General features: G+C 43.6%; 5 protein-coding genes and 1 non-coding gene across 18 annotated transcripts; 2 read left to right on the top strand and 4 right to left on the bottom strand.

Moving 5' to 3' along the window:
- Positions 1-6,808: 6,808 nt before the first annotated feature.
- tmc2b (transmembrane channel-like 2b) lies at positions 6,809-36,172 on the bottom strand. 9 transcript variants are annotated; one of them, XM_046347814.1, is made up of 21 exons: positions 36,027-36,125; positions 35,464-35,505; positions 34,502-34,578; positions 32,985-33,495; positions 27,865-28,014; positions 27,346-27,436; positions 24,843-24,924; positions 24,635-24,741; positions 24,373-24,471; positions 21,637-21,779; positions 21,376-21,523; positions 20,930-21,124; positions 20,338-20,517; positions 19,887-20,045; positions 19,553-19,681; positions 19,058-19,125; positions 18,721-18,960; positions 18,516-18,641; positions 18,049-18,127; positions 17,759-17,885; positions 6,809-7,261 (listed from the first exon to the last, which is right to left on the bottom strand). In XM_046347814.1, the coding sequence occupies exons 3-21, from the start codon at positions 34,518-34,520 to the stop codon at positions 7,032-7,034; spliced, it is 2,883 nt and encodes a 960-aa protein (XP_046203770.1). In that variant the 5' UTR covers positions 34,521-34,578; positions 35,464-35,505; positions 36,027-36,125; the 3' UTR covers positions 6,809-7,031. The 9 variants fall into 9 exon arrangements, 8 of the variants coding, with proteins under 8 accessions (XP_046203770.1, XP_046203768.1, XP_046203773.1 ...); XM_046347812.1 differs by lacking the exon at positions 34,502-34,578 and having other exon boundaries at positions 36,027-36,172; XM_046347817.1 differs by lacking the exons at positions 19,553-19,681; positions 34,502-34,578 and having other exon boundaries at positions 36,027-36,172.
- Positions 7,391-7,463, bottom strand: trnat-ugu. The gene has a single exon. It is a non-coding gene; the product is annotated as a tRNA-Thr (tRNA).
- A 42,685-nt stretch (positions 36,173-78,857) lies between the features above and the next one.
- LOC124034515 (AN1-type zinc finger protein 5-like) lies at positions 78,858-88,982 on the top strand. 2 transcript variants are annotated; one of them, XM_046347810.1, is made up of 6 exons: positions 78,858-79,120; positions 83,664-83,828; positions 84,065-84,167; positions 84,277-84,353; positions 86,654-86,767; positions 87,182-88,977. In XM_046347810.1, the coding sequence occupies exons 1-6, from the start codon at positions 79,111-79,113 to the stop codon at positions 87,328-87,330; spliced, it is 618 nt and encodes a 205-aa protein (XP_046203766.1). In that variant the 5' UTR covers positions 78,858-79,110; the 3' UTR covers positions 87,331-88,977. The 2 variants fall into 2 exon arrangements, with proteins under 2 accessions (XP_046203766.1, XP_046203767.1); XM_046347811.1 differs by having other exon boundaries at positions 78,864-79,015; positions 87,182-88,982.
- Positions 88,983-92,024: 3,042 nt separating this feature from the next.
- LOC124034514 (guanine deaminase-like) lies at positions 92,025-112,098 on the bottom strand. 3 transcript variants are annotated; one of them, XM_046347808.1, is made up of 14 exons: positions 108,745-112,098; positions 108,018-108,106; positions 107,723-107,894; positions 105,502-105,589; positions 103,025-103,130; positions 99,612-99,639; positions 99,320-99,427; positions 99,056-99,163; positions 96,449-96,546; positions 95,957-96,024; positions 93,779-93,925; positions 93,085-93,206; positions 92,854-92,881; positions 92,025-92,655 (listed from the first exon to the last, which is right to left on the bottom strand). In XM_046347808.1, the coding sequence occupies exons 1-14, from the start codon at positions 108,868-108,870 to the stop codon at positions 92,585-92,587; spliced, it is 1,359 nt and encodes a 452-aa protein (XP_046203764.1). In that variant the 5' UTR covers positions 108,871-112,098; the 3' UTR covers positions 92,025-92,584. The 3 variants fall into 3 exon arrangements, 2 of the variants coding, with proteins under 2 accessions (XP_046203764.1, XP_046203765.1); XM_046347809.1 differs by having other exon boundaries at positions 111,733-112,098; XR_006838577.1 differs by lacking the exon at positions 92,025-92,655 and having other exon boundaries at positions 93,085-93,394.
- A 1,176-nt stretch (positions 112,099-113,274) lies between these two features.
- On the bottom strand, positions 113,275-125,414 carry LOC124034513 (uncharacterized protein C9orf85 homolog). The gene is made up of 4 exons (XM_046347806.1): positions 125,110-125,414; positions 124,790-124,896; positions 116,460-116,573; positions 113,275-113,657 (listed from the first exon to the last, which is right to left on the bottom strand). The coding sequence occupies exons 1-4, from the start codon at positions 125,209-125,211 to the stop codon at positions 113,447-113,449; spliced, it is 534 nt and encodes a 177-aa protein (XP_046203762.1). The 5' UTR covers positions 125,212-125,414; the 3' UTR covers positions 113,275-113,446.
- Positions 125,415-125,590: 176 nt separating this feature from the next.
- Positions 125,591-139,849, top strand: LOC124034512 (alpha/beta hydrolase domain-containing protein 17B). Of its 2 annotated transcripts, none has more exons than XM_046347805.1 (4): positions 125,591-125,992; positions 128,421-128,896; positions 137,207-137,386; positions 138,859-139,849. In XM_046347805.1, exons 2-4 carry the CDS (start codon positions 128,430-128,432, stop codon positions 139,082-139,084), a joined length of 873 nt encoding a protein of 290 aa, XP_046203761.1. In that variant the 5' UTR covers positions 125,591-125,992; positions 128,421-128,429; the 3' UTR covers positions 139,085-139,849. The 2 variants fall into 2 exon arrangements, with proteins under 2 accessions (XP_046203761.1, XP_046203760.1); XM_046347804.1 differs by having other exon boundaries at positions 128,418-128,896.
- The last annotated feature ends 4,330 nt before the right edge of the window (positions 139,850-144,179 follow it).

Here is a 144,179-nt window from a genome sequence, read left to right as displayed (position 1 = left end):
GGGAAAGAAGCTTCCTGGTCCCTGTCTTCCCTATGTCAAGGTAATCGATCCATAACGGATTACTCTATAGAGTTTCGCACTCTTGCTGCCTCCAGTAACTGGAACGAGCAGGCGTTGCTCGCTCGTTTTCTGGAGGGACTCCACGCTAAGGTTAAGGATGAGATTCTCTCTCGGGAGGTTCCATCCAGCGTGGATTCTTTGATTGAACTCGCTATTCGCATTGAACGACGGGTAGATCTTCGTCACCGAGCTCATAGAAGAGAGCTCGCGTTAACTGTCTCCCCTCTCTCCGACACTACCATCTTTCCCCACTGACTCTGGTGTTGAGCCCATGCAGCTGGGGGGTATTTGCATTTCGACTAAGGAGAGGGAACGGAGAATCACCAACCGCCTCTGTCTCTATTGCGGTTCCGCTGGTCATTTTGTCATTTCATGTCCAGTTAAAGGCCAGAGCTCATCAGTAAGCGGAGGGCGACTGATAAGCGCTACTAGACGGTCCTCTCCGTCAAGTACCTGTACTACCTTACCGGTCCATCTACGCTGGACCGGATCGGCAGCTTCCTGCAGTGCATTAATAGACTCTGGGGCGGAGGGCTGTTTTATGGACGAAGCCTGGGCTCGGGAACATGACATTCCTCTCAGACAGTTAGGGGAGCCCACGGTCTTGTTCGCCTTGGATGGTAGTCCTCTCCCCAGTATATTATGTGAAACCCTACCTTTAACCCTCACTGTATCTGGTAACCATAGTGAGACCATTTCTTTTTTGATTTTTTGTTCACCTTTTACACCTGTTGTTTTGGGTCATCCCTGGCTAGTGTGTCATAATCCTTCTTTTGATTGGTCTAGTAATTCTATCCTTTCCTGGAACGTTTCTTGTCATGTGAAGTGTTTAATGTCTGCTATTCCTCCTGTTTGTTCTGTCCCCTCTTCTCAGGAGGAACCTGGTGATTTGACAGGAGTGCCGGAGGAATATCATGATCTGCGCTCGGTCTTCAGTCGGTCCAGAGCCAACTCCCTTCCTCCTCACCGGTCGTATGATTGTTGTTCTGATCTCCTCAAGAAGCGTTTTGCATCCGCTCCTATCCTTGTTGCACCTGACGTCACTAAACAGTTTATTGTTGAGGTTGACGCGTCGGGGTGGGCGTGGGAGCCATTCTGTCCCAGCGCTCCGATACTGACGATGGGGTCCACCCTTGTGCGTTTTTTTCTCATCGCCTGTCACCGTCGGAACGTAACTATGATGTGGCTAACCGCGAACTGCTCGCCATCCGTTTAGCCCTAGGCAAATGGCGACAGTGGTTGGAGGGGCGACCGTTCCTTTTGTCGTTTGGACTGACCAAAGGAACCTTGAGTACATCCGTTCTGCCAAACGACTGAATGCGCGTCATGCTCGTTGGGCGTTGTTTTTCGCTCGTTTCGAGTTCGTTATTTCTTATTGCCCGGGTACTAAGAACACCAAGCCTCATGCTTTATCCCGTCTCTTTAGTTCTTCTGTGGCTTCTACCGATCCCGAGGGATCCTTCCTGTTGGGCGTGTTGTCGGGTTGACAGTCTGGGGAATTGAAAGACAGGTTAAGCAAGCACTCACGCACACTGCGTCGCCGCGCGCTTGTCCTAGTAACCTTCTTTTCGTTCCTGTTTCTACTCGTCTGGCTGTTCTTCAGTGGGCTCACTCTGCCAAGTTAGCTGGCCATCCCGGCGTTCGAGGTACTCTTGCTTCTATTCGCCAGCGCTTTTGGTGGCCTACTCAGGAGCGTGACACGCGCCGTTTCGTGGCTGCGTGTTCGGACTGCGCGCAGAATAAGTCTGGTAATTTTTTTTCTGCTTCTGCTCCTGGTCTTGCTGGGTCCCAGTCTGTTCCCTGCCACCGCATCTCTCCTGTTCTTGTTCCTGCCCTTGCTGTGTCTCAGTCTGTCCCTAGTTGTTACTCTCCTGGCCTGTTTGGTCCTGTTTGCTCTAAAGCTTTCAGTTCTCTACCCGTGTCTCATTTTTTTTTAGAGTAGTACCCTAGTTTCCCTTTTTATCGTTTTCCGTTACGGTCCTGAGGAGAGGAGTTGGGTTCTTTTTCGGGACGTGCTGGACCGTTTTGTGATCTATGATTTCCTCCGTTGCCGCCAGTGTTCCTCCTCGAGAGCGCCAGGGGGCGCTCGGTGAGTGGGGGGGTACTGTCATGTTTTGTCTTATATTGTCTTGTCATTTTGCTTTCCCTTCTGTTCGTTTTCCCCCTGCTGGTTTTTTAGGTTCGTTCCCTTTTTTCTCTCTCCCTCCCTCTCTCTCTTCTCCTGACCTCCTCCCAGAGCGCTAAGAACCTTGGCGTGATCCTGGACAACAAACTGTCGTTCTCAACTAACATCAAGGCGGTGGCCCGTTCCTGTAGGTTCATGCTCTACAACATCCGCAGAGTACGACCCTGCCTCACACAGGAAGCGGCGCAGGTCCTAATCCAGGCACTTGTCATCTCCCGTCTGGATTACTGCAACTCGCTGTTGGCTGGGCTCCCTGCCTGTGCCATTAAACCCCTACAACTCATCCAGAACGCCGCAGCCCGTCTAGTGTTCAACCTTCCCAAGTTCTCTCACGTCACCCCGCTCCTCCGCTCTCTCCACTGGCTTCCAGTTGAAGCTCGCATCCGCTACAAGACCATGGTGCTTGCCTACGGAGCTGTGAGGGGAACGGCACCTCAGTACCTCCAGGCTCTGATCAGGCCCTACACCCAAATAAGGGCACTGCGTTCATCCACCTCTGGCCTGCTCGCCTCCCTACCACTGAGGAAGTACAGTTCCCGCTCAGCTCAGTCAAAACTGTTCGCTGCTCTGGCTCCCCAATGGTGGAACAAACTCCCTCACGACGCCAGGACAGCGGAGTCAATCACCACCTTCCGGAGACACCTGAAACCCCACCTCTTTAAGGAACACCTAGGATAGGATAAAGTAATCCTTCTCACCCCCCCTTAAAATATTTAGATGCACTATTGTAAAGTGGTTGTTCCACTGGATGTCATAAGGTGAATGCACCAATTTGTAAGTCGCTCTGGATAAGAGCGTCTGCTAAATGACTTAAATGTAATGTAAATGTTCTCTCTATCGTTCCGTTCCTGCTCCCAGCTGTTCCTATTCCCCTAATCAATCTTCTATTCTTTTCACACCTGTTCCGTATCTTGCCCTCTGATTAGAGTCCCTATTTCTCCCCTTGTCTTCCGTTTCTGTCCTGTTGGATCCTTGTATATTGTTCACCGTGCTGTGTCTTTGTCTCGCCCTGTCGTGTCGTGTTTCCCTCAGATGCTGCGTGTGAGCAGGTGTCTGAGTCTGCTACGGTCGGTGCCTTCCCGAGGCAACCTACAGTTTATGGTCGAGTCTCCAGTCTGTCCTCGTCACTACGAGTGGAATTAGTTTTTTATGCTTTGTTTACCGCTCCGATTTGTCTAGGAGTATTGCACATTTCCTTTACTGGAATAAAGACTCTGTTTTCGCAAAGTCGCTTTTGGGTCCTCATTCACCTGCATAACAATATTGGAGTGCCAACAGAAGAAGCTCGTCAAAGAAGGCATGACTTGTATTTTTATTTTGTGTGTTTTGTGTTGCGCCTGCAGGGTTGAAATATGTTTTCTCTCTTTGTTTAACCTCTCTGGGATATGTGGGTGCAAGCGTCCCACCTGGCCAAAAGCCAGAGAAAATGCAGAGCGCCAAATTCAAATAAATTACTATAAAATCAAACTTTCATGAAATCACACGTAAGATACCAAATTAAAGCTACACTTGTTGTGAATCCAGCCAACACGTCAGATTTCATAAAGGCTTTTCGGCAAAAGCAAACAATGCTACTATCTGAGAGTAGCACCTCCTTAACATGTTGTAAGTTTATGTGCCTCTCTGGCTGATAGGATTTTGGCAGCTATCTTGTTTTCTACTCTTCCAGAGGATGGTGAAACAGTTCGAAGCCAATTCTGGATGAGCCCCCATTTCCCCCTGTAGACGCGGACACTGAGTATTGATTGAAGGTTGTTTTATTTTAACAAGTTGAGGGTAAGGTCATTTAAACCCTTAACCTGTACACATTATATGGAACACTGAGCTGATGAGCAAGTTAAACAACTGGGTTTTATATTTTGACTAGGTGGATGTCCCAGGGACAGTTAGTGAAAACATAGGTCAATGCAACCCAATGGTGGTAAGAAATATGGAAACAATGGTTAACATTGATAGATTTATTCTCCTCTGAATCTACAGATCCATTGTGTATTTTTGATTCTCAATCCAATTAATAAATTATAGCCTTTATTATGATTATAGTATTACCATACTAAGTGGATTGTCGAACCCAGAATGAAGGGTTTGAAATTATGAAGTGTCTGGGTTTTTTCTGTGTTGATTTCCCTTACTTTAATAGAGAATAGAATATTTTGATATAGAATCTAAAATCAAAATGCTTACATTAAAATGTAATTATTAATATCGCACATAGTGATAAGAGGATGGAATGTAATGGGAATTTTAATGTTTGTGCTTTTTGTATAACTAATTTCGGTCACGTTCTGACCATAGTTCTTGTGTGTTTTCCTTGTTTTAGTGTTGGTCAGGACGTGAGCTGGGTGGGCATTCTATGTTGTGTGTCTAGTTTGTCTGTTTCTGTGTTTGGCCTGATATGGTTCTCAATCAGAGGCAGGTGTTAGTAATTTTCTCTGATTGGGAACCATATTTAGGTAGCTTGTTTTGTGTTGGGGTTTGTGGGTGATTGTTTCCTGTCTTTGTGTCTATGCACCAGATAGGACTGTTTTCGGGTTTTCACATTTGTTGTTTTGTAATTTGAAGTGTTCATTTGGGATTTATTATTAAAGAAGATGAACACTCGCTGCACTTTGGTCCTCTCTTTCCCAGGAAGAAAGCCATTACAATTCCTGTGTTCTATTCATGTTCTGTTCTATAAACCAATTTCTGTGTTCATGCAAGTGGTTGACTGAACAAATCCTCCTCTTATCAGCAGCTGAAATTTGGCAGTACACCCAGATCTGGTTTTGAGAACAAACGAAAGATATCTCAATTTCAAGGTCTCAGCTTAGACAGGAGAAGCCTCGTGAGGTGTTGGTCTGTCACATATTATGAAACAGAATTGGTCGATCGCATGAATGAAACAAAACGGTATTGATGAATGAATTATGCTAAATCATGCAAATATAACTTGTCTGTGTATAGCGTATATAAAACAACTGCTGGGTCTGCTGATGAAGAGCTCCTGATTGACATGTGTGCTATGGTGTATTGAGTTGGTTGGAACCTCTCCAGTGTGCTGACAATAAATAATGATTCATTTAAGATTGACTTCGAGTGTCCCTGTGCAAGAATTTCCCCACAACATTACCCTTTACAACTGCTGAAAACTAATATTTACGTTACAATGCACGTTAGTAGCCTTGAGAATGTTTTCAAGGATACTAATAAAACAAATATTAAAATAAGTGCCTTTTTAGAAGACTATTCTGTTCAAGTATAACCAGGTAACGGCATGAAATATACATTTACAAAAAAAGATCAACTGTGCTGTGTGATTAGCTAGTGACATTACCGGAATTGAGTAAGACATGAGATCAACTGTGCTGTGTGATTAGCTAGTGACATTACCGGAATAGCTCGCTACAGTGCAGGATTTACTAGCTGCAATTGATTTGATATTAGTGGGCACTGTTAACAACCCTACATGTCTGTAGCTAACTCTTTTAGAACAGACACCTAGATAGCTAGCTAACATCAATACTAGTTTAGCCAGATGTTTCTAGCCCAGCTCGTTAGCTAGCCTCTCCTAGGTCAGCACCTGGTAAAATCAGGATGTAACAACTTCAATTACTAATTTCTCGGAAACAAGGGAAAAAAACACCAAAATCACAGAGAATACATTACATAGGATGAAGAAACAATACTCCAAGCTCCATACTACTTGTCAGGCATAGAGAACTGATACTGTATACTCATTGTTAGGGTGGGATTGGTGTGGAGGGTGCGTGGGTTGCTTTTGACAATTTATTTTGATTCCTCATGTCTTACTCAATGTTAGAAACAAGTTTTGTCCAAATCGGGTGTAAGGTACTATATTTATTGAATATTATATGAATCCTATCAATTAACATGGACAATTTGGGTGCAATCAATTAGCTTAATTTCTCAGAGATCTAATTACATTTCAACCAAATAATGTTGCAGGAATGTTAATCTTATCTGTTTCTAACGACAGGACAATCTGAGATGGTGGGTGTCATGTGTTGCTGAAATTACATGAAACGACCCTGGTGCTAGGCGTTGGGAAAAAAGTATAATATTAAGTTCTAAAAGCATTTTCAGAACATCATGTTCAACAAGGTTACCCAACATCGCCATGTAAATCAATGTTGCATGTTGATTTGAGCGTTTCAGTTCAACTTTAACACTAATTTAGAAATATACTTCAAACACGCATACAACATTGTGTAAAAGTATAATAAATTCTAACAAATTTGAATTACCCACAATCCTCTACAAACGGAACCAAGTGGCAAGTTGTTGCAAAAACGTAGAATTCTTAAGTTGATAGAAATATTATGAATATGGTGTAAATTAAACAATTTCCTTTGTTGTAGTTTTTACTCACAAACAATCGTTAAGATGTTGCAGTTATATTTAATTAAATTAACATTTCTGAAAATCATGCTTTCAAAAAATATGTATTTTCTATTTTTTATTTTATTTTACCCCATTTTCTCCCCAATTTCGTGGTATCCAATTGTTAGTAATTACTATCTTGTCTCATCGCTACAACTCCCGTACGGGCTCAGGAGAGATGAAGGTCGAAAGCCATGCGTCCTCCGAAACACAACCCAACCAAGCCGCACTGCTTCTTAACACAGCGCACATCAAACCCGGAAGCCAGCCGCACCAATGTGTCGGGGGAAACACTGTGCACCTGGCAAACTTGGCTGGCGTGCACTGCGCGAACGAAAGATATCCCGGCCCGCAACAGGAGTCGTGAGGGTGGTGTGGACATCTTAGCACCCTGTTTTTCACCTAATTAGCATTTAGGAGGAGGTGCACCCCTCCCTCTGCCCCTTCCCGGCCCTGGGGGTGGTCCTCTGGCATTTACAGGCGGCCCCCTTGGGCCTGGGGGGCGGGTCACAGCCGCTTGGGAGTTTGGTGCAGCCAATGAAACATCCTTCTGAAGGTTAACCCTCTTGACATTGTCAGCTGCTCCTGGACGTTTTGCCACCTTGGGAAATGTGCTGCCCTTCTCGCTCATGTTGTCTGAAAAAGCAAAAGAGAAAAATGGGGTGGATGTACAGCTAATAATAATAATATAATATAATATATGCCATTTAGCAGACGCTTTTATCCAAAGCGACTTACAGTCATGTGTGCATACATTCTACGTATGGGTGGTCCCGGGGATCGAACCCACTACCCTGGCGTTACAAGCGCCATGCTCTACCAACTGAGCTACACCACCTGAGCTACTTATTCCACATATTATTGTGTTACAACCTGAATTCAAAATGGATCAAATATATTTTTTTCTTACCCACCTACACATAATACCCCAAAATGAAAAAGTGAAAACAAGTTCTTAGATTTTTTTGCATTAAAAAAGCGATAAAAAAAACCTACTTGCCATAGAGTTTCAAGCTGATTTAAGTCAAAACTGTAATTAGGCCACTCAGGAACATTCAATGTTGTATTGGTAAGCAACTCCAGTGTATATTTGGCCTTGTGTTTTAGGTTATTGCCATGCTTTAATGTTAATTTGTCTCCCAGTGCCTGTTGGAAAGCAGACTGAACCAGGTTTTCCTATAGGATTTTGCCTGTGCTTGGCTCTATTCCATGTATTTTTTATTTTAATTTTAACTCCCTAGTCCTTGCCAATGACAAGCATACCCATAACATAATGCAGCCACCACCAAAATGAACAAATACAACAATTAAATGATGTACCTTTTGTCTCTCTGTGTTTCAGAATTTCCCTTCAATTCGTAATTGGCTGAATGTATCTCATCGGAGAAAGCATCCAAGCGAGCAAACATCTCCCCTTTGTCTCTGTATGCGCTCTCACCACTGGTGTCCCCCAGGGCTCTGTTCTAGGCCCTCTCCTATTCTCGCTATACACCAAGTCACTTGGCTCTGTCATAACCTCACATGGTCTCTCCTATCATTGCTATGCAGACGACACACAATTAATCCTCTCCTTTCCCCCTTCTGATGACCAGGTGGCGAATCGCATCTCTGCATGTCTGGCAGACATATCAGTGTGGATGACGGATCACCACCTCAAGCTGAACTTCGGCAAGACGGAGCTGCTCTTCCTCCCGGGGAAGGACTGCCCGTTCCATGATCTCGCCATCACGGTTGACAACTCCATTGTGTCCTCCTCCCAGAGCGCTAAGAACCTTGGCATGATCCTGGACAACACCCTGTCGTTCTCAACTAACATCAAGGCGGTGGCCCGTTCCTGTAGGTTCATGCTCTACAACATCCGCAGAGTACGACCCTGCCTCACACAGGAAGCGGCGCAGGTCCTAATCCAGGCACTTGTCATCTCCCGTCTGGATTACTGCAACTCGCTGTTGGCTGGGCTCCCTGCCTGTGCCATTAAACCCCTACAACTCATCCAGAACGCCGCAGCCCGTCTAGTGTTCAACCTTGCCAAGTTCTCTCACGTCACTCCGCTCCTCCGCTCTCTCCACTGGCTTCCAGTTGAAGCTCGCATCCGCTACAAGACCATGGTGCTTGCCTACGGAGCTGTGAGGGGAACGGCACCTCAGTACCTCCAGGCTCTGATCAGGCCCTACACCCAAATAAGGGCACTGCGTTCATCCACCTCTGGCCTGCTCGCTTCCCTACCACTGAGGAAGTACAGTTCCCGCTCAGCCCAGTCAAAACTGTTCGCTGCTCTGGCTCCCCAATGGTGGAACAAACTCCCTCACGACGCCAGGACAGCGGAGTCAATCACCACCTTCCGGAGACACCTGAAACCCTACCTCTTTAAGGAATACCTAGGATAGGATAAAGTAATCCTTCTCACCCCCCCCTTAAAATATTTAGATGCACTATTGTAAAGTGGCTGTTCCACTGGATGTCATAAGGTGAATGCACCAATTTGTAAGTCGCTCTGGATAAGAGCGTCTGCTAAATGACTTAAATGTAAATGTAAATGTATGTGTAGCCCATCTATCTGATGCTGTCAGGTCAAAACGAGTAGGATATTGTTGCCACCAGTAGCATTGAATGCAAGGGAAGTCAGCAAGCATGTGGCCTCCCTTGATTAAAAAAGTATAAACTAACAATGGCGGATAATGGCGGACGGAAGACAGGGTGGTGCGGCAGGTGCCGCTTCTCATACGAATGCTGTTTATTTTATGTAAAACATCAGGTGTACGCCGACCCCAGCTAAGTAACTCATGCAAAGAGTTAAAGCTCAATTATGTGTTTTATCTCCAGTATTTTGCCATGATTGTCAGTTATTTAGCTGCTCTAGTGATAATGTCAGTGCATTCTTGCTGGGATTACACAATCAGTCTACTACCGGAGAATATCAACACCAAACACATTGGTTCAATGTTCCACGGGAGCGGACAGGACACAGCGTACCATAATGTTCTGAATAATGACCAAGTCTACCTCGCTCCCTATTCCACTGAACCGCTTAGGCGTAACAAATACAAGTCCAACATTTATCGGAAACTTTTAAACTACCTGTTCACTAACACTCTTCCTTGGCTAAATGGAGAAATCTAGAAATTGATGAAAGAACGATATTATGCTCTAAAAATAGCCCTAAGATCCAAATTAGAGCATGACAGATGTAGGTTTACCATGTTGAGAAATAAGGTGATGAAAGAAATCGGACAGGCCAAGACAAACCTTTTTATTAACATAATTGGTGAAGCTAAACAGGTTAACAGGGAAAGACCATAGTAACACTGCAAAAAGACTAGAAATCATGATGAATAACAATGTAACACGGGATGCAGTCAAAATAGCAATAGCCTTCAATTCCTACTTTATTGACTCTGTCAGGGTACTAACACATAACCCCTCCACTGGTTTCTTGGGCTCAGTGCTAGTAAATTACACTCAACATGTCTTCATCATAAGGGAGGTTTCTGAGACAAAGGTGAACAAGGTGATTAGCTCACTAAATAACTCTAAAGCCAAATATGTGTTTGGGCTGGACTCTACCTTTCTTAAAAACTACAAAGAGTCACTCATTGGCCCCATTACTAAGGTCACCAACACATCTATTGGTCTCGGGGTGTTTCCAAGGGTATGGAATTCGGCCATAATAACGGCCATCTTTAAATCAGGCGACCCTGCTGATGTGAGTAACTACATGCCCATTAGTATACTACCTGTGATGTCAAAGTTTGTTGAAAAGTGTGTAGCAGAACAACTGATTGCCCACCTCAGCAACAGCCTCTTCACATTACGCTCCATGCAGTTATGCTTCAGAGCGAAACACTCCACAGAAACGGCCGACTGCTTTCTTCTGGAAAATGTGTCCAAGATGGACAAAGGGGGCGTTGTTGGGGCTGTGTTTCTGGACCTAAGGAAGGCTATTGATACTGTTAAATATGAGATTCTCATCACAAAATTGTCCAAGTTCAACTTTTCCCCCGATGCCTTGAGATGGATGAAATCATACCTTGAAGGCAGAACTCAGTGTGACAGAGTGAGCAATGAGCTGTCACCCACTCTTAGCTATGATGTGGGTGTGCCCCAACGGTCAATACTGGGGCCCCTCCTGTTCAGCCTGTACATTAATGATCTGCCTTCTGTCTGTACTGGGTCTGAAGTTCAAATGTATGCAGATGATACAGTGATATATGTGCATGCAAAGAGCAAACAACAAGCTGCACAAGAACTCACTACTGTAATGGTCCAGGTTACATAGTGACTCACTACTGTAATGGTCCAGGTTACAAAGTGGCTCAGTGACTCACTACTGTAATGGTCCAGGTTACAAAGTGGCTCAGTGACTCACTACTGTAATGGTCCAGGTTACAAAGTGGCTCAGTGACTCACTACTGTAATGGTCCAGGTTACAAAGTGGCTCAGTGACTCACTACTGTAATGGTCCAGGTTACAAAGTGGCTCAGTGACTCACTACTGTAATGGTCCAGGTTACAAAGTGGCTCAGTGACTCACTACTGTAATGGTCCAGGTTACAAAGTGGCTCAGTGACTCACTACTGTAATGGTCCAGGTTACAAAGTGGCTCAGTGACTCACTACTGTAATGGTCCAGGTTACAAAGTGGCTAAGTGACTCACTACTGTAATGGTCCAGGTTACAAAGTGGCTCAGTGACTCACTACTGTAATGGTCCAGGTTACAAAGTGGCTCACTACTGTAATGGTCCAGGTTACAAAGTGGCTCAGTGACTCACTACTGTAATGGTCCAGGTTACATAGTGACTCACTACTGTAATGGTCCAGGTTACAAAGTGGCTCAGTGACTCACTACTGTAATGGTCCAGGTTACAAAGTGGCTCAGTGACTCACTACTGTAATGGTCCAGGTTACAAAGTGGCTCAGTGACTCACTACTGTAATGGTCCAGGTTACAAAGTGGCTCAGTGACTCACTACTGTAATGGTCCAGGTTACAAAGTGGCTCAGTGACTCACTACTGTAATGGTCCAGGTTACAAAGTGGCTCAGTGACTCACTACTGTAATGGTCCAGGTTACAAAGTGGCTCAGTGACTCACTACTGTAATGGTCCAGGTTACAAAGTGGCTCAGTGACTCACTACTGTAATGGTCCAGGTTACAAAGTGGCTCAGTGACTCACTACTGTAATGGTGCAGGTTACAAAGTGGCTCAGTGACTCACTACTGTAATGGTCCAGGTTACAAAGTGGCTAAGTGACTCACTACTGTAATGGTCCAGGTTACAAAGTGGCTCAGTGACTCACTACTGTAATGGTCCAGGTTACAAAGTGGCTCACTACTGTAATGGTCCAGGTTACAAAGTGGCTCAGTGACTCACTACTGTAATGGTCCAGGTTACATAGTGACTCACTACTGTAATGGTCCAGGTTACAAAGTGGCTCAGTGACTCACTACTGTAATGGTCCAGGTTACATAGTGACTCACTACTGTAATGGTCCAGGTTACAAAGTGGCTCAGTGACTCACTACTGTAATGGTCCAGGTTACATAGTGACTCACTACTGTAATGGTCCAGGTTACATAGTGACTCACTACTGTAATGGTCCAGGTTACAAAGTGGCTCAGTGACTCACTACTGTAATGGTCCAGGTTACAATGTGGCTCAGTGACTCACTACTGTAATGGTCCAGGTTACAAAGTGGCTCAGTGACTCACTACTGTAATGGTCCAGGTTACATAGTGACTCACTACTGTAATGGTCCAGGTTACAAAGTGGCTCAGTGACTCACTACTGTAATGGTCCAGGTTACAAAGTGGCTCAGTGACTCACTACTGTAATGGTCCAGGTTACAAAGTGGCTCAGTGACTCACTACTGTAATGGTCCAGGTTACATAGTGACTCACTACTGTAATGGTCCAGGTTACATAGTGACTCACTACTGTAATGGTCCAGGTTACAGAGTGGCTCAGTGACTCACTACTGTAATGGTCCAGGTTACAAAGTGGCTCAGTGACTCGTGTTTGTTTGCATCTCAATGTGAAACAAACTGTTTGCATGTTCTTCACAAAGAGGGCAACAGATGCTACTGAGCCAGATGTCTATGTGTCAGGGGAGATGCTCCAGGTGGTATCTGATTTTTAAGTACCGTGGCATCATACTTGATTCCAAACTCTCTTTTAAAAAGCATGTGAAAAAGGTCATTCAGATAACCAAATTCAACCTAGCTAATTTCCGATTTATACGAAATTGTTTGACTACAGAGGTAGCAAAACTGTACTTCAAATCTATGATACTCCACCTCTTAACATACTGCTTGACTAGTAGGGCCCAAGCTTGCTGTAGAACATTAAAACCTATTCAGTCTGTCTACAAACAGGCTCTTAAAGTGCCTAGGAAGCCCAATAGCCATCATCACTGTTAACATCCTCAGAAAGCATGAGCTCATGAGTTGGGAAAATCTTGTGCAATACACCGACGCATGTCTTGTATTCAAGATCCTAAATGGCCTGGCTCCCCCTCCACTCAGTATTTTTGTTAAACAGAAAACCCAAACATACGGCTGCAGATCCGCAAGGTCTGTCATGAGAGGTGACTGTATAGTTCCCTTAAGGAAAAGCACCTTTAGTAAATCCGCTTTCTCTGTGAGAGCTTCCCATGTCTGAAATACACTGCCATCAGACACAAATAACTGCACCACGTATCACACTTTCCCAAAATGCATGAAGACATGGCTATAGGTCAATCAGATTTGTGAACATGGTCCCTAGCTGTGTATTGCCGCTTTCCATGTTGTCTGTTGTATATAATAATAATAATATATGCCATTTAGCAGACGCTTTTATCAAAAGCGACTTACAGTCATGTGTGCATACATTCTACGTATGGGTGGTCCCGGGAATCAAACCCACTACCCTGGCATTACAAGCACCATGCTCTACCAACTGAGCTACAGAAGTAGCTTGTGAGGTGTGGGAACACTTTGTTGCTTTTATGAATTTTGTCTTGCTGCTTTTTGTTCTATGTTGCTCTGTCTGTATGCTATGTCTTGCTTGTCCTATGTTGCTCTGCGTGTGCTCACTGCTCAAGGATTGTCTATATTGTAATTGTTTTTAATAACCTGCCCAGGGACTGCGGTTGAAAATTAGCCAGCTGGCTAAAACGTTGATTAATGTGCACTGTCCCTGTAAAAATAAAAGAAACTAAATACACTCAATAGCCAATCAGCATTTAGCTAAACTGAGCAAACTCAACTGTGAACGGTCTTGGCGCACCAAAAAAAAGTGTCATGGGAAATCCGTTTGGATTTGGCTTCACACCAATCATATTACAAATGTAAAACATCAAAAGCCAAACATCATTGACAGAAAAAACTTGAATTGTTGCATCTCGTTGTGTTGTTGTACTCTGGTGGATAGCTAGCTAGTTCAAATTGGCACTTTCCTAAATTAGCCATGGATGGAGCTAGAGATTTGGACTTGTAGTTTTACTTAATTCTCCATAATGGCCAATGATTATAACGGCGTTTGGGAACCAACTATAAAATTATACATTATGCCCCTGGCCTGAGAGGATAGAAGTTCAATATGTAGCTAGATTCAGTAAGCTAATGTTAACTAGCTGGCTCATCTTTGCTCATTAAATAAAGTTAGGCTTGCGAGCAAACATTTTAGTCAGGGAGTCTAGGACAACATGAACTAAAAGTGTGTCCTGTCCTGTTTGACAGGGTAATAGACAGTATTGACAATATGAAGGAAAGGAGGATGGCGTTGGCATTTCTCAACAAGTTAGGTGAGTCAACATGTTTTTTCTACTTATGCACACACACACACATACACACACACACACACACACACACACACACACACACACACACACACACACACACACACACACACACACACACACACACACACACACACACACACACACACACACACACACACACACACACACACACACACACACACACACACACACACACACACACACACACACACACACACACACACACACACACACACACACACACACACACACACACACACACACACACACAAATCAGTAACATGGACAGCCACCTGATATTTAGCTTACATTGATTGGACTAAATGGTTTTGGGAATCTAGTTGTCACTGTATTAGACTAAGCATAAGTGATTTGATTGATGATGTTGAAGTTGAAATAGTGCTATATTCTTTGCGACTTGTGATAACACTGTTCTAAATCAATAGTTGTTTAGTAGTCTGAAAATGTCAGAAACATTAACTTGATTGACCTTCCTGTAGGCCATGTAACTGTTTGTAACATGCAATATGCATATGCATTGTGGACTCCACCTGAACGATGTTGCGCTCCTGTTTGTGATTAAACAAAAGGTGTTGTTGAATTCATTCTCCCTCTGTGTCTTCTTACTTTCTCCAGCTTAGGCCTATATATCACGGTGGCAAGGCATACAGTGCCTTCAGAAAGTATTCAGACCCCTTGACCTTTTCTACATTTTGTTAAATTACAGCTTATTCTAAAATTGCTTAAATAAATAAGAATCCTCTGCAATCTACATACAATACCCCATAATGACAAAGTGAAAACAGGTTTTTAGACATTTTTGCAAATTTGTTTAAAAAAATAAACAGAAACACCTTATTTAAATAAGTATTCAGACCCTTTGCTATGAGACTCGAAATTGAGCTCAGGTGCATCCTGTTTCTACAATTTGATGGGAGTCCACCTGTGGTAAACTCAATTGATTGGACATGATTTGGAAAGTCACACACCTGTCTATATAAGGTTCCACAGTTGACAGTGCATGTCAGAGTAAAAACCAAGCCATGAGGTCGAAGGAATTGTCCGAAAATCTTCGAAAGAGGATTGTGTCGAGGCAGAGATCTGGGGAAGGGTACCAAAACATTTCTTCTGCATTGAAGGTGCCCAAGAACACAGTGGCCTCCATCATTCCAAAATGGAAGAAGTTTGGAACCACCAAGACTCTTCCTAGAGCTGGCCGCCCGCCCAAACTGAGAAAATGGGGTAGAAGGGCTTTGGTCAGGGAGGTGACCAAGAACCCGATGGTCACTCTGACAGAGCTCCAGAGTTCCTCTGTGGAGATGGGGGAAGCTTCCAGAAGGACAACCGTCTCTGCAGCACTCCACCAATCAGTCTTTAGTAAAAGGCACGTGACAGCCTGCTTGGAGTTTGCCAAAAGGCACCTAAAGACTCTCAGACCATGAGAAACAAGATTCTCTGGTCTGATGAAACCAAGATTGAACTCTTTGGCCTGAATGCCAAGTGCCACATCTGGCGCCTTCCCTATGGTGAAGCATGGTGGTGACAGCATCATTATGTTGGGATGTTTTTTAGGGACTCGGAGACTAGTCACGATCGAGTGAAAAATGAAAGGAGCAAAGTACAGAGAGATCCTTGATGAAAATCTGCTCCAGAGTACTCAGGACCTCAGACTGGGGTGAAGGTTCACCTTCCAACAGAAAGGTGAACCCTAAGCACACAGCCAAGACAACGCGGGAGTGGCTTTGGGTCAAGTCTCTGCATGTCCTTGAGTGGCCAGTCAGAGCCTGGAGTTGAACACGATCGAACATCTCTAGAGAGACCTGAAAATAGCTGTGCAGCAACGTTCCACATCCAACCTGACAGAGCTTGAGAGGTTCTGCAGAGCAGAATGGGAGAAACTCCCCAAATACAGGGGCTGCCAATCTTGTAGCATCATACCCAAGAAGACCCAATGCTGTAATTGCTACCAAAGCTGCTTCAACAAAGTACTGTGTAAAGGGTCTGAATGCTTATGTAAATGTACAATTTAAAAAAATGTTTAATACATTTGTACAAATTTCTAAAAACCCGTTTTTGCTTTGTCATTATGGGGTATTGTGTGTAGATTGATGAGGGAAAAAAACATGTAATCTATTTTAGAATAAGGCTGTAACGTAACAAAATGTGGAAAAAGGTCAAGGGGTCTGAATACTTTCTGTATAAACTTTCTGTATAAACTTTCTGTATAAAGCACTGTATAAACTAACAGGTGATAGAGCAAACCATGCAATTATCACAACCCATAGGTTGCAATATGTTTTTTTTCCTTGCCTTGCCTTGCCTTGGATTTGCCCCAAACATAACGCTTTGTGTTCAGGACATAAAGTTATTTGCCACATGCTTTACAGTTTTACTTTAGTGGCTTATTGCAAACAGGATCCATGTTTTGGAATATTTATATTCTGTACAGGTGTCCTTCTTTTCACTCTGTCAATTAGGTTAGTATTGTGGAGTAACTACAATGTTGTTGAGCCTTTCTCAGTTTTCTCCTATCACTGCCATTCAACTCTGTAACTGTTTTAAAGTAACCATGGTGAGATCTCTGAGCGGTTTCCTTCCTCTCTGGCAACTGAGTTAGGAAGGACGCCTGCATGTTTGTAGAGACTGGGTGTATTGATACACCATCGAAAGTGTAATTAATAACTTCAACATTCTCAAAATATTCAACATCTGCTTTTTATTTGTACCAATCTACCAATACCTGTCCTTCTTTGCGAGGCATTGGAAAACCTTCCTGGTCATTGGGGTTTAATCTGAGTTTGAAATTCACTGCTCGACTTAGAGACCTTACAGATAATTGTATGTGTGGTGTATAGAGATGAGGTAGTCATTCAAAAATCATGTTAAACACTATTATTGCACAGAGAGTGAGTCCATGCAACTTATTATGTGACTTGTTAAGCAAATGTTTACTCCTGAATTGATTTTGGCTTTCCAAAACAAAGGGTTTGAATACTTACTGAAGTGAGACATTTCAGCTTTTCGTTATTAATTAATTTGCTTTAAAAAATGTCAAACATAAATGCTCTTTAACATTATGGGGTATTGTGTGTAGGCCAGTGACACAAAATCTCAATTTAATCCATTTTAAATTTAGGCTGTAACACAACAAAATGTGGAAAAAGTCCAATTGTGTGAATACTTTTTGACAGCTCTGCTTCGGAGCGATGTTATGACACAATTCACTCAAAACAAACTGTTTCTTCGATTGATCTTTGAAGTGGGTTCACATTTTTTTCTTAATGCCAAAAAAACATCCAACCACCAAGTGGTGCTGAGTGGAGATGGTAGGAAGGTAGAGTAGGCTATGTGAACTGACCTGGTGGGGGTGCTTCTTCAGCAGGAGGGGGGATTAGAGAACGGTTGGGAAGAAGGCCAACCAGGTCATGCATCACCTGGTTGGTACTCTCCTTGTTGTTCCTCCTGTTCTTCTCCTCATCTCTAGCCTAAACACAACCGCAGATTATACTGTTGGTGTTGCTGCATTCACATTTACACACCCTTCAGCATTACGTACATGCATTTAACAGTACTGAATAACATGTCATTATTTACAGTATAGGATTTAAGTCCTGAGAGACGTCAGCTCAGTTGCTCATGGTCATTTACCATTTGCATCTTCCTCTTCAGTTCCAGGTTGGCATTTTGATAGTTTTTGGAGGTTGCATTCAGATAGTAGATGGCCAACCTGACACAGGATCACAGAACTCTTGATATGATGAGCATGTGTATGTTACTAGGACCATATGCATGTTTGCTTTAGTGTGTGTATGTGTGTGTGTGTGTGTGTGTGTGTGTGTGTGTGTGTGTGTGTGTGTGTGTGCGTGCGTGCGTGCGTGCGTGCGTGCGTGCGTGCGTGCGTGTGTTTGTGTGTGCGTGTGCGTGTGCGTGTGCGTGTGCGTGTGCGTGTGCGTGTGCGTGTGCGTGTGTGTGTGTGTGTGTGTGTGTGTGTGTGTGTGTGTGTGTGTGTGTGTGTGTGTGTGTGTGTGTGTGTGTGTGTGTGTGTGTGTGTGTGTGTGTGTGTGTGTGTGTGTGTGTGTGTGTGTGTGCGTGCGTGTGTGTGTGTGTGTACATACACCATCAGCAGCACAGCTGGTATGATCAGCCCAGGATTAGTTGCGTAGGTGAAGATATTACCAATGAACGCTGGTAGGTCCTTCTCTATAGTTTCCATGACAACGTCATACATTTGCGCCCTTCCACTAGTAGACAAGAGACCAGCATTAGATGTGTGCCTAGTGTGTATGTGTGCATGCGTGTGTGTGTGTGCATGAGAGACACCTGAAGGGGCCACAGTCAGAGGAGGGCGGCAGGGTCATTATGGTGTAAACCACAGGCAGAAGGCTGAGGAAGAGCACCAGGAGGAGGAGGCCCATGTAGAAGTTGTTGGATTTGGAGGCCTTGAAGACCCTCTCATGGGGAACATTACAGCTCATCACTGCCCAGCACTGGTAGTACATGGAGGAGAGGAGACGCAGGACGTTCAACCCTACCAGGCCAGGGGCGTAGAACGCACCCATCCTGAAACAAACACAGATACAGAAATATGTGATAAACACAACTTACAGGTTGATTGGAAATGTGTTGATGGTTTATGTGATGTCTCATATTTACTCACCAAATCATTCCTTGATTGAAGATCAATCCAAGCACGTTGCCGCTGATGTCAAACTCTCCATAAGACGGCTAGAATCACATACATATTTTAAATAGTGCAATGCATGAGATAAATAATGGAAACATAATTCTGTTCATTGTCCCCCCTTTCTCTCTCCCTCTTTCTCTCTCTCAGTAATTAACTTCCTAGGGCAGTGTCCTGTGTCTTGGTGAATGCGAAGGATCACCTATCGTGCCAGATGTTGCTGTGTGGTATCAAGTTTACTTGTTCTCACACATGCAATAAGCAAAGATAAAACAAAGTAAAGAGCAATATAGTAGTGCTGGATTGTATTGATAGAGAGTAAGTATACCTTGTTACCATACTACCATACATGTTATTACCACTTTATCCCATACTGTAGTATAAAGTGCTACCAAAATGTATTACGATAGAATGGGAACACACACACAGTAGAACAGTAGTTATGTTATTCTTCGGAAGCATAGCACGTACAAATCCAGCCTCCAGGTCCCAGCACCAGCAGTAGTTGAGGAAACGCACAATCACGGCTCGCACAAAGTCACCAATGAGGATGGTCAGATATGTCACCTGGATGTCAGAGACGGTGAGCTTCACAAACTCCTAGAAGGCAGCACAGAAGGGAAACTAAACATGAAACGCCCAGCATGCCACACGGCCTCAGTCTCATCACTGGTGCACAATGACAGAAACTTTATGGGCTGCCCAGGTCAGGTGGAGGAACAACAAAATAATAAAAAACGGTGGTCTGCCACCGCTATGTTTAGTAATAAAGGGAAAACGGAGGAAGAACACGGGCAATCCTCACTATGCCAACGTCCGTCTCCCAGCACGGCCCTCTGATGACATCAGCAGGAGGGATCTCTGGAGGGGGGATGTCAGTAGTGTTGTGGAAGGTGCTGTAGTTGGCATAGTACTCCTTCAGACCCCAGATAGTGGCATTCTTAATGTACTTCTCCTGTTCCAACTGTACACATGTTAACACGCAAAGACAGGTTCAGGTGAGTAAGTAAAATATACATTCATACAATATGTACGGAACACACACACACACACACACACACACACACACACACACACACACACACACACACACACACACACACACACACACACACACACACACACACACACACACACACACACACACACACACACACACACACACACACACACACACACACACACACACACACACAGGTGAATAAACACACAAACATGCATTTGCAGGTACATAACACTGACACATTGTCTGGTACCTTTTCATTGACATCATCAAACAGGGCGAACAGGAAGGTGTAGAGGTTCCCAAGGAACAGGGCAAAGATGCGGCCCAGCTGCCACTTGAGGGCGATACGAGGGTGGTACTCCTCCAGCTCAGCGATAGTCTCAAAGAGAGGGGGGCACACCAGCCCCAGCAGTGACATCACAACCTCCACCTGAAAAGTAAAACACAACCAATCACCAGGATGAAGACTAAAAAAATACTTTAATGAATAACCATTAAATACTGAACATACTATTATTAAATTAGTATTTCTTTATAAAGATGTATTAGCATTTATAAGCATTATAAGCATTACATTCATAAACATGTATAACATGTATCATATAATTTATAAACATGTAATCATTTTTAGTGGCTTACTCATGAAAGTTCAGTGTAACCCAAGTGTGGTATAATATATATATATTTTATAAACGTTTGACTGTCATGACAACCCAGACAATAGGACAACAACCTACAACTGAAGAAAACAGGACAAACACCAAATGCACATTTCTGGTTCACTCCTTTTGACAAGATGAACCATAGCACAGCATGTATCTGATCATAACAACTCAACCTGCCTCATTCTTTTCATACCAGGAGAGCGTATTCTGATCTAGTTTTGCAAAGTCCTGAGACCTCTTGACCACAAAATAGATGAGGTAGCCACTGCCCCCCAGGCTGCAGAGAATGAAAAGATTGGCTAGAACCCGCAGGAACCTCCGCAAGTGGATGTTCTCATCCTTCTGGTTCTCCTGTTCGTCTACTATGGATTCCTACCGAGAACAGTCAATTAGTGAGACACACAGTGGATACTATGGTTGAAGATAGTAAGTGTCTAGGCCCGTACATGTAGTACATTTTTACATGTATATAATTCTTGGGAGATTGAAGATTTTTAAAGATAAGAGCAATGGATATTTGTAGAACAAAGTTATGCATAAACAACAGTATCTTGTGCCAAGCTAGTGGTAGGTCGGTCTATTAGCTATGGATAGGCCTAAGTGTTAGCTGCTGCTGTGTTTACCTTAAAGCTGGTGGTGATGGAGGCATACTTGTTGTCAGCTGTCTCTGGGTTCCCAATGAGGTAATCCCAGCTGGTGAACATCTTAAAGGTGAATGTAAACTGTCCATCGTCCCCACCATCTCCTCCCTCATCCGAGTTACGGGCCATCCTGGGGGTGAGGGTTGCTGGCATCAATATTTTGGATACTGTTTGTGTGTATGTGGATTAGTATGTATTTACTGTGTGCATATGTGTATGTTCACGTGTGTGTGTTTAACCCACGTTCTAATGACCACCATCAGGCTGTAGCCGAAGATGCCAACACCGACCAGTAGGTAGGACAGTGGCAGTCTGAACTGGAGGAGTCCGATGGTGCGTTCGTCATTGTAGTAGCCATAGAACAGAACAGAGTACTTGCAGTAGCCCTGGTGAAATTAAGAAAAATAATCATGTTCATATGCAAGTCATTCATCTGAAATTAAGCTGACAGTGACAAGTACAATTGATGTACTGTAAATGCTAACACTTTATTAAAGGACCCACCCATAACAAGTTGCAGCCCCTATTTCGATGCCATTTCCTGTCCGAAGAATGATGAAGGCTACTTACACATATTCACAAATTGAAATATACATATTCATTGAAATGATAGGCTACAATAGCTTTGCTCATAATCATTCATGCTGCAAATGACATGTAACATGTAACTAACTATAAGTTTCTTGAATTTTATTTTGCTGGTTCCTTTGCATTATCTGAATAGACACGTGTGGGTTCAAGCTATCATTACACCAATCAAAGCATTCATCTTTGGGGGAAGGGGGCGAAGACATCAAAACTATGAAATTATACATATGGAATCATGTAGTAACCAAAAAAGTGTTAAACAAATCAAAATATATTTTAGATTTTAGATTCTTCAAAGTAGCCACGCTTGGCCTTGATGACAACTTTTCACACTCTTGGCATTCTCTCAACCAGCTTCACCTGGAATGATTTTTCAACAGTCTTAAAGGAGTTCCCACATATGCTGAGCACTTGTTGGCTGCTTTTCCTTCACTCTGAGGTCCAACTCATCCCAAACCATCTCAATTGGGTTGAGGTCGGGTGATTGTGGAGGCCAGGTCATCTAACACAACACTCCATCACTCTCCTTCTTGCTCAAGTAGCCCTTACACATCCTGGAGGTGTGTTGGTCATTGTCCTGTTGAAAAACAAATGATAGTCCCATTAAGCACAAACCAGATGGGATGGCGTATTACTGCAGAATGCTGTTGTAGCCATGCTGGTCAAGTGTGCCTTGAATTCTAAATAAATCACTGACAGCATCACCAGAAAAGCACCATCACACCACCTCCTCCATGCTTCATGGTGGGAACCACACATGCGGAGATCATCCGTTCACCTACTCTGCGTCTCACAAAGTCACGGCAGTTGGAACCAAAAATATCAAATTTCGACTCATCAGACCAAAGGACAGATTTCCACCGGTCTAATGTCCATTGTTCATGTTTGTTGGCCCAAGCAAGTCTCTTCTTCTTATTGGTGTCCTTTAGTAGTGGTTCTTTGCAGCAATTCGACCATGAAGGCCTGATTCATTCAGTCTCCTCTGAACAGTTGATGTTGTGATGTGTCTGTTACTTGAACTCTGTGAAGCATTTACATGGGCTGCAATCTGAGGTGCTGTTAACTCTAGTGAACGTATCCTCTGCAGCAGTGGTAACTCTGGGTTTTCCTTTCCTGTGGCGGTCCTCATGAGAGACAGTTTTATCATAGTTCATGATGGTTTTTGCAACTGCACTTGAAGAAACTTTAAAAGTTCTTGAAAAATTCCGTATTGAATGACCTTCATGTCTTAAAGTAATGATGGACTGTCATTTCTCTTTGCTTATTTGAGCTGTTCTTGCCATAATATGAACTTGGTCTTTTACCAAATAGGGCTATCTTCTGTATACCACCCTAGCTTATCACAACACAACTGATTGGCTGAAATGCATTAAGATGGAAAGAAATTCCACAAATTAACTTTTAACAAGGCACACCTGATAAGTGAAATGCATTCCAGGTGACTACCTCATGACGCTGGTTGAGAAAATGCCAAGAGTGTGCAAAGCTGTCATCAAGGCATTGGGTGGCTACTTTGAAGAATAACTAATATCAAAATATATTTTTAATTGTTTAACACATTTTTGGTTACTACATGATTCCATATGTGTTATTTCATATTTTTGATGGCTTCACTATTTTTCTAAAATGTAGAAAATTGTAAAAATAATGAAAACCCTTGAATGAGTAGGTGTTTTCCAAACATTTGACTGGTTCTGTATATATAACCATTTTATAAATGGTATGATATATATATATATATTTATATATATATTTGTTTTGTTTCGTTGTTTATATAGACCACAAAAGAAAAGTGAAAATGGACAAATTATTCAATGGATTATGATAATTTTCAGAAAAAATATTTTTAAAAGTAGACTTGCAAAAACATACATTTGCACCGCCTATTTTAATTTGCTCCTTGGCTCAGGCAGCCAAGTGGACACAAGGCTGTTTGGTTCAGCTCAGTCGCGAAGAGGAATAACTTTGCAGCTGTTTCTGATTAATAAATAATGCCACGCTGGTGGGTGGTAACATTCAAGTAAAACCCAGCCCTGAAACTCAACATAGGCTGAAAATAAAACGATGGCTTATTGACTTAAATCGCTGTGCAACATCATGGGTAAGCTCTGGCCATCGTCTTTCAGCTTGAAACAGTGTATTTCTACCGGTGTGGGTGTTTAATTACATTGCAGGTACAATGCAATATGATGCTGTTATTCATGAACATGTATGACCCCTAATGTCTTAAAAATCTACTTTTTACCCTTTTTTTACCAGTAATTTAAAAGTACTGTATGACATCACATTTTATGTATGTTTGTTTCATATGTACAATCATATGAAGTAAACCTGAACCTTAAGTAAACTTAACAAGGTGCTTAAATATGGCATCACTCCAAAGATCCTCACTCCAAAATCAAGTAGGACGGAGTAGTCCATGGCTTTGGCCTGCTGCGCTCTGGGAACAGTTTTCCTGGGTATAGACCCATACGGAAGACCCATCATCACCTCCAGACAGAAAGAAAGGAAAAATGAAAGGGAAGTGGGGAAAAGACTGTAAGAATGAGACAGTGAGTCCCTCCTACGATATCTCTCCATATGCTGACCAAATGTACTGCAAATATTTTGCAAGACAATGGACTATGTGCTTAAAGGTTAAAAAGCTGCTCACCTCTGGGAGAACAACAAGACCAAACATTAACCCAAACAGGACCAGGTTTAGACCGTACATCCACCGCAAGAAGATGAAGTAGGAAGCCACAGATGACCCAAAGTGACCTGAGGGTTAGAGTTCAAACTCCAAAAGTTACATAATGAATAGATATAACTACATTACATGAACAAGACAGAAACTCATAGCTTTAAATAATGGTACCCACTCTCAACCTCTTTAATCTTTCTTTCCCATGGAATACAGGCTGTTTTGAAATTGTCAAAGTCACGGTTGAACTTGATCATTTTCTGAAACAAAAATGGTTAAGAGAGAATATTTGAAAATAGAAGTTTTTCACAGACGTACTGTGTAGTTCCTGATAAGAAAAAATCATGAAGATTATGGTGCACTTATGATTTAACCCTTAGCCTACAATTTCTGTGCTCCAGCGGAAATCAAATTCACATCATCAAAAAATCCCCATCTCTTTAAGCTAGAGATATCAGTTTTTGCAGGAGCTGCATCTCAGTCCACCACATCTGCCGATATAACCGTTCCGCATCTTCAGTGAAAGGTGGCAGAGATGGTGTTTGTCAGACCATGTGACATCCCGAAACATCAGAACATACTTCCTTTTGATAATGTTTTTTCAATGTTTCATCCAATACATACATATATTTTTAATTTAAAAACAACAAATAAATAGCTAAATGATCGTTGGTATAACCATCTTAAAACAATGCCATATGTTAGTGTAGACCCCTTGTCCCCCCTTCCCCCATCCCCGTCCCCTGATTTAGACAGGGCTTAGACTCTAGAGGGTTAAATGTGTATTTTACATGCCATATCAAATAACATCAAATAACAGGTGTAGACCTTACAGTACAATTACTTACAAGCCCTTAACCAACAATGTAGTTTTAAGAAAAATAAGTGTTAAGTAAATAATAGATACATACGTAGACAACTAAATAGCAAATAATTAAAGAGCAGCAGTAAAATAACAGTAGCGAGGCTATATACAAGGGGTACTGGTACAGAATCAACGTGCGGGGGCACAGGTTAGTCGAGGTAATTGAGGTAATATGTACATGTAAGTAAAGTTAAAGTAACTATGCATAGATAATAAACAGAGAGTAGCAGCAGCGTAAAAGAGAGGGGGGGGGGTGGCAATGCAAATAGTCTGTGTAGCCACTTGGTTAGCTGTTCAGCAGACTCATGGCTTGGGGATAGAAGCTCTTAAGAAGCCTTTTGGACCTAGACTTGGCTCTCCAGTACCGCTTGCAGTGCGGTAGTAGAGAGAACAGTATTTGACTAGGGTGGCTGGAGTCTTTGACTATGTTTAGGGCCTTAACCCTGACAACTCCTGGTATAGAGGTCCTGTATGGCAGGAAACATGCCCCGGTGATGTACTGGGCAATACGCACCACCATCTGTAGTGCCTTGCGGCCGGAGGCTGAGCAGTTGCCATACCAGGCGGTGATGCAACGAGTTAGGATGCTCTTGATGGTGCAGCTGTAGAACTCTTTGAGGATCTGAGGACCCATGCCAAATCTGTTCATTCTCCTGAGGGGAAATAGGCTTTGTCATGCCCTCTTCATGACTGTCTTCGTGTGCTTGGACCATGTTAGTTTGCTGGTGATTTGGACACCAAGGAACTTGAAGCTCTCAAACTGCTCCACAACAGCCCCTTCGATGAGAATGGGGGTGTGCTCAGTCCTCTTTTTCCTGTAGTCCACAATCATCTCCTTTGTCTTGATAACGTTGAGAGAGAGGTTGACACCTGAGTGGTCCCCGTGTTGAGGATCAGCGTGGCAGATGTGTTGTTATTTTTTTTAAATGTTTAACCTTTATTTAACTATGCAAGCCAGTTAAGAACAAATTCTTATTTACAATGATGACCTACCGGGGAACAGTGGGTTAACTGCCTTGTTCAGGGGCAGAATGTAAGATTTCTACTTTGTCAGCTCGGGGTACTGAGCCAGCAACCTTTCAGTTACTGGCCCAATGCTCTAATCACTAGGTTACCTATTCCCCACCTGGGGGAGGCCAATCAGGAAGTCCAGGATCCAGTTTCAGAGGGAGCTGTTTAGTCCTTAGCTTAGTGATGAGCTTTGAGGGCACTATGGTGTTGATCTGTTGGGGCGGTATGCAAATTGGAGTGGGTCTAGGGTTTCTGGGATAATGGTGTTCATGTGAGCCATGACCAGCCTTTCAAATCACTCCATGGCTACAGAAGTGAGTGCTACCGGCCAGTAGTCATTTAGTCAGGTTACCTTAGTGTTCTTGGGGACAGGGACTATGTTGGTCCTCTTGAAACATGTTGATATTACAGACTCAGTCAGGGACAGGTTTAAAATGTCAGTGAAGACACTTGCCAGTTGGTCAGCTCATGCTCGGATTTCATGTCCTGGTAATCCGTCTGGCCCTGCGGCCTTGTGAATGTTGACCTGTTTAAAGGATTTACTCACATCAGCTATGGAGAGCGTAATCACACAGTCATCCGGAATAGCTGATGCTCTCATGCACGCTTCAGAGGTGCTTGCCTCAAGGCGAGCATAGAAGTAATTTAGCTCGTCTAGTAGGCTCGTGTCACCGGGCAGCTAACTTAAGTCTTAACATAAATGCATAATTTGTTTGAATTATTCATAATGATTCAGTAGGACATAACTCATCTTTAAGACTGTGGACTCAGTTGTAAAGTTAACACTTGGCCTAGGAAAAGTTACCTTAGCCATTACGACTTTGTAGGCGTAGAGCTTCCTCCCTTTGCCCTTTCCCAGAGCCCCTTCAAACTTCTCCACAAACGCCTGGCATTCCCTACAATTCAAACCCACAAAAAATAATGACTCATCAACCAACAAAAAGTATCCATCACTGGTTTGATAAACCACCCACCAATAAATCAGTGAGAAGCTGGTCAAAGAACATCAATCAGCAAAGGGTAATGGACAATCTATCTACTTTGTCATTCCATAAAGTAATTCAAGTATTTCACAAAATAAATGGACATTTGATCAGGCAATGTAGCATCAAAGGCACAATTATATTTTAATTTAATTTAAAAATAAATAAGATGACACCACAAGTACTACATTAGTTATTGTGTAAGCCTTAAGGAATGTGCAAAGTACTGTAGTTATAGAAAAAAGAGAAAACAGCACAGCAAGAGCAAGTCCCTATGTGAAGGCAATCAGCCAATGGGAAATCAGTGGAGGAATACACATGATGGTGGCCATTTTGTTTACTTGAGGAGTTTAAGCCTCCTCTTCATGCGCCACGGTTTGTTCCTTAGAGTGGCGATCAGCTTCTTCTTCTCCTCCATCTCTTCCTTCTGAGCAGCAATCTCCCCTTCTGACAGAGAATCCTCGTCCTCTGACTCGCCCGAAGAAGAAGAGCTATCAGAAGAAAGAGAAGTTACCAGGGCCAGGGGTCAAGTCAGGGTCAACCATGTGTCAACCAGAGTAGAGTTAAAGTTCCGGTCAGACTGTCTTTGCTAAGAGTGGGCAGTATGGCCAGAGGCTTTTCACAGTGCCCAATCATCATGGTATAAACTTTGAACTTGTCACATTATGTTGAAACGCATCTGGCAGACCAACAGAAAATACAAAAAGAGAACATTGCTTTGGCAATGTAAGCATATGTTTCCCATGCCAATAAATCCCTTAAATGTAATTTAATTTAATTGAAATGAGGGGACAAGAGGGGACACATGCAAGTCAAATAACATATCCAAGAATAGTCCAGTAACCTGGTCCTCCCATCGACCCAACCAGACACGAACAAACCCCATTCCGACCATGTAATCCCTCAACTCAATGTTATGAACCAACACTACCCCATGATTGAGCCAGCACAAATACCACTACAACCCAACTCTATTCTGGTGAAAAGTACTGGTTATGCATTACCAAAACTTTAGTGGGGACATTTTGAGAATGTTAAAATGGTTGGACACTTTTGTCAGAGGTTCCCAGGGAGGACCCAAGGGATGTCCCATCACATGACTATACGTTTTCTCCATTAACATTACGTTAACACATTCTAGAAACGTTGAAAAACAACATAATTGGATTATTTCCCCAAACGTTCTCATAACCATTACAGCAATGTTTATCAAATCGTTTTTTCTGGGTAAAAAAGAAAATCAGGAATGTTGCCATGCTAAAGTTAGCTGGAAACCAATTGGACTTAACTGGGACTCAATTGGAACGTTACCCAGCATTATAGGATCGTTCACTGTTTGCTGGGATGAGACATATTTCTCAAAGTATCAAGTTTTAATATCTATACAGCTCAATAGCCTAATATCCAGAATCATGTCAAATGTGGGTTTATGTTTTGAAATAAAAATATGTTTATAGTTTAAAAGGGGGTTGTAAAAGTTTGTAGAAGGTTTCTAAGTGGTTTATAGATATTTTATTAGTTTAAAGACGGGATGCACGATATATCGAAATCAGACGATATTAGCTAAAAATGCCAACATCGGCATCGTCTCTATGTCTAGTTTAAAACCGATGTCAAAGCTGACGTGCATACCTATGTACGCCACAAAAAATACAGCACTACACAGAACAAAAGCAGAAAAGTGCTAAGTGCACACTTCCAACAACTAAACAGGTTTAAGTCAAGTAGTCATTTGAAAGAGTTAGAACATTTCAGCCAGACAACTCAAAGACAAAATCATTTAAAGCCAAGATAATGGAATTCATTGCCCTTAACAATCAACCGTCCTCTGTTGTGGATGATGTTGGCTTTTGCCGACTGGTCGAGCCCCGGTACACACTATTTTTCAGATGTTGCCCTACCAGAGTTACACAGTATTGTTGAAACTCACATCCATGAGCTACTTGCTATGGGCGTCACTGTTATTAGCTTCACTACTGACATTTGGACCAGCGATGTCAGCCCCATGAGCATTATGATTCTGACAGCACAGTGGGTCGACAAGGATTTCCTACTGAGGAAAGCCGTATTGCATGCTCATGAATGTGCTGGTTCTCATACCGCTGCTGCCATTTCAATGGCATTTGAGAACATGTTTGAAACTTGGAAACATGAACACACTCCTAGCGCCATTTGAACAACTGACTGGAGAAATAAGCTCATCAACTGTGTCTGCAGCAGACGTGACACCCTCTGTCATGGTATTGAAACGCCTGCTCAACAAACTGCCGACAGACCGTGGGGTTAAAACTTACAAAAGTACTTGAGGCTGTGAACAAGTGATTCGGTGGCCTTCTCTCTGAGCCTCTTTACTGTGTCGCCGCTATGCTCGATGCTAGGTACAAGGACCGTTACTTCGATGCAGAGCTGGACAAGTCTAGGTCCAAGAGGCTTCTAAACAGCTTCTATCCCCACAGTGACAGTGTGCACCAAGGAAGAGAGGCCACGGACAGCTGAAACTTCTCTGCCCCACATTGACTGTACGTACATACCCCAACCAGAAGCAATGGATTACAAGTAACATTCACACTGAGCTATAGGGTAGAGCTGCCACTTTCAAGGAGCGGGACTCTAACCCGGAAGCTTATAAGAAATCCTGCTATGCCCTCTGACAAACCATCAAACAGGCAGAGCATCAATACAGGACTAAGATTGAATCGTACTAAACGGGCTCCAACGTTTGTCGGATGTGGCAGGGCTTGGAACTATTACAGACTACAAAGGGAAGCACAGCCGAGAGCTGCCCAGTGACACGAGCCTACCAGACGAGCTAAATACCTTCTATGCTAGCTTCGATGCAAGTAACACTGAAACATGCATGAGAGCATCAACTATTCCGGATGACTGTGTGCTCACGTTCTCCGCAGCCGATCAGAGTAAGACCTTTAAACAGGTCAACATTCACAAGACCCCCCCCCCCCTTTAAGATTTAGATGCACTATTGTAAAGTGACTGTTCCACTGGATGTCTTAAGGTGAATGCACCAATTTGTAAGTCGCTCTGGATAAGAACGTCTGCTAAATGACTTAAATGTAATGTAAATGACTTAAATGCTGCTAGGCCAGAACATGCGCCCAACCAACTGGAAAGTGTCTTCACTGACATTTGCAACCTCTCTCTATCTGAGTCTGTAATACCAACATGTTTCAAGCAGACCACCATAGTCCCTGTGCCCAAGAACACTAAGGTAACCTGCCTAAATGACTACGCAGACGACCCGTAGCACTTACGTCTGTAGCCATGAAATGCTTTGAAAGGCTGGTCATGGCTCACATCAACACTATTATCCCAGAAACCCTAGACCCACTCCAATTTGCATACCGCTCCAACAGATCCACAGATGATGCAATCTTTATTGCACTCCACACTGCCCTTTCCCACCTGGACAAAAGGAACACCTATGTGAGTATGATATTCATTGACTACAACTCACCATTCAACAGCATAGTGCCCTCAAAACTCAGCACTAAGCTATGGACCCCAGGTGGTAAGGGTAGGTAACAACACATCCTGCACACTGATCCTCAACATGGGGGCCCCTCAGGCGTGCGTGCTCAGTCCCCTCCTGTACTCCTTGTTCACTTATAACTGAACGGCCAGGCACAACTCCAACACCATCATTAAGTTTGCTGATGACACAAATATATGTATATATATATATATATATATATATATATATATATATATATATATATATATATATATATATATATATATATACAGTGCATTCAGAAATTATTGAGACCCCTTGATTTTTTCCACATTTTGTTACATAACCAGCCTTATTCTAAAATGGATTAAATAAAACATTTTACTCATCAATCTACACACAATACCCCATAAAGACCAAGCGAAAACAGGTTTTTAGACATTTTTAAACAGAAACACCTTATTTATGTAAATATTCAGAACCTTACGCTATGAGACTCAAAATTAAGCTCAGGTGCATCCTGTTTCCATTGATCATCCTTGAGATGTTTCTACAACTTGATTGGAGTCCACCTGTGGTAAATTCAATTGATTGGACATGATTTGGAAAGGCACACACCTGTCTATATAAGGTCCCACAGTTGACAGTGCATGTCAGAGCAAAACCCATGCCATGACATTGAAGAAATTGTTGATAGAGCTTTGAAACAGGATTGTGTCAAGACACATATCTGGGGAAGGTTATCAACACAATTCTGCAGCATTGAAGGTCCCCAAGAACACAGTGGCCTCCATCATATTCAGTTGTGCAACTGACTAGGTATCCCCCTTTCCCATTCCTAAATGGAAGAAGTTTGCAACCACCAAGACTCTTCCTAGAGCTTCCTAGAGCTTACCGCCCGATGGATACTCTGACAGAGCTCCAGAGTTCCTCTGTGGAGATGGGAGAACCTTACAGAAGGACAACCATCTCCGCAAAACTCCACCAATCAGGCCTTTATGGTAGAGTGGCAAGACAAAAGCCACTCCTCAGTAAAAGGCACATGACAGCCCACTTGGAGTTTACCAAAAAGGACTCTCAGATCATGAGAAACAAGATTCTCTGGTCTGATGAAACCAAGATTGAACTCTTTGGCCTGAATGCCAAGTGTCACGTCTTGAGGAAACCTGTCACCATCCCTACCGTGAAGCACAGTGGTGGCAGCATCATGCTGTGGGGATGTTTTTCAGTGGTAGGGACTTGGAGACTAGTCAGGATCGAAGGAAAGATGAACAGAGCAAAGTACAGAGAGATCCTTGATGAAAACTTGCTTCAGAGTGCTCAGGACCTCAGACTGGGGCGAAGGTTCACCTTCCAACAGGACAACGACCCTAAGCACACAGCCAAGACAATGCAGGAGTAGGGACAAGTCTCTGAATGTCCTTGAGTAGCCCAGCCAGAGCCCGGACTTGAACACAATCTAACATCTCTGGAGAGAACTGAAAGTAGCTTTGCAGCGACACTAACCATCCAACATGACAGAGCTTGATAGGATGTGCAGAGAAGAATGGGGGAAACTATCCAAATACAGGTGTGCCACACTTGTAGCATCATACCCAAGAAGACTCGAGGCTGTAGTCACTGCCAAATTAGCTTCAACAAAGTACTGAGTAAAGGGTCTGAATACTTATGAAAATGTGATATTTCAGTTGTTGTTGTTTTTTATAAATTTGCAAAAAATTCTAAAAGCCTGTTTTTGCTTTTTCATTATGGGATATTGTGTGTAGCTAGATGCGGGGAGCTCACAAATAAGGTCTAAGGTCATTGTCGTAGCATTTTGTAACACTTTTATGCAACCCTATAACCCATTTTCATGACTCAACTCCCTGAACTAATTAATCAATACATTGAAGGGGCATATCTGAACAGTCTGTCAGACTCCTCCTTCATACATGATGGTGTGTGGAGCATGGAGATATGTGAGAGAGATGGCCCTCTCAAAGGATACTGCACCTGCTGTACTTTGCATTCTTCTTTTTCTTGTTTTTCTCGTTCCCTTTGTCCTTCACTCCTTTGCCTTTGGCGTCACTTTTCCCTTTAGCATCGCTCTTCTTCTCCTTATTCTGCCCTTCTTTCTGGTTCTTGCTAGTCGATTTTCTGCCTTTCCTTTTCTTCCCTCGTTCTTCCTCCTCACTCTCCTCCTCACTCACCTGCTTGACTGCCTTTTTATTTCTGCGTGCAGCCTTTGGGCCCTTCCGCTTGACGCTCTTCTCCTCTTCCTCATCCTCTTCCTCGCTGTCCTGGACCTTGGCCTTCTTCTTATGAGCCCTCTTCCTCTGTGCCTCGTCTTCCTCATCCTCTTCCTCGCTGTCTTGGACCTTGGCCTTTTTCTTATGAGCCCTCCTCCTCTGTGCCTCGTCCTCCTCTTCCTCTTCCTCCTCGCTGGTGGCCTGTTTGCCATTCCGTCCCCCAGCTCGTGGAGAGAGTTTGACTTTCCTGTTTCTGTCTCTCCACCTGACCTCATCTGAGACACACACACACACACACACACACGCACGCACACACACACACACACACACACACACACACACACACACACACACACACACACACACACACACACACACACACACACACACACACACACACACACACACACACACACACACACACACACACACACACACACACACACACACACACACACACACACACACACAAATGACATTAAAACCTGAACAATTAAACAAACATCTAAATCAACCAGGTTGCCAGCCTCCCCATGGTTATTGCCAATGGTGTAATGGAGGGTAAACGCAAGACAGTTGGGTAGAGGGCACGATAATGGCTATTCCCCTCAGGAGACTGAAAAGGTTTGGCATGGGTCCTCAGATCCTCAAAACGTTCTACAGCTGCACCATCGAGGGTACTGCTCGGCATCCAACCACAAGGCGCTACAGAGGGTGGTGTGTATGGCCCAGTACATCACTGGGGCCAAGCTTTCTGCCAACCAGGCGGTGTCAGAGGAAGGCCCTAAAAATTGTCAAAGACTCCAGCCACCCTAGTCATAGACTGTTCTCTCTGCTATCGTACGGCAAGGGTTACCCGCATGACTAGTCTAGATCCAAAAACTCCTTAACAGCTTCTACCCCCAAGCCATAAGGCTGCTAAACAGTTAGTCAAATGAAAACTATTTGCATTGACACCCTTTTTTATGCTGCTGCTACTGACTGTTTATTATCTATGTATAGTCACTTTACCCCTACATACATGTACATATTACCTCAATTATCTCGACTAACCTGTACCTCTGCACATCGGTACTGGTACCCCTGTATATAGCCTTGTTATTTTTATTTTATTGTGTTACTTTCTTTCTTACTTTCTTTTTTTTTAAATGATTTTTTAGCAAATATTTTCTTGCTCACTTAAAAAAATCTGCGTTGTTGGTTAAGGGATTTCACGGTTAGGTCTACATCTGTTGTATGTGACAAATAACATATTCTGATTTGATGATTTAGTTTACCCACCTTTTGTGGAAAAATGCATTGGAAGTACAGATGTAGGATCTTAATCTGAGTCAGTTTGCACCATCATGAAAATAATCCTGCAGCAACAGGAAATGTGAATTATTATGTGGATTTAATGAATGGACATTTTTGTAGGAAAAATAAAGACAGAAATGTCTAAGTACAAACTTCATAAGCATTTTTAAACCTCAAATATACCACACATTTGAAATCTCCTGCATTGCAGGAAAGTTATCCTGTAACAGGGTGATCAAATTAAGATGCCACTTTTTTCACCGCTACTGGCAATTAGAGTTTACCCACCTATTTTCTTTTACCACTACATAACTGGTTTATGACTATCCTAAAAGACCCACTCCAGCCTACCTAGAACATGATTTATCACCTATTTTATATAACCTTTATTTAACTAGGCAAGTCAGTTAAGAACAAATTCTTATTTACAATGACGGCCTACACTTACTTAACAAAAAGCACATCTCAATAGGTGGTCCAGGTGTCCTCTGACATGGTACAAGTGGGGGGGTTGGGCCTTTCCTCTTTTTAGCCTTACATTTTTCCTCTATTGTTCCCGCAAGCAAGGGGGGAGGCCAATGACATCAGAGTGCACCATCAAACCAACTCATTGACCTGCTAAATCCAATCTCGCAAATATGTCTAAATAACACTATTTTGCTCAAAACATATGAACTTTACTGTATTGATATGTTGAATATCGTTATTCATCAGGAAAAGTTCAAAATTAGCTGGGGTGGGTTATTGTGTCCTTGAACTCATCATTTAGAATAGTAAATGTCATAATTTTTTATACAGTGTGTCTCCCATTTAGAACGCCATCTTTTCAGAATAACACATTATTCCAAAATCCGACATTTGCAGCTGTTGGACAATTAAACAAACAGGTAAGCTCAAACACACATAAACACACACACATCAAACACTTTCTCCTCCTTATGACTTACCCTCACGCCCACTGTCTAACTCTCCATCGATATCCATTCCCACTATAAAATATATATATACATCGTCAGTCAAAAGCTCTACAAATATTGTACTTTGTCTTTGAACCATGAAAATCTCACAATCTTACTGTTTCATGTTTAAGAGTATGGATGTATATTCCATGTTATAGTACATCTACAGATAGGATCTTAATTTGAGCACTCTTTTGTTGCTGAGAAATGCAAACTTGTAGTGTATTTGAGGTTTAAATAGTATTTTAATGTTTGTAATTTCCACTTAGAAATTTCAGACTTGATTTGACCTAATGAAAAATGTATTAACCCCTTCAAAAATGTAAATTAATTATAATCCACATAATAATTTACATTTCTTGTTCATGCAGAATTATTTTCCTGTTGTAGAAAACTGGCTCAAAGTAAGATCGTTAGTAGTACATCTGTTCCATATTTACTACAAACACATCAAAGAAAGAGAAAAACTGAATACTCTTCAGTAGTCAAGAGAAATCCAAAAAGAATAAGTATTTCCACTCTGGAAAACAAAAAGGATAAATCCTACCCACCCTCTTCCATTTTAATTGCAATGTCAGTTTTCTTCCGAGGAGGCATTTTGGCTCACAGTTGTCCTCTTATTAAGCTCTTCAGTTCAGCCTGCTCTCTCCCTCTCAGGTCATGTAGATCTCAGGTAAGCAGGCAGCTGTCACACCTGTGCAGGTACTCACACAGTCTGACAGGTGCACCAGTGTTTGGGCTACTAGACTTGCTGTCTCCCTGACAACCACCAATGATATTGCTCAAGAGATTATAATATTTAGTACCAAAGAAGAAAGACTAAATCTAAAGGGATAATAAAGTGGTACAAAAAGTGTGTGAATCAAAAAGTCAGTTGATCTCTGACTTACAGCATGTATGTAGACACAGATACAATACACTCCCACACATAAACACAAGCACTTATACTCACACACCTAGACAATTGATTTAGTGCCTTAATGTGTACATTTAAACCACTATTCACCTGTTTTGCAGCAATAAATAGTTTTGACCAACAGTTGGAAAACTCACACCAATAAATTCCATTATATACGTACGTAACTCTTACCCTGAAATTTTAAACCAGAGCACTATTTTTTATTTTTTATTTGTAAAAAAAAAATACAATTCACCTTTATTTAACCAGGCAAGCTAGTTGAGAACAAGTTCTCATTTACAACTGCGACCTGGCCAAGATAAAGCAAAGCAGTGCGACACAAACAACACAGAGTTACACATGGAATAAACAAGCGTCAATAACACAATAGATAAAAAGTAAAGTCTATATACTGTGGGTGCAAATGGCCTGAGGAGGTAAGGCAATAAATAGGCAATAGTAGCAAAGTAATTACAATTTAGCAGATTAACACTGGAGTGATAGATGAGCACATGATGATGTGCAAGTAGTGATACTGGTGTGCAAAAGAGCAGAAAAGTAAATAAAAACAATATGGGGATGAGGTAGGTAGATTGGGTGGGCTATTTAGAGATTAACTATGTATAGCTGCAGCGATTGGTTAGCTGCTCAGATAGCTGATGTTTAAAATTAGTGAGGGAAACATAAGTCTCCAGTGTCAGCGATTTTTGCAGGAAAGGCGGCCAAAGGAGTTGTTGGCTTTGGGGATGACCAGTGAGATATACCTGCTGGAGCGCGTGCCACGGGCGGGTGTTGCTATGGTGACCAGTGAGCTGAGATAAGGCGGAGCTTTACCTAGCAAAGACTTATAGATGACCTGGAGCCAGTGGGTTTGGCGATGAATATGTATCGAGGGCCAGCCAACGAGAGCATACAGGTCGCAGTGTGGGTGGTATAAAGGGCTTTGGTAACAAAACAGATGGCACTGTGATAGACTGCATCCAGTTTGCTAAGTAAAGTGTTGGAAGCTATTTTGTAGATGACATCGCCAAAGTCGAGGATCGGTAGGATAGTCAGTTTTACGAGTTTGGCAGCATGAGTGAAGGAGGCTTTGTTGCAAAATAGAAAGCCAATTCTAGATTTGATTTTGGATTGGAGATGTTAAAACCTGTTTGGGATAGGGGGCAGCATATTCACGTTTGGATAAAAGCGTGTCCAGAGTAAACTGCCTGCTACTCAGTCCCAGTTGCTAATAGAAAACACTCTGAAGTTTCTAAAACTGTTTGAATGATGTCTGTGAGTATAAAATAACTCATAGCACAGGGTTCCGGTTTGGAGCGAGTGGTCGCATCGGCGCTTCGCTCCCGCAGGTAGTATAACTTTTTACATTTCATTTCATTATATTTCATTATAGCACAACGGTTTGATTTGTCTAATCTTAGCAATTTCTTCTCAGCTAACTACATAGCCGTCTTTGTATCAAAGATAATTGCGTAATTATCGTATTTCGCCGTCCTAACGTAGTCTTCACTAGCCAGCTAGCTAACGTCCACTGATTAGCTGCACTGGGAAAACGATTACACTCAACTGAACGACTTGATCAGTGTAGTGTTAGCTAGCCACATAGCTGTCTTTGCTGTCTTCGTATCTTCGTTCCAAGATAATTGTGTTGTTTAGGTTTAGAGTGTGTAGTCTTAGAGTGATTATCTTAATTTACCGACGTTAGCTAGCCAGCTATTTGTCGTCCTTAACGTAGGAGACTCTGCTAGCTAGCCAACAGCTAGCCAACGCTAGCCAACGTCTTCTGAATAGAACTCAACAACCCGGTCGCATTCACAGGTAGTATCACATTTTCATTTCATTTCATTACAGTACAACGGTTTGATTTGTTTGATCGTAGCTAGCTACATAGCTAGCTACATAGCCGTCTTTGTATCAAAGATAATTGTGTAGTCTAGAGCGATTTTCTAGGTTAGCTAGCCAGCTATTGTCGTTCTTTTAACGCAACGTAACGTAAACAACACTACTAGCTAGCCAGCTAGCCCCCGAATAGCAGCACTGTAGAAACTATTACACTCAACGGAACGACTTGATTAGTGTAGTGTCAACAACGCACCCACTGCCAGCTAGCCTACTTCAGCAGTACTGTATCATTTTAATCATTTTAGTCAATAAGATTCTTGCTACGCAGCTTAACTTTCTGAACATTCGAGACGTGTAGTCCACTTGTCATTCCAATCTCCTTTGCATTAGCGTAGCCTCTTCTGTAGCCTGTTAACTATGTGTCTGTTTATCCCTGTTCTCTCCTCTCTGCACAGACCATACAAACGCTCCACACCGCGTGGCCGCGGCCACCCTAATCTGGTGGTCCCAGCGCGCACGACCCACGTGGAGTTCCAGGTCTCCGGTAGCCTCTGGAATTGCCGATCTGCGGTCAACAAGGCAGAGTTCATCTCAGCCTATGCCTCCCTCCAGTCCCTCGACTTCTTGGCAGTAACGGAAACATGGATCACCACAGACAACACTGCTACTCCTACTGCTCTCTCTTCGTCCGCCCACGTGTTCTCGCACACCCCGAGAGCTTCTGGTCAGCGGGGTGGTGGCACCGGGATCCTCATCTCTCCCAAGTGGTCATTCTCTCTTTCTCCCCTTACCCATCTGTCTATCGCCTCCTTTGAATTCCATGCTGTCACAGTTACCAGCCCTTTCAAGCTTAACATCCTTATCATTTATCGCCCTCCAGGTTCCCTCGGAGAGTTCATCAATGAGCTTGATGCCTTGATAAGCTCCTTTCCTGAGGACGGCTCACCTCTCACAGTTCTGGGCGACTTTAACCTCCCCACGTCTACCTTTGACTCATTCCTCTCTGCCTCCTTCTTTCCACTCCTCTCCTCTTTTGACCTCACCCTCTCACCTTCCCCCCTACTCACAAGGCAGGCAATACGCTCGACCTCATCTTTACTAGATGCTGTTCTTCCACTAACCTCATTGCAACTCCCCTCCAAGTCTCCGACCACTACCTTGTATCCTTTTCCCTCTCGCTCTCATCCAACACCTCCCACACTGCCCCTACTCGGATGGTATCGCGCCGTCCCAACCTTCGCTCTCTCTCCCCCGCTACTCTCTCCTCTTCCATCCTATCATCTCTTCCCTCCGCTCAAACCTTCTCCAACCTATCTCCTGATTCTGACTCCTCAACCCTCCTCTCCTCCCTCTCTGCATCCTTTGACTCTCTATGTCCCCTATCCTCCAGGCCGGCTCGGTCCTCCCCTCCTGCTCCGTGGCTCGATGACTCATTGCGAGCTCACAGAACAGGGCTCCGGGCAGCCGAGCGGAAATGGAGGAAAACTCGCCTCCCTGCGGACCTGGCATCCTTTCACTCCCTCCTCTTTACATTTTCCTCCTCTGTCTCTGCTGCTAAAGCCACTTTCTACCACGCTAAATTCCAAGCATCTGCCTCTAACCCTAGGAAGCTCTTTGCCACCTTCTCCTCCCTCCTGAATCCTCCTCCCCCCCCTCCTCCCTCTCTGCAGACGACTTCGTCAACCATTTTGAAAAGAAGGTCGACGACATCCGATCCTCGTTTGCTAAGTCAAACGACACCACTGGTTCTGCTCACACTGCCCTACCCTGTGCTCTGACCTCTTTCTCCCTCTCTCTCCAGATGAAATCTCGCGTCTTGTGACGGCCGGCCGCCCAACAACCTGCCCGCTTGACCCTATCCCCTCCCCTCTTCTCCAGACCATTTCCAGAGACCTTCTCCCTTACCTCACCTCGCTCATCAACTCATCACTGACCGCTGGCTACGTCCCTTCCGTCTTCAAGAGAGCGAGAGTTGCACCCCTTCTGAAAAAACCTACACTCGATCCCTCCGATGTCAACAATTACAGACCAGTATCCCTTCTTTCTTTTCTCTCCAAAACTCTTGAACGTGCCGTCCTTGGCCAGCTCTCCCGCTATCTCTCTCAGAATGACCTTCTTGATCCAAATCAGTCAGGTTTCAAGACTAGTCATTCAACTGAGACTGCTCTCCTCTGTATCACGGAGGCGCTCCGCACTGCTAAAGCTAACTCTCTCTCCTCTGCTCTCATCCTTCTAGATCTATCGGCTGCCTTCGATACTGTGAACCATCAGATCCTCCTCTCCACCCTCTCCGAGTTGGGCATCTCCGGTGCGGCCCACGCTTGGATTGCGTCCTACCTGACAGGTCGCTCCTACCAGGTGGCGTGGCGAGAATCTGTCTCCTCACCACGCGCTCTCACCACTGGTGTCCCCCAGGGCTCTGTTCTAGGCCCTCTCCTATTCTCGCTATACACCAAGTCACTTGGCTCTGTCATAACCTCACATGGTCTCTCCTATCATTGCTATGCAGACGACACACAACTAATCTTCTCCTTTCCCCCTTCTGACGACCAGGTGGCGAATCGCATCTCTGCATGTCTGGCAGACATATCAGTGTGGATGACGGATCACCACCTCAAGCTGAACCTCGGCAAGACGGAGCTGCTCTTCCTCCCGAGGAAGGACTGCCCGTTCCATGATCTCGCCATCACGGTTGACAACTCCATTGTGTCCTCCTCCCAGAGCGCTAAGAACCTTGGTGTGATCCTGGACAACACCCTGTCGTTCTCAACCAACATCAAGGCGGTGGCCCGTTCCTGTAGGTTCATGCTCTACAACATCCGCAGAGTACGACCCTGCCTCACACAGGAAGCGGCGCAGGTCCTAATCCAGGCGCTTGTCATCTCCCGTCTGGATTACTGCAACTCGCTGTTGGCTGGGCTCCCTGCCTGTGCCATTAAACCCCTTCAACTCATCCAGAACGTCGCAGCCCGTCTGGTGTTCAACCTTCCCAAGTTCTCTCACGTCACCCCGCTCCTCCGTTCTCTCCACTGGCTTCCAGTTGAAGCTCGCATCCGCTACAAGACCATGGTGCTTGCCTACGGAGCTGTGAGGGGAACGGCACCTCAGTACCTCCAGGCTCTGATCAGGCCCTACACCCAAACAAGGGCACTGCGTTCATCCACCTCTGGCCTGCTCGCCTCCCTACCACTGAGGAAGTACAGCTCCCGCTCAGCCCAGTCAAAACTGTTCGCTGCTCTGGCCCCCCCAATGGTGGAACAAACTCCCTCACGACGCCAGGACAGCGGAGTCAATCACCACCTTCCGGAGATACCTGAAACCCCACCTCTTTAAGGAATACCTAGGATAGGATAAGTATTCCCTCCCCCCCCCCTTTAAGATTTAGATACACTATTGTAAAGTGACTGTTCCACTGGATGTCATAAGGTGAATGCACCAATTTGTAAGTCGCTCTGGATAAGAGCGTCTGCTAAATGACTTAAATGTAATGTAAATGTAAATATGGCAGGTGAAAACCTGAGATAAATCCAACCAGGAAGTGGGAAATCTGAGGTTTGTAGTTTTTCAACGCTTGTTCATGTGAGAGTTACCTCGCATTCCATTGCTTTTCTACAGACAAAGGAATTCTCCGGTTGGAACATTATTGAAGATTTATGTTAAAACATCCTAAAGATTGATTCTATACATGTTTTGACATGTTTCTACGGACTGTAACGGAACTTTTGGACTTTTCATCTGGACTTAGTGCTCACGTGTCATGTTTGTCATTTATTGTCATGTCTTGTCCCTGTGCTCCCCATGCTATTCGTTTCCCTCTGCTGGTCTTGTTTGGTTCTATCCTTCTCTCTCCCCCTCCCTCTCTCACTCTCTCGCTCTCTCTTCTCTCTGTCGTTCCGTTCCTGCTCCCAGCTGTTCCTATTCCCCTAATCATCATTTAGTCTTCCCACACCTGTTCCCGATCCTTTCCCCTGATTAGACTCCCTATTTATTCCTTTGTGATCCGTTCCTGTGCGGTCGGTTCCTTGTATTGTATTCACCATGCTGTGATTGCGTTTCGCCCTGTCCTGTCGTGTTTTTGCCGTGATTGTGTATCACCCTGTCCTGTCCTGTCGTGTTTTGTGCCTTCATCAGATGCTGCGTGTGAGCAGGTGTCTCAGTCGACTACGGCCTGCGCCTACCCGAAGCGACCTGCAGTCTGTGGCCGCTTCTCCAGTTGTTTTCCCCTCTACAAATCTAGAGGATTTCTGTTATTCCGTTTTGGACTTTAATAAACTCTGTTTCTGTTAAGTCGCGTTTGGGTCCTCTTTCACCTGCATGACAGAAGGAACCGACCGAGGAATGGACCCAGCGACTTCAGACGCTCGTTACACTGCCGTCGAGTTCCAAGGAGCCATGCTCGGCAGACACGAGCAGGAATTGTCTGCTGCTCGCCATGCCGTGGAGAACCTGGCCGCTCAGGTTTCCGACCTCTCTGGACAGTTCCAGAGTCTACGTCTCGTGCCACCTGTTACTCCCTGGCCTGCCGAGCCTCCAGAACCCAGGGTTAATAACCCACCTTGCTACTCCGGGCAGCCCACTGAGTGCCGCTCCTTTCTCACGCAGTGTGAGATTGTGTTCTCTCTCCAACCCCACACATACTCTAGAGAGAGAGCTCGGGTTGCTTACGTCATTTCACTCCTTACTGGCCGGGCTCGAGAATGGGGCACAGCTATCTGGGAGGCAAGGGCTGATTGCTCTAACAGATTCCAGAACTTTAAAGAGGAGATGATTCGGGTTTTTGACCGTTCAGTTTTTGGTGAGGAGGCTTCTAGGGCCCTGGCTTCCTTATGCCAAGGTGAACGGTCCATAACGGATTATTCCATTGAGTTTCGCACTCTTGCTGCCTCTAGTGAGTGGAACGAGCCGGCGCTGCTCGCTCGTTTTCTGGAGGGACTCCACGCAGCGGTTAAGGATGAGATTCTCTCCCGGGAGGTTCCTTCAGATGTGGACTCTTTGATTGCTCTCGCCATCCGCATAGAACGACGGGTAGATCTTCGTCACCGGGCTCGTGGAAGAGAGCTCGCATCAACGGTGTTTCCCTGCTCCGCATCGCAACCATCTCCCTCCTCTGGCTTTGAGACTGAGCCCATGCAGCTGGGAGGGATTCGCATCTCGAATAAGGAGAGGGAACAGAGGATCACCAACCGCCTGTGCCTCTATTGCGGAGTTGCTGGACATTTTGTTATTTCATGTCCAGTAAGAGGCCAGAGCCCATCAGTAAGCGGAGGGCTACTGGTGAGCGCTACTACTCAGGTCCCTTCATCTAGATCTTGTACTACTATGTCGGTCCATCTACGCTGGACCGGTTCGGGTGCTACATGCAGTGCTTTGATTGACTCTGGGGCTGAGGGTTGTTTCATGGACGAAGCATGGGCTCGGAAACATAACATTCCTTTCAGACCGTTAGACAGGCCTACGCCCATGTTTGCCTTAGATGGTAGTCATCTTCCCAGTATCAAATTTGAGACACTACCTTTAACTCTCACAGTATCTGGTAACCACAGTGAGACTATGTCTTTTTTGATTTTCCGTTCACCGTTTACACCTGTTGTTTTGGGTCACCCCTGGCTTGTATGTCATAATCCTTCTATTAATTGGTCTAGTAATTCTATCCTATCCTGGAACGTTTCTTGTCATGTGAAGTGTTTAATGTCTGCCATCCCTCCCATTTCTTCTGTCCCTACTTCTCAGGAGGAACCTGGCGATTTGACAGGAGTGCCGGAGGAATATCATGATCTGCGCACGGTCTTCAGTCGGTCCCGAGCCAACTCCCTTCCTCCTCACCGGTCGTATGATTGTAGTATTGATCTCCTTCCGGGGACCACTCCTCCTCGAGGTAGACTATACTCTCTGTCGGCTCCCGAACGTAAGGCTCTCGAGGATTATTTGTCTGTGTCTCTTGACGCCGGTACCATAGTGCCTTCTTCCTCTCCGGCCGGGGCGGGGTTCTTTTTGTTAAGAAGAAGGACGGTACTCTGCGCCCCTGCGTGGATTATCGAGGGCTGAATGACATAACGGTTAAGAATCGTTATCCGCTTCCCCTTATGTCATCAGCCTTCGAGATTCTGCAGGGAGCCAGGTGCTTTACTAAGTTGGACCTTCGTAACGCTTACCATCTCGTGCGCATCAGAGAGGGGGACGAGTGGAAAACGGCGTTTAATACTCCGTTAGGGCATTTTGAGTACCGGGTTCTGCCGTTCGGTCTCGCCAATGCGCCAGCTGTTTTTCAGGCATTAGTTAATGATGTTCTGAGAGACATGCTGAACATTTTTGTTTTTGTCTATCTTGACGATATCCTGATTTTTTCTCCGTCACTCGAGATTCATGTTCAGCACGTTCGACGTGTTCTACAGCGCCTTTTAGAGAATTGTCTCTACGTAAAGGCTGAGAAGTGCTCTTTTCATGTCTCCTCCGTTACTTTTCTCGGTTCCGTTATTTCCGCTGAAGGCATTCAGATGGATTCCGCTAAGGTCCAAGCTGTCAGTGATTGGCCCGTTCCAAGGTCACGTGTCGAGTTGCAGCGCTTTTTAGGTTTCGCTAATTTCTATCGGCGTTTCATTCGTAATTTCGGTCAAGTTGCTGCCCCTCTCACAGCTCTTACTTCTGTCAAGACGTGTTTTAAGTGGTCCGGTTCCGCCCAGGGAGCTTTTGATCTTCTAAAAGAACGTTTTACGTCCGCTCCTATCCTCGTTACTCCTGACGTCACTAGACAATTCATTGTCGAGGTTGACGCTTCAGAGGTAGGCGTGGGAGCCATTCTATCCCAGCGCTTCCAGTCTGACGATAAGGTTCATCCTTGCGCTTATTTTTCTCATCGCCTGTCGCCATCTGAGCGCAACTATGATGTGGGTAACCGTGAACTGCTCGCCATCCGCTTAGCCCTAGGCGAATGGCGACAGTGGTTGGAGGGGGCGACCGTTCCTTTTGTCGTTTGGACAGACCATAAGAACCTTGAGTACATCCGTTCTGCCAAACGACTTAATGCCCGTCAAGCTCGTTGGGCGTTGTTTTTCGCTCGTTTCGAGTTTGTGATTTCTTACCGTCCGGGTAGCAAGAACACCAAGCCTGATGCCTTATCCCGTCTGTTTAGTTCTTCTGTGGCTTCTACTGATCCCGAGGGGATTCTTCCTTATGGGCGTGTTGTCGGGTTAACAGTCTGGGGAATTGAAAGACAGGTTAAGCAAGCACTCACGCACACTGCGTCGCCGCGCGCTTGTCCTAGTAACCTCCTTTTCGTTCCTGTTTCCACTCGTCTGGCTGTTCTTCAGTGGGCTCACTCTGCCAAGTTAGCGGGTCATCCCGGTGTTCGAGGCACTCTTGCGTCTATTCGCCAGCGCTTTTGGTGGCCGACTCAGGAGCGTGACACGCGCCGTTTCGTGGCTGCCTGTTCGGACTGCGCGCAGACTAAGTCGGGTAACTCTCCTCCTGCCGGTCGTCTCAGACCGCTCCCCATTCCTTCTCGACCATGGTCTCACATTGCCTTAGACTTCATTACCGGTCTGCCTTTGTCTGCGGGGAAGACTGTGATTCTGACGGTTGTCGATAGGTTCTCTAAGGCGGCACATTTCATTCCCTCGCTAAACTTCCTTCCGCTAAGGAGACGGCACAAATCATTATTGAGAATGTATTCAGAATTCATGGCCTCCCGTTAGACGCCGTTTCAGACAGAGGTCCGCAATTCACGTCACAGTTTTGGAGGGAGTTCTGTCGTTTGATTGGTGCGTCCGTCAGTCTCTCTTCCGGGTTTCATCCCCAGTCTAACGGTCAAGCAGAGAGGGCCAATCAGACGATTGGTCGCATACTACGCAGCCTTTCTTTCAGAAACCCTGCGTCTTGGGCAGAACAGCTCCCCTGGGCAGAATACGCTCACAATTCGCTTCCTTCGTCTGCTACCGGGTTATCTCCGTTTCAGAGTAGTCTGGGTTACCAGCCTCCTCTGTTCTCATCCCAGCTTGCCGAGTCCAGCGTTCCCTCCGCTCAAGCGTTTGTCCAACGTTGTGAGCGCACCTGGAGGAGGGTGAGGTCTGCACTTTGCCGTTACAGGGCACAGACGGTGAGAGCCGCCAATAAACGCAGGATTAAGAGTCCAAGGTATTGTTGCGGCCAGAGAGTGTGGCTTTCCACTCGCAACCTTCCTCTTACGACAGCTTCTCGTAAGTTGACTCCGCGGTTCATTGGTCCGTTCCGTGTCTCCCAGGTCGTCAATCCTGTCGCTGTGCGACTGCTTCTTCCGCGACATCTTCGTCGCGTCCATCCTGTCTTCCATGTCTCCTGTGTTAAGCCCTTTCTTCGCACCCCCGTTCGTCTTCCCTCCCCCCTCCCGTCCTTGTCGAGAGCGCACCTATTTACAAGGTACATAAAATTATGGACATGCGTTCTCGGGGACGGGGTCACCAATACCTAGTGGATTGGGAGGGTTACGGTCCTGAGGAGAGGAGTTGGGTTCCGTCTCGGGACGTGCTGGACCGTTCGCTCATCGATGATTTCCTCCGTTGCCGCCAGGATTCCTCCTCGAGTGCGCCAGGAGGCGCTCGGTGAGTGGGGGGGTACTGTCATGTTTGTCATTTATTGTCATGTCTTGTCCCTGTGCTCCCCATGCTATTCGTTTCCCTCTGCTGGTCTTGTTTGGTTCTATCCTTCTCTCTCCCCCTCCCTCTCTCACTCTCTCGCTCTCTCTTCTCTCTGTCGTTCCGTTCCTGCTCCCAGCTGTTCCTATTCCCTAATCATCATTTAGTCTTCCCACACCTGTTCCCGATCCTTTCCCCTGATTAGACTCCCTATTTATTCCTTTGTGATCCGTTCCTGTGCGGTCGGTTCCTTGTATTGTATTCACCATGCTGTGATTGCGTTTCGCCCTGTCCTGTCGTGTTTTTGCCGTGATTGTGTATCACCCTGTCCTGTCCTGTCGTGTTTTGTGCCTTCATCAGATGCTGCGTGTGAGCAGGTGTCTCAGTCGACTACGGCCTGCGCCTACCCGAAGCGACCTGCAGTCTGTGGCCGCTTCTCCAGTTGTTTTCCCCTCTACAAATCTAGAGGATTTCTGTTATTCCGTTTTGGACTTTAATAAACTCTGTTTCTGTTAAGTCGCGTTTGGGTCCTCTTTCACCTGCATGACATCACGCCTCATGAAGATGGATTACTGGGCTGAACGCGCTAAAAACAAGGAGGAATTTGGACATAAATTATGAACTTTATCGAACAAATCAAACATTTATTGTGGAACTGGAATTCCTGGGAGTGTATTCTGATGAATATCATCAAAGGTATATTTTGTTATTTTTATGTTATTTCTGACTAATGTTGATACAACATGACAGATATTTCTTTGGCTGGTTTGGTCTCTGAGCGCCGTAGATTATTGCATGGTGTGCTTTTTCCGTACATTTAAAAACAAATCTGACACAGCAGTTGCATTAAGGAGAAGCGTATCTTTAATTCTGTAAATAACACTTGTTTCTTTTATCAATGTTTATTATGAGTATTTCTGGAAATTGATGTGGCTCTCTGCAAAATCACCGGATGTTTTGGAAGCAAAAGATTACTGAACGTAACACGCCAATGTAAACTGAGATTTTTGGATATAAATATGCACTTTATCGAACAAAACATACATGTATTGTGTAACATGATGTCCTATGAGTGTCATCTGATGAAGATCATCAAAGGTTAGTGATTCATTTTTATCTATATTTCTGCTTTTTGTGACTCCTCTCTTTGGCTGGAAAAATGGCTGTGCGTGTTTTTATGACTTGGCTCTGACCTAACATAATCATATGTTGTGCTTTCGCTGTAAAACCTTTTGAAATCGGACATGATGGGTAGATTAACAAGAAGTTTATCTTTCATTTGGTGTATTGCACTTGTTAATGTGTGAAAGTTACATGTTTCTAAAAAATATTTCGAATTTCACACGCTGCCTTTTCAGCGGAATGTTGTAGAGCCTTAAGAGCCATAAGAAGTTAATACGAGTCTGGAAGGAGAGCTTACAGTCTAGCCAGACACCTAGGTATTTGTAGTTGTCCACATATACTAGGTCAGAACCATCCAGAGTAGTGATGCAAGTCGGGCGGGCGGGTGCGGGCAGCGAACGGTTGAAAAGCATGCATTTGGTTTTACTAGCGTTTAAGAGCATTTGGAGGCAACGGAAGGAGTGTTGTATGGCATTGAAGCTCATTTGGAGGTTAGTTAACACAGTGTCCAAAGAAGGGCCAGATGTATACAGAATGGTGTCGTCTGCATAGAGGTGGATCGGGGAATCACCAGCAGCAAGAGCAACATCGTTGATGTATACAGAGGAAAGAGTCGGCCCGAGAATTGAACCCTGTGGTACCACCATAGAGACTGCCAGAGGTCTGGACAACAGGCCCTCCGATTTGACACACTGAACTCTGTCAGAGAAGTACTTGGTGAACCAGGCGAGGCAGTCATTTGAGAAACCAAGGCTATTGAGTCTGCCAATAAGAATACGGTGATTGACAGAGTCGAAAGCCTTGGCCAGGTCGATGAATACGGCTGCACAGTATTGTCTTTTATCGATGGCAGTTATGATATTGTTTAGTACCTTAAGCGTGGCTGAGGTGCACCCGTGACCAGCTCGGAAACCGGATTGCACAGCAGAGAAGGTACGGTGGGATTCGAAATTATCAGTGATCTGTTTATTAACCTTTCTTTCGAAGACTTTAGAAAGGTTGGGCAGGATGGATATAGGTCTATAACAGTTTGTGTCTAGAGTGTCGCCCCCTTTGACGAGGGGGATGACCGCGGCAGCTTTCCAATCTTTAGGGATCTCGGACGATACGAAAGAGAGGTTGAACAGACTAGTAATAGGGGTTGCAACAATGGAGGCGGATAATTTTAGAAAGATAGGCTCCAGATTGTCTAGCCCAGCTGATTTGTATGGGTCGAGGTTTTGAAGCTCTTTCAGAACATCTGCTTTCTGGATTTGGGTGAAGGAGAAGCTGGGGAGGCTTGGGCAAGTAGCTGCGTGGGGTGCGGAGCTGTTGGCCGGGGTTGGGGTAGCCAGGAGGAAAGGTGAAATAAAAATTCTCAAAAAATTATATGAACTGTTAAGTAAGCTTGTAAATGAAGAATACACAATGCATTTGCACATTCACTCACACAACATGCTTCATGGGGAGATAATTTAGGTTAATCCTCCAAGTGTGCTTATATTCAGATTTAGCAGATGACAGATGGGCTAGACCTATTTTTAGGTGGGTGGGCGAAATTGAAATAATTTGGGGGAAAAGAGAGTGACGGAGCCGGCGGGCCATTGGCCTGTATTTTTTTTAGTAGCCTAGGCTATCCCTTTTAATATGTTGACTTCATCTATCAGCTTTCTCTATTGGGCCTATACAGTGGGGAACAGCCCCCCTACCAAAACGTTGAAAGCGTCATCAGTGAGCCAGTTTATATTCCTATGGAAGTTGCCAAAATGAACAGAAAAATATCAAAAGTTGGTGCTAAGAACAAAAAAAATAACTACTGAGGCCAATGCAGCAAAATGTTGGCTACCAAATAAATAAAGTTCTGCTGATGCGAGCACCAGCTGCTGAACTCAAGAAGCCAAAGTGACCGAGGATTGCAAGGGAGCTGAGTCAAATATGGATGATGAGGACCAAGAATGTGATTGCATAGTGAAGATTGTTTTAAAAGACCATTGCTTCTTATTAATATCTTTATATTTTATCTTGTTTAATTTTAATTGGATTTATTACAGTTTGTTTGAATTAAAATCATGTTGGGAAATAAGTAATTAAATTGTGTTTTGATCCTTGATCCACAAGCACCCCCTAACGCGCCCTTAATTAGCCTTGAGTTAACCGTGCCCCCCCCCTCCTTTCCCCTGCCTGCCTTGCATCTTCCTCTCATCCCATGAGATGACATGGATTTAAAAAAGAGCAGACACTCTGACCTATCCAATCAGGACCCAGTCCTATCTACATAAGAATGTGATTCAAGACACAGACAGTTCAATTGCATCCAGATGAACACATGACAATTGCTGTCGAGGTAGAAAACAGAGACACACCGACAGATGTATACAGAGTTCCTTGATGTTAAGGTTGAATATGTTGCCTAATAATAGGCCTATAAAATCCTTATGAGGGGGCATATCAGACACTAATTTTCCAAAATCTGCGATAGTAATTAGCCTCATACCAGACATAAAATCATTCAAGTTGCATCAACTTTCAATATAAGCAGAGAGACCAGGTGTGTCATTGGGAATGAAAGAACAGTGAAGACGAGACACGCAGCTCAAACAGCTTCCCTGTTGATCTTCTTTTGGGACAATGCAATTATCCTATCTAGACAAGACTACCCTACAACACCACACTGCAATGAATAATTACATTATTGTTTTCAATTGAGTACAAAAAGTGTCTCTAAGCTGTAAACTGTAGTGTAAATGTCATTTGAATATTTAATTCCATTTGGATCAGTTGTGGATCTACAGTACTCTCGATAGTTTATAAGGTCGAGAAAGGCACAGTGGCAGGCCAGTCTGGCTGTATTTTAAGTTCTGATACTGAGATGCGTTGTCTGTTTCAGATCATAATTTTCCCAAGTCATCCTATAATAATGTGGCCACATATGCTGACAGCAGGCCCAGTTATTCAGGAAGGCTGAATACGATTGGCTATTCCAATCGCACCTAGAACCTAATACTTCAATAGCTCAAATAGTTGTAATTTTACATTTAAAATGTATTACAATTTTGTGCCATAAACACAAAACCAATCACAACGTTTTAATCCAATTAGGCTACTTCAAAAGTCTCCTGTAGGCTACCTGCTCACGTTCGTCCAAAATATAAGTCCAGCATCCAGACTGTGCAGCGGCCATTTGATGAATGGGAAGAGACATCTGTTACAAAACTTCTAAAAGTGTATTGACAGTCGGAGGTTGTCAAGCCTTCGAAACTGGGTTGGCCTACAAGGTAGGAAAGGATGCAGGCATATTTTCAGATTTTTTTTAGAGATTGACATAGTCTATTTGATTGTGGTGTTAAAAAGGAAAAAACCATGATGTTTAAGTGCCCGAAATTGGTATCCTATCCTAAAATGAATTGCATATATTTTATAGAATTATAAATATAGCATAAAAATGTTGAAAATGTGATTTCTACCTAGCTGATCATTGTCTGCAACCGGCTCTGACCGTAGTGTAATGAAACAGGCAGGGAGAGTTAGTCCCTGCGTGGCATCAACTGTGTCACAAAGCATGCCGAAGTGGCAAAGTCGATATCGGCATTTATAAAAACAGGATTGCTACAGTTATTGTTATTTGTGGTCGTAACTGAATTATTTTCAGTTAAATGCTATGAGTATGAGGATATGCATTTTCTTTTATAACACCTTGAGTTGAAATGCCAGAGCCTAATTTCGTTCCCAGTCCGTCACTGCTTATGGTGACATGTCAGGGCTGACCTGGTGAATGATGAATGGCAACTGCCACACTTCTTCAAATCAAATCAAATGGCATCAAATTGTATTTGTCACATGCACCGAATACAACAAGTGTAGACTTTACCGTGAAATGCTTACTTAGGAGCCCTTTCCCAACAATGCATAGTTAAAAAGAACATGTGCAAATACACATTTTAAATAGTAACACAAGAAATAACAATAGTGTAAAAGAACTTGACGGTCATAGGTGATAATGGTGTGAGTTTTCTCTGCAAAAGAAGTAAGGATAAACATGAGAAAAGTCACAAGAAAGCAAAGTCGGTTGGAACGCGTAAGTTGTCGACCATCTCCATGACCCCCATCTTGAAAAAACTCCTGGAACCGCCACACTTCCTGGAACTATGAGGGTGTGATGCTGAAACCCAAGCCCCTCTGTATCCCTCCTCCTCTGGGTAGCTCTTCTTCTCCCACCCTCCACCTTCTCAAGTTCCCTTCAAGACGCCACTGTAGCTGAACAGTACACACAGTGACTTATGCTCCCTGTAAGGTCAAAGAGGACAGCAAAGCATATTTACAGGGGGAAATGAGTTACTGTGTTTACAATTCTATTCTTTATTATTAAGGTGAGTATCTATCAAGTACTGATGATGATGATGAGTGGGAAACAAAGTAAGGTGTTTGCCAGTATTTGTTGAAGTCTGTGGATTGATCTCTAAAAGTGGTTCCAACTCCCGAGTTGGATCATGGTTCATTATGATTCGATTGAGAAGTTGAAAATGCTTTCCTGGACTAGTTGACCAATGTTACATTTACCAGAAGTTCTTCACAACTACTATTCATGGACCTGTTGAGTCATGGACCTGTTGAGAATGTATACAATTCTACACACAACCTCTGATAATATCAAATTGGGCAAGAAAATAAAGTTGACTGGTGGCAAGGTGGGAGAGAGAAATCAGTGCCCTTCATTGCAGGTGGTTAATAAGTGATGCCTGTCTGTAGTACTATAACATTGAGATGTCCGGTAATCGAGAACCATGCGGTCATTGTTTGGATATCCTGTCCCTGGCAAACACAGTCCTCTCTCACTAGGCAAACAATTCAAGGGGAATTACATTCAAAAATCTAACCGTTTCCAGACCTTAAAAATGTAGTTTTTTTGCTGTGGTTTTGCATTAACATGGACCCAAAGAATATCAAATTGTGTTCATCTATAATTTAAAGAAGGTGTCATTTTGAGCGTTACAAACTGAAAAAAAATCTTAAACCTTGGCTATGAATAAATCGATGTAGGCCAAGGTTGTAACTGATTAAGCCTATTCAGACTTGGGTGGGATGATAGAAAGTGTTTCAATTTATGGTGTTTTATTGCCGTCTACTTGCTCAGTTTGTGTGTTCTAGCGCTGCCTACTATACAGCCTATTGCATATGTCTTATGTCTCAGTAGCAAATACAGCTTACATTTTGAAGCAATCAGTAATCACAAGGTGTTTGTAATGTTATTGCCATAACGCTAGGACAGTAGCGTGCGGGTAGGGGAGGTGGCTGGGGCTAGGGCTGGGGTGGTACAGCAGTAGTGAGCCAGTGTGGCTGAAATGCCAGAGCCTAATTTCATTCTCAGGGCTGACCTGGTGAATAATGCAAGGTAACCAGAGACATGGGCTCTATGTAGTTAACACAGCTAACGCCACACTTCCTGCAATTATAAGGGCATGATGCTGAAACCCAAGCCCCTCTGTATCCCTCCTCCTCTGGGTAGCTCTTCATCTCCCACCCTCTGTCCTTCTCAAGTTCCCTTCAAGACTCCACTGTAGCTGAACAGTACACACAGTGACTTATGCTCCCTGTAAGGTCAAAGAGGACAGCAAAGCATATTTACAGGGGGAAATTAGTTACTGTGTTTACAATTCTATTCTTTATTATTAAGGACAGTATCTATCAAGTACTGATGATGATGAGGATGATCTGGATGATGAGGATGATGACAACGAGCGGGGAAAAAAACTAAGGTGTTTGCCAGTGTTCGTTGAAGTCAGTGGATTGGTCTCTAAAAGTCGTTCCAGATCATTATGGTTCGATTGAGAAGGTCAACATGCTTTCCAGGACCACTTGATCTGGGGATCATGGTTCCATTTACCAGAAGTTCTTTACAACTACTTTTCACAGACCTGTTGAGAATGTATGAAATTCTACACACAGCCTCTGATAATATCCAATTGAGCAAGAAAACGTGTGAGAGAAATATCAGTGCCTGTGATTCTCTGACATATCACGTCACCCAACATCAGCCATGCTCAAGGTCCTAAACGATATCATAACCGCCATCGATAAAAGACAATACTGTGCAGCCGTATTCATCGACCTGGCCAAGGCTTTCTACTCTGTCAATCACCACATTCTTATCGGCAGACTCAACAGCATTGGTTTCTCAAATGACTGCCTCACCTGGTTCACCAACTACTTCTCAGACCGAGTTCAGTGTGTCAAATCGGAGGGCCTGTTATCCGGATCTCTGGCAGTCTCTATGGGGGTGTCACAGGGTTCAATTCTCGGGCCGACTCTTTTCTCTGTATATATCAACGATGTCGCTCTTGCTGCTGGTGATTCCCTGATCCACCTCTATGCAGACGACACCATTCTGTATACTTCTGGCCCTTCTTTTGGACACTGTGTTAACAAACCTCCAGATGAGCTTCAATGCCATACAACTCTCATTCCATGGCCTCTAACTGCTCTTAAATGCCCTTGCTTCATATTCGTCGCCAAACCCACTGGCTCCAGGTCATCTATAAGTCTTTGCTAGGTAAAACCCCACCTTATCTCAGCTCACTGGTCACCATGCCTTTCCTTACAGTTCTCTGCTGCCAATGACTGGAACGAATTCCAAAAATCACTGAAGCTGGAGACTCATATCTCCCTCACTAAATTTGAGCATCAGCTGTCAGAGCAGCTCACAGATCACTATACCTGTACATAGCCCATCTGCAAATAGCTCATCCAACTACCTGATCCCCATATTGTTGTTTATTTTTTTGCTCCTTTGCACCCCAGTATCTCTACTTGCACATTCATCTTCTGCACATCTATCACTCCAGTGTTTAATTGCTAAATTGTAATTACTTCGCCGCTATGGCTTGTTTATTGCCATATCTCCCTAATATTACCTCATTTACACATACTGTATATAGATTTTTTTACATTGTGTTATTGACTGTACGTTTGTTCATTCCATGTGTAACTCTGTGTTGTTGTTTGTGTCGCACTGCTTTGCTTTATCTTGGCCAAGTTGCAGTTGTAAATGAGAACTTGAACTTGTTCTCAACTGGCCTACCTAATAAAATAAAGGTGAAATAAAAAAAAATTATATAAAAAAATTCCCAGGACATAGACATATCTGATATTGGCAGAAAGCTTACATTATTGTTCATCTAACTGCACTATCCAATTTACAGTAGCTATTACAGTGACATAATACCATGCTATTGTTTGAGGAGAGTGCACAATTTTGAACATGAAAAGTTATTAAGGCACATTTGGGCAGTCTTGAGACTAAATTTTACTTTAATAATACATTATTGCCTTTCTCTTGCATTTCAAAGATGATGGTACAAAAGAAATACAAAAGAATGGTTGTTTTTTTCTTTTATATGATCTTTTACCAGATCTATTGTGTTATATTCTCCTACATTCCTTTCACATTTCCATACGTTTCAAGCGTTTCTTTTCAAATGGTGCCAATGATATGAATATCCTTGCTTCCGGGCCTGAGCTACAGGCAGTTAGACTTGGGTATGTCATTTTAGATGAAAATTGAAAAAAGAGGGTAATCCTGAAGAGGTTTTAAGAAAGTAGAGCAACGCTTTATTTAGTATGGACATACTTCTCCCCATCTTAGCTACTGTTGTATCAATATGTTTTGACCATGGCAGTTTACAATCCAGGGTTACACCAAGCAGTTGAGTCATATCAACTTGCTTAATTTACACATGATTTATTCCAAGATTTTGTTGAGGTTTAGGGTTTAGTGAATGATTTGTCCAAAATACAATGCTTTTAGTTTTAGAAATATTCAGGGCTAACCTATTTCTTGCCACCCACTCTGAAACTAACTGCAACTCCTTGTTAAGTGTTGCAGTCATTTCAGTCAATGTAGTAGCTGACGTGTATAGTGTTGAGTCATCCGCATACATAGACACTCTGGCTTTACTCAAAGGCAGTGGCATGTCATTAGTAAAGATTAGCAGTCTAAACACTGAGATGCAGTGCCTTAGACCGCTGAGCCACTCAGGATCCCCAAAATAAGCGCCTGTTGTGTTCAGTGATTTAAGCAAATAAACACCCCATTCTATTAATTGAAGTTTTAAGGTATTTCATCTCAGAGGCTATACCAAGGCCGGAGATAGAAACACAATCAAGTATTGATAAACAAAACATTGAACAACAATTCTCATTTTGCATAGAATTGTGGGTTGTATGCAGCATTTCTTTTTAAATTGTGCATTTTGTTTTTTTACATGTGTTCATTTGCCAGGTTGTTCCTACAATGCGGTGCCATTTGGACCTCAACATATGTTTTATTTCTTTGTATTCTATCAGAAACCTGAGTTTGGGCAAAATGTTTTTTGGGTACATTTTCCAAGTTGTTAGGTGCCTAATCCTAACAGGGTGGAACCTAACAGGGTTGATATCTTGAGCCTAAATTATCTCTCTGAGTGAGCAAGATTGAGCAGGCATAATACAGTGCATTTAGAAAGTATTCAGACCCCTTGACTTTTTCCACATTTTGTCACATTAAAGCTTTGTTTTTCCCCTCCTCAATCTACACCCAATACCCCATAATGACAAAGCAAAAACAGGTTTTTAGAATTTTTTGCAAATGTATTAAAAACAAAAAACAAAAATATAACATTTACATAAATATTCAGACCCTTTACTCAGTACTTTGTTGAAAAACATTTGGCAGTGATTACAGCCTTAAGTCTTCTTGGCTACGACGCTACAAGCTTGGCACACTTGTATTTGGGGAATTTCTCCCATTCTTCTCTGCAGATCCTCTCCAGCTTGTCAGGTTGGATGGGGAGCATTGCTGCCAAGCTATTTTCAGGTCTCTTCAGAGATGTTCAATCAGGTTCGAGTCCGGGCTCTGGCTGGGTCACTCAAGGACATTCAGAGACTTGTCCCGAAGCCACTATTTTGATTGGCTCAAAATAAACTGCTCGTCATGCTGCTTCTGACAGCTGATTTGTAATAGCTATCGACTTAAACATATCAATAGCAATACAGTATAATATGATTGGTTACTGGTATCTCACTAGTAACGATAAGTATTCAACAGTAGTTGACCTGCGTTACACCCTCCCCTCTTGAAGGTAAGCACGTCCCACTGCATCATCTTGTTTGCTGCATGGTCACTTGATGTGCTTACACGGGGAAAACTTTTTGTTTAACTTCTGAGTGATCAAATCCAATCAGTGAACTTGTGAGGGCTGCATTTAACCCTATGAACAAGGACTGAATAACAAAGGATAGGGGGTTTCCAAACTGAGAGTACTGAAGCATTTCTGGTCTCTTGCTGCCTGAAAGAACGCAGGACAGTGCTGGCAGTTTCCTCATATTGCTATTTACTATTATTTTGTCAACTGGAGCGTGTTCAACAGGGACATTATCCCTTGTGTTATTTGTCTCTTCAGCACTTTCAGACATCAGGGAAAACAGGTAACTCTTTGTCTATGATGAGAGAAACTTATTCGAGAGGATCTGCAGAATGTTCAATTAAGTTGTATTGTTTAGGTAGGTAGTCTTGTTCAGGTAAGTTGTCTTGTTTAGGTAGGTAGTCTTGTTCAGGTAGGTAGTCTTGTTCAGGTAAGATGTCTTGTTTAGGTAGGTAGTCTTGTTTAGGTAGGTAGTCTTGTTCAGGTAAGTTGTCTTGTTTAGGTAGGTAGTCTTGTTCAGGTAGGTAGTCTTGTTCAGGTAAGTTGTCTTGTTTAGGTAGGTAGTCTTGTTTAGGTAGGTAGTCTTGTTCAGGTAAGTTGTCTTGTTTAGGTAGGTAGTCTTGTTCAGGTAAGTTGTCTTGTTTAGGTAAGTTGTCTTGTTTAGGTAGGTAGTCTTGTTTAGGTAGGTAGTCTTGTTCAGGTAAGTTGTCTTGTTTAGGTAGGTAGTCTTGTTTAGGTAGGTAGTCTTGTTCAGGAAAGTTGTCTTGTTTAGGTAGGTAGTCTTGTTTAGGTAGGTAGTCTTGTTCAGGTAAGTTGTCTTGTTTAGGTAGGTAGTCTTGTTCAGGAAAGTTGTCTTGTTTAGGTAGGTAGTCTTGTTTAGGTAGGTAGTCTTGTTCAGGTAAGTTGTCTTGTTTAGGTAGGTAGTCTTGTTCAGGTAAGTTGTCTTGTTTAGGTAGGTAGTCTTGTTTAGGTAGGTAGTCTTGTTCAGGTAAGTTGTCTTGTTTAGGTAGGTAGTCTTGTTCAGGAAAGTTGTTTGTATCACTGTCAGGTGTTTCAGGTTCTTCAGGTAAGTTGTCTTGTTTAGGTAGGTAGTCTTGTTTAGGTAGGTAGTCTTGTTTAGGTAGGTAGTCTTGTTTAGGTAGGTAGTCTTGTTCAGGTAAGTTGTCTTGTTTAGGTAGGTAGTCTTGTTCAGGAAAGTTGTCTTGTTTAGGTAGGTAGTCTTGTTTAGGTAGGTAGTCTTGTTCAGGTAAGTTGTCTTGTTTAGGTAGGTAGTCTTGTTCAGGTAAGTTGTCTTGTTTAGGTAGGTAGTCTTGTTCAGGAAAGTTGTCTTGTTTAGGTAGGTAGTCTTGTTTAGGTAGGTAGTCTTGTTCAGGTAAGTTGTCTTGTTTAGGTAGGTAGTCTTGTTCAGGTAAGTTGTCTTGTTTAGGTAGGTAGTCTTGTTTAGGTAGGTAGTCTTGTTCAGGTAAGTTGTCTTGTTTAGGTAGGTAGTCTTGTTCAGGAAAGTTGTTTGTCTCACTGTCAGGTGTTTCAGGTTCTTCAGGTAAGTTGTCAGTCTGATGTACTGTTCCATCTTCTTCTGCAAGGACTTCTTGGTCTGCTGTAACTTCATCAGGCTCTTCCTCGATGGAACGACAAGGAGGGTTGCTCAACCTGTGAGTATCATAGACCTTGGTATACCTAACAGGCTCTCGACTTTTCAGTTTTTCAACCCAGAAGTCGTCATCAGAAACTGAATGTGTCTCATCCTCTTCGGTCACATCAGCACCTGGATGTGTGAGGTTTTCGGATGTGCTGCGACGTAACATGTTTTTCAGGTGTAGCCGCAGACAAGAATCCACAAGGCAGTAAAAGGTCAAGGTGCAGTGTGCGCAGTGGACCATCCTTGTTGTCAGGCTTGACTGTACATACTGGTATATCACTTGCACATTTGGTGACTACATACTGTAAATGTCAGTTTCCCACTTATCAGCCAACGTATGTTTCCCTCTCAGTTTAACATTTCTCACAAGAACTCTGTCACCAACATCAAGGGTGGACTCTGTGACATGCCTGTAAAGTCTGGCTTTGTTTCGGTCAGCTGTTTTGAGAGCGTTCCCGGTGGCTATCCCGTAGCTTTCTTCCAGGTGACTCTCCAAGTCTTGCACACACTGTGAATGCAATTTCTTCTGGTCATCAACAGGTAGATTGAAGGTTGTGTCAACTGGTAGTCTAGGTTGTCTCCCGAACATGAGTTCATATGGAGTGTAGCCGGTGACCTCATTCTTCGTGATGTTGTATGCATGTACAAGTGGTTTATCGAAGTCACGCCAGTGAGTTTTGTCATGCATGCTCAGAGTACCAAGCATCTGGAGTAGCGTCCTGTTAAAACGCTCAACAGGATTTCCTCTTGGATGATATGGCGTTGTTCTCACTTTCTTGATTCCAGCAATCTCACACAGTTCTTTGATTGTTCATGATTCAAAAACAGGACCTTGGTCCCTGTGGAGGCATTCGGGAAAGCCGTAATGCACAATGAAGTGGTGTGACGACACTCCCACTCTGTCTGCCGTATTTTCTCTTTGCTCTTGTTTCCTTATTAGGATGTCGGTGGGCGGAGTTGGGAGGGTCGTCAGCTACATGGGAAACTCCTGAGGCCGGTGTGTCCCAGGATAAATACACCACTTCCCCATTCATGCAAGAGACTCTCTCCATGCAGACACCTTTACAGATGTTATTGTGTATCTTTGGTGGCCTTTTGGTTGTTTGCTTTCGCACCTTTCAACACCCTGCATTATCACATTCATGCATGCAAAACACTCACTTACGCTACTGATTACACACACCATTGTATACTGTACTTAGTTTACTTTATTTAATAAATATATGTTTTGTTACTCCTTATCTCCACGTTGTCTCCCTTTTGTTATGGGCTTTGAGCCGGTTCATGACAGTGGTCCCAGAGAGACCTTGCAACGGTGCGGGCTTTCTGGTTGGGAATCAGTATGGCCACTGCGTACTTGGTAAAATGATCTGCAATTACCAGTATATCCATTGTGTTACTACGATCAGGCTCCAAAGAAAGGAAGTCCATGCATACTAGCTCCAAAGGCCTGCTGGTCTTAATGCTAACTAGAGGTGCAGCTTTCTCTGGCAGGGTTTTATGTCGCACACAGCGGTCACAGATCTTAATCTTCTCCTCCACAGACATTGACATCTTGGGCCAATAGAACCGGGATCGTATGAGGTCCATCGTGCGCTCGATGCCCATATGGCCCATATCATCATGCAGACTTTCAATGTAACTGCTCTCAGCTCTTCTGGAAACACTAACTGAAAAGTAGTGTAAAGAATACTACTATTTAGCTCCAACCGGTTCCACTCACGCAGCAACAGAGGGAGTTCTGAGAGCCTGGCTCTAACAGTGGAAGGAGGTTTCTCCCCTGTTTCCAACTGAGTGATGACCTCTGATGCTGGAGTCAGCTCTTTGTTTTTCCATCAGCTCCTTCTCTGACAAATGAGAAATGACTGGAAACCCATCTTGATGTTCATCCTCCTGGAAAGCATCTGGTATTGCACTGGGGTGGAAGGTAAGAGACTCAACCAGTACGATCGGATAGCAGCTCTTTACAAGGCCAGTGAGGTGAACCGTGTGCCGATCACAGACTGCTTTAACTACATCTTCGTGGACTTTGTTTTGGAATTCTGATTCTTCCAGATGAAGGAGAGTAAATTGATGGACTCTTTCCTGCTCCTTCTGAAAGGTGGAATCGTCTGAAATCTGGCTATGAGGATGTCTTGAAAGTGCATCGGCATCTCAATGTTGCTTACCTGCACGGTACTGCAGCTTGAATGAGTAGGTGGAGAGGGCAGACAACCACCTGTAGCTTGTGGCGTCCAGTTTGGCAGAAGTCAAGATATATGTCAGTGGATAACTATCAGTTATAGCTGTGAAATCATTCCCATACAGATAGTCACTGTACTTTTCTGTAAATGCCCATTTAAGTGCTAGGAATTCCAGCTTGTGGGCTGGATAATTCCATTCTCTAAAGGTCAACCCTCTGCTAGCGAATGCTATTGCTCTCTTCTGCCCAGTTTGTTTCCTTTCCAGCAATAGTAACTTGTGCTGTGCTCTTGGTACCAACTAACCCTTTGGGAAGTTTGACTGTGTGCTCATGGGTGCAGACACGTTTGAGTGAGGCTCTTCTGATTACAGTGGGATGCGGTTTGGTATCCTCTGCTCCTGTTTGTCCCTCAACAGGAGCTGGCCTCAGTTTAACTGTTCGGTATCCGAAGAGGAATTTTGAGCTTCCCACTGGAGCTGTCTTTCTCTAAGTTGTTTCTTTTTAGCTGCAACCAATGAGGGGTTGGATTCACTTTCACAGGTTGCTGTGAGGTGGCCATTGTCACAGCCATAAGCTGAGTCTAACAGCTGAAGGTAATCAGTGGCTGATGCTTGATGACTCAAATGCTTTGTAAGGTCTGCAGCTGGTGGCAGAAGACTATCAGGGATTCTTCTACTACGATGAAGGTCTGACATGCCAGGGTCACTTAAGATGAGTTCTACATTAGCAGCCCAGGTGTCAAAATCAGATTCATTGTTTGGATGCGGAGATCTACCAGAGAATGCTCTGAGTCTTGACGATGCATGGTGATGGAACGTAGCTTCCTCATTCCTAACAACGACCATTTGCACATCAGGGGGGTTGGCGTCACTTATAGTGAATGTTGATTTAATTTTTACATCAGCCGGTTGAGTAACTGGTGATGAGATGGGATTGGTCAGGTTTTGGGTTGTAGGCAGAGCAGAGTGTGGCAGGGTTCTGCTCTCATACAGTTGTGCAGGTGCTAAGTCTTCTGATTCAGGATCTGTCTCGGTATAATGGTTTGGAGTTTTGTCAGGCAAGGGAGATATGGCAGATTTACTAAGTTTGGATGATTCCTCTTGAAATACCTCGTCAAAAGGTTGATCACTCAACTTGGAAATTGTCTGCAGTTCCTGGAGATAGCTCTTGGTGGCGCCACTACTTGCGGCGGGGGTGTACACTAGCTAAAGCCTTCACGTGGTAGACAACATCAACTTGGCTAGGGCTCTTGTAGTTGAGAAGCAATATGAGTTCTAACAATTTCATAGATGTGCCGTATCATGTGTTTGTGGAACTCAGACATTGGGTCATCCACACGGAAAAAACGACTGATTGACCCATGAGTTTTGAGATATTCAGAGAGTTCATTATCCAACTCACTATTGGTAAGGCCACTAATTACAACAGAGTTAGAGATTTTGGGGGGGATTTTAATAAATTAGCCATTTTTAAACTACTTTTTAGCTACTTTGCAACTACTTAGCATGTTAGCTAACCCTTCCCCTAACCATAACCTTAACCCTTTTAGCTAACCCTAACCTTAACCCAGCCCCTAACCCTAACCCCTAGCCTAGCTAACATTATCCATTTAGTTAACGTTAGCATTCGCCACCTAGCCACCTAGCTAACGTTAGCAAAAACAAATTGGAATTTGTAACATGTAATTAAGGTTAAATAAAAAATAAAAAATAAATATCATATGTTTTGAAAATCCGTAGCATATTGTACAAATTGCAATTCGCAACATATCATACAAAATGTAATTCGTAACATATCATACAAAATGGACGATGGACATCCACAAATGAATACATATCATACTAAATGTAATGTCATGGATTTATGTACATAATAATACGAAATGCTCTGAGAACAGGTTGCTGATTTTAAAGTCACTTTAAGTGTCTTATACTTTCTGTCTCTGACATCAGAGAATGCAGGGCTGGTGTGTGTGTGTGTGTGTGTCTCTATAAAGTACTTGCCATTTCCACATTTGTGACAGCAGTCATACTCTGTAAGTGTCTCTGTGAGTTTGGGACCCTCTGAACTCTGCGTGCTGGTTGCAGTTGATTACCTGGTAGGGTCCCAGGCATTCTGTGGATCTGGTGGCAGGTGGGGGAATATGATAGCCGCTCTTTCTCCATCCTCATTTTCTCCTCTATCTCCTTAGAAAGAAACAGAGGAGAGGAAAGGAGAGAACATGAATTATGTAATAACTTGGTGTGAATTTTTCCATCTGGGATAATTTTTCCATCTGGGATTTTAGAACTACTTCATGTAAGGTCTGTGTTTTGTGCAGTCTTACCCTGGCGTGATGTTTTGATAACCATGCAAATCTCTGTCAGACAAGGGAACTTTTATCAACAATTAGCATTACGAATATTTGAAAGTAAATTGAGGCAAATATATTTATAATAGTCACCATGTCTGAGAGAGAATTACACAGCTATCAAAATGTCACGCCAAGGTAAGCCTACACCAAACACACAATGAATTCACATTTTTTGCTGAATTCACAATGTGAAAAATGAATGGTGGAAAAACCATTGGAACCATTTCCATGTTTTTATGGGTATTATGACTTGTCCACTGCTATTCTTTTCACCCCTATGAGATTGCTGAGGCATTGTTGTTTCTCTGTCGCCGTGGCGATTCTAACCCAGCTTTTCAAGCCTCCTTTCAGGGCTGCTATTTTACTCTTCTTCTTACTCTCTTTATTTTGCTGGAGAGCAAAAGCAGCTACTGTACAGGAATGGCACCAAACTTTATGACCAATATTACAGGGAACACATCATGTTTTGTTTACCCAGTGGCTGTGTTTCCATAACTTCCTCCAATTCCCCACCTAAAAAAATATATGTCAAAATGCTACTTGTCTGCCTCTTGCTTTTGATATTTGTAATATTGTAGTTTAGATATACTGTCATACCCTAAATCCCTGGCTATTTCCTATAACATGTAGTTCAACTAGTAATTTAACTACATTTTGCAGAAGCTTAGTGGTAGTTTAACTCAATTCAAATCTATGTAGTGTTTTCAGTAGTTAATTACTTGTTTGCCATGTAGGTGTGTAGCTGTAACTACTGGAACTACACACTACTTTTTGGCAAAAATAAAATATGAGGGAAGTAGGCAAGAATTTCCTATCTTTTTCGCCATCAGACCTGCCTAATTCTCACTTGAAACGTTTTTGTGTTCGGTTCTTGCAATTTGTAGTCTATGACATTCAAAGTAACTTCAGTTAATTCAACTATATTTTTCTTAAATGTAGCTTTAACTTCTTCCAGAGTGAAGTAATTGGTAGCTTGGTAAACTATAAACTATATTTTCAGATAATGTAAACTGCATGCAGGTAAACTGTGGGACCCTTGTTATGGAACAGTGAAATTAAATACTCTGGCAGTTGCTGCTCTCTGGTGGACAGACTATGTCAGTGCAAGTACATTTACATTACATTTAAGTCATTTAGCAGACGCTCTTATCCAGAGCGATTTACAAATTGGTGCATTCACCTTAAGACATCCAGTGGAACAGTCACTTTACAATAGTGCATCTAAATCTTAAAGGGGGGGGGTCTTGTGAATGTTGACCTGTTTAAAGGTCTTACTCTGATCGGCTGTGGAGAACGTGATCACACAGTCATCCGGAATAGTTGATGCTCTCATGCATGTTTCAGTGTTACTTGCATCGAAGCTAGCATAGAAGGTATTTAGCTCGTCTGGTAGGCTCGTGTCACTGGGCAGCTCTCGGCTGTGCTTCCCTTTGTAGTCTGTAATAGTTCCAAGCCCTGCCACATCCGACAAACGTTGGAGCCCGTTTAGTACGATTCAATCTTAGTCTTGTATTGATGCTCTGCCTGTTTGATGGTTTGTCAGAGGGCATAGCAGGATTTCTTATAAGCTTCCGGGTTAGAGTCCCGCTCCTTGAAAGTGGCAGCTCTACCCTATAGCTCAGTGTGAATGTTACTTGTAATCCATTGCTTCTGGTTGGGGTATGTACGTACAGTCACTGTGGGGCAGTGAAGTTTCAGCTGTCCGTGGCCTCTCTTCCTTGGTGCACACTGTCACTGTGGGGATAGAAGCTGTTTAGAAGCCTCTTGGACCTAGACTTGTCCAGCTCTGCATCGAAGTAACGGTCCTTGTACCTAGCATCGAGCATGGCGGCGACACAGTAAAGAGGCTCAGAGAGAAGGCCACCGAATCACTTGTTCACAGCCTCAAGTACTTTTGTAAGTTTTAACCCCACGGTCTGTCGGCAGTTTGTTGAGCAGGCGTTTCAATACCATGACAGAGGGTGTCACGTCTGCTGTAGACACAGTTGATGAGCTTTATGTTTTGGATCATTGTCTTGTTGGAAGACAAATCTCCGTCCCAGTCTCAGGTCTTTTGCAGACTCCATCAGGTTTTCTTCCAGAATTGTCAGGATTTGGCCAGGGTTGTTCCGGTTTTTGGTCACTAGATGCCCCCATTGTGCCTTTTGACCTTTTGTTTTCCCTTGATCCCCATTATTATTTGCACCTGTGCCTCGTTTCCCCTGATTGTATTTAAACCCTTTGTTTTACTCAGTTCTTTGCACTGTGTTTGTATGTTAGCACCCAGCCCTAGTACTCTGTGAGCTCTTGTTGATCCCGGTGGACTCTCTTGTGGAGTTCTGTTTTTTGTTCTTGTTTGTTTGTTTTTGAGTATCTTTTGAGGCTTTTTGTGCTGTGCCTTCCACCTTGTGGATTTGCCTTTTTGTCTTGGAGGATTGCCTTTGTTCTTGTGGAATTCCTTTTGAGGTTGTGGAGTTACATGTTTTCCTGAAGAACTTCACTTTTTACTTCATTAAATACACCGTCTCAAGTACTGCTGTGTCTGCCTCATCTTCTGGGTTCTGCTGACTATTTGTGGCTCAGTTGGTTTCGTGACTGTTTCTCACTCCGGAGACCTGGGTTCGTAACCGGGTCCTGACAAGAATGGTCCTGTATTTGGCTCCATCCCTCTTCCCATCAATTTTAACCATCTTCCCTGTCCCTGCTGAAGAAAAGCAGGCCCAAGCCATGATGCTGCCACCACCATGTTTGACAGTGGGGATGGTGTGTTCAGGGTGATGAGCTGTGTTGCTTTTACGCCAAACATAACATTTTGCATTGTTGCCAAAAAGTTAAATTTTGGTTTCATCTGACCAGAGCACCTTCCACATGTTTGGTGTGTCTCCCAGGTGGCTTGTGGCAAACTTTAAACAACACGTTTTATGGATATCTTTAAGAAATGTCTTTCTTCTTGCCACTCTTCCATAAAGGCCAGATTTGTGCAATATACGACTGATTGTTGTCCTATGGACAGAGTCTCCCACCTCAGCTGTAGATCTCTGCAGTTCATCCAGAGTGATCATGGGCCTCTTGGCTGCATCTATGATGTCTTCTCCTTGTATGAGCTGAAAGTTTAGAGGGACGGCCAGGTCTTGGTAGATTTGCAGTGGTCTGATACTCCTTCCATTTCAATATTATCGCTTGCACAGTGCACCTTGGGATGTTTAAAGCTTGGGAAATCTTGTTGTATCCAAATCCAGCTTTAAACTTCTTCACAACAGTATCTCGGACCTGCCTGGTGTGTTCCTTGTTCTTCATGATGCTCTCTGCGCTTTTAACAGACCTCTGAGACTATCACAGTGCAGGTGCATTTATACGGAGACTTGATTACACACAGGTGGATTGTATTTATCTTCATTAGTCATTTAGGTCGACATTGAATCATTCAGAGATCCTCACTGAACTTCTGGAGAGAGTTTGCTGCACTGAAAGTAAAGGGGCTGAATAATTTTTCACACCCAATTGTTCAGTTTTTGATTTGTTAAAAAGGTTTGAAATATCCAATAAATCTCGTTCCACTTCATGATTGTGTGCCACTTGTTGTTGATCCTTCACAAAAAAATACAGTTTTATATCTTTATGTTTGAAACCTGAAATGTGGCAAAAGGTCGAAAAGTTCAAGGGGGCCGAATACTTTCGCAAGGCACTGTATCTCATGACATGGGTCACAGTGGCTGTCATGTTTTGTCTTATATTGTCTTGTCATTTTGCTTTCCCTTCTGTTCGTTTTCCCCCTGCTGGTCTTATTAGGTTCGTTCCCTTTTTTCTCTCTCCCTCCCTCTCTCTCTTCTCTCTATCGTTCCGTTCCCGCTCCCAGCTGTTCCTATTCCCCTAATCAATCATCTAATCTTTTCACACCTGTTCCGTATCTTGCCCTCTGATTAGAGTCCCTATTTCTCCCCTTGTCTTCCGTTTCTGTCCTGTCGGATCCTTGTATATTGTTCACCGTGCTGTGTCTTTGTCTCGCCCTGTCGTGTCTTGTTTCCCTCAGATGCTGCGTGTGAGCAGGTGTCTGAGTCTGCTACGGTCGGTGCCTTCCCGAGGCAACCTACAGTTTATGGTCGAGTCTCCAGTCTGTCCTCGTCACTACGAGTGGAATTAGTTTTTTATGTTTTGTTTTCTGCTCCGATTTGTCTAGGAGTATTGCCTATTTCCTTTACTGGAATAAAGACTCTGTTTTCGCCAAGTCGCTTTTGGGTCCTCATTCACCTGCATAACAGAAGGATCCGACCAAAGAATGGACCCAGCGACTACAGACGCTCGTAACACTGCCGTCGAGATCCAAGGAGCCATGCTCGGCAGACACGAGCAGGAATTGTCTGCTGCTCGTCATGCCGTGGAGAACCTGGCCGCTCAGGTTTCCGACCTCTCTGGACAGTTCCAGAGTCTTCGTCTTGTGCCACCTGTTACTTCCTGGTCTGCCGAGCCTCCGGAACCTAGGGTTAATAACCCACCTTGTTACTCCGGGCAGCCCACGGAGTGCCGCTCCTTTCTCACCCAGTGTGATATTGTGTTCTCTCTCCAACCCAACACATACTCTAGAGAGAGAGCTCGGGTTGCTTACGTCATATCACTCCTTACTGGCCGGGCTCGAGAGTGGGGCACAGCTATCTGGGAGGCAAGGGCTGATTGTTCTAACAATTACCAGAACTTTAAAGAGGAGATGATTCGGGTTTTTGACCGTTCAGTTTTTGGTAGGGAGGCTTCTAGGGCCCTGGCTTCCCTATGTCAAGGTGATCGATCCATAACGGATTACTCTATAGAGTTTCGCACTCTTGCTGCCTCTAGTGACTGGAACGAGCCGGCGCTGCTCGCTCGTTTTCTGGAGGGACTCCACGCAGAGGTTAAAGATGAGATTCTCTCCCGGGAGGTTCCTTCCAGTGTGGACTCTTTGATTGCTCTCGCCATCCGCATAGAACGACGGGTAGATCTTCGTCACCAAGCTCGTGGAAGAGAGCTCGCGTTAACGGTGTTTCCCCGCTCCGCATCGCAACCATCTCCCTCCTCTGGCTCAGAGACTGAGCCCATGCAGCTGGGAGGTATTCGCATCTCGACTAAGGAGAGGGAACGGAGGATCACCAACCGCCTGTGCCTCTATTGCGGACTTGCTGGACATTTTGTCAATTCATGTCCAGTAAAAGCCAGAGCTCATCAGTAAGCGGAGGGCTACTGGTGAGCGCTACTACTCAGGTCTCTCCATCAAGATCCTGTACTACTATGTCGGTCCATCTACGCTGGACCGGTTCGGGTGCTACATGCAGTGCCTTGATAGACTCTGGAGCTGAGGGTTGTTTTATGGACGAAGCATGGGCTCGGAAACATGACATTCCTTTCAGACAGTTAGAGAAGCCTACGGCCATGTTCGCCTTAGATGGTAGTCATCTCCCCAGTATCAGATATGAGACACTACCTTTAACCCTCACAGTATCTGGTAACCACAGTGAGACTATTTCCTTTTTGATTTTTCGTTCACCTTTTACACCTGTTGTTTTGGGTCATCCCTGGCTAGTATGTCATAATCCTTCTATTAATTGGTCTAGTAATTCTATCCTATCCTGGAACGTTTCTTGTCATGTGAAGTGTTTAATGTCTGCTATCCCTCCCGTTTCTTCTGTCCCCACTTCTCAGGAGGAACCTGGCGATTTGACAGGAGTGCCGGAGGAATATCATGATCTGCGCACGGTCTTCAGTCGGTCCAGAGCCAACTCCCTTCCTCCTCACCGGTCGTATGATTGTAGTATTGATCTCCTTCCGGGGACCACTCCTCCTCGGGGTAGACTATACTCTCTGTCGGCTCCCGAACGTAAGGCTCTCGAGGATTATTTGTCTGTGTCTCTTGACGCCGGCACCGTAGTGCCTTCTTCCTCTCCTGCCGGGGCGGGGTTTTTTTTGTTAAGAAGAAGGACGGTACTCTGCGCCCCTGCGTGGATTATCGAGGGCTGAATGACATAACGGTTAAGAATCGTTATCCGCTTCCCTTATGTCATCAGCCTTCGAGATTCTGCAGGGAGCCAGGTTCTTTACTAAGTTGGACCTTCGTAACGCTTACCATCTCGTGCGCATCAGAGAGGGGGACGAGTGGAAAACGGCGTTTAACACTCCGTTAGGGCATTTTGAGTACCGGGTTCTGCCGTTTGGTCTCGCCAATGCGCCAGCTGTTTTTCAGGCATTAGTTAATGATGTTCTGAGAGACATGCTGAACATCTTTGTTTTTGTCTACCTTGACGATATCCTGATTTTTTCACCGTCACTCGAGATTCATGTTCAGCACGTTCGACGTGTACTCCAGCGCCTTTTAGAGAATTGTCTCTACGTGAAGGCTGAGAAGTGCTCTTTTCATGTCTCCTCCGTTACTTTTCTCGGTTCTGTTATTTCCGCTGAAGGCATTCAGATGGATCCCGCTAAGGTCCAAGCTGTCAGTGAGTGGCCCGTTCCAAGGTCACGTGTCGAGTTGCAGCGCTTTCTAGGTTTCGCTAATTTCTATCGGCGTTTCATTCGTAATTTCGGTCAAGTTGCTGCCCCTCTCACAGCTCTTACTTCTGTCAAGACGTGTTTTAAGTGGTCCGGTTCCGCCCAGGGAGCTTTTGATCTTCTCAAAGAACGTTTTACGTCCGCTCCTATCCTCGTTACTCCTGACGTCACTAGACAATTCATTGTCGAGGTTGACGCTTCAGAGGTAGGCGTGGGAGCCATTCTATCCCAGCGCTTCCAGTCTGACGATAAGGTTCATCCTTGCGCTTATTTTTCTCATCGCCTGTCGCCATCGGAACGCAACTATGATGTGGGTAACCGCGAACTGCTCGCCATCCGCTTAGCCCTAGGCGAATGGCGACAGTGGTTGGAGGGGGCGACCGTTCCTTTGTCGTTTGGACAGACCATAAGAACCTTGAGTACATCCGTTCTGCCAAACGACTTAATGCACGTCAAGCTCGTTGGGCGTTGTTTTTCGCTCGTTTCGAGTTTGTGATTTCTTACCGTCCGGGTAGTAAGAACACCAAGCCTGATGCCTTATCCCGTCTCTTTAGTTCTTCTGTGGCTTCTACTGATCCCGAGGGGATTCTTCCTTATGGGCGTGTTGTCGGGTTGACAGTCTGGGGAATTGAAAGACAGGTTAAGCAAGCATTCACGCACACTGCGTCGCGCGCGCTTGTCCTAGTAACCTTCTTTTCGTTCCTGTTTCTACTCGTCTGGCTGTTCTTCAGTGGGCTCACTCTGCCAAGTTAGCTGGTCATCCCGGCGTTCGAGGTACTCTTGCTTCTATTCGCCAGCGCTTTTGGTGGCCTACTCAGGAGCGTGACACGCGGCGTTTCGTGGCTGCTTGTTCGGACTGCGCGCAGACTAAGTCAGGTAACTCTCCTCCTGCCGGTCGTCTCAGACCGCTTCCCATTCCTTCTCGACCATGGTCTCACATCGCCTTAGACTTCATTACCGGTCTGCCTTTGTCTGCGGGGAAGACTGTGATTCTTACGGTTGTCGATAGGTTCTCTAAGGCGGCACATTTCATTCCCCTCGCTAAACTTCCTTCCGCTAAGGAGACGGCACAAATCATCATCGAGAATGTGTTCAGAATTCATGGCCTCCCGTTAGACGCCGTTTCAGACAGAGGCCCGCAATTCACGTCACAGTTTTGGAGGGAGTTCTGTCGTTTGATTGGTGCGTCCGTCAGTCTCTCTTCCGGGTTTCATCCCCAGTCTAACGGTCAAGCAGAAAGGGCCAATCAGACGATTGGTCGCATACTACGCAGCCTTTCTTTTAGAAACCCTGCGTCTTGGGCAGAACAGCTCCCCTGGGCAGAATACGCTCACAACTCGCTTCCTTCGTCTGCTACCGGGTTATCTCCGTTTCAGAGTAGTCTGGGTTACCAGCCTCCTCTGTTCTCATCCCAGCTTGCCGAGTCCAGCGTTCCCTCCGCTCAAGCGTTTGTCCAACGTTGTGAGCGCACCTGGAGGAGGGTGAGGTCTGCACTTTGCCGTTACAGGGCACAGACTGTGAGAGCCGCCAATAAACGTAGGATTAAGAGTCCTAGGTATTGTTGCGGCCAGAGAGTGTGGCTTTCCACTCGCAACCTTCCCCTTACGACAGCTTCTCGTAAGTTGACTCCGCGGTTCATTGGTCCGTTCCGTGTCTCCCAGGTCGTCAATCCTGTCGCTGTGCGACTGCTTCTTCCGCGACATCTTCGTCGCGTCCATCCTGTCTTCCATGTCTCCTGTGTCAAGCCCTTTCTTCGCACCCCCGTTCGTCTTCCCCCCGTCCTTGTCGAGCGCACCTATTTACAAGGTACGTAGGATCATGGACATGCGTTCTCGGGGACGGGGTCACCAATACTTAGTGGATTGGGAGGGTTACGGTCCTGAGGAGAGGAGTTGGGTTCCGTCTCGGGACGTGCTGGACCGTTCGCTGATTGATGATTTCCTCCGTTGCCGCCAGGATTCCTCCTCGAGTGCGCCAGGAGGCGCTCGGTGAGTGGGGGGGTACTGTCATGTTTTGTCTTATATTGTCTTGTCATTTTGCTTTCCCTTCTGTTCGTTTTCCCCCTGCTGGTCTTATTAGGTTTGTTCCCTTTTTTCTCTCTCCCTCCCTCTCTCTCTTCTCTCTATCGTTCCGTTCCCGCTCCCAGCTGTTCCTATTCCCCTAATCAATCATCTAATCTTTTCACACCTGTTCCGTATCTTGCCCTCTGATTAGAGTCCCTATTTCTCCCCTTGTCTTCCGTTTCTGTCCTGTCGGATCCTTGTATATTGTTCACCGTGCTGTGTCTTTGTCTCGCCCTGTCGTGTCTTGTTTCCCTCAGATGCTGCGTGTGAGCAGGTGTCTGAGTCTGCTACGGTCGGTGCCTTCCCGAGGCAACCTACAGTTTATGGTCGAGTCTCCAGTCTGTCCTCGTCACTACGAGTGGAATTAGTTTTTTATGTTTTGTTTTCTGCTCCGATTTGTCTAGGAGTATTGCCTATTTCCTTTACTGGAATAAAGACTCTGTTTTCGCCAAGTCGCTTTTGGGTCCTCATTCACCTGCATAACAGTGGCAATAGAATCCATCACAAAGAGAGAGCTGCAAAACCTGGACCCGTACAAATCAGCTGGGCTTGACAATCTGGACCCTCTATTTCTGAAACTATCCGCCGCCATTGTCGCAACCCCTATTACCAGCCTGTTCAACCTCTCTTTCATATCGTCTGAGATCCCCAAGGATTGGAAAGCTGCCGCAGTCATCCCCCTCTTCAAAGGGGGAGACACCCTGGACCCAAACTGTTACAGACCTATATCCATCCTGCCCTGCCGATCTAAGGTCTTCGAAAGCCAAGTCAACAAACAGGTCACTGACCATCTCGAATCCCACCGTACCTTCTCCGCTGTGCAATCTGGTTTCCGAGCCGGTCACGGGTGCACCTCAGCCACAATCAAGGTACTAAACGATATCATAACCGCCATCGATAAAAGACAGTACTGTGCAGCCGTCTTTATCGACCTTGCCAAGGCTTTTGACTCTGTCAATCACCATATTCTTATCGGCAGACTCAGTAGCCTCGGTTTTTCGGATGACTGCCTTGCCTGGTTCACCAATTACTTTGCAGACAGAGTTCAGTGTGTCAAATCGGAGGGCATGCTGTCCGGTCCTCTGGCAGTCTCTATGGGGGTGCCACAGGGTTCAATTCTCGGGCCGACTCTTTTCTCTGTATATATCAATGATTTTGCTCTTGCTGCGGGCGATTCCCTGATCCACCTATACGCAGACGACACCATTCTATATACTTTCGGCCCGTCATTGGACACTGTGCTATCTAACCTCCAAACGAGCTTCAATGTCATACAACACTCCTTCCGTGGCCTCCAACTGCTCTTAAACACTAGTAAAACCAAATGTATGCTTTTCAACCGATCGCTGCCTGCACCCGCATGCCCGACTAGCATCACCATCCTGGATGGTTCCGACATTGAATATGTGGACATCTATAAGTACTTAGGTGTCTGGCTAGACTGCAAACTCTCCTTCCAGACTCATATCAAACATCTCCAATTGAAAATCAAATCAAGAATCGGCTTTCTATTCCGCAACAAAGCCTCCTTCACTCACGCCGCCAAGCTTACCCTAGTAAAACTGACTATCCTACCGATCCTCGACTTCGGCGATGTCATCTACAAAATGGCTTCCAACACTCTACTCAGCAAACTGGATGCAATTTATCACAGTGTCATCCGTTTTGTCACTAAAGCACCTTATACCACCCACCACTGCGACTTGTATGCTCTAGTCGGCTGGCCCTCGCTACATACTCGTCGCCAGACCCACTGGCTCCAGGTCATCTACAAGTCCATGCTAGGTAAAGCTCCGCCTTATCTCAGTTCACTGGTCACGATGGCAACACCCATCCGTAGCACGCGCTCCAGCAGGTGTATCTCACTGATCATCCCTAAATCCAACACCTCATTTGGCCGCATTTAGTTCCAGTACTCTGCTGCCTGTGACTGGAACGAATTGCAAAAATCGCTGAAGTTGGAGACTTTTATCTCCCTCACCAACTTCAAACATCAGCTATCTGAGCAGCTAACCGATCGCTGCAGCTGTACATAGTCTATTGTTAAATAGCCCACCCATTTTCACCTACCTCATCCCCATACTGTTTTTATTTATTTACTTTTCTGCTCTTTTGCACACCAATATCTCTACCTGTACATGACCATCTGATCATTTATCACTCCAGTGTTAATCTGCAAAATTGTAATTATTTGCCTACCTCCTCATGCCTTCTGCACACATTGTATATAGACACCCCCTTTTTTTCTACTGTGTTATTGACTTGTTATTTTTTTACTCCATGTGTAACTCTGTGTTGTCTGTTCACACTGCTATGCTTTATCTTGGCCAGGTCGCAGTTGCAAATGAGAACTTGTTCTCAACTAGCCTACCTGGTTAAATAAAGGTGAAATAAAAAAATTAAAAAAATTAAAAAACAACGACACAGAGAGTCAATATTGTGAATTTTGAATATTGCATCTTAGTGAGATCAATAGAAAAACAAAATGCAGTCATCAGTGGACTGATTCAAGGAGTTAAAAGTGTCAACAGATCTGTTACAGGGAATAGTTTACCCTTTAGGCATTTTCCCAAACAGACACTTAACTCTAACAGAGTAAGTCTAGTCTAGTTTTTCTGAAAAGGACATATCGATTCCTTGGAAGGGGGAAGAGCAACTTTGAACTATCTTACTGACTTTCTCTTTCTTGAATAAACTTCAACAGAAAAAGGTGGTGTGTGGTGTACAGAGATGAAAAGAAAACAGGTTGGTGTTCATTAGGGCACACAACTGAAAACTTAGGAAACATTTTTCCATGAAATATAAATTAGCATCTTCTTGTTTATGTTAAGATTGTCCTTCCCCGGTTCAGTCCATTTTCTTCCGTTTTTTTTATTTTGCCTTTAAAGCAGTGTCGGGCTGATGCGTGAGTCTGTGTGTGTGCCAGTGTTTCTTTGCATGTTAGGGACCTCATAACCAGTGACCTTTCACTGTGGAATGCTGTGCTAAGGAGTTGTTGACACTAAGCATGAAAGAGCAGGGAGGGTTTCAGCCCAGCGGCAAACAAACTCTGCTGTTTGTTTCTAGGGAGAGAGAGAGAGAGAGAGAGAGAGAGAGAGAGAGAGAGAGAGAGAGAGAGAGAGAGAGAGAGAGAGAGAGAGAGAGAGAGAGAGAGAGAGAGAGGGAGGGAGAGAGAGAGGGGGGGGGAGAGAGAGAGAGAGGGGGAGAAAGAGAGAGAGAGGGGGAGAGAGAGGGAAAGAGAGAGAGAGAGAGAGAGAGGGAGAGGGAGATCAAGTGGTGCCGAGTCAGCAATTCACATTCCATTCAGATATAATTGTATCCCCCTCTCCTCTCTTTACTCATCTCTCTTTCACAAGCACATGTACTCATTGGCTATCTACATTTACATTACATTTACATTTAAGTCATTTAGCAGACGCTCTTATCCAGAGCGACTTACAAATTGGTGCGGTGCATTCACCTTATGACATCCAGTGGAACAGCCACTTTACAATAGTGCATCTAAATATTTTAAGGGGGGGGGGGGTGAGAAGGATTACTTTATCCTATCCTAAGTATTCCTTAGAGAGGTGGGGTTTCAGGTGTCTCCGGAAGGTGGTGATTGACTCCGCTGTCCTGGCGTCGTGAGGGAGTTTGTTCCACCATTGGGGAGCCAGAGCAGCGAACAGTTTTGACTGGGCTGAGCGGGAACTGTACTTCCTCAGTGGTAGGGAGACGAGCAGGCCAGAGGTGGATGAACGCAGTGCCCTTATTTGGGTGTAGGGCCTGATCAGAGCCTGGAGGTACTGAGGTGCCGTTCCCCTCACAGCTCCGTAGGCAAGCACCATGGTCTTGTAGCGGATGCGAGCTTCAACTGGAAGCCAGTGGAGAGAGCGGAGGAGCGGGGTGACGTGAGAGAACTTGGGAAGGTTGAACACTAGACGGGCTGCGGCGTTCTGGATGAGTTGTAGGGGTTTAATGGCACAGGCAGGGAGCCCAGCCAACAGCGAGTTGCAGTAATCCAGACGGGAGATGACAAGTGCCTGGATTAGGACCTGCACCGCTTCCTGTGTGTATCTCTCTCTCTCTCTCTCTCTCTCACTCTTACAAGCGCTCTCTTCTTTTCTTTTGTCATAACAAGGAATGTGTAACCTTTTTGTTGTGCAAGAATAAAAACAACTTGAATGGAAAATGCACTGGAGAACACCTTAGTTATAAAAACCAAGCTCTCCCTCATAAGGCCAATGATCAAAATGAACAGACCCCGTCTGTAATCTGATTAAACATATTGAAACCTTTCTGCACCTCCTTTAGTGTGTCCCCACCACCTATAACCCGTCTCAGACTGAGGCTGCATAGACAGAGTGGGGTGTGGATGAACTGTTGTGGCAGTGGCATTTGTCCTGTGCAGTAAAGAGCTTATTGTGCACAACACAACATGGTTAAGCTGCCATTTCACCAACCTCTTGATCAACAGTGTTATACACTGACTCTAGACAGACAAGCTGTGTGTGTCTACTTCTATGTGTCTATATCCCTGTGTGTGTGTGTGTGTGTGTGTGTGTGTGTGTGTGTGTGTGTGTGTGTGTGTGTGTGTGTGTGTGTGTGTGTGTGTGTGTGTGTGTGTGCGTGCGTGCGTGCGTGCGTGCGTGCGTGCGTGCGTGCGTGCGTGCGTGCGTGCGTGCGTGCGTGCGTGCGTGCGTGCGTGCGTGTGTGTGTGTGTGTTGTTTGTATCTCCCTCTGTGTGTATCTTCCTCTATGTGTGTATCTCCCTCTGTGTGTGTGTGTGTGAGTCTACCCCTATGTGTGTATCTCACTCTGTGTGTGTGTGTGTGAATAGAATATAACTTGAATGTGTATTTTGAACATCATGCACATTAAAAACAGTAGGCCTATCACATTGTATACATAAACACATAAAGGACATTGACACTATGTTTCATAAGACCGCTGCCCTGTCTCTTTTCCTTTTTCTCCCTGTGTGTGTGTGTGTGTGTGTCTTTCTTTTAATCTATCTATGTATGTATACCTATCTTAGCCCATGGGCTGTACAGGCAGGCAGTTCCAGATACTGTACAAACGTACACGCAGGCACACCTGTATGTTGTTGTTGTCACTGCTACGTTGTCAACTCACAGATTCTCACATGCCCCTGTCAAAATTGGGGGGTGGGGGTGGGATAGAATATTCTATACCTTACCCTTTAACCTCCACATACAAAACTGAGCAAACGCAGATCTCACACCACAGTGACCCGGTGTTACCTTAATTGGGGAGGACATGCTCTTAGTAAAGGCTGGAACAGAATTAATGGAATGGTATCGAATGTGTTTTCCATGTGTTTGATACCATTCCCTTGACTCCATTCCAGCCAATATTATGAGCCGTCCTCCCCTCAGCAGCCTCCTGTGTCTCACATGTACTGTATGTCCCAGGCACACACATAAACAGGGCGTGAGCACAAACATATTTTGTTTTATTGACAGAGAATGGGGGACTCAGTGTACGCACACAACACCACAACTGTATGATAAAGGCACATTATCAGTCTCCGTATTGGACCCAGTGGCCCTTGAAAGGCAAACGCTAGAGAGGCAAATTTCAATCGTTGGTCTTGTTTCCCAATCATTTTTTTATTAAACTCTTGTTGTCCCACAATATTATTCATCTGATGTTCCTCAGCGTCTTCGAATGACATGACGCAAATTATTTATAAATACACCCAACTATTTACTGTTTTCAGGGAGAAAAAAAATGTTAATTTACTTTACAATATGGCCAGATTGGGGCTTGTGAGGGGTTTGAGTCTGTTCCCCTATTTATGTATTTGGGTGGGAGTCTATTTGTGCTGTTTAATCTATCATTGCTTGTTTGTGTGTTACAGCTTGTGTGATGATAAATCCTGGTTGAACACACTCCCCTCACCACCAATCTAGGGTTCCAGCAAAGAGCACCTAACACAAACACATGATATCCCACCCCAACGTTTTTCTTCAGCCCGGGACGTTCTGTATGCTGAGAGTAGGAGTGATGTTTTGGATGTCGGAAGGTGTGTAGCCACAGGGCAAACACACTGACCCTATGTTCAAATACACATACACTGAAACCACAAACATGTTTTCACATAGGGAGCAGAGTGGTAGGCCATGTAGTGTGTCAATGTCTGGATAGCCCAGTGTCTAATGCTGTTTTTGGTTTCAACCTCCTTGACAAGATGATCTCACTCCAGAATTATGCTCACTGCACAAGTTTATCATGGAAGAGCAATGGAGTCAGTACCTCCAGGCAAACATATAGTGTGTGTCAGATGGGTATGTCACCCCTAGATTTGTTTTGCTGTTCTTCTTGATTCTTGATTCTTGACTGGGGTGGGGAGAGGAAACAAGCCCGTATTGCAACACCCACACACCTTGTGACGTTACGTATGATACCGGGAGCACTGAGTAATGCTTGGAACTGGCTTTACAGTGTATAGATTACTGCGAAGCAGTGTGAGGATGCCTGTATCGCTTTGCCAGAAGCACGTGATCAATGACGTTCGAAGCGTCGTTTTTGTAGAACCACTTGAATTGTTTGATTTTGGTTTCAGTTGAAGACAAAAAGCGAGCTCCGGTGTGTGGGATGTGATCTATAATAATTTATCTTCTCTAAATTATTTTGACCAGCATGTGCCACTAGCCTACACTATGTTGACCAAAGACTCGAGTAAATGACCTATTTTCGACACAATTGGCTGGATAGCATCAACGCTTCAAGAAGCTGTCTGTAGTGGACAAATAAATATGTGTATTCTCACATAGTAAACACGCATATGTTATCACAAGCCTGTCAACATTATTTGAATTACTAATTTAGACACATTCATGAATAAAGTTCATGTTATGGCTTGATACCCACAGACTGTACGTGGGTGGATGACGAATGAATGCCCAACCCCTTGTACCGCACCGTGTGAGACACGCGGCCCAGGGGTTCTCGTGTAGCCAATCACAGTACGTTATTTTCACTGTGACATCATCTGCCACTCCTCTTACTATAGAATGAAACTACCGAGAAAGCAACTGGAGGATGCAGAGAGAGGGAGAAAGAAGGAGAAGGCACATCCTCGGTCAGAGAAAAGAACGATAAATACATTTTGGGGACACGATTTGTTTAAAAAACGACTGCTTAACCAGACCACACATATTGTGTGATTCCGATCAAATTGTGCAGGTGAGAATCGATATTTGAAACGGTGGGTTGTCTTGGTTTATGGTTGAAGACAGAAAAAAAGGGGACACCGAAAATTGGATCAACATCAACGTAACATGGAATTTCGTAAGGATTTTTATTTATATCAATTAACTTTATAAATGTGTGTATTGTAGAGGAGATAGCCTAGTTATCCTTTATGCCTGGTAAACAAGGTCTCGCGAGCGAAAGTTCCTCACTGACAATATCACAAGCCTTCGAACGTGTCTAGCTGTGCCAGGGGAAAAACAAGACCGGGAGGAGGGTCGCCAACGTTACAGCAACCGAACGTTATGTTATCGGTTTTCTATATATTTTTTAAAAATGGTAAACTAGTGATTATATATTTTTGGTTTTGGTTTTGTCTAAAAATAATTTGAAAATAATACGTACGTTATCAGCTAGCTACCTAACTAGTTGCTATTACTAACCGAATTGTTCGAGTTTTGATCGAATGAGTTGACCGATTGATTTTGAAATGAGTAACATGTTAGATTTGAACGACAGAATGAATGTTCCATTAAACACGACATTGCGTACACATTCTTTGTCTGGTTACCTTGCTAACATTGTATGCAAAGAGTCATTCTAGGTAACTTGTAACGCTATGGGAGCTATCAAACGACGTCCAAACAACCGGAGGAGATTAGTAGCAGACAAAGAAGGCACAAAAGAACAAGGGTCGAAACATGGCTGATTGATGTCTAGCTAGCTACTTCACTAATCTAGTTACAATGCATTGTGTGTGACAAGATGGCTTGCTAGCACTATTATTGCTTTTGGTCTCGGCGATGTTTCTTGTCTAGCTTGGTCTTGTTTGATAGCATTTTTATGGCTGTACTGTAGCGTGACTCGGTTATTTTGGGCCACATCCAATGTGTTTCAGTGTTTTCTTTGTTAGCTGTCTGTTTCCTTAAGAGGTTGTTGATTAATGTCACTGACCACGATATGAGTCATTGGATAGCCTAGCCTGATTAAAAAAAATCTAGATCCTGCGTTTTGCCAGCTGGTGAACATCATGCCAGTGTTCCATGACGGTTGACCTAACTAAACAAGGCACTGCTCAGATTCGATAATCTGTAGTAGACCTTACTTGTTAGTTGTATTCGCGACATTTGAGGTAAAGCTAGGCAAATATGTGCAGCCTTGGTTAGGTCTATCCTCGTGAATAAAAAACGCATTGTGCCAAGCCATTTTCCCCAAGTGGTGTGATGAACTGTAGGATAGGCTACAGTCACGAAACAAATTAGCCTAGCTGGTGTTTGATTAAAATGATAAACTGGGTGGTTTGAGCAATGAATTCCGAGGAAACCCTTGTGTGTGGGGTTGGGAGACTACAGCATACATGTGTGGTTAAGTGCATAGGCTGACAGGCATATTGTTTGTTGATCGCAGGGTCGTAATAACACGGACATCTCAGGTTTTGTGTGTGGTGGCTGTGGCCAGAGCATTTGACATGTTTTGGTCATGACTACAATGGGATAAGCTCCCCTAGGGACTGGAGGTGTCAAGTGCTACCTGTTTCATTTTAGCTTTATTTTTGTGAGCACTAGCATATCTTTATTGTAAATTTCCCTGCAAAGCGTTGAAGCCTATTTAGTCTTGGGGAAGTTACCGGTTGTTTGTTACCTTGAGTGTCTTGCTGACATGCTCAGCTTCTGCCAAGGAGGAAAAGTTTCAATTTGTTTTTGTCACTGTTCTCCTGTTTCTTGTGCACAATGAGGAATTTCATCAATTTGACATATAAACCAGATTGCATACCTGAGAGAATACTATAGACTACAAGAAAGCCAGTCAGTTGATTTATTGGCCATTTTTTCCCCAACACTTTTGATAAACAGGGCAAAATAGAAATGGTCCTATAAGTTAGGATCAGTTTGATCTCTCCTTTAAATAAAGGGCACACTGGCTGCCTTCCAAGCAATGGGAACCTCCCCAGAGAGGAGAGACAGGCTTGGTGATGAAAGGGGCAGCAACCTTAAAGAAGGGTCTAAACCAGATGGGATCAAGTTTAAGGCACTCCTTTAGCACCTCTGACTCTGTGACCGCCTTCAGGGAGTAAGTTTGTAGCGTGGCAGGGGGAAAAGAGGGGGGAGCATCGGGGCTAGTTGCATTAGAAGGGTGGGAGATGAGGAAATGTTGAATGGGCAATGAGGCATGGCTGAGTCAAATAGGAATCCTGATTTATGAAGTGATGATTTAAAGAGCTCAGGCATGTGCTCATTGTCAGTAACAACCATATCATCAACATTCAGAGATGGGCAGTGGTGAGGGGGGTTTATTCTCCAGATCTTTAACTGTTTTCCAGAACTTATTAGGGTTAGACCCACATGGATAACTGCTCCTTGAAGTAACTGACTTTGACCTTCTGAATAGCCCGAGTGCACTTATTTCTCATTTGCCCTAACGAGAGCACGTCAGCCAGAGTATGTGTGTGCTGAGCCTTTTATCCAAATGGAATTCTTGAAATGGAGTAACTCTGCCAGATCACGGTCGAACCAGGGGCTGGCCCAGTTTAACTCTCATTTTCTATACGGGGCGTTTTTACAAAACCACTGAACATATTAAAAAAGGTCCAGGGATCAAGCTGATTCGATACCAATTTACTGAGGCCAAGTCATGAAGGCTTGCTCATTAAAGATTTTTAGCGAACATCTATGACAAATCGGAACAGGTTGTTTCATTGAGCAGCCATTATGAACACAAACTGTAAAACAATGATCATTACAGAAAACACCAGCCGGATACCTATCAGAAATTGATTGTGAGGATAACATCAAGGAGAGTAGCTTTTTCTGGGTGTTTGGAGTCATACCTTGTGGGATTGGTAATAATCTGAAAACGATTTAGGGAGTCCCATTGCTTTAGGACGGTGGTTTAAGCATGTCCCAGTTTAGGTCGCTTAGCAAGACAAATTCAGACTTGCTGTAAGAGGCCAGGAGAGCGCTTAGGGCAGGTACGGTGTAGGCCTATGCTGATGGAGGACAATCAGTCAGCAAAGAGCTATTTGAACGTTTAATGCTTAAAACCAGCTAATCAAATTGTAACAGACTTGGTGGAGACAACCTAGCACTGAAGGTGATCCTTGGCAAATATTGCCACACTACCGCCTTTGGAAGATCTGTCATGCCGAAAAAGGTTATAACCAGAAAGCTTAACATCAGTGTTCAAAACACATTTTCTTAACCTCGTCTCAGTAATGACCAACCCATCTGGATTAGAGCTGTAAACCCACATAAAAAAATGTGATAAATTGTAGGTAATAAGCTTCTAGTGTTAACATGCAGAAAACCCAGTCTTTTACGAGAGCAGAAATCGGTGAAGCAGATATCTAAGGCAGAATCAAGGCTAGCAACAGTAGATGGGCCAGGGTGTACATGTACATTTCCATATATCATCAGAAGTAATACAATCAGGGCACGACAGAGGACAGGGAGTGCTCTGCAGTGTTGATTTATGACATTTGAATGTGTATTAGATGGCAACACAATCATATTGTACAGCAAGTTTGTCAGGTAACATGAATACAAAGCTGGTGAGAGGTGGTTAGAATAGGATGGGAGGCCCAGAGTCTGTGTAACCAATAGTCAGAGTACCCAACTGTGGGGCAGACTGTTTGTTCCCACACGCGGGGAAACAAGCAAGTTCTTGGTCAACAAAGCACGCAGGAGTCATGAGGCAACTCGCATAAAGTGCAAGAAAAAAACATAACGACTTGGGGCCATTGTAAGCTCGGGAGTGTGGCGGGGATACCTGTAGCAGATGGGGAGGTGGGCCAGGGCTGATGGTGAACAGGTTGCCAGGTGGAATCCAAGCAGCAGGCAACTGGAGTAGGTGTCACACTCACTTGGGAGAAGTTTTTTTTGGGAAGAAGATTCCTTGTAGAAAATCCCAGCTAGCTAATGTAGCTAGCAAGTCTCTGTCCATTTTTATTTTCCACGCGGAAAAGGAGATGGGTAGCTAGCTATATTTCTTCAGTTTTGACAAATGGTCCTTTACGACATCGAGACAAAGTTGTCCTGTGGCTGTTGTATTTGAGATTGCGAGGAGGATATCTTCTGATGTGATCGTAGCAACAATATTGTTTCTTATTGAGAGAATTTCCAGTTGAAGTGTCCTGACTGCATATCAGTTCAAAATAGAGATATTCCAGGGGTTACTGTATTGTAATGACCTCTGCACAGATGGAGGGGGCTTCAAAGGCCTCAGAAATTGATATGTACATTGAAGAATATATTGAGCTGAGTTCAACTGTCATTCCCCATCAAAACCCAAAGTATAACCTGTTTTATTCCTATGTTTGTAAACAAGCACTGCATAGCTGCAACATGATTAAAGCTAATTTTGATATCATGGATGGTCAGACCTAGCATCCATAGCTCTGTCTTTGGATTTGAGTGATTACATTTCTCCAGCCCCACACCTCCCTGCTTTTTACTGAAACGGTGGTGGGAACCTTTTGTTTCAACTGCTTATTTTCTTTTAGTCTTAATGTTCCTTTCTGGTGTGTTATTGTCAAATATATGTGCCCAACCACCACACTTCCATTTAGTCACCTACAGTACCAGTCAAAAGTTTGGACACGTGCTGTCACACACTAACAAGATACCTTGCTCCCATTTGTCAACAGCGATGGCCCAAGAGACTAAGCCAAGCCTGACGCCTGTGCTTTGTACCACTGGCTGTGGTTTCTATGGCAACCCCAGGAACAACGGCATGTGCTCGGTCTGCTACAAGGAGCACCTGAGCCGTCAGCAGAGTAGTACCCACGGTTTGAGCCAACTTAGCCCAATGGGTAAGTTCCCCATCCACCCTGTTTCTTACTGACCACACACACAAATCTACTCCAAGCAGTTCGTCGTCTTCCCCAAAACCAGACTCTCACCAAAGCTGCATTACATTGCATAGGGAAGTTATTGCTGTCTGCTAAAATTAGCATACGCATTATGGGCCAGCTGCACTGTTGAGAGAACTGTTGAACCTAAAAGTATCTTCTCCTGAGGTTGATGTTTTACTTTTGCTGTCGTTCAGGAACAGTTGGTAGTCCTACCCCTGACGCCTCAGCCATCCAGCGACTAGAGGCCAGTCTAGCCAAAGTAGACCCTTCATCTGGCCCTGCTGCAGACATGGCTAGGTAAGGTGTGTGTGTGTGTGTGTGTGTGTGTGTGTGATCCAATGGATGTCTCATTACTTTTTGCTCATGTCTTTAACTTATTATTTTCTATCAATTGCCCCCTCTGCAGAACTATTCAAGGCTCTCTTCCAGTGACTCAACAAATGACAGAGATGAGCATCTCAAGAGAGGATAAAGCAGAGCTCGGTAAAACACACACTTCTAGAGCCTGGTATAAAACACACACTTCTGGAGCCTGGTATAAAACACACACTTCTGGAGCCTGGTATAAAACACACACTTCTGGAGCCTGGTATAAAACACACACTTCTGGAGCCTGGTATAAAACACACACTTCTGGAGCCTGGTATAAAACACACACTTCTGGAGCCTGGTATAAAACACACACTTCTTGGAGCCTGGTATAAAACACACACTTCTGGAGCCTGGTATAAAACACACACTTCTGGAGCCTGGTATAAAACACACACTTCTGGAGCCTGGTATAAAACACACACTTCTGGAGCCTGGTATAAAACACACACTTCTGGAGCCTGGTATAAAACACACACTTCTGGAGCCTGGTATAAAACACACACTTCTGGAGCCTGGTATAAAACACACACTTCTGGAGCCTGGTATAAAACACACACTTCTGGAGCCTGGTATAAAACACACACTTCTGGAGCCTGGTATAAAACACACACTTCTGGAGCCTGGTATAAAACACACACTTCTGGAGCCTGGTATAAAACACACACTTCTGGAGCCTGGTATAAAACACACACTTCTGGAGCCTGGTATAAAACACACACTTCTGGAGCCTGGTATAAAACACACACTTCTGGAGCCTGGTATAAAACACACACTTCTGGAGCCTGGTATAAAACACACACTTCTGGAGCCTGGTATAAAACACACACTTCTGGAGCCTGGTATAAAACACACACTTCTGGAGCCTGGTATAAAACACACACTTCTGGAGCCTGGTATAAAACACACACTTCTGGAGGGAAACATTACTCTGTTTGACCAACTTTAGCATTAGTGTATACACTGAGTATACAAAACACCTTCCTAATATAGACTACCCACCCCTTTGCCCTCAGAACAGCCTCAATTTGTCGGGGCATGGGCAATACAAGGTGTCGAAAGCAAGCCATTTTCACTCTAACGCTTCCCACAGTTGTCAAGTTGGCAACCACCTTTGGGCGGTGGATCATTCTTGACATACACTACCGTTCAAAAGTTTGGGGTCAGTTAGAAATGTTCTTGTTTTTGTCCATTAAAAAAACATCAAATTGATCAGAAATACAGTGTAGACATTTGTTAATGTTGTAAATGACTATTGTAGCTGGAAATGGCACATTTTTTTCAAATGGAATATCTACATAGGCGTACAGAGGCCCATTGTCAGCAACCATCACTCCTGTGTTCCAATGGAACATTGTGTTGCCTTATCCAAGTTTATTATTTTAAAAGGCTAATTGATCATTAGAAAACCCTTTTGCAATTGTTAGCACAGCTGAAAACTGTTGTCCTGATTTAAAGAAGCAATTAATCTGGCCTTTAGACTGAGTATCTGGAGCATCAGCATTTGTGGGTCGATTACAGGCTCAAAATGGCTAGAAACAAAAGCCTTTCTTCTGAAACTCGTCAGTTTCTTGTTCTGTGAAATTAAGGCTATTCCATGCGAGAAATTGCCAAGAAACCAAAGATCTCGTACAACGCTGTGTACTACTCCCTTCACAGAACAGTGCAAACTGAATAGAAAGGGTGGGAGGCCCCGGAGGACAAGTACATTGGTGTCTAGTTTGAGAAACAGACACCTCACAAGTCCTCAACTGTTCTTCATTCAGCTTCATTAAATAGTACCCGTAAAACACCAGTCTCAACAATGAAGAGGTGACTCCGGAGTCACCTCTTTATTGTTGACGTACGCCTATGTAGATATTCCATTGAATCTACCGTTTCCAGCTAAAATAGTTATTTACAACATTAGCAATGTCTACACTGTATTTCTGATCAATTTGATGTTATTTTAATGGATAAAGGATGCGCTTTTCTTTCAAAAACGAGGACATTTAGAACTGACCCCAAACTGTTGACCGGTAGTGTCCATGGGGAACTGTTTAGAGTTAAACCTAGCAGCGTTGCAGTTCTTGACACAAACCGGTGTGCCTGGCACCTACTACCATACCCTGTTCAAAGGCACTTAAATATTTTGTCTTGTCCATGCACATTCTGTCTCGAGCCTTAAACATATATAATTTTTAACCTGTTTCCCCTTAATTTACGAATATTTAACAAGTGACATCAATAAGGGGTCATAGCTTTCACCCGGTCAGTCTTTCATGGACAGAGCAGGTGTTCTTAATGTTTTGTACACTCGGTGTATTTAGACCCTGACTTAGTCCTTGCACTAGAGTGCTAACACACAGGAACTCTTCATTTGAATCTCCAGGCTGAAGTGTATATTTAGGGTGCTTTTCTGTTTTCTCCTTCAGTTGTGACTGAGCCTACTGCTTCTAGCCCTGCCACTGGTGACGAGGCTAAGGGAGACACCCCCAATCCCAAGAAGAATAGGTGCTTCATGTGCCGCAAGAGGGTGGGCCTAACAGGTGAGCGTGCCAAAGCAGGACGTGGTGCTTTTTCAAAGAAATGGGATGACAGGATTGAGCAATGTGTACGTCGTAATGCCGTTTTTGCTGAAGAGATTGGCCATGTTCCAGGCCGCATACACTGCAGTCACACAAATGGACTATTGATGGGGTTCATGCAATGTAAAACACCACTTCTACATTTGTGATGTCTCAGATCTTTGACTGTATAAGTAGTGTCTAATGTGGCAGGAACCCCATCAATGTCACGTATTGATCTAATAATCTGCACAAGGAAACTGCAATGTAGGCAGTTTAGAATAACTCTTATTCCTGTGTCTGGTCTTATTAAGAGGTTTATTTTTTGTTATTGAGTTGGTGTTTGATTCCTACAGTGGTTTCCCTCTAATCTCTGGCCTTTTAACTCTACCCCAGGGTTTGATTGTCGCTGTGGGAACCTGTTCTGCGGGCTCCATCGGTACTCTGACAAACACAACTGCCCTTACAACTACAAGGCGGAGGCAGCTGCCAAGATCCGCAAGGAGAACCCTGTAGTGGTCGCCGACAAGATTCAGAGAATATAGGGTTAAGAACCATCCACATAAAGACTGAAGTATCATTGGACCCTCGATATGAACATTGGCATGAGTGGCAAAAGGATATCTGACTCGTTTTTATAACCACAACCTTGAGAAAAGTGGAAGAGACCTTGCCTGAGGGGGAGATGCATGAACGATCACTATTTGTCTTGTTTTTTTATTTTTATAATATATTAGGTTTGTTTTTCCCTCTATCTTTGCCGATTTTCATTTTGTCTTTTAAAAAGAAGCCAAGGGTACCTGTCAATGAGACGTAGTGAATGTTGGACATGGATAGAAATGCCATAAATAGAGCCAACATGATCCACCCCCCTCAACATGTCAGAGGCATGTCTGTTCTGCGGAACCTATTTCTATCTGGATGTTCCATCACAACGTTGTGCCCCACTGAATACAGCCCCTGAGCTGTTTGGCCACTTTGTTGCCAAATGGACATTTTGCCAGAAGTTGTATTCACGTGCAGAGTTCAGTTGTCGCCTTTTCTCCTCCGTTCATGTCAGTTGTCTGAAAGGTATGACCTCTCGAACTGCAAAGCTGTTCCAAAATGCATGTGGTTATTGTTTCAGAAACTTCTGTGTGACTGCTTCCTTGCCACAGCGCTCTCTCACAGCTGCTACCCTAGCGTGCATGCAATTGCAAACATATTCATGGGAAAACAGCTGTTCACTAATTTGTGTTGAACACAAAAGGCTACATAGAGGGCTCTGTCTGTACACGGCGTTGTACCCTTGCATGACAACGACACGTAAGCTTCTCCAACCCGCCTACCTCGCAGCAGGACATGTTTCTCCTCATCGCATTGTGCATGTGAAGCTTTCTCTTATCACTCCGTTATTGCCAGGTGAGGGGGTTACCTTGATAGGCCATTTTTAGGTAACCTGGTCATCGGGCACAGTTTCCTTTTGATCAAATGACCGACAGTCATTATAAGAGTGTGAGAACAGGGACAAAAACGCTTAATTAACCAGCTGTCATGTGGGCCTGCACTTTTTATCAGAATCTCCCAACTGGCTCTCATGCACAGGGTTGCGTACACTGATCCTGGTGCAGTTCTGAGGCTTGGACACTACCCGTCTATTTCATCTGATATATGGGGGTTTGAATGGGATAGCACAACCCATGCAGTTATGTTAACTATCTGAATGAATTGCAGTCACTCGACTAGTGCTAGGTCTTTTTCCATGTTTTTATCCTCAGACATTTATTTATATTTACTGACATTAGCACATGTATTCAGTGTAGTTGCGGAGTTACGCTACGTGAGCCAGCCATGCTTGTGTGTGTTAAGAGTGAGTTTGAGTGAGCACAATGGGTTTAACAGCACAAGCTACAGGAGAGCTATGGTTTGAAAAATAGATTCAAGAGTTAAGACTACTTCTCTTTTCAGCTTTCTATCGACTATGGGTCAGTGTCTGATCGAGCCATGTCTTTTTTGGGGGGGGGGGGGTAGGCTGTGTTAATCTTATTTTCATCCTCCTGTAGGGATGTGAGGTCTACCCCCCCCCCCCCCCCTCCTGATTGTTCATTTATATGCAAATTTGTACAAAAACATGTATTACATATCTTGCTACCCAGCATTACAGCAGCATTGTATCATGTAAATAAAGACTGTACAGAGAGACAATACAAGGCCTGCTATTGGTGGTTTGGATTACAGCATAATTTGGATCAGGATCCCACATCAGTGTATCTGTTTCCTATTGCTCCTGTGAGCTCAACTTTGCTATAGCATTACAAGTAGAGGTTGGTTAAGGAAAAATGATTGCCTGGGTAGAGGTGAATGTGTGCCAGTCAGACCGTTTGGAGGCACACCTGTCACATGCTTGGGGAAGTGTGTTGGCAGATGGTGTCATGCTGGCAGCTGAGGCCGGGAGAGGGTGAGGAAGATTAAGTTTAACCCCCTCCAGTACCTCACGTCACCCCTCTGTCTGAGCAGGGAGAAGAAAGAGGACAGCTGATGTGGGACGTGAGCAGGAGGATCAGAGAACCAACGTGTTCTGTTCAACCTGACCCAGGAACAGCTGGGGACGTCCCGTAGCCTACCTCTGAGGGTTGGGACAGACATCTACCCCTAATGTCTTGTGTCTGTTTCAACTTGCCATGTGTTAGTGAGTGTGCATATGTCTGGAAAGCTGGCTCAGTGTGACAATGTGGATTTAACATGAATGCACCTTAACTCCCCACAGTAGACTAAGAACATCTAGGGGAACTACGATAGATTGTTCCAAATCAACCCCTAGCCTCTACACCCAAGGCACTCCTGTAGATCTGAAGGGATTGGATAAGCAGTATGGCAATAGCTTCGTCTTGCATTTTAGATTAGAAGCAATGACATTCTACACAATCCTCAATTCTACAGGAGGGTTTAGGGATTGGATGTCAGTAGCCATCTAGGAAGCTTCCTTTTCAGTCACTGGGAGAATGTTGCATTCTCGCCTCCTAAAAACCCTTCGGGTGAGAGCCAGATGTCCTTCCTGACCTCCAATGGGTTTTGAGAATGAGGTGAAGAGCGAGGACTATGCACATAAGATTCTCCCACTGAAATTGTAGAAGTGGTCACAGGATGTCATTGAGAGCTAGAAAGAGGGGAAGATGTAGACATCAGTGGATGGCGAAATAACCAATTGTGAAAATCAAGTGTTGCATTAACATGATTAAAAGGTCAACACTTTACTGCCTGGGAAATAAAGGAATGTGCTATTAGTCTTGACATAGGGAAAATCTCAATTGCATACTCAGTCTCCTCAAAATCCATTGAATGAGGTCCCACCCCTCTGACCTTATCCTCCAATCGGTTTTGAGAAGATGACGCAAGGATATTGCATTTGAGATACTACCTTTGAAACTGGTAACCTGGGTTGGGGTGAAATTCCAATTCCGTTTACTTTTGAATTGACTTGGTCATGGCAGCAGCGAAAGTCAAGTAATAAACCACCAACTTCAGGTAAAATATATTTGAATGTATTTTAGAATTTCATTTCATGCAATGTGAGTCAAGAAATTGTTTGAAATGTATTTTTATAACAAACTATAGTGTTTAGTGGATATCTACAGTATTCTACACCGGTGGTTCCCAAGCTTTTTTGGTTATCGTTAACTGAATTTTGCTCTGCCCTGAAATATGATCTCATGAGTCTTCTCAAGTAACACCTGTGGATAGGCCAAGTACCCCAGGTTGGGAACCACTGTTCTACAATATAACAGTATGTGTGTGTGAATGAGGGTGCCTGTTTGATGTAAACACATGTCCAAGTGATGATACGTCGCCTCCTGGTGTCTATCCTCTATGTCTCTTGTCCGGGCTCCCTGCCCAGCAGCCGCTCAGTTCCAGGCTGCTCAGAAGCCTGCTGGCGGTCATCAGGCCAGACGCCGTCTCCATAGAGACCACTACGGGACCAGGTTGAGGTGGCAAACTGGTCAAATCGTGTGCACATTTAAAAATGTACAGATTTGGCAGAATACACAATCGCTTCCAGTTCCCGTGATACTCACGCAGCAAGTTAAGTTGCCCATGATGTATCTGAAGGAGTACTGATCCATGTAGTTGTCGGCAGTCTTTGACCCATACTTCATGTTCTCCGCCAGGTCATACCTATGATAATCTAGACACAGCTGGGTCAATGGGGGAGGGTTATCATCATACTCAAATCTTCCTCACTCCCCGTTTCTCAGCCCTAAACTCGATCATGGCACGGAAGAGACCTCTAACTCAGCTGGTGTTTCGCTGAATCGAGAGATGTCATCTAGAATAATGGCACTTGTGTTCTTGCAGGTGTTGAAAATATATTAATTATACTCTCCAACGGCATAACTTTCCAATAAATCTACAGTTTACACAAACACCTTTCAATAGCCTTACACATTACTTCATACAGACAAGTCCATAATATAACATGTATCAACTGTAGGCTACATTGAATAAACTTTTGACTTTAGGGCTACCGTTGCCAACAAACAGCACATTCATAGACCAAACCTACAATAAAGTGATAATGCCCAAGAAGCCAGTGTTTGGAGGAGCTAGACAATAACACAGCTAACACACTTCAAACTGGGCCCAGAAAGACTACAAACTAGCTGCACTTAGTTTCGTTTGACTTTTCAATCTACATGTCTTTGTACTGTATATATCGATTAAAAGTGCCAGCTGATTCATGATTTCGACTGAGAAACGCTGTCTGTCTCATCCTGACTCCGTTCATTACTATGGGACAGCTGGAGCTCGAATTTGAATATTGAAACAATGTTGCACATGTCAGAGACCGACTGCAAAGTTCATGCAATATATCTGCTGTTAGTCTAAAATAAATGTGCATAATGTGGAGATTAGTGGAATGCGCAGTCGGATAGAACAGAGTAAATAGGCATTTTAACGTCAGATTTAGCTGGTGGTAACTTGTGGAATTGACACCAGCTGGAATGCGGTTTTAACTATTCAGGATTAGATCCGTTGTAGGCAATAAACTGCTTATTTGTGGGTGCGAAATTCAAATCCACTATCCTTGCGTTGCAAGTGCCATGCTCTACCAACTGAGTTACAACTGAGCTACAGGGGACCAGCCTCTCTGCAGGAGGGTCTGGGGGCATTGTATATTTTAATATAATTTATTGTTTTATTGTGGGGACTTATCAATAATGTGTTAAATGTAAAGAAACAAGAGAAAAATTTAGACTTAAAATCTTGCAAATACTCTTTAATAAAATATTTCTAAAATCTTTTCCCCTTTGTAGCTTTTGCTACAAAATTCAGCAATGTAGCACAGAACAGCAGTGACACAATAACATAAAATAAAGAGTTAAATACAGTCAATGATCATAATCAACAAGGATACATTATACATTTATTAGACTCAATATATTAGAATGTCTCCTAAAGCTACATTGTGGGTTTTAGGTTTAAGAAGAATTTAAGCTGGACACATACAAAGCTACACATGCATTCAGAAACACACACACACACATTTTCCTTGACTTAGAAATGTAAAAAAAGACCCAGGTGCATGGGAAACAATGTAACAACTTAAAAGAAAACGATAACCTGCACAATGCTCTTGCAAATATCACTTAACAGCAATACCATCTATTGGATTGTACATAAGATTGAACACGCATCTTTAATAATCCCTCCAGTTGAACACATTTTCCAATCACCTCGTATCCTGTTACAAAAGCAGTCAGGTAGACTGGTAGAGGGTTCTGACTGGGACAGATGACAACAAGCAAACAACAAATCCCAGATCTATGGTCTCTCTACGAATGGGACCACTCGCTTCCCTGCCACGTACACCTCCACAATATTACGATCATCCCCTGAAGAAGGAATAGAAAGGGGGAAATAAAAAAGACCTTACACTTAAAAACCTCATCAAGAGTTTTGGAAATCAAGGACCCAGTTTTTAGTCCCGGATGGGGCAATACTTCCATGGCACGTCATAGCCCCAACTATCAAACTCTGAATACATGCAACCTATTGTGTGAGAGAGACAGTAACAGAGATGAAACACTTACCCAAATTCAAGAACTTCTCCAGGAGCACCTGAAATCACATGGAGCCAAGATTAATGTCATGTCCGGTGAGTGAATGCCACTTTCTGAGTTGTGGAGTAGAATCCTGTCATTTGGATTTAAGTCTGATATGAGTCACACAAACCAGACCTGGTTTGACTTGGTTTAGATACAATGACTCAATATGTCCACACCACTGGAAGCCAAAAGATTTCTCTATGTATTGGTCTCTACCTTAGGCCCCTCCCCTTGATTGATGAGGTCAATGGGTCCTCCTGCCACATCAGTGTTCACCCGCAGAGCGTCAAAGTCTTTCCCCACCTCAAAGTTTCCTGTATTCTCATCTAGGGACAGGGCTACAAACCAAACAATCAAAGTTTCCTGTATTATCATCCAGGGACAGGGCTACAAACCAAACAAAGTTTCCTGTATTATCATCTAGGGACAGGGCTACAAACCAAACAATCAAAGTTTCCTGTATTCTCATCCAGGGACAGGGCTACAAACCAAACAAAGTTTCCTGTATTCTCATCTAGGGACAGGGCTACAAACCAAACAATCAAGCCAGGGCTCAGAATATTATTACATTATTAATAATTGATCAATAATGAAACAAATAAACCATTGGGTGCATTCAAATGTTTGACTGTAGCGCAAAGTGGATATACCTGCACCGTCATATTTCAGAAATGTCTCCTATGTATTTTATTGCAGTTTAGATGATTGCAAACAATTTCGTTTGCTTGACGTCCCCCTGCAAGACAGTTTGTCGATGTAGCGATGCTCCAGAACAGGCATTTTGTAAAGTAACTTTTGAGCGCATGCATCTGTATCAATTCATAAATCATGTATCCGATCATTCATGTATTGATTTAATGACTGTGATAACAGCCCTTCCACCTCACCCCCCTCCAGACAAGTCTCCCACCTTGGCTGCCTCCCAGTGTGGCCAGTCTGAAGACCTCCTCAAAGGTGAGCGTGTGGTACTGGGTGTCCTGGATGGTCAAGGCTTTAGAGGTGTCCAGTGTTCTCCGCACAGCATCCAACATAGAAGGAGAGTATCCTCCTGCCACATCTACAAGGCCGGACATAGATACACGCACGGGTGCATACACAGATAAAAACATGTTTTTCTTAAAACTATACTAATGGGAGATTCCATGCACCTGTGTGCTAAAATAAACGATCAGGTCAGTCTAATGTTACAGTGTCAAGCCAGTTTGATAACAGAAATCGTCAACTTTCGTCTAGGTTCTCTAATGCCGAATGTAAAAAACTAATTGTAAGAATATGAGCTTAAGCCTATATTTCATAAAACGTTTAACCAAAATCATCTGTGTCACTTGAAAAATAAATCTTGAGGAGCACTTGGACACATCAGATCATATAACGCAATCACGATTGCCTTGATTTAGTTGCAAATTGCTAACATGGAAAGTTCAGGTACAGTTTAAGTCGGAAGTTTACATACACACTCAGTTTCACAATTCCTAATATTTAATCAGAGTAAAAATTCAATTTTAGGTCAGTTAGGATCACCTCTATTTTAAGAATGTGAAATGTCAGAATAATAGTACAGATAATTATTTATTTCACCTTTTATTTCTTTCATCACTTTCCCAGTTGGTCTGAAGTTTACATGCACTCAATTAGTATTTGGTCGCATAGCCTTTAAATTGTTTAACTTGGGTCAAACGTATCAGGTAGCCTTCCACAAGCTTCCCACAATAAGTTGGGTGAATTTTGGCCCATTCCTCCTGACAGAGCTGGTGTAACTGAGTCAGGTTTGTAGGCCTCTTTGCTCACACACGCTTTTTCAGTTCTGCCCACAAATTGTCTATAGGATTGAGGTCAGGGCTTTGTGGTGGCCACTCCAATACCTTGACTTTGTTGTCCTTAAGCCATTTTGCTACAACTTTAAAAGTATGCTTGGGGTCATTGTCCATTTGGAAAACCCATTTGCAATCAGGCTTAACTTCCTAACTGATGTCTTGAGATGTTGCTTCAATATATCCACAATTTTCCTCCCTCATGAAGCCATCTATTTTGTGAAGTGCACCAGTCCCTCCTGCAGCAAAGCACCCCCACAACATGATGCTGCCACCCCCGTGCCACCCCCACAGTTGGGATGGTGTTCTTCGGCATGCAAGCCTCCCCCTTTTTCTACCAAACACCATGGCCAAACAGTGGCCAAACAGTTCTATTTTTGTTTCATCAGACCAGAGGACAAAAACTACGATCTTTGTCCCCATGTGCAGTTGCAAATCATAGTCTGGCTTTTTTAAGGCAGTTCAGGAGCAGTGGCTTCTTCCTTGCTGAGGGGCCTTTCAGGTTATGTCGATATAGGACTTGTTTTTACTGTGGGTATAGATACTTTTGTACCCATTTCCTCCAGCATCTTCACAAGGTCCTTTGCTGTTGTTCTGGGATTGATTTGCACTTTTCGCAACAAAGTACGTCTATCTCTAGGAGACAGAACGCGTCTCCTTCCTGAGCAGTTCGACAGCTGCGTGGTCCCATGGTGTTTATACTTGCGTACTATTATTTGTACAGATGAACATGGTACCTTCATGCATTTGGAGATTGCTCCCAAGGATGAACCAGACTTGTAGAGGTCTCCAATTTTCTGAGGCCTTGGCTGATTTTAGATTTTCCCATGATGTCAAGCAAAGAAGCACTGAGTTTGAAGGTAGGCCTTGAAATACATCCACAGGTACAACTCCAATTGATTCAAATGATGAAAATTAGCTTGGAATTTTCCAAAATGTTTAATGGCACAGTCAACTAAGTGTATGTAAACTTCTGACCCACTGGAATCATGACACAGTGAATTATAAGTGAAATATCTGTCTGTAAACAATTGTTGGAAAAATGACATGTCATGCTCAAAGTAGATGTCCTAACTGACTTGCCAAAACCATAGTTAACAAGAAATGTGGAGCAGTTGAAAAACGAGTTTTAATGACTCCAACCTAAGTGTATGTAAAATTCCGACTTCAACTGTATATTTCAACATTGTAATAGATTTTTTTTTGACTATACAGAACACTGTGCTCTCAGGTAAAAGGAAAAGTATCTGTTTTGTCGTGTGTTGTCATGGACTCACCTGTGCCAAGCCCTAGCTTTACTTTGTGGTTCAGAACCCTGCGGACATCTAGCATACCACTGCACAACCTGGAGAGGAACATTTAGGGAAATGAGAGAGAGAAAGAAAGAAACAATGTGGACAGGTGAAAGACAATGGTTGAGGATTTATAAATAAATCAGATTCTTATTTTATATAATTTTACCCTATCCAGTTAAGAACTCAGCAGTGATACTCAATATCATATCAGCACTCAGGATAGCATCAGAGTTATCCTCAGTGAACAAGTTTCAGATAGATACCAAACATGGATAATATAGGATTATTCAATAGTCAGTCCTCTGGATACTGTAACTGAGATACATTTTGGCCCCTCAGGGTGAAGGGCTGACTAATCCTTTGCCCAGGAGTACAAGGAAGACCAGGGACAACTTCCCATGCAACTCCAGGTGTCAGAGAGCACCTAAATTAAGGCCAAGCCTAGACTTTAGGTGTGGAAGGAGAAACACTTACGAGATGTTGGAATTGGGACAGTGAGCGATGGACGCCCCTGTCTCCCTGAACAGCTTCAGCTCTCCATCGGTCAGGTGACAACCATGAGCCATCACCGTCTGGGAACCATCATCATCAATATCATATCAATATTACAGTGCATTGGAAAGCATTCAGACCCATTCACTTTTTCAAAATGTTGTTACGTTACAGCCTTATTCTAAAATGGATATATTATTTTCCTCATCAATCTACACACAATACCCCATAATGACAAAGCGAAAAACAAGTTTTTTCCCCCCGTTTTTACAGAAATACCTTATTTACATAAGCATTCAGACCCTTTGCTATGAGACTCAATTTAGCTCAGGTGAATCCTATTTCCATTGATCATCCATGAGATGTTTCTACAACTTGATTGGAGTCCACCTGCGGTAAATTCAATTGAATGTCACATGATTTGGAAAAGCACACACCTGTCTACATAAGGTCCCACGGTTGACAGTGCATGTCAGAGGGAAAAAAACAAGCCATGGTGCTCCGAAACAGGATTGTGTCGAGGCACAGATCTGGGTAAGGGTACCAAAACATTTCTGCAGCATTTAAGGTACCCAAGAACACAGTGGCCTCCATCAGTCATAAATGGAAGTTTGGAACCACCTAAACTCTGCCTAGAGCTGGCTGCCTTGCCAAACTGAGCAATCGGGGGAGGAGGACCTTGGTCAGGGAGGTGATCAAGAATCCGATGGTCACTCTGACAAGAGTTCCAGAGTTCCTTTGTGGCGATGGGAGAACCTTCCAGAAGGACAACCATCTCTCTGCAGCACTCCAACAATCAGGTCTTTATGGTAGAGTGGCCAGACGGAAGCTACTCCTCAGTAAAAGGCACCTAAAGGACTCATTGGTTGGACGAAACCAAGATTGAACTCCTCCGCCTGAATGCCAAGGGCAATGTCTGGAGGAAACTCATCACTTGGCCAATATCAATCCCTACGGGGGAAGCAATGTAGCAGCATCATGCTGTTGGGATGTTTCTCAAATAAAATTGTTTTTGTCACATGCGCCAAATACAGGATGTAGACTTCAGTGAAATGCTTACTTACAAGCTCTTAACCAACAATGCAGTTAAGAAAATACCATGAAAAAAGTAAGAATAACAAATAATTAAACGAGCAGCAGTAAATAACAATAGTGTACAAGGGGTACTGGTACAGAGTCAATGTGCAGGGCCACCAGTGTCGAGGTAATGGAGTTAATATGTACATGTAGGTGGAGTTAAAGTGACAATGCATAGATAATTACAGAGTAGCAGTAGTGTAAAAGAGGGGGGGACAATTTTTATTTAGCCTTTATTTAACTAGGCAAGTCAGTTAAGAATAAATTCTTATTTTCAATGACGGCCTAGGAACAGTGGGTTAACTGCCTGTTCAGGGGCAGAACGACAGCTTGGGATTTGAACTTGCAACCTTCCGGTTATTAGTCCAACGCTCTAACCACTAGGCTAACCTGCCGCCCCAATGCAAATAGTCTGGGTAGATATTTGATTCGCTGTTCAGGAATCTTATGGCTTGGGGGTGGAAGCTATTTAGAAGTCTCTTGGACCTAGACTTGGCGCTCCGGTACCGCTTGCCTTCCATCCAGGATCTCTATACCAGGCGGTGTCAGAGGAAGGAAGCTTGGCCCCGGTGCTGTACGCACTACCCTCTGTAGTGCCTTGCGGTCTGAGGCCAGAGCAGTTGCCATACCAGGCAGTGATGCAACCTGAAAGGATGCTCTCGATGGTGCAGCTGTAAAACCTTTGAGGAAATGAGGACCCATGCCAAATATTTTCAGTTTCCTGAGGGGGAATAGGTTTTGTCGTGCCCTCTGTGGCAGGGACTGGGATACTAGTCAGGATTGAGGGAAAGATGAACAAAGCAAAGTACAGAGAGATCCTTGATAACCTACTCCAGAGCGGGCAGGACATCAGACTGGGGCGAAGGTTCACCTTCCAACAGGACAACAACCCTAAGCACACAGCCAAGACAACGCATGAGTGGCTTCGGGACATGTCTCTGTATGTCCTTGAGTGGCCCAACCAGAGCCCGGACTTTAACATCTCTGGAGAGACCTGAAAATAGCTGTGCAGCGATGCTCCCCATCCAACCTGGCAGAGCTTGAGAGGATCTGCAGAGAAGAATGGGAGAAACTCCCCAAATACAGGTGTGCCAAACTTGTAGCATCGTACCCAAAAAGAGACGAGGCTGTAATTGCTGCCAACGGTGATTCAACAAAGTACTGAGAAAAAGGTCTGAATACTTATGTACATTTGATCCGTTTTATTTATTTATTTTAATACATTTGCAATAACTTCTAAAAACCAGTTTGTGCTTTGTCATTATAAGGTATTGATTGTGTGCAGATTGATGAGATTATTAAAAAAATTGAAAGGCTGTAACATGGAAAAGGTGAAGGGGTCTGAATACTTTCCGAATGCACTATTCATCATTGTCATCATTTTCCCCATCACCAATATCATCATGATCCTTAGAACTGTCGCCCCCACCATTATCATCATTAGCAATATTATGATTTTCATTATCGATAGAATGTCCTTGTGGTGAGGTGGTGTGTGCGCAATAGGCCAACCTTGTCTGTGAGAAGGTTGTGTCTGTGGTAGACATCTGTGTAGGAGTCGTAGTCTGGGAACAGCTCCTTCACCAGTCTCACCTCCTCCTTCGTCTCACTGATGTGACTCTGAGGATCACAGAGAAGATCAATTCATTGTTTGAATGTTGAGGTGATTATCAATGTTTATGAAAGCAAGAGAATGGTAGACAAAGTATCTTCAAAGCAACACTCCATGGGATCCTCTTGACTTGGTTGCCGTGACAACATGTGAGCAAGGCTCACCTGGATGTGCAGGTCGTTGTTCAGGGCGATCTCTCCCAGATGACCCAGCAAAGTGGCGGAGCAGGACGGGGCGAAGCGCGGGGTCACCACTGGCCTCACAAGGGGGTACTACCCCAAACAAGACAGAAATACACCCAGTGAGAAACACCATGAAAAGCTCCTTTTACAGATTCTGATCACAAATGTGCTTGTGCCATTTTGGTTTTGTATTGAGGGAATGGGATACATGGGTTTGCCACTGACTTGTACATGTTCTCTTAGATTATGTTCTAGCGAGGCAAAGGAGTCTTACCTTCTTCTTCAAGAGCTCACCAATGAACCTAGACCAACAAAACAATATATCAAAGTGTTTTTCCTTCGTCAAAAGAATGCTGTATTACGAGACACCTTGGTGTTTACACACCAAGTAAACACTTGCCAGGAGTTGAGCCTGCTGAGGTGTAGTAATTATGAGTTGAGCCTGCTGAGGTGTAGTAATTATGAGTTGAGCCTGCTGAGGTGTAGTAATTATGAGTTGAGCCTGCTGAGGTGTAGTAATTATGAGTTGAGCCTGCTGAGGTGTAGTAATTATGAGTTGAGCCTGCTGAGGTGTAGTAATTATGAGTTGAGCCTGCTGAGGTGTAGTAATTATGAGTTGAGCCTGCTGAGGTGTAGTAATTATGAGTTGAGCCTGCTGAGGTGTAGTAATTATGAGTTGAGCCTGCTGAGGTGTAGTAATTATGAGTTGAGCCTGCTGAGGTGTAGTAATTATGAGTTGAGACTGCTGAGGTGTAGTAATTATGAGTTGAGACTGCTGAGGTGTAGTAATTATGAGTTGAGACTGCTGAGGTGTAGTAATTATGAGTCGCGCAAATGTTGCACCGTTGCAAAATAGAAAAACCTTCGACCATGACAAGAAATGTTGCAACAGACACCAATTACTCCAAACGGTTGTTGTTTTTACAACAAAAACATGTTTCTATTGTACAAATTCAGGTAGGTCCCTCCCAGTTTCGTTCGGTTTGCTTCCTAGGGGGAAATCCGACCCGAGGTAAGCGTGCGTATATGGAACCTAATTCCGTTTTTATGAATTTAAGCATGAAAAAGTATATATTTGTTTGAGGTGGAGATCAAATAAATTGTGTGGCGGAGGTGTGTCTACAGATACACCGTATTATGACCGTAACTTAATTCCCTCATAAATACCCTACCTTTACACACTATGAAACAATAATGTCTACCTGTCGGTTACAAGCGGAACATCTACTTATTTTTTTTCTGATATCAATTTATAAGTTGCAATGTAATGGTGTTATTTCTAATATATATTGATGAGAGCTAAGTAAATGAGTAAACTGTTTGGATAATGGGATTGGAAATATAGACAAATTGTTTTGGATCTATTTGACTGTATGCTCGCTGGAGACTAATGTGAAACCAGTCATATTGCAGCAAACTGAAGCATGTCAACATACCACCTTTTCCACAATAAAGTCTATGAAATGCTGGACTAATAACTAGGGAAATATTTGGGAGACCCACGCTATAGGCTTCTGTAGCCATAAGCAAATAACAGTATAGCGCCAAACCTACAGAGTTAATTTCTTATTATATTGTGTTTAATATGAGTCACTATTGGTAGCCACCGTCAGTTATACCCACATGTATTTATATCCGTTGTGACTTTTTCCGTTGTGACATGTCGCCTATTTGAATCATTATGCAATGCAGACTGAAGTCAAGAACGAGCCAGCCATCTGACGCAATGATGTTATTCTTAGTCATTGGTTCAATTTTTATGCAAAGAAGGCTTGGAGCATTCAAGAGAAGTGCACACAATGTAGGCTTCCATCACCTGCTTATACATGGATTATATTCTATTAGAATACAATATTCTAAAATAGTAAAGAAAAAGTTCATCACCCTCTTCCTACGAGGAAATTATTTTCAGTGACACCTTACGGTTACGGTCTTGAGTCATGAGAGTGAAAAGGCCACTGTGAGTGTTTTATTTATTTATTTATTTTTTTACTTAACTAGGCAAGTCAGTTAAGAACAAATTCTTATTTATAATCACTGCCTACTCCGGCCACACCCTAACTCGGACGACGCTGAGCCAATTGTGCGCCGCACTATGGGACTCCCAATCACGGCAGGTTGTGATACAGCCTGGAGTCAAACCATGGTCTGTAGTGACACCTCTAACACAGATGCAGTGAGTCCATAAACTCTCCTTGTTCTAATCGTTTAGCTATTTATGCATACAGTTTGCCCCCCATTTATAAACTCACTGTCAACTGCATTTACTTTCAGAAAACTTAACAAGTGTAAATATTAGTATGAAAATAATATTCAACAACAGAGAAACTGAACAAGTTCCACAGAAATGGAATAATGTGTCCCTGAACCAAGGGTAGGCCAAAATCAAAAGTAACTGTCAGTATCTGGTGTGGTCACCAGCTGCATTAAGTACTGCTGTGCATCTCCTCCTCATGGACTGCACCAGATTTGCCAGTTGTGAGATGTTACCCCACTCTTCCACCAAGGTACCCGCAAGTTCCCGGTTCTGGGGGGAATGGTCCTAGCCCTCACCCTCCAGACCAATAGGTCCCAGACTTGCTCAATGGGATTGAGGTCCAGGCTCTTCGCTGGACATGGCAGAACACTGACATTCCTGTCTTGCAGGAAATCACGCACAGAACAAGCAGTATGGCTGGTGGCATTGTCATGCTGGAGGGTCATGTCAGGATGAGCCTGCAGGAAGGGTACCACATGAGGGAGGAGGATGTCTTCCCTGTAACGCACAGCTTTGAGATTGCCTGCAAGGATAACAAGCTCAGTCCAATGAAGCTGTGACACACCGCCCCAGACCATGGCAGACCCTCCACCTCCAAATCAATCCCGCTCCAGAGTACAGGCCTCCTTGTAACGCTCATTCCTTCGATGATAAATGCAAATCCAACCATCACCCCTGGTGAGACAAAACCACGACTCGTCAGTTAAGAGCACTTTTTGCCAGTCCTGTCCAGCAACGGTGGGTTTGTGCCCATAGGCGATGTTGTTACCGGTGACGTCTGTTGAAGACCTGCCTTTTACAACAGGCCTACAAGCCCCCAGTCCAGCCTCTCTCTGCCTATTGAGGACAGTCTGAGCACTGATGGAGGGATTGTTCGTTCCTGATGTAATTCGGGCAGTTGTTGTTGCCATAATAAAATAAAATCCTGTACCGGTCCCGCAGGTGTGATATTTGGATGTACCGATCCTGTGCAGGTGTTGTTATCCGTGGTCTGCCACCGCGAGAACAATCAGCTGTCCGTCCTGTCTCCCTGTAGCGCTTTCTTCGGCGTCTCACAGTATGGACATTACAATTTATTTTGCCCTGGCCACATCTGCAGTCCTCATGCCTCCTTGCAGCATGCCTAAGGCACGAACACACGCAGATGAGCAGGGACCCTGAGCATCTTTCTTTTGGTGTTTTTCAGAGGCAGTAGAAAGGCCTCTTTAGTGTCCTAAGTTTTCATAACTGTGACCTTAATTGCCTACCTTCTGTAAGCTGTTAGTGTCTTAACGACCGTTCCACAGGTGCATGTTCTTTAATTGTTTATGGTTCATTGAACAAGCATGGGAAACAGTGTTTAAAACCTTTACAATATAAAGATCTGTGAAGTTATTCCAAATTATCTTTGAAAGACAGCATTTCTTTTTTTTGCTGAGTTTATTACCTACCTGTTAGTTTCCCCTTCGGACTCGTCTGGCGTCTCTTTGTAATGTGGGATAAAGTTGTTTGTGTCCATACACACCTTGCCCACAAGGGCACGCTGTCCAAAATCATCTGCAATGACAAGAAACATTGGCAAAGGTAACCAAAATCGATATGATGAGTAGCACTTGTCATGACTGTATCAGACTGGACTCAGAAGTGACCTTTGTGATGTTGTTCATTAGGCATCGTGGAATAACTTACATAATAAACTTAAGCTAACATGCTGACCAGACCACGCGTGCGCATGTTGATTTTGTCCAACCCACACCTTATGCTATCAGGAGACGTAGGTTGACGTAGGTTAAAATATCAAAATGAACTCTGAACCAACAGGTTTGGATAGGTTACTTTCTAAATGTAATCCGTTACAATTACTAGTTACCTGACAAACATTGAAATCAGTAAAGTAACATTGGAATTATACAAACTCAGTAACGTAATCTGATTACTTTGTTACTTCCCCTTAAGAGGCATTAGAAGAAGCCAAAAATTAATATTACCAATTGGACGACATCTATTGCAGGATAAATCAATGTTAGAGTTCACATAGCTTGCCATAGGCTTTTTCTAACCCATCTTTTTTTTACTATAGAAAATAATAAGATTAGGCTAAATCTTTACATTAAAACCTAAGTCGAACAGATTTCCAGTAATAATTCATTTATTACCCATTGATCTTCAAGAATAGGACTTGGAAATATAAATTAGCCAAATTGTTATTAGCTTACCCTATTGTTTATATGATCTTGTTTTCATGGAGGATTGATTGGTCTCTGTTTCGAGAAATATTGCTCATAGAATGACATGCTTTGAGCACTACTGAAAAGTGCTATTTGCATGTGAAAAATGTATGCCATAGGCTGCATTTGCTATAAGCCTATTGTTTAAATTGTTTCTTGGTGACACTTTGAATACTCTTTAATTTGAGTCTATCAAAACGGACCGAGTTTCAGGATCTGTCCGTTAGACCTATGGAAATAGGTTTTTGAATCAGCACGAATTAGATATAGCAATAAAAGCCCCACAGTATGGAGCACAATAGCACGGAGGAGTTGGGAGAACCTCCATCAAACTTTTATTCCTAAGGATGGGATCTGCACTATGCAGCTGTTGAAAGAGAGCATTTTTAACTGGCGGTCCACTGGTCGCAAAAACAACACTTGATAGGCAGTATGATTCACATCAATGCGCTATGTAGATATCAATAAGTGATATCTGTATCACCAATAGGCTACACCACTGCTGTTGTCCTTACCGCCAAGTGTTCTTTCAAGTTGGATAGTCTTTGGATACGGACAGCAGTCGAGCCATTGGAACTCTTTTGGTGTGTCATCATAGTTGTCTCTGACTTGTGGTCAGACTTGCTCAGGCTGAACAAACTTCAACTTTTTTCAATGCTGATTTGGATTTTATTGAAATAAATGTAAAAAAACGTGTCAAAGGATGTTTGCGAACAAATCTTTGATTTTAAAAGTAATATATATATATATATATATTTATTTAAGTATCTGTAATCTGATTACAATATTGTTTGCTGGTAACGTAATGGATTACAGTTACTCCAAGCCTGTGAACCAACTACATTCAATTTGGGGGCAATTTGGGAGGTTTATGGCAATTTAGCTAGCTAGCTTGCTGTTGCTAGCTAATTTGTCCTGAGACAAACATTGGGTTGTTATTTTACCTGAAATGCACAAGGTCCTCTACCCCTGACAATTAATCCACAGATAGAAGGGTAATCTTTGGACGATTTTTGGGAGGAGCAATGCAACCACCAAAGGATAAACATACCAGGTGGATGAGTGGATTAGTGGATGAGAAAGTGACAAATTCTACTTACTCTTCCACATACAAAACCCTATGATAATTTCTTGTTCTGAGCTGGTGTTCGTAAAAGTACTTTTCTTTACAGCGGGTAACCATAATGACACCATGCAGCAAATTAACAAAACGTTCACACTTGATTCCCCTAACTGACAGCTCACACTGACATAAGAAATGAAACATTGCCAATTACTTAACTACAAAACATAAAGCATGTGCGCCAGAGGCTGGCCTAGCGGTCAAGACAGCCGCCTCCAGATGACTTGTATCCTCCTGCAGCGAGTGTTAGAAACCCCACACTGCCATCTTTGATTCTGTCTATCCCCTGCTATCAGTCTACCTACTTTCCTGTCTAAAGAAAACATACGAAAGAGCAGTGGAGTTCAAGTTCCCTTTTAAACAAGAGACTGGGATTGATACTATTTGACATAATTTGCTCAGCGGAGGCATGTGTGTATTCCAGGTACAGTTGTACACTGTGACTAAGGTTAATGTTTAGGTCTAGTTCAATAACCTCCTATACTCTAACTATATAACATGCCTGGGTCCTTGTGCAAGTGAGCACAAGTGAGCAGTAGAGAGTGTGTGTGTGTGTGCACTGTTTATGTGTTCTCACTTGCGATTTGGCCCAAAAGGAGAGAAGCATCGGTGTGTATGGTGGCAAAGTAGCAGGCCGTAGTCGTACCATTTCTCAGGGTTCTTTTCTGAAATAGACAGGTATTGCATTAGTATTCAGACCGTATTCACACCCCTCTCTCACTGCAATGTCACCTGCCCAAGCCTGTGTGTAACAACGTATCTGGATTTCAGGTGTTCTATGCCACTGTCCCACTCTGTGAGCTTTCCTTTTGGTAGCCAAGGAAGCAACCTTAAAAGGCATAGGGCCAATTCCAACCCGGGTTAAGCACGAGGAAATGAAAGGTAATTCCCTTTTATGCACTTCTCTCTATGCGTATTCTGACCCTAAACTTAAGCATTAGAATATCATACTATTCACCTGCTATTCGTTTTGGACGGAGATCGCATAAATTAAGTTGTGGCAGAGGTGTGTCTACAGATACACCTCATTCTGACACAATTCCACCACTTTACACATAAGGACACCATGGAAAAAGATCTAGCGAACCTACCGGTTGGTTCCAAGTGTAAAAAGCATCAACTTAATTTTTTTCGGATAGAAATAACACCATTCTCCATGCACTGTAATTCACAACTTGCTATCAGCTATGTAAATTAGTAAACCGTTTGGATAATTGTAAATAAAAGTGACACTTTTTTTTGGACATTTTTATCTTAAAGGCGCTGGAGACAAATGTGAAACCAGTCCTATAGCAGCAAACTTTCCCACATTACATTTTATATACTGTGCTATTATGCAGAATAAACATTTTACAGCCTTTTAACTTGCAGGGATGGGCACTCTCGAATGTCTCAATTATAGGCTACCCCGACTTTGTTTCCTACTTCTATCATGTTAAATATTAGCCACCATCAGTATCGACCATCAGTAGGGCTAATAACCACACCCATTCAACTGTGAATTTACTGTTAGTCCCCTTCAGTTGGTATAGGCTATATTTTCATTCCATTTCTTAAATTTTCCTTAATTTGCATCCTCTAAACGCCATTACAGCCATGTGTTTTTTTTGTTGCTGAGGATCATTAGTAAAGGTTGATAATAAAAAATGAATGACAGGTAGGCTCATATAATTGGTATGGAGCAGAGGGTAAACTAACAGTTTGAACCCGACAATGGCGCAGTACTTTTCATTATACAATGGTTAGTGCAGGCAATATAAGAGGGTATAGCCTACTATAGTACACTATTCTCCCTATTTTAAGTATATGTACACTAATCTTCCAATATTGTCATGGGTTAAAAAAGAGAGGCAATTTTCAGAATGAATCAAAGTACTTAGTGCATAAAGGCTCTCCAAACCAGTTTATGATTCTTAAAAAGACTTTCCGAACCCTAAATAGTCTACAAAACCAGAGCCTTTAAAAAAAAATTGGAGATGAATATGCATATATTTAGATGGTTCTTTCATTGATTCCTGATATTCTGATCCCGTTCTCTCCATATATTCTAGTGAGTCTGTCGACAAACTTCAAGCTAAAAGGTATTTAAAAGGGATGGTTTAATTAAGAAAAATGTACTGAAAACCCAATTGAATGAAAACTGAGAAAATATGTTAGCCATCAGGTGGAAGGGTTTACATATATTCTCCTCGTGCAAGGGAACTACATCTGAAAAGCCTGTTTACGCACCTTCATAAAGGTAAGTCTGAATACCAAATACTGAGAAGTGGTTAGGAAAGGCGGAATTTCTACGTTGTAATCGAGCCCATAGTGCAGTGATAGTTTTTGCTTTAAAGCTGGTTTGTTAAATAAGCTAAAACTTCACAAAAGTAAACGAATCACGTTATAAACCTTTAGCCATTTGTTATTGGCCTTCCAACGAATTACAACACGCGTGTGTTCCTCTCCCTGCGCAGCAGTGAATTCCGAAAAGCGAGAGAAATGTTTCCTGCTCCTGCATGACCTTTGTCACTGCCATATTAACCTCTGCCACACAAGGCTTTAAAATTATAAAGTTAGTCTTACAAACATTTAGAATAGGAAATGGGGATAAGAATTGTCTAGGGTCTTCTATGCTAATCTGAAATCTACTAGTGGGTTGTGTTCATTTGGATGTGCAATGGCATACATTGTAAAACATTTAGTGAGTTTCTTATTAGACACGTTCAGGTTGTCTCTTCTCTGTTTTCTTGCATTCTGAATAGGGCACTGATCACTTCTATGGGCTGAGGTGTGTTCGTATGGCCCAGGCAGCTCACCACAACATGGGTGTAGACGTTGCGGGCGAACTCCAGGTCTTTGTAGCAGGCCTCCACTGGGAAAGTGTACATGTTGAGCCACTGTAGCAGGGGCATGTCAAGGGCTGTGCCTGCATAGCTGTACTGAGATGCGTGGATGTGGGTGTCCACCATCCCTGGCATGAAGAACTCACTACAGACATTGATGACAACAAAATGGGCTTTAGGGTAATAACTGGGATGTGTTCTGTCACAAACAGATGTAGTGAAGTATTTGGAATCAGTGTTACTCTCATAGGAAGGACTCTTCACTCACTGCTGTCCAAGCTGTGTAACAGCAAAGGCCTCAAAACCCCACTTCTGTGACAGACGGTCCACTTCCTTCCCACTCCCAATGAAAGCAATCTGTCAGCATGAGAACCAAACAGAGATTAGAGCAACAGAGCCAGCTAGACTCAACAAGGTGTTCAATTCATTTAAATATAATTGATCCATATACTGTTAAGTAAGCTATTGTAACACAGAGGCAATTAAGAAATGCATTAGATAACACATCAAAACCCTCCATGGGGGGGGGGTTACAAAGTCTGACTACATTTCACACAGGTCCTTTGGAGCCTATACATCTTCCACTCATGGGTAACCCTAGTTATACTGGAGTTAAACATCGCACAATTATACTAGATAAAAAGAAGACAACCCAGTTTAATTGTAATAAAATGTTATTTGTGTAGATCACACAATGCTAAATACAATTTTGGTTTGGGGGAATGTGTGTTTGCCAAAGTTTGTCAGAGTATTTTGAAAATATTTCCAGAGCCTATGCATGTTTGTAAAATGTACAGACTCGGACAACAAATACATAATGGATGCAAGACTATAAAAACATTTAAGCATATTATGTAAATTAGGCTAATCAAGTTTAAAATTGAAGTTATTTATGCCTACATACCTTTGCCTGCCCATTTCTAAATTAATTGACATAATGTATGCTGCTCGTAAGAGATATTAAAATAGTTTCACAATTTCCTTCTGTGACAGACCTTTCCCTCGGTGTCGACTCCCAGTAGCCTATCCTCCAGAATTTCCACGGCTGTGTGATAGGTGGCGTGCACAAATGTTCCCCTGTAGACGTGCGCAATTCCCGCAGCGGATTCGTTGGAGCTCATCTTTGTTAAATGGCAAAGAGCAGGCTCGGGCAGTTTGATAATAAAATTAATCACGTCAAAGCTTTATACTCGCCGATGATAGTGGGCAGTTTTCTGCGCACCAAGGAGGGACTCCACCTGTAGGCACAGTGGGACTAGCCAATAAGCGTGCGCCCGCATGGACAGTCATAGCGTTTTTTTTCTCTCCACATATTGAGGGACATGATTAAGTGCACCGGGCTATGGCCGGTGACAAACGGATAAAAGCGGTGAGGGAGGAGCGCCCGTCTCAAATCGAACAGTATAGGCTAATCTGCTCCACTCGGTAATGTTGTCAACAAGGCAGCATGATGCATTTTTCATAAACGTACATATATGTTCCATAAAAATAATAGCATTTTCAAACTAGTTTTCATTGGGAAGGCAGTTTAAGTGGTTATCCTAAGCAATCTATTTTGCGCGTGAACACAAAATCCTACACACTACAGAACTTTTGTTTTGAGCCGATTTCGCAGTCCAAAACGGGACACCTGGCTTACAGTCGGGAGACAAGGCGGTTCCAAAACGAATGCAATCAACGCTAACGCGAATCACCCGGGGCAGAATCCCCTCGTTCGTTTGTTGACAGATCGCCAGGATGTAGTCTCCTTACAATAAACAAATCCTTGTACAATGAGGGTATTAAGACATTACTCCCAAATAAACATCTAACCTACAACTATTTAGCTTACACCGCAATAAGTTGTTTCAATTATGTTGATTGTGAAATGAAACTTATGCCATTCATTTTGTTATTATTAGCTTATAGCAGGCTTATCAAAATAGGTTATTATGCATGAGCAATGATGCACTAATAATTTTCGTATCATAGTGTCGCTCTCCAGTCTCCGTAAGCAATTTTTGGAATTGCCTAGACGCGTTCTCCACGTGGTGCGTAGACATGGTAACAGGTGAGAGAGTGAGGTATAGCCTATATACTATAGACTTACCTCGATTTAAAAATAAAAATTGTAAAATGGGAGGGGAGGTAAAGAAATACCTTGAATAATATTCACCACCTTTGTTGCAGAAGCCTAAATTAGTTCATTAGTCAAGTTTGATTTTTAAAATAGGCTTATACCCCCATAATCAACCACAAAGACCAAGGAGCTTTTCCAATGACTTAGGAAGGGAACCGAATGATGTGTTAAAGACATCGAATACCCAGTTAAATGGTCATACTAATAATTAAATGCCAACTACATAGTTTGAAAAACATCCCAATGGTAGCCACTTAGTTTCAAAATGATATCACTTATAACTGCCTTGTGAATTTAGTTCATATGACTAAACCCGTCACAACTATATATTTTAGGTTACTTAAACATGTTTGTAAAACAAATTATATTGCTTCAAAATATGGTTGAAACTATCAAGAGATTGGTATCCTACCAATGACTAATAGTACTTGATATGGCCCAATAGGTCATGTAAATTAGCCAATATCTTCAAATGAAATGACACAAAAGACAGATATTAAACAACTTGTGTCATAATCCAGACTATTTCAAACAGTTGCTGGTTCAGCACTAAAAGCTCACTGCTTCAACACTGAATCTCCCTGGGCATTCCAATGTGAGAGTTTGGTCCAAAGTTTGTTTTGGATCTTCCAGAAATTAAATTCATAGAAAGGTTCATTGGGGAGGGGTATTTGGCATACATTTAAAATCTGCATCCAAAACAATGATTAAGAAAACAATTCAAAGTAGCAGAGAGCACTCAACAAATGTGAGACACTTAGTCAGACTGCTAGGGGGGACTTGCTGATATAAATAATTTGCACAAACCTACAAATTACTATATGGGTTCACTAATACGGGACTATTAAAAGGCTCAGTGCACTACTTCGAGAGGCTATGCTTGGAGTTTAAAATGTCTAATGAACAAAATTTTAAAAAGGCACTGTTTAGTTCCACAATAACAAAAGTGTTATTCCAGTGAAAAAGGGATCTAACAAATGAGCCACTGACAACCAAAACAAAGTGGGTATGGTTTTAAAATGGCGTGTGAAAGGCATCCATGGGGGTTCCTTACTCACTGGATGCTGGCCAAGCAAACTCAAGTAGGGTCTTAAACCCCCGCCATGGACTCCCACTAGATCTGCATGATAGATGAACTAAAAAACTAAAACATTTAGAGAATAAAAACAAAAACGTGGAGCGAGCCAAACAGGGGAAACAAAAAAGGCTTTAACTTAAATAGCTATGTAGCTCTTTAAACATCTCTTATTCCAACTGAAGCATGGGCTGTACAGCTCTTGAATATCACCTGTGCCAACCAAACTCTAAATCGAAAACCAAAGCCTGTAACGGTGCCTTTTTAGAAACATTGGTTATTTTTTTTATCATTCATAAATGTAAATAAAATAGTATTCTTAAATTTAAATACTATTCATATTTCAAAGCACATGCACACTAAGGTTTCAATTGATAGCAAGACAGCCTTTCTAGCATTAACAGACTAGTCACTGTAGTGTTTTAAAGCAGACTGTGCTCAAGGAAGGACGGCATTTGCATATGCATATTAGACTATGCTTTCGAAACAGTTTAGTTATTTGGGTCTGTCCCCTTAAGTTAGAGCATGTCACTGGACTTTTGATCATGCGTTTTCGATTACGTAAGTTTGAAAAAGCAGAACAAACCCATGTGAGCATTACTAAAGGCACTAAATAAAACCCACTGAGATCATCAATAAATTCTAGTAATACCACGGTAACAAGTTAGTATGACTCAATGTCCCCCATAGCCTTATCCTGAAAGTGAGAGAACTGAGAGACGATGTCCCACCATGGCCAACAGAGGGAAGCAAAGAGCTTAAATAACAATATATAATAACCCCCCTTACCCTCAGAATTGCCTCAATTCATCAGGACAAGGTGTTGAAAGCGTTCCATTGGGATGCTGGCCCATGTTGACTCCGATGCTTCCCAAAGTGGTGTAAAGTTAACTGGATGTCCTTGGGGTGGTGGACCATTCTTGATGCACACAGGAAACTGTTGAGCATGAAAAACACAGCAGTGTTGCAGTGCTTAACACAAACAGATGCGCCTGGCACCTACTGCCATACCCAGTCCAAAAGCACTTAAATCCTTTGTCTTGCTCATTCACCCCTTGATTGGCACACATACACAATCCATCTCAAGGCTTAAAAAGGGCACAAAAAAAATACCTACAGCATTGAAGATCCCCAAGAACACAGTGGCTTCCATCATTCTTAAATGGAAGAATTTTGGAACCACCAAAACTCTTCCTAGAACTGGATGCCTGGCCAAACTGAGCCATCGGGGGAGAAGGGCTTTGGTCAGGGAGGTGACCAAGAATCCAATGGTTACTCTGACAAAGCTTCAGGGTTAGTTTGTGGAGATGGGAGAACCTTCTCTGCAGCACTCCACCAATCAGGCCTTTATGGTAGTGTGGCCAGACGGTAGCCACTCCTCAGTAAAAAGTACATGCCAGCCCGCTTGGAGTTTGCCCAAAGGCACCTAGAGGACTCTCAGACCATGAGAAACAAGATTCTTTGGTCTGATGAAGCCAAGATTGAACTCTGGCCTGAATGCCAAGCGTCACGTCACGTCCCTATGGTGAAGCATGGTGGTGGCAGCATCATGCTGTGGGAATGTATTTGAGCAGCAGGGACTGGAACACTAGTCAGGATCGAGGGAAACATGAACAGAGAAAAGTACAGAGATCCTTGATGAAAACCTGCTCCAGAGTGCTCAGGACCTGACTGGGGCGAAGGTTCAGCTTCCAACAGGACAACAACCCTAAGCACACAGCCAAGACAATGTAAGAATGGCTTCAGGACAAGTCTCAATGTCCTTGAGTAGCCCTGCCAAAGCCCGGACTTCAACCCAATTAAACATCTCTGAAGGACCTGAAAATAGCTGTGCATCGACGCTCTCCATCCAACTTGGCAGAGCTTGAGAGGATCTGCAGAAAAGAATGGGAGAAACTTCCCAAATACAGGTCTGCCAAGCTTGTAACACCATACTCAAGACTCGAGGCTGTAATCACTGCCAAAGGTACATCGACAAAAGTATTGAGTAAAGGGTTTGAATACTTCTGTAAACGTGGAATTTCCGTTTGAGTTTTTGCAAACATTTCTAAAAACCTGTTTTAGCTTTGTCATTATGGGGTAGTGCGTGTAGATTTAAGGGGGAGGAAAACAATTTAATCCATTTTAGAATAAGGCCATAACATAACAAGTGGAAAGAGTCATGGTCTGAATACTTACCGAACGCACTCGTTATCTTTTTTCAATGGGAAATGCTGCGGGGTCACCATAATGCTTGTCAATTGTACTTTAAAACACGACAGGATAACGCTTTCTTAAACCTATCAAAACATGACAATTGATATCCCATAGGACTTATTACAAAACAGTTCATTGAAAGTGGGCTTTGTTCATTTAATGTTCCAACCCCAAATACAAGTAGGCTATTGTATGAGAGTGGTGAAATCTACAGTGAAGAGGCTTCTATGCAAAAGTATGTATAATCAGAGGAAATGTATATTAATACAGTAGAGGTACAGTTATGGTGGTCTTGGTTTGGCTGTCTTTAGTCTTTGAAACTAACATGTGCCACATCAGCAGTAGGGGCCTTGCCTCCTGCATTCTCAAGACCTGAGTCACTGGCAAAGTCCTCATAGTCACTGCTCAAGTTGCCAAAATCCTCATTGTCAAACTCATCTAAGTCTTTCTTCCTCAGAGTGCATCCTGTCTTCTTTTGATTGGTGTCTTCCTCCTCTTCCTGCTTCGGTTTGTCAACCCTATTAGGTGAAAGCAGAATGAAAAAAATTATGAAAAATTTAACCCTTTAGATTTTTACAGCCTGAAAGTAGTAGTCCAACAGCACACGTTGTTACTTAGACACAAAGACCTAGTGGATCGGGATTAATTGTAACACATTTGTTTTACTTCTTGGCCAGTTGAGTTCAAAATGTGATACTAACAACGAGATTTGTCTGCTACCAATTGATGTACAGTTGAAGTCGGAAGTTTACATACACCTTAGCCAAATTCATTTAAACTCATATTTCACAATTCCTCACATCTAACCCTATTAAATATTCCCTGTCTTTAGGTCAGTTAGGATCGCAACTTTATTTTAAGAATGTGAAATATCAGAATAATAGTAGAGAATGATTTTCAGCTTTTATTTCTTTCATCACATTCCCAGTGGGTTGACGTTTACATGCACTCAATTAGCATTTGGTAGCATTGCTTTTAAATTGTTTAACTTGGGTCAAACGTTTTGGGTAGACTTCCACAAGCTTCCCACAATAAGTTAGGAGGAATGGGCCAAAATTCACCTGACAGAGCTGGTGTAACCCAGTCAGGTTTGTAGGCCTCCTTGCTCACACACGCATTTTCAGTTCTGTCCACAAATTTTCTATGGGATTGAGGTCAGGGCTTTGTGATGGCCACTCCAATACCTTGACTTTGTTGTCCTTAAGCCATTTTGCTTAAACTTTAGAAGTATGCTTGCGGTCATTGTCCATTTGGAAGACCCATTTGCGACGAAGCTTTAACTTCCTAACTGATGTCTTGAGATGTTGCTTTAATATATCCACATCATTTTCCTCCCTCATGAAGCCATGCATTTTGTGAAGTGCACCAGTCCCCTCCTGCAGCAAAGCACCCCCACAACATGATGCTGCCACTCCCATGCTTCATGGATGCGATGGTGCTCTTTGGCTTGCAAGCCTCCCCCTTTTTCCCCCAAACATAACAATGGTCATTATGGCCAAACAATTAAATTTTTATTTCATCAGACCAGAGGACATTTCCCCCAAAAGTACAATCTTTGTCCCCATGTGCAGTTGCAAACAGTAGTTTGGCTTTTTTATGGCGGTTTTGGAACAGTGACTTCTTCCTTGCTGAGCGGCCTTTCAGGTTATGTAGATATAGGGGACTCATTTTACTGTGGATTTAGATACTTTTGTACCCGTTTCCTTCAGCATCTTCATAAGGTCCTTTGCTGCTGTTCTGGGATTGATTAACACGTTTCGCACCAAAGTACGTTCATCTCTAGGAGACAGAACGAGTCTCCTTCCTGAGCAGTCTGACAGCTGCGTGGTCCCATGGTGTTTACACTTGCGTACTATTGTTTATACAGATGAACATGGTACCTGAAATTGCTCCCAAGGACAAACCAGACTTGTCTACAATTTTTTTTCTGAGGTCTTGGCCGATTTCCTTTGATTTTCCCATGATGTCAAGCAAAGAGGCAGAGTTTGAAGGTATGCCTTAAAATACCTCCACATGTAGACCTCCAATTGACTCAAATGATGTCAATTAGCCTACCAGAAGCTTCTAAAGCCATGACATCATTTTCTGGAATTTTACGAGCTCTTTAAAAGGCCAGTCAACTTAGTGTATGTAAACTTCTGACCCACTGGAATTGTGATACAGTGAATTAAGTGAAATAATCTGTCTGTAAACAATTGTTGGAAAAATTACGTGTCATGCATAAAGTAGATGTCCTAACCGACTTGCAAAAACTATAGTTGGTTAACAAGAAATTTGTGGAGTGGTTGAAAAACGAGTTAATGACTCCAACCTAAGTGTATGTAAACTTCGACTTCAACTGTAATCATCATCTTAAAGCAAACAGAATGCATAATTTTTGTCTCAAACAAGGAGAGTTACAGTATGTTACAATTGACCCTCAGTTTTAAGTGTTTGTGGTAAAATTAAACATAAAAAAAAATTTCTATAATTAACACGTGCATTTCAAGAATTAATGCATTTTTATTGAACATAAAACTATTTTGGGAAATAAAATTTGCTGAGCGTGGCAGTGACTTGCCTCTTCACATGACTTTGTAACTAAACTGAGCATGTGCACGGTGAATCACATGATTCTAGCTCGTTCCTGATTGGCGATATTGAAACTGACAGGCTATTTCCCCGGTCTTCCCTACGCACTCATATTATTAGGGATTACTACTAGGTTACATTTATAAACAGACCATTTCAAATGCTAAAATGTGTTCATGTCAAGTGCAGTGAAAATAAGTTTAGTTGTATGAGAACATCCAGTAATCGGAACAGAACTCTTTGCCTTCACCCCCATTTAATTTATTTTCTATTTGTTAAGCACCTTGAAATGCATTTTTTATAAGAAATGTGCTATAGACATGCAAACAAAATTTCATTTGATCCAGATTTAAAGTGCTAACATGAGTACTCAAACAAATTCATGAGTACTTGAACACAAAGTGTTTTCACCACTGAAGGCCATTTAAAAATTCCCAGAATACTCACAATCATTTCATAATAATCTGTGTTATCATGACTTATCTGACAAAGACTTCTGTATAGTCGAAATGCTGTAATTATGGTGTTGATGGCGGTCATTCAAAACAACAAATTACATGCTAAATGAGAACATATTCATTGTAAGCTAAATAATAACTAAGGTAAATGTGTACTATTTGTTTTCACCCAGTAGACGGCAGTAGAAACAGACATCCCTGTTCCCAAGCAACACCTCTGCCAGCTTAGCCCACTAGTTGTGGGCTTTAGACTCACACATACACCATAGTGTAGGAAGTAGGAACACTCACGGAATTACGATGGTCTCTTTCTTCCCACACTTGGCACAAAGCTCCAGCTTCAGGGCACAGGGTTTACAAATGACGTGATAAGCATCCTTCACGGTCTTCTGAGAACATTTCACACTGAAACACATAGAAACACTCCCTGAATACCCATGTCCTCCTCTCACACCCCTTCACTAGCCAACATTCCACCCATACATATCCCCAAAAGCTTCCCTTGGTCTTCCTACTAAAACAATCACATTGGACATGCATGTTTGGTTTTGATTTGGAGTGGTAGCATCTAACAAGTGCATTTAATTCTTTCCTGGGCACTGCAAACGACGACTTTCCAATCAAAACAGTCTACAGATATACCTTCCAACACGGGACGCGCATGGCTAAAACAAGTAGTCATTTGCCGAGTACTTAACTCCAACACTTATGTCCTAAGACGGAATGTTACCGTTACAATAACTGTACTTACTGTTATTAAGTAACACTGGTATCCTTGCAGTTAAGAGTGTTAGTAACGGTAAGGTAACTGGTTCGAATCCCCGAGCCGACTAGGTGTAAAATAACCCTAAACCTTGATCTAGGCACTTACCCCAACCGTTTTACAGGAGCAATTAGGGTTAAGAGTGTCAGCTAAATCTCAAATGTAAAACAATCAACTGTACGTCGAGCTTTGTAGAGCTAGATATGTATGGAACGCCGTTTGGGTCTTTGCGTCAAAAAAATAAACACGTCAAATAAGCTTGTTGACCAATCAGGACCTGAATATTTCTGCACGTCACAAAGCATTCATTTAAAAAAAAAGTCTTTATTACACTATCACTCGTATTTCATATATTGGTCATAACGATTCATCAATACGTATGCTATGATGCTGGTGAAGTTCTCGCGCACCTACAGTGCTGGTCATAAAAAGCTAGCTAGCTGATGGATGCAAACGGCGTTCTTCCCCAAAAACAGCAAAACGACACGCTGTTTCAGTAGCTATATAGTTAGCCAGCTAACCATATAGCTAGGGGTCATCTAAAGTAACCCTAATTTATAAGACAGTTCTTATTTGATTAATGGTGGTTGGACCCATCTATGTGAAGCTAGCCACAATAAGGATTAGCCACAATACTTTGCAGACTTTGCAGTTAGCCTTTAAAATAAAAGTATGTCATTGACAGTGATGCAAATTAATACAAACAGTAGAATTATGCCATAATTGAATAGATCATAATAAAAGGTTGTAATGTTATATAAAAATCAACTAAATACTATTTGTTCATTTGACAAAAAAAATCTGTTGAAATCACACTGGATGTATAAGACTTTGGAATTGTAATGGGGGCATACTTATTTCACTGTACAGCCTTACCTACAGATTGTGGATCTGATAACATGGGTTATCAGTCTACTCAATGACACCCAGAGAACATTAGCATTGTAGCTCTTATTGCTGAACTCTGAAACAACTTAAATTGAGTCACATTTGTCAACCTACTAGGTGTATTGAACATTCGTTTTCAACTCTCCAGAGACAGACAGCAGGAGCGGGAAGAGATGCTATGAATGATCGGCTATGAAAAGCCATCTGACATTTACTCCTGGGGTGCAGACCTGTTGCACCCTCTATAACACTGATTATTATTATTTGACCCTGCTGGTCATCTATGAACATCTTGGTCATGTTCTGATATAATCTCTACCCGGCACAGTCAGGAGAGGACTGGCCACCCCTCAGCCTGGCTCCTCTCTAGGTTTATTCCGAGGTTCCAGCCTTTCTAGTAGGGAGCTTTTCCTAGCCACTGTGCTTCTACACCTGCATTGCTTGCTGTTTGGGGTTTTAGGCTGGGTTCCTGTACAGCACTGTGTGACATTGGCTGATGTCAGAATGGCTTTATAAATCAATTTGATTGAGTCCCGATGAAAAACCAATACTGCATGTTTGAGTCTGATAACTGAGGACGTTGGGAAAAAATATCTTGGGTATTGAATAGACTGATACCCAATCCTTAGGTAAAGCTGTACAGTGCAATATGAATGTCAATACACACAATAAACTGACTGGGGAGGTGATTTCACACAGTCACACGATAAGTGCTACAACAGTAATATTTGCGTAAACTTTTCACAGTTGTGTTCTGTGGGTGTCACCAAGTAGACTGATACCCATTTCATTGTTTCACATTCCAACCTGGTTTAACATTATCTAGTCTAAATATGGCATGATTCCACCAATTGTAAAATTCTGCATCACTTTCAAAAGAGGTGCTTTTATTCAGAAGGCAAACTGCAAATTCCACTATTGTGCCTGCTCCTTATTGTGGCTAGCTTCACAACATATAACCAAGTCCGGTCAAGCCTCACTAGCCAGATGAAGCTAGCTGGCTGCTTATAATGTTAACCATGTTGCCCAAAGCTAAGTAGTTGGCTAGTTATTTATTTTTCTGAACTGAAGTTCAATTGGCGAACAACAAATGGCTACCTATCTAATACTTACAAGGATTCCTAAATCATTGCTAAGAATATTGAAATGACTGCAGTTTCTACTGGTCAGTGTTTTCAGGCTGGTTGTATTGGTGCTAGCTAGGTACCAAGCCTAAAGCTTGCTTGCTACCCCAGATGTAGCGGTGGAACAAATAATGCCTTATTACCAACATGGTATTGTAAACATTGTTTATGGACAAAGGTAAAGACAGATTCAGGATGGATATTCACCTGTAGTTTTCCTTATGTCCACCAACAGCAGTTAGGGATTGTCAACATAGTGACAAATCACATTATTCAAATTGCAATAGCTTTAACCATTACTCCTAAAACTTTCAAAACTGGTTCAAGCTAACCCGATGGCATAGACACATTGCACACACTTTTTTTTGTCGATTTACATCTCACACTATTTGAAATTATTTATTTAATTTTTAATATTTCAATAGCTCCTTGGTACTGACTTCAAACAAGGTTCAGAATGTACACTCAGTGGGCCTACACATTTCACACCCTTTAGTTTGTCCATTTTCATCTCACACAATTTCACTTTTTCTTTTTTTCCCCCCACCTTTATTTAACCAGATAGGCTAGTTGAGAACAAGTTCTCATTTGCAACTGCGACCTGGCCAAGATAAAGCATAGCAGTGTGAACAGACAACACAGAGATACACATGGAGTAAACAATTAACAAGTCAATAACACAGTAGAAAAAAAGGGGAGTCTATATACAATGTGTGCAAAAGGCATGAGGAGGTAGGCGAATAATTACAATTTTGCAGATTAACACTGGAGTGATAAATGATCAGATGGCCATGTACAGGTACAGGTAGAGATATTGGTGTGCAAAAGAGAAGTAAATAAATAAAAACAGTATGGGGATGAGGTAGGTAAAAATGGGTGGGCTATTTACCGATAGACTATGTACAGCTGCAGCGATCGGTTAGCTGCTCAGATAGCAGATGTTTGAAGTTGGTGAGGGAGATAAGTCTCCAACTTCAGCGATTTTTGCAATTCGTTCCAATCACGGGCAGCAGAGAACTGGAACGAAAGGCGGCCAAATGCGGCGTTGGCTCTAGGGATGATCAGTGAGATACACCTGCTGGACCGCGTGCTACGGGTGGGTGTTGCCATCGTGACCAGTGAACTGAGATAAGGCAGAGTTTTACCTAGCATGGACTTGTAGATGACCTGGAGCCAATGGGTCTGTCGACCAATATGTAGCGAGGGCCAGCCGACTAGAACATACAGGTCACAGTGGTGGGTGGTATAAGGTGCTTTAGTGACAAAACGGATGGCACTGTGATAAACTGCATCCAGTTTGCTGAGTAGAGTGTTGGAAGCAATTTTGTAGATGACGTCGCCGAAGTCGAGGATCGGTAGGATAGTCAGTTTTACTAGGGTAAGTTTGGCGGCGTGAGTGAAGGAGGCTTTGTTGCGGAATAGAAAGCAGATTCTAGATTTGATTTTAGATTGGAGATGTTTGATGAGTCTGGAAGGAGAGTTTACAGTCTACCCAGACACCTAGGTCCTTATAGATGTCCACATATTCAAGGTCGGAACCATCCAGGGTGGTGATGCTAGTCAGGCGTGCGGGTGCAGGCAGCGATCGGTTGAAAAGCATGCATTTGGTTTTACTAGCGTATAAGAGCAGTTGGAGGCCACGGAAGGAGTGTTGTATGGCATTGAAGCTCGTTTGGAGGTTAGATAGCACAGTGTCCAAGGACGGGCCGGAAGTATATAGAATGGTGTCATCTGCGTAGAGGTGGATCAGGGAATCGCCCGCAGCAAGAGCAACATCATTGATATATACAGAGAAAAGAGTCTGCCCGAGAATTGAACCCTGTGGCACCCCCATAGAGACTGCCAGAGGACTGGACAGCATGCCCTCCGATTTGACACACTGAACTCTGTCTGCAAAGTAGCTGGTGAACCAGGCAAGGCAGTCATCAGAAAAACCGAGGCTACCGAGTCTGCCGATAAGAATATGGTGATTGACAGAGTCGAAAGCCTTGCCAAGGCTTTCGACTCTGTCAATGAAGACGGCTGCACAGTACTGTCTTTTATCGATGGCGGTTATGATATCGTTTAGTACCTCGAGCGTGGCTGAGGTGCACCCGTGACCGGCTCGGAAACCAGATTGCACAGCGGAGAAGGTACGTGAATTTAATGATATTAGAAATATTGAAAAACAATAGCTCCATGGTCATGTAACCTACTAACTTCAAACAAGGTTCAGAATGTCCACTGACTACAATTCTGTATTAAACTCTTTGTAGTTTGTCCATTTTCATCTCACACATTTTTACACGAATTTCTCACACTTTTTAATTTCAACAGCTCCTTAGTCATGTGACTTACTGACCTCAAACTACTTTCAGAATGTCCACGGACTGGCGGGTTGAGGCGTCTAGTGAAGGTAAAGTGACCAATCCAGGAGAAGCTGACGAGAACTCCGGGTAGAGTTATTTTCTTTGTGAAGGGCAGGGCACCCTGGAATGGTTTTGCCCCGAGAAAGGGGCCCATGCCCTGGAAAGCGTTGTGGTTTCCTGTGAGCTCTCGGTCCTGGAATATGTGGCTTTTGGTCAAGCATGAAAATGTGAGGGCGGTTCCTCCAGACAATGATTTGCTGTAGGGCTCTTGTAAACGAATCCTTACTTTGACAGGAAGCCAGAGAATGATTGCGTGAATACATCCCTGGCTTTGGCTGGGAGGGGGGAGTTAAGTCCTGGGAGACAGATGATGAAAGTGTTCTGACATCAGTTGGATCACAGAGTAGCTGTGGTGAAACATTTAAACACACGTCCCCTGTATACCTGGCTAACTATAAACCGCAAAGGTTTGAATCCAACGTTGGTTTCGGCTGGTCCCACTAACAGTGGAGCACTAAATGGAGATGGAATGTGCTTAGCAGTTATGGCCAATGCCAGGTCCGCCTGGGTGTGGGACTCTACACATTCTATGTGGGAGCTCTCCTCCCACACTCCTTGGAGCACGTAGTGGAGATGGCATGTGCCTTACAATTAGCTGACACTACCAGGCCTCAGGCTTGCCTGAGTGCGGGACACCACACATTGTAGGTGGGGAGGTCTCCTCTACGCTCACTAGACTCGAGGCGGAGACTAAACACATTGGCCCCGCAGTGATAGGGCATTGCATGGATCTGGCTCATGCCCTACGAAGTGGGGAGAGGCATCTCCAGCTTGTCTGGGTAGGGAGCCCTACACCTGATTTGGGTAGTACCATCCACACCCAGCAATTTGTTGTGGACCCAAAAAATGTATGTAAGAAGCCTAGGTTCCTACCGGGCATGGATCACTGAATGTCAACTTCATTAAATTCCAAAGGAGCGTACCCACCTGTCGCGGTCGGACTCAAATCACCCATGGGGCGACTGTGACCCCCTCATGTCAAGTGAGGAACATTGATAAAGTGCTGGTAAAGGTGGTTCCTATGGCTGTGTCCCAGGCGGCTGACTGGGTAAGCAAATGATTGAAAGCGGATTATTTTCTGTTGCTTCTTCCGACACCCGGTTGATGGTGCCGCTAGATACTGCAACGGGTATTTGGTTTTCAATCCTATAAGTATTGCACTGGCACTTGATGTCGATTGGGAGTAAAAAAAGAAAAAAAAAAGAAGTTAAAGTCCCCTGAAGGTTTGTAGCGGCAACTGATGTCCAGTTTGTAAGACAGAAAAGCCTCTGATACCGCCGGACGTGATTCAACTGGATGTCAATTTGATGCTATCTGACTGTTGCATGCTACCCTTCGCGTTCACACTCACACTACCTTTGGGGTGTAAACAGAAGGACATAAGAGCCTTGAGGTAGCCAAATGCCTTGTCATCTAATTAGTGACACGCATGAATGAATGAACGAACGAGATTCCACTGTCCCTACCTATTATCTAGCGAAACCACAGCCAAGGGAACAGGCGTGACGGAATAGGTTGGCCGGGGACAGCCTGTCTCTTTTGGCAGGTGAGTAGAGCCGTTCGTGACGGGGTTGGGGTGTGGCTGGATGAGTTGCCGCCCCTCTCCTGATGCGCACTGCATGTTTGTGGTGAACCAGGTGCTAAATCACTCGTAGACGACACAATTCTGGGTCAGGGTTTCGTACGTAGCAGAGCAGCTCACTCGATCTATTGAAAGTCAGCCCTCTATCCAAGCTTTTGTCAGGGACGGAAGGCCTCTTCCTCCACCTTTACTTACGGGTTACCAGGTGCATGCAGAAGGTCCAGGGACCAGACAGAATGTGAGAGCTCGGGTGGGTAGAAGGTGTAAGACATTGGGCTCTGATCGGTAGGGTGCTAGGTGGTGGTCGCCCATCCGCCCGGGCCAGTCCTCTGGTGGGAATGTGACTCAGGTTGGGACTCGCTGTGGAAGTCAAAGTGTCACCAGGTGCACGAGGAGGCCTGGTGACACTTTGACTTGGACTACCTCGGACCTCAGACTTAGGGGGCTGTGGAGGTTGGAGTGGGGACTTAAGTCTATGAGCGGGAATAAGCGAGCGGGTTACCAGGAGCACGTGGTTCCTGACAGCGGGACTATAGATGTCTTAGTAATTCCAGGGAGAAAGCTATACCCAGGCTGACCACACCACTCGCGCATTGCCAAGGGCTAAAATAAAAGTCCTGACTATTTCTGACACCGATCACGCTTCAAGTACTGCCTTTCCCTTCTCCTCATTGGTTTATAGAAGCAGGTACCCACATGCCATCTCCTCATAGGTTATACCCACATGGGTGATTGAAAGACAACTGTGTTACCGGGTCGGTGTAGTAATACTATGAAAGGTTAGATGCCAATCACCATATAAGTTCAAAGATGAAAAAGCCTGGAAGGAGAAGAGATGACTAGAAACGATTCGGTTGACCGTTTATGTGTGGATTAATTGTCAGAATAGAGGACCTTGTGCATTTCAGGTAAAATAACAACAATGTTTATATCCCAGGACATATTAGCTAGCAATTGCAAGCTAACTAAATTGCCATAAATGTTTAATGCTTTTTGACCTGTCCCCAAATTAATGTAATTGCCTGGAAGTCAGGAAGGCCTCAGGGAGAAGGCCCAAGTGAATAGGGGTGTAAGTGACACTGTCCTTCAGGGGAACAGAGCAGGCAATTCATGTAAAATTGTGTGAGATGAAAATGGACAAACAAAAGGGTGTGCAATATAGAAGGGTAGTCAGTGGATATTATGAACCTTGGTTGAGTCCAGTAGGTCACATGACCAAGGAGCTGTTGAAATTACAAAGTTTGAAAAATTAATGTAAAAACATGCAAGGTGACAATGGACAAACTAAAGGGTGTGCAATGTGTAGGCCCACTGAGTGTAGATTCTGAACCTTGTCAGAAGTCAGGTCACATGACCAAGGAGCTATTGAAATTCAAATCTCACTTTGTTTACACTCCTTAACCAATTCAACTGGGAATACAAAATGCTGCTCACATTTCCACATGTTTAACAGATTTGGAAAGGAAATTAATGTCCAAATCGTGAAAATAAGACCTGTGCGATGTTGTGCACAATTTTTCCAACTGTCATACTTATTTGGAGTCTGGCTCAAGTGTGAATATCCAACCTGAAAACAACCAGTGTGTGCTTGTTTGTACAGCGTTGGCAGTGCTACTGATAGTTGTTGTGGCGCTTGGCTTGCACATGCAAATTCAGCACACACAACATTCTATAATAGAACTGTGTTATGAGTTACCTTTTTTGACACTCAAAGACCCAAACGGCGTACCATAGATACGTGGTGTAAATGCATGCACCTTGGTACATCCTACCTCGATTTGGCTCTATTGGATCAAAACGTTCTCAAACGATACTGAGTGCATTATTTTGTGTGTGTGTGTGTGTAACGTACTAACCATGTTCGGGGTTGGGTGAGGGATTTGTATTTGCTGTACTTGACTTTCCACTCAATAACTTCCTTGCAGCGTTGGCACAACCCGTCGTGGACCTTTGAGTTTGCTATCTGCAACGATATCAGCACCAGAATTACACAGGGAAAAGTAAAACAGACCTAAAATCAGCCCAGCATTATCAATACGGATGGTAGACATAGTTGACAGACAGAATGAAACCAAATGGTTTGCTAGCTAGCCAACTGTTTTGCTAACATACTGCCATCATGTCTTGTACTAATGACGGCACTATTTAACGTTAGCCAGTCAGTCATAGACCGTACCTTTACTTGAACACTTGCTCCATATTTGTCATTCTTGTAAGCGGTCGTGTTTTGGTGCTTCTGTCCTCGCGAGCGAGATGCATTGCCTTTTTGAGAACTCATTTTGCTAAAATCAGAACTCAGATCCCACAACACATGGCACGACAAAATAACCCGGAAGAATATATGACGTCGAATAAAGAGTTACAATTTAATTTAGCAAAATCTCAATATCAACGTTTGATAGCATAAAAATCCACATGTGAATATAGTATTGTTTTAATTGAAATATCATATTGACACTTTCTCTTTTAGATAACGTATTTCCCTTATCCCAGTTCGCAAAAAAATAAATAATTACGTCATTCTACACCGAGGTAAACGAGGTAACGCCTTGAGCAATCTGAGCAATCTGATTGGCCTTTGTTAGAAAATAGTCGTTTCTAATTGGCTTTCTTGATAAGCCAATCCAATCATACTGGCGTCATTACGGTTTCGATGTTTTTTCTGTTCCGTGTTCCGTACAGAAGATAGTCAGCAAGCAACAGTGGTTAAGCTACAAGTATTGAACCTGTGACTGAAGTCAACATTATTTAACATATTTGGTTTACATGTGTCTTGTGGAGGCATTTAAGTTAATATCCGGACCACATGGACAAGACTGAGTGTCAAATAGTTGGAGCTTGGTTTGGGTAGACAGTAGTCGTGTGTAAACGTCAAGAAGATTCATAGCTACCAGAGTGCTAACCAGAGTGAACGAAGGGAAGATAAGCTAAGGCATTTTCGAGTCAACCTGCCTGGTTAACGTTAGTTACTTGTACGCGTTATCTGTCTACGGCAGTTAGCTAGCTAAGTTACTCGCCAGAATCATCGAAATACTAACTACAATCCGCAACATTACCAGGTATGTGTGTGATCCTCTTCGGGTAGCCTAGCTAGCTACTAGCAAAAATGTTCTATTGACTATTAGCTCATTAATAACGTCAATTATTGGCTGTTAGGAAGTACTTCTCTTTCGTTTAAGGGTGTGGCGTAAACGTGTTTGATATTATGCATCTCAATCACTTCCCCCTTCTTCACGCGAAGGAGTTCCCACAAGTCGTTTGGCGATCCGTTACTTTACTCAGAGCAACGATTACATCCGTAACACAACGACGTGTTTGCTGTACCTTTGCCGACCACTGTTTACATTTCAGTCATCATAGGCTGGCAAAGATGGCCCTACGATTTATTTTCTTTAACGTTAATATATAATCGTTACGAATCATTTCTGGTAAACACCCCCGACTAGAAAGATTAATCAGGCGGTATATACCAATTAATTGTGTATTACAGCCTGATCAATCAGACTACTTGACAGGCGTTGATAAATCTCCAGTACCACCGTAAACTAACGTTGTAGCTAAATGTATCAGGACGTCTATAACCAGGCCTTTTGGATAGTCTCTAAAACAAACCCTAACTGATGTGTAACGTTATGTGGTCCCCTAGAATCGGAATTGCTTTTATAGATGTGTTGGCTGACTAGTCATGAAAAAGAAAAAAAAGATGTGTGCGCTTCCATGGGGTAGAACTTGCCTGTTCTGATTCTGGATGACCAGATTTCTTGCAAGAAAGACAAGTGAGTGCTAGGGGAGGTGCTGTGGGATTATTTAAAATACTCCCCTAGGAGAGGAAGTCAGTTTTGTCAGTGTGGAGAGCCTCCTTGACACAGAGAAGGGCAGTTTCGGTTGAGTCAACAGTCTTGAAGCCTGACTGGTTAGGGTCAAGAAGATCGTTCTGAGCAAGATGGCAAGAGCAGTTTGTCAGAGACGGCAGAAATAAAATAAAGATGTGATACCGGTCTGTAGTTTTTGACATCAGAGGGGTGAAGTGTTGGTTTCTTGAGGAGTGCCTCGGGCTATTTTGAAGTAAGAGGGGGCACAGCCATTGGTCAGCGATGGGGAATGGGAGAACGCCTCCAGACATGGTCTGGAGGAGTGGATGAGGTCAAGCTGGCAGGTTGTCGGGCGGCCAGACGTCACTAGTCGCAGGATTTCATCTGGAGAGAGGGGGGGAGAAAGAGATCAAGGCATAAGGTAGTTCTGTGTGAAAGAGATCAAGGCATAAGGTAGTTCTGTGTGAAAGAGATCAAGGCATAAGGTAGTTCTGTGTGAAAGAGATCAAGGCATAAGGTAGTTCTGTGTGAGCAGGACCAGTGGACTCAATAGGCTGAGTGAATGAGGTGTTCTGTAGCTCAGTTGGTAGAGCATGGCGCTTGTAACGCCAGGGTAGTGGGTTCGATCCCCGGGACCACCCATACATAGAATGTATGCACACATGACTGTAAGTCGCTTTGGATAAAAGCGTCTGCTAAATGGCATATATTATTATTATTATTATTCTTTTCAAAGTAGTTGACAAAGTTGTCTGCAAAGGGATTAGGGAGGGGATGGAGGATTAAGAAAGGAGGAGAAGGTGGAAAATAGTTTTCTAGGGTTTGAGGCAAAAGCTTGGCATTTAGAGTGATAGAAAGTGGCTTTAGCAGCAGTTGCAGAGGAAAAGAAGGTTCCTCCATTTTCTCTCAGCTCCTTGCAGCCCTGTTCTGTAAGCTTGCAATGAGTCAATCAGCGACGGAGCAGGAGTGGCGGAGACAGTGCAAGTCATAGGATGAGACAGTGCAAGTCATAGGATGAGGATAGTAGGGTCGAAAAGGTGGGAACAGGGGGAGAAGGATTTAGCAGAAGAGAAGGATGGTAGGATGGAAGAGGAGAGTGGGGAGCAAAGATTGTGGTGGCACATGACAACCTGAGTGGCTAGGCTTGCCCATTTGTCTAACAGGGTGGGCAGAGAACTTTGAGAATCGCTGCACACCAGCCTAGTAACCTAAACACAGTAATGCTATTTTCTAGCTTTTTCTCGTGCTCGAGTCCCGAAGCACTAACACATTTTTAGCCTCAACGTGTTTAGATAAGACTATATCTGATAAGGAATTTCTGTTTAAGCTGAGGTGAAGTCTGGTTATAGGCTTTAACGTATGTGGCTCAGTCTGTTTGTGGGAGGTATGCATCAGTGGTCGAGACTGCCTTGAGTCGCAGCTGTGTGTCGGTGTGTGTCGGTGTGTGTCTGAGCATATTTTTCAAAATGGCTGTCAATAACTGCGGGGGCTGGAAATGAGACAATTAACCTAACCATACGTACAGACCGCACACACATACCTTAAACCCTCTTTCATTTGTCCTCAGTCTTGGTGAGATCAAGCTAATGTAGGCTATTGAATGTGCCATGTCAATAATACCCTATTAGTAATAGTGAATGGTAATGTCTCTTCTCATTCCCCCTTCCCCCAGCAGTGTTTGAGGATGAACCACCTGTCCCTGAGTGAGCTGTGCTGCCTGTTCTGCTGCCCTCCATGCCCCAGCAAGATCACCTCCAAGCTGGCCTTCCTGCCACCGGAGCCCACCTACACCCTCATGTGTGATGAGAGCGGGAGCCGCTGGACCCTGCACCTGTCTGAGCGCGCAGACTGGCAATACTCAGCGCGTGAGAAGGACGCCATCGAGTGCTTCATGACGCGCACTTCACGCGGCAACCGCATCGCGTGCATGTTTGTGCGCTGCTCACCCAACGCCCGCTTCACACTCCTCTTCTCACACGGCAACGCAGTGGACCTGGGCCAGATGAGCAGCTTCTACATCGGCCTGGGCTCACGCATCAACTGCAACGTCTTCTCCTACGACTACTCGGGCTACGGGGCCAGCTCGGGGAAACCCTCGGAGAAGAACCTGTACGCTGATGTGGACGCCGCCTGGCATGCACTCAGGACACGGTGAGTAAGGGGACGAGGGAGGAGGGCAGATGTGATAGTGGAGGAGTGAGATTGCAAGTAAGTGGCTGTTTGTGACGTTGATGTGTCCTACCAAGAGTTGCTGACTATCGTTCCACCTAAAGCTCGCACCATGGCTTAAACATCCTTGGTTGGAAAGCAAAGTGGAGAAAGCATTTCTTTTTCTTTACATTAAATTATGTTTGAAAATGTGTAGGCTAGGGGCTTTCTCCTCAACCTTTCACCCGGCCACCCCCAAGGCAATGGTTTTCTGTTCATCAGATCCTCTCCCCATCCCTCTGCCCATCCCATCTATTAATGAATCGATCCCCACATAACTTCTAGTCTCCAACACTCCTCTCTCTCCCTCTGATCTCACTTCTCTCCTCCATTTGTCCTCTATGACTTCCCCCGCTCCTGTTTTATTTTCTCTTGCTAGCTTTTACTGGCAGCTCTGCTCTAGGTCCCAGGTGGGGTCCCATACACACACACAGACACACACAGACAGACAGAGCGAGTGTGCTTCCCTCTATGGATTCTACCCTTCCCCTCTGTCCTGTCCTTCATTCTCAGCGGAGTCTTTTATGTGTGTGTCCGAGCGTATGTGAGATGTTTAGGCTACGTATTGTTTATGCACCGTTTTGGGGTGAATAAAAGTGAATCCAGACTTATTTCCTGCATCATGACAACAAATCAAAGGGACAAACAAATGAGTCAGAGAAAGGATGGAACATTCAAATACACAAACAGGAAGAGGATAACTAACACAGAGGTCACTCAGACCCAAATTGCCCACTGTGATGACATTGACTAGAATAAGTGTTTCTCCATACAGTAGGCCCCCCTTGCCCACATGGGACAGGTCTGAGAGTCAAGTTAAACAGGAAACCATTTCCATACAGGGACTAGCCGACATACAGACAGACATACTGTAGCTGGGGCTGAGAAACATGTATGCCTGCTACCATCTGTGTGGTTCTCCTGCAAATCTCATATCCATTTGACTGTAGCCATTCTCTTCTGTTGCTGATCTCCCTCCTACACATATTACCTGTGTGTGTTGTGCCATTTTCCTCGTCTTAGCCTACTTGTTCCTTCTGCACACACACAAGAAATAACCACAGTCCTGTGGAAACAAACACACACGCACACACACACTGTCACCCGTGACCGTTTCAGAAAATCAGATTTAAAATGTAATTTCGTCAAAGCACAACAGAATCAGGCTTGATCGAATTATCCCACGATAGAGGATGGGTTGGGGTTAGAGAGAGATGGGGGGGGTTGGGGTTAGAGAGAGGTGGGGTTAGAGAGAGGTGGGGTTGGGGTTGAGGTGGGGTTAGAGAGAGGTGGGGTTGGGGTTGAGGTGGGGTTAGAGAGGGGTGGGGTGGAGGTGGGGTTAGAGGGGTGGGGTGGAGGTGGGGTTAGAGAGGGGTGGGGTTGGGGTTAGAGAGGGGTGGGGTTAGAGAGAGATGGGGGGTTGGGGTTAGAGAGGGGTGGGGTTAGAGAGAGATGGGTGGAGGTGGGGTTAGAGAGGGGTGGGGTTAGAGAGGGGTGGGGTGGAGGTGGGGTTAGAGAGGGGTGGGGTTAGAGAGGGGTGGGGTTAGAGAGAGATGGAATAGTTGGAGAAAAAACATTAACATCTTCAGATGATTTCATTGGATTGTGAATTACACAATAATTGTATTGCTATGGTAGACAATAGTTTTTGTTTCTTGGACACACTGACCTGATTTCTCTCCTCCTCTCTTCATCCCTTTGTCCTGACTTCCCCCTCTTCCCTGCTTTGGAAATCTGATTCATGCTGCACACTGATTTCTGTTTGAAGCAGCTACTGTCTCTGTTACCAATGAATGGATATCGGGCGACAATTCCATTGACTGATTTTCAACACAGGGTGAAAGAGGTCATCTTAAACTTCTCTGGACACCATTATCATGATGTGTCATTGTCACAATGTAAGAAATCAACATTTGAAGCATATTTCTTGGACAATTGTTTTTTTGGATGACAGTGTATGAGAACTCAGTGTGAAAACAGTATATTGGCAGATATAACTATCGGTAAGTTTTGTTCCCCAAAAATTGGAATCTGCATCGGACCCAAAAAAGGCATATTGGTTGTGCACTAGCTTTGTGTGTGTCCTCTATTTAAAAATGAATACAAAATGTATTTTTTTCTCATGGCCCAACATATATGCTAGATACCTGTTAAACAACTGAGGAAGGTGTCAACTTAATGTCACATGCACAAGTAAATGCCTTTCTTTCAAACCCAACAATGCAATAATCAACAACAATATAATACTAGAAAAACAGGAGAAATATGAAGACCCCAACAACTTACTGTTGGATTGGGAATATGATTGCATAGTGGTTCCGTGATGTGACTAATTCAGTCGGCCTAAATGACACATAGGAACTAGCCCTAGATATTGAAATGATCATGGACTCTCAGTTCTTGCATCCAGAGATTAATTTTATGTAGGCTACCCTTTTTGAGAATAGTTACATTTCTACAAGCACCATCCCTCCGCTTTTAACCCAGTGTCGGAACTGCTTTAGACTGAAAAACAAATGAAGGATTGTTATTAACGATGGCTTTGGGTGGGTTGTCTGGGTTTGCATGGCTGCACTACCATTAGCTCTTAGAGGTGTTTTGTGTGGAAATTTTCTGCTCACATTTCATTGTGCAGTGTAGCTATGTCGATGGGGATAAAATATTCAGGAGGCCAATATTGAACTCAACATCACAATGTGGCTTATGGCTTCAGACCGTAATGTAACAGTGATCAGCAGAGCTTTCTCTCTGGCAGAGTGTTAAACTGCCCGTCAGTGAGGAGTAGAGTCACTGCCTGTTTCCATGCATGAAGGCTACAGCAGTTTGGATGTCTGTGGGACTGACTTTGCATTGCAAATTCCATAACAAATATCTAAGTACGAAGAATGAAGCAACATGAACAGTTATAGTACTGCCGTCCCATCTACCAGCGTCGGCTCACATTGGTTAGAACCAGAGGGGAGAACCGTGAGACAGCACAACATGGGTGGTGGGGTTTGTAGTCCATGTTGATTGACAATAAACTAATTTACACTATCAGGTGAGATGAGGCTGTGCAAACTTTTAATTTAGCCCAAGGCTTAGTATAGCCCAGCTCTGTGCCCGATTCGGGTGTTTCCAACCCTGCACGTTTTCAACTGGCCAGGGCTTGGTGTTTCCAACCCTGCACGTTTTCAACTGGCCAGGGCTTGGTGTTTCCAACCCTGCACGTTTTCAACTGGCCAGGGCTTGGTGTTTCCAACCCTGCACGTTTTCAACTGGCCAGGGCTTGGTGTTTCCAACCCTGCACGTTTTCAACTGGCCAGGGCTTGGTGTTTCCAACGTCACATACTATTCCACCCCAAATCTCTGCCAGGTTCTGCCCCACTTTGTCACCCATCCACTGGTTATCCAAAGATCCATGTCATTTCTGTCCCATAATTGCCAAACTGACTGACACCCTCAAGATAGAAGCTGACCCTAATGGCAGATCCAAGATCATCCTACCCTTCCCAGAAGTATTATTTGTAACCATAAAGAAGGCAAAAAGACACCTCAGATCAGCGCAATGGCAAACTTCTACCTCCACCTTGCTGCCTCTTAGCCATGCCACTGCCAGACCCAATTCTCAACGCAGCATGTGCTCCTATTCTCCATTCTACAGGGAGCCCTGGCCTCCTTTATTTAACAGTCAAATGGTTCATCTTGGTGCCGTGTTTCACTGCCCGTGTTTGACTTGAATTCCAGAGACACGTCTCTCCATGGGGCGGCCCACAATTGGCCCAGCTTCGTCCGAGTTAGGGGAGGTTTTGGCCGGCAGGGATGTCCTTTTCCCATCGCGCTGTAGCGACTGCTGCGGCGGGCCGGACGCATGCACGCTGCACGGTCGCCAGGTGTACGGTGTTTCCTCTGACACATTGGTGCAGCTGGCTTCCGGGTTAAGCTGGCATTGTGTCAAGAAGCAGTGCGGATTGGTTGGGTTGTGTTTCGGAGGACGCACGGCTCTCGACCTTCGACTCTACGGGAGTTGCAGCGATGAGACAAGACTGTGACTACCGATTGGATATGACAAAATTGGGGAGAAAAAGGGGGATTTTTTAATATATATTTATATATATATAAAAGAGTGGGGAAACCCATACATCATTTCTGACACAGGTATTATAGACTTGACTCACCACATGACTGTGTTTTACCTGTGGTTGACCCACAGGTCATAGTCTATATGAGATGTGTTTGGCTTGTGTGGAAAAAAAGCTGTGGGCCTACTGACTTTGAACGTGAATTATTTATCATATCTAAAAGCTCTCAATGTCTCCCTTTAGCATCCTGCCGCTGTCTGTTTTATGGGAGTGTGTTTCTCTTGCAAGTTAAATGAGGGCTGGAGATGAGGCTGTGGCGGTCATGAAATGTTGTCAGCCGGTTATTGTCATGCAAAAGACTGCCTGTATCATGGTAATTTACACTTAATTATCATAAACATGTTTAGCATCTCCACGCCTGCATGCATACAAGCCATTGATGTGTGCCTTTGGAACATCTACATTTTAAAAAGTCTAATATACACAATCATAATAAACCCGTGATTTATTTTAGCCAGGTCTAAACAAATCTGTATTTAATCAGCTCATACATAGGCCTATGCTAATGAGTAAGCTCTAATATGCATATGGTGTTTTGAATTAGTCATCACCTTAGGAAAGTGCTGTCCATTTTAGTTGTTAGGCTTTGAAACAACATGTTTTTCACTCTGTTTCAACCTGTTGTTGAACTTGTTCCTCAAATTGACCAATCACTTTGAGGTGAGTTTTAAAAGCAAGATACTGTTTTAATGATGTGTTTGTGAGTTTAGGTTGCATTTGCGTTGATGTCAGAGAGGAAAATGTTTTGTGTTTGCACACGCTCGTGTTCCTATGTTCTGGTGCAGGGGGAGGTCCTGTCTTACCTGCGTGTTCAGGTGACTCAATCATGAGTCAGCAGGTGTGTCCCACACCGTCAGCAGACACACTTTATTGGTACATACAGTACTGTACAAAAGTTTTGGGCAGGTGTGAAAAAATGCAGTAAAGTAAGAATGCTTTCAAAAATAGACATGTTAATAGAGTACATTTATCAATTAACAAAATGCAAATTTAGTGTGACCACCCTTTGCCTTCAAAACAACATCAATTCTTGTAGGTACACTTGCACAAAGTCAGGGATTTTGTTGGCACATAATCAGGTGTATGATTAAACAATTATGCCAAACAGGTGCTAATAATCAATTCAATATGTAGGTTGAAATGCAATCATTAACTGAAACCGAGAAACAGGGGGAATAAAACTGGGTGAGCAACAGCCAAACTCTGGCAGACATCTCCAGACATCTCTGGCAGACCTCTCCCAGGCTGACATGTCAAGGCAGACCTCTCCCAGGCTGACATGTCAAGGCAGACTTCTCCCAGGCTGACATGTCAAGACAGACCTCTCCCAGGCTGACATGTCAAGACAGACCTCTCCCAGGCTGACATGTCAAGACAGACCTCTCCCAGGCTGACATGTCAAGACAGACCTCTCCCAGGCTGACATGTCAAGACAGACCTCTCCCAGGCTGACATGTCAAGGCAGACCTCTCCCAGGCTGACATGTCAAGGCAGACAGGGGTTTCCAGATGTGCTGTCCAAGCTCTTTTTGAAGAAGCACAAAGAAACGGGCAACGCTGAGGACCATAGACACAGTGGTCGGCCAAGGAAACTTACTGCAGCAGATGAAAGACACATCATGCTTACTCCCTTCGCAATCAGAATATGTCCAGCAGTGCCATCAGCTCAGATTTGGCAGAAAACAGTGGGACCCTTCTACACCCATCTACTTTCCTGAGAAGTCTGGTAAGAAGCGGCCTTTATGAAAGACTTGCGGCCAAAAAGCCATACCTTCGACATGGAAAGCGACTCAACTATGCCAGAAAACACAGGAACTGGGTTGCAGAAAAATGGCAGCAGGTGCTTTGGACTGATGAGTCAAAATGTGAAAGATTTGGCTGTAGCAGAAGGCAGTTTGTTCTCTGAAGGGCTAGAGAACGGTACACGAATGAGGGTCTGCACCCAACAGTGAAGCATGGTGGAGGTTCCTTATAAGTTTGGGGCTGCATTTCTGAAAATGGAGTTGGGGATTTGGTGAGAATGATTGGTCTCTTCAATGCTGAGAAGTACAGGCAGCTACTTATCCATCATACAATACCATCAAGGATGCATCTGATTGGCCCCATATTTATTCTGCAGCGTGACAATGACCCCAAACATCATTGAGTCTGTCTGGGATTATATGAAGAGAGAGTAGCACCTGAGGCTGCCTTAATCCACAGGAGAACTGTGGTTAGTTCTCCAAGATGTTTGGGCCACCCTACCTGCCGAGTTCCTTCAAACTGTGCAAGTGTACCTAGAAGAATTTATGTTGTTTTGAAGGCAAGGGGTGATGACACCAAATATTGTTTTGATGTATATTTTTCTGTTCAATCACTTTGCATTTTGTTAATTGATAAATAAACTATTAACATGTATATTTTAGAAAGCATTCTTGCTTTACAGCATTTTTACACACACACACACAGAGAGCGCACACTATTTGTAGAACTAAAAGGGTTGGGTTTTGTCAGTGGGAACCTGCTGTGAGGGATGTCCACTCAAATAGAATAGTGCTGTTCCATTTTCTTATCACTTGGATGTGTTCCAGCAGTCAATCCTTCCAAGTCTAATATTGACTTGTAGTCTAGTAACAGATGTCCAATGAGGTTTCAGACAGATACTCACTGCAGCCTCTGCCCCAGGAAGTGAAAACAACAAACTTCCTGATCAATCATATTATTGATTGGAGACAAAATGAAGGTCCCTTCAGCAAACACACACACACAGTAGTGCCCATGGCAACCAACACAGTAAGTCGTTTGTAATGTCATTTGGTATGGTATGGGTCGTATTGAGTGTAACTCGATTTTCAGTTCCGATTGACATGACTGAGGGCAGGAGAGAGAGCAGTGATTAACGTGCTATTAACGTATGTAGCGGCAGGTCCTCTTCAGTTGAAAATATGACCCAGTATAGAACACGAGACCCAATTATCTTATAGCCTAGCTGCTTCCCCCTTGTTGACCTCTACTGTCAGTGGTTCTGTTCTTCCCTTATTTCTTCCCTTTCATTTGTCTTGCTCTCTCCCTCATTCTGTCTGCGTTTATAGATTGGATTGGTCTCAGGGAATACATTGATGATTGGGTAGTGGAGAGCTTATATAACCATGGAGCGTGCTCAGTGAGGTAAAGTGAGTTCATGCTGAAATTGACCCTAAGTTTGCCTGGACACACACACACACACACACACACACACACACACACACACACACACACACACACACACACACACACACACACACACACACACACACACAGTCACTTACATTCACCTGATCCACTAGTGTTACAGTCCCTTGCTGTACTTTAAATCATATGTTTTACATGAACTGTTATAAACATTACACACTGTGTTTTGACATATGTTAGGTTTTGGCCAGCCTGCAGTAGCCTGGCTCGCCTGTTTGAGGTAATGCTGCTGCTCAGAACAGTTGCCGGCAAAGAAGAGGCTGAATTTAAAATTCCTCACCCACATTTGAGGATTCTAGTTCTTAATATAGTCTAGTTCCTATGGGCCCTGTGCGCCTACTTAGTCCACTCTGTCATCAGAAGGTTTTGACCTCTTGGGACCTCCTCTGAGTCTCCACGCATCATATGTCTGTGCTGTCACTCTCCAACCAGTTGGATGACCTACCCTTGTGTTAGTGTTGTACAGGCTGGGCTAGGTAGAACTGGTGATGTTTGTGTGATCAGTCCTGCAGCGGTTTATAGCCGGGAAAGTCAGCTGACTGGCTGTGTTGGTCACATTCTCCATAATCGGCTGTGGAATGCCTTTCTCCCTCTCCTCTCTTTTTCTATCTGTATCTCCTGCTTGTCCCACCACACCCCTCGTTGACACGTCAATGCTCCCACACCGACTGATCCTAGACTTAAGCTCCCTCTTGACTACTGGACTTCGGACTACTGAACTTCTGACCTGAGTGGGGTGGTGGAATCTTGTTAATAGCGACTGACTGACAAACTGTCATCATCCTTCTCTTGGTCTACATCCATCATCATCATCATAATAATCGACATCCTATCTTGTCATCGTCCTTACTCGTAGTATCAGGAAATTGATGCTGTGTATTGATGCTGTGTAGCTGATGATAATGTTCTGTCTCTGCCCCCAGGTATGGTATTAGGCCAGAGACTGTGATCGTGTATGGTCAGAGTATCGGTACGGTCCCTTCCGTGGACCTGGCGGCACGCTACGAGAGTGCCGCGGTCGTCCTGCACTCCCCCCTCACCTCTGGCATGAGAGTGGCCTTCCCAGACACCAAGAAAACCTACTGCTTTGACGCCTTCCCCAAGTGAGTGACACACACACACACACACACACACACACACACACACACACACACACACACACACACACACACACACACACACACACACACACACACACACACACACACACACACACACACACAGATCATAAAGAAGTCATGTTTGAGTCACACTTAACTCAAATGCTCCATCTGGTGGTCCTTGGTTGCTGCCAGGTTATGGAGAATCGAAGGACTGTGACTGTCATGGAATTTTGGATGGCGCTTATTGGTCAGCCAAATGACCATAGTCACCATTATAACCGTTCAAATAGCCTTTGGGAAAGTGCATATTTAAAACAGAAAGACATTTTCTCATCTCCTCCACTCCTGACTGCATGTGCTGCCATAGAAATAGGATGAATAGAACAGGTGTCCCCGTTCAAGTCAATGATGGCATAATGGGTGGACTGGTGGCCATTGCGAGTGTACCCATAGAGCAAAGCAGGAAATAAACGCAGGAAGTATACTCATCAATATGTGCTGTGATTTGTTGATTCAACTCAATTGGCATTGCACAAAATACATTCCATTGAATGACCCACATCAGATGGTTGAGCTAACGTAGGCTAATGTGATTAGCATAAGGTTGTAAGTAACAAGAACATTTCCCAGGACATCTGCTATGGGCAGAAAGCTTAAATTCTTGTTAATCTAAATGCACTGTCCAATTTTCAGTAGCTATTACAGTGAAAGAATACTGTGCTATTGTTTGAGGAGAGTGCACAGTTATGAATTTGAAATTGTATTAATAAACCAATTGGGCACATTTGGGCAGTTTTGATACATTTTAAACAGAAATGCAATGGTTTATTGAATCAGACTAAATGTTTGCACACACACTTATGCCATCTATTGACCAAAATAAAAATTGCGCCTAACCTGGAATAGTACATTATGGCCTTTCTCTTGCATTTCAAAGATGATGTATTATATTTTACCAGATCTAATGTGTTATATTCTCCTACATTAATTTCACATATCCCCAAACTTCAAAGTGTTTCCTTTCAATTGGTATGAAGAATATGCTTATCTTTGCCAGGCCCTGAGCTACAGGCAGTTAGATTTGGATACGTCATTTTATGCGAAAATTGGGGGGGAAAGGGGGTCGGATTCTCAAGAGGTTTTAAAATAATTTGAATGAACATTCTACCTTACCATGGAAATTATTGCATCACAATACTAGGCAGCCATTAATTGTATTTTTTTAGATGGTTATTTTATTTTCATAACCGTTGGCTATACGGTAATTGTGCCAGCCGTAGAGAATTGCACTGTTGACAAGTCTAAAAGGGTAAACTGCCTGCCGTTGAAATGACCACATTGAGTTATTTTAAATCCTATTCCTGTCATCTGTTTATCATTGCTCGTAAATTCTACTTGCCTAACAGTTCCTCTTTCCTCTGTTCTTTCCCTCGTCTGTGGTGCGTCTGCCCATCTAAACTCGCCTCCCGAAGTATTGACAAGATCTCCAAGGTGACTTCTCCAGTGCTGGTAATTCATGGGACAGAGGATGAGGTGATCGACTTTTCCCACGGCCTGGCGCTGTACGAGCGCTGCCAGAGGCCCGTGGAGCCCCTGTGGGTGGAGGGCGCCGGCCACAACGATGTGGAGCTCTACGGACAGTACCTGGAGCGCTTGAAACAGTTTGTGGCCCATGAGCTCGTCAACTTGTCAACTTGACTTCACCCCTCAATCACACCTGTTGCAACTGTGAACTTCTGAAATACCCACCCTTTTGTTTTTTTATTTTGTTTTATCTTATCATTTGGAATTGCACTGTGTGTGTGTGTTGGGGGAGTCGGACGGACGATGGACAGATATGTACTCAAGAGGATTGTGTGTTTTGTGCATAGAAGAGCAGTGGATTTTGTGTGTGTGTGTGTGTGTGTGTGTCACACATTTTCTGCCTTTCAGAAGAATGCGGTCCTGGTCCATTGTAAGGATTTTTGAGCATATCTGAGAGGTTTGTGTGGAACAGCCATGCTGGATGGAAGACTGGACCGCAACTCAACCCAGTCCATCTTGACTAAGGAGCCAAGTCTGATTCAATGTAGTCAACATGGATATTTTGTTATTGTGTATTTGTTTCTATTTTAAGTATATAAAGTTTGCATGTATCACGTGACTGAGAACTGTACGAGACAAGTCTGACATTTTACGATGGCAGTGCCAGTGTTGCCAAAGTTCAGCATATTGAAGAAAATGGCATGCAACTATATTGTATGTACACCCTAGAAATATCTCCAAAGTTGTATAAGCTGTACAAAGTTTTTTGTTATTGTTATTACTATGTTGTTTTTCATGTATTCTTTCAGTAAGCTACTACGACTCCATCGTAGTATGAAGAACAATGTTTTTTCAGACCAGTGACATGCTGGATAGTTCCAGTTAAAGATGTATAATGTACATGTAACATTAATAATAAAGCTTATTTACCAATTCCGAGGAATAGTATTTCTAGATATTTCTTTTGTATACAAACTGCCTGTACACCTGGTAGCTCTTAAACAAGCTACGCCATAAAGAGTCGTGCCACTGATGCCGTAAGAAAGCATTGAAAAACAGTATGTCATTAATGATTGATTGGGAAGTGTTTTGATGAGTTTTACCGAGGACACAACTGAACAATTTCTTCTTTTTGCACACGTTTTGCTTTTGTCTTAACTCATTTGATACCCTGGTATTTTGGAGCCTTTGTTTTCTTTGAGAAACACTTAATGCTGAACAATGTGAAACACTTACCAGTCACATACTTTATTGTATTAGTAGGGCACTGACTAAGCCTATAGAAGCAGATGTTAAGTGCTACTGCATGCTATAATAGGCTAGAGTTTTTACAACTTTTAGCTGGGTAAATGCTGTCTAGCTTAAGCCCATGGGTGCTACTGAAAACCTCCAGGTCTGATGAACTGAAATATTTTGATTGGGTGTTGTTACTAGAGTAATCAAAGATTGTTAGGATTGGTTGTTAGTACTAATACTTCCATCCATTTTGACTTTATAGATAATGTTTGTACTGGACATTGTATTTCTTTCACTAGCTTCTGTAATATGTAAATGTAACTTCTTAGTACTTTAAGTGTTCATATGAGAATTAGGCATCCATCTGTGGTGAGACCATTCTGAATTATTCCTATGACTGTTGAACTCAATCTGGTCACCTAGACCAATGTCATTTATTCTTTTCTAAGAAGGTTCATTACTGAGGGAAATTATATAATATGTTCTTGATAATAGTTATAATAAAATGGATATAGACAATAAAAACAAAACAAAAAAATATGCTTGCTCTTTTCTTCTGGTGAACTGAATGGGTAGATGGCAAGTTTAAAGTGTATTATCCCAGGGGACACTTTGTTTTTCAGCATAGGAGCATAAGTAACATTGAACATATAGAATCCACATGGATCACTATGAGACACAGTTGTAGGTAATACAATGGGCTATTCCATCAAGTCATCTGCCTGACAGCCAATTATATACAGTAGACTTCTAGTGATCGACATTAGCAGCAGTACACAAGTATAACAATCAAAAGTTGCCTAATAAGTGAAGTGCTCCGTGCATTTTTAGATATTCTCGTGAACAATGTGTCAATGTACTGACAAAGAAAAAACATCACCATTATCCTCCTCATCCCTCACCTGCCTACCTCTCCTCTGTCTTCAATAGAGCAAAGGCCATAGGGGTAAAGGAGTGCTTGGGCCTGTTAGTCTTAACAGTGGGGAATCTAAACCAGGAGCCAGACCTGGAACTCATGGTGTAGGGGGTTAGGCATAGTCAGACAGGATGAATTCTGCCTTCCTCGCCACTTGTCTGTTGTACAGATCAGACAGACTACTCTGCTGGACGCCTGTGATCTTACTGCCCACTTTCACAATTTCTAGTTAGCTAGCTATTTTTTACTTTTACACCAAGGTTCCCGTACCAGCAAATAAAATAAAATGTTAAGACAGACTCTATGTACGACTTACAAAAGACTCATGAAGGTCCTTTCTACCTGGAACTTTGCCAGTTGTCTGAGACAAAGGCGTTGCTGGCCCTTACACAACATGTCAGTGTTAGACTCAAAGTTATTATCAATAATTTGTGCCAGAATACTTGTAGTTGTCTACAGTGTTTACCTTCTGGCCCTTGATGATAGTGTTCTGAGGGGTAGGGGGTTGACACCTGAAATCAATACACATATGTTTATTTTTTTTGTCACATTCAGTTGTAAGAATACACTGTCACACCAATGTACAAGATCATTAACAACAGGGCCATGTGCAGTTTCCTTATCATGAAGGAGACTGACTATTACAGAGTGGTCCGCAAACTTCAGGATGTATCTGTTCTCGTTCTGGCTACAACAATCATCAGTGTACAGAAATATTGTAGAGGAATGGCGAGAGGACACACCACTGGGGTGAGCCTGTTTATGATGATAGCTCCCCTGACAAGCACCCATTCACCGTCCTTCACCCTCTGGGTTCTTCTGTTGGTTAGAAAGTCAAGGATCCAGCCCACTATATGAGTCTACACCAAAATGATTAGTGAGTTTGTTCACTAACAGATGGGGCTGAATGGTATTAAAAGCAGATGAGAAATCAACAAATAACAGCTTGGCATGAGTTTTGGTGCTCTAGATGTTTATATAGAAGATCAAGTAGGGTATCAATTAGCATCCTGTACACCCTGCTTAGCCCTATATACAAACTAAAACGGATCAAGATGGTGCTGTGTCTTGTCCAAAAGCCTTCTTAATCAGTTTCTCAAAGGACTTCATTACCAAGGAGGTTAAGGTGACTGGTCCGTAGTCATCAAGACTAGACAGACTCACAAGATGACGTGCACCATTGTGTAATAATGCTTTAATCACTTCTTGAGCTGATTGTGACAGCTGGTGGTGCATGGCACACTGACTGTGATAGTCGGTGCATGGCACACTGATTGTGATAGTCGGTGCATGGCACACTGATTGTGATAGTCGGTGCATGGCACACTGATTGTGATAGTCGGTTCATGGCACACTGATTGTGATAGTCGGTGCATGGCACACTGATTGTGATAGTCGGTGCATGGCACACTGACTGTGATAGTCGGTGCATGGCACACTGATTGTGATAGTCGGTGCATGGCACACTGACTGTGATAGTCGGTGCATGGCACACTGATTGTGATAGTCGGTGCATGGCACACTGACTGTGATAGTCGGTGCATGGCACACTGACTGTGATAGTCGGTGCATGGCACACTGACTGTGATAGTCGGTGCATGGCACACTGATTGTGATTGCATGGCACACTGACTGTGATGGTCGGTGCATGGCACACTGACTGTGATAGTCGGTGCATGGCACACTGACTGTGATAGTCGGTGCATGGCACACTGATTGTGATAGCTGGTGGTGCATGGCACACTGACTGTGATAGTCGGTGCATGGCACACTGACTGTGATAGTCGGTGCATGGCACACTGACTGTGATAGTCGGTGCATGGCACACTGACTGTGATAGTCGGTGCATGGCACACTGATTGTGATAGTCGGTGCATGGCACACTGACTGTGATAGTCGGTGCATGGCACACTGACTGTGATAGTCGGTGCATGGCACACTGATTGTGGTAGTTGGTGGTGCATGTCACATTGATTGTGATAGCTGGTGGTGCACGGCACACGGACTGTGATGGCCGGTGCATGGCACACTGATTGTGATAGCTGGTGGTGCATGGCACACTGACTGTGATAGCCGGTGCATGGCACACTGACTGTGATAGCCGGTGCATGGCACACTGACTGTGATAGACAGTGCATGGCACACTGACTATGATAGCCGGTGCATGGCACACTGACTGTGATAGACAGTGCATGGCACACTGACTGATAGCTGGTGGTGCATGGCACACTGACTGTGGTAGACAGTGCATGGCACACTGACTGTGATAGCCGATGCATGGCACACTGACTGTGATAGACAGTGCATGGCACACTGACTGTGATAGCTGGTGGTGCATGGCACACTGACTGTGATAGACAGTGCATGGCACACTGACTGTGATAGCTGGTGGTGCATGGCACATTGACTGTGATAGACAGTGCATGGCACACTGACTGTGATAGCTGGTGGTGCATGGCACACTGACTGTGATAGACAGTGCATGGCACACTGACTATGATAGCCGGTGCATGGCACACTGACTGTGATAGACAGTGCATGGAACACTGACTGTGATAGCTGGTGGTGCATGGCACACTGACTGTGATAGACAGTGCATGGCACACTGACTATGATAGCCGGTGCATGGCACACTGACTGTGATAGACAGTGCATGGCACACTGACTGTGATAGCTGGTGGTGCATGGCACACTGACTGTGATAGACAGCTCTATGTTGTCTACACTGGGGGGCGTGAAACTTAGCCTGATTGACACATCTGTTCAGCTATTACATTCCACTCCTTGCCACTCCTGTTTTGCATGGCACACTAATTGGGAAAGCTGATGGTGCATGGCACACTGGTTGGGATAGCTGATGGTGCATGGCACACTGATTGGGATAGCTGATGGTGAATGGCACACTGATTGAGATAGCTGATGGTACATTGCACACTGACTGGGATAGCTTATGGTACATGGCACACTGATTGGGATAGCTGATGGTGCATGGCACACTGATTGGGATAGCTGATGGTGCATGGCACACTGATTGGGATAGCTGATGGTGCATGGCACACTGACTCTGATAAAACACTCCGGCCACCCATGTCATAGATTGTTCTCTCTGCTACTGCA

The sequence above is a fragment of the Oncorhynchus gorbuscha genome, linkage group LG04 (genome assembly GCF_021184085.1).
Source record: "Oncorhynchus gorbuscha isolate QuinsamMale2020 ecotype Even-year linkage group LG04, OgorEven_v1.0, whole genome shotgun sequence".
Lineage (NCBI taxonomy): Eukaryota > Metazoa > Chordata > Actinopteri > Salmoniformes > Salmonidae > Oncorhynchus > Oncorhynchus gorbuscha.
Note: the sequence above shows the minus strand (reverse complement) of the source record. Positions and strands in the feature narration are given on the sequence as shown.

What these genes read in the sequence shown, in the direction of transcription:
- LOC124034512 (XM_046347805.1), top strand. Translation starts at nt 128,430, where the DNA reads ATGAACCACCTGTCCCTGAGTGAGCTGTGCTGCCTGTTCTGCTGCCCT. An exon ending in TGGCATGCACTCAGGACACG is followed by an intron (nt 128,897 to 137,206) that starts GTGAGTAAGGGG and finishes CTCTGCCCCCAG; the next exon opens with GTATGGTATTAGGCCAGAGA. An exon ending in TGCTTTGACGCCTTCCCCAA is followed by an intron (nt 137,387 to 138,858) that starts GTGAGTGACACA and finishes CGCCTCCCGAAG; the next exon opens with TATTGACAAGATCTCCAAGG.
- LOC124034515 (XM_046347810.1), top strand. An exon ending in AGAGGATAAAGCAGAGCTCG is followed by an intron (nt 84,354 to 86,653) that starts GTAAAACACACA and finishes TTTCTCCTTCAG; the next exon opens with TTGTGACTGAGCCTACTGCT. An exon ending in CAAGAGGGTGGGCCTAACAG is followed by an intron (nt 86,768 to 87,181) that starts GTGAGCGTGCCA and finishes ACTCTACCCCAG; the next exon opens with GGTTTGATTGTCGCTGTGGG.
- tmc2b (XM_046347812.1), bottom strand. Translation starts at nt 36,072, where the DNA reads ATGCCTCCTCGGAAGAAAACTGACATTGCAATTAAAATGGAAGAGG. An exon ending in ACAAAGTCGTAATGGCTAAG is followed by an intron (nt 24,925 to 27,345) that starts GTAACTTTTCCT and finishes TTTTTGTTTCAG; the next exon opens with AAAATGATCAAGTTCAACCG. An exon ending in GGGACCTGGAGGCTGGATTT is followed by an intron (nt 19,126 to 19,552) that starts GTACGTGCTATG and finishes ATGTGATTCTAG; the next exon opens with CCGTCTTATGGAGAGTTTGA.
- LOC124034514 (XM_046347808.1), bottom strand. Translation starts at nt 108,870, where the DNA reads ATGAGCTCCAACGAATCCGCTGCGGGAATTGCGCACGTCTACAGGGGA. An exon ending in AAAGCTAGGGCTTGGCACAG is followed by an intron (nt 93,926 to 95,956) that starts GTGAGTCCATGA and finishes CCGGCCTTGTAG; the next exon opens with ATGTGGCAGGAGGATACTCT. An exon ending in GGAGAAGTTCTTGAATTTGG is followed by an intron (nt 92,656 to 92,853) that starts GTAAGTGTTTCA and finishes TTCCTTCTTCAG; the next exon opens with GGGATGATCGTAATATTGTG.
- LOC124034513 (XM_046347806.1), bottom strand. Translation starts at nt 125,211, where the DNA reads ATGAGTTCTCAAAAAGGCAATGCATCTCGCTCGCGAGGACAGAAGCAC. An exon ending in CTCACCCAACCCCGAACATG is followed by an intron (nt 116,574 to 124,789) that starts GTTAGTACGTTA and finishes TATGTGTTTCAG; the next exon opens with TGTGAAATGTTCTCAGAAGA. An exon ending in AAAGAGACCATCGTAATTCC is followed by an intron (nt 113,658 to 116,459) that starts GTGAGTGTTCCT and finishes TTCACCTAATAG; the next exon opens with GGTTGACAAACCGAAGCAGG.